This window comes from Gouania willdenowi, chromosome 6, assembly GCF_900634775.1.
Source record: "Gouania willdenowi chromosome 6, fGouWil2.1, whole genome shotgun sequence".
Taxonomy (NCBI): Eukaryota; Metazoa; Chordata; class Actinopteri; order Blenniiformes; family Gobiesocidae; genus Gouania; species Gouania willdenowi.
Window position 1 is genome coordinate 18943091 of NC_041049.1, and position 121896 is coordinate 19064986.

Below are 121896 nucleotides of genomic sequence, written 5' to 3' on the forward strand. Positions count from 1 at the left end.
CGTTATCCTCCTGTGTCCTCTCTGTTGGAGGCAGGTTCTCCTGCATTAGCATCTGTGCTACAGGTGCTGCTACTCGCTACGCTAACTGCTGCTGTTCTTTTCCGCGATTGCCACAAAAACAGCCTTCACCCCAGGCTTAGCTTCACCTATTGGCTTAAAAAAAGCTCTTTAAATCCAACTGCCTACCGTCTTCCAAGCTGACAGAAAAGCATTTTTTGTGCAAATTTGAAGTTCACGCATAGCGTGGGCGTGGCCTGACTTTCCCCTCTCTTCCTCGCTCCTGTTCAATTTTTACACTCAATAAAGACACAGCTGTCCAAATATAATACTTAAACATTTAATCAAAACACCTAAAAGCAAATGAGGTCCTGGATCCAATCAAATCAGTGCCAGTCAAAATCTGGGAGGTGCCGGTTCTTGCTCCTGTAGGATCTGGCCCAATTTAAGCTCTGGGTATGGGGCGTAATCCCCACACCCCCATGGCGATTAGTTCTCTCACTCTATGAAATCATCAGTTACATTGCGTGGTTTTTATCATGGAAACACACCGATGATGATAGTAATTACACATCAAGATACAGCCTAGTCTGTGACTTCTGTGCATCAGAGTGTGGAATGTCAGAGACAGATACACAGAGATAAGAAGCTGGTGCTGGCTTCTGACTGCGTAGATGGACCGTTATGGCCGTGATGATCTAAACCTCTCACGTCAATCAATTCTGATCGATACGGAGAGAGAAGTGTCACTGATACTGCCGTAGTTTGGACCTACGCATCTGCACTACATGCTTTTCCGATGACCCTCATCTTGATTTAATTTCTTTTGTTACTTTTCTTGTTAGCCAGGCCTGCTGTGGGACACACTGTACTTTTGTGCTGTAATAACTAATGTCAGTAGGATTATGTAGCACTGTGGGACTTTTTTTACTTCAGAAAGTTCTGTGTCTTCCATCATGTGTGGCTGTTTGTGTGCACAAAAAACAAGACAGGAGGTCACAGAAAGGGGACGGTCACGGTACAACAGTCAATCACACTGGATTCTGGGTAGGAAGAAATGGACAAGAATGGCTAGTTATTGACATTGTCACTGAAATAATTCAATAACACCCCTGGCACAGCGAGAGAGTGAGTGGCCAATGGGAAAAAAGGGCCTGATGATGTGTTTGGTTGTGTTTGTTGCTCTATAAAACACATTCATAGGGGTGTGAATGAGAATGTCTGAGGCACCTGTTAGGAATCCCTTTTGTGGATTAAGACTCAATCCTCGGTGCCTGTGTGTTTGCTGCTGTTTTGTTTCACCTCGTGTCTCAGGTGGGTTGTTGGAATGAGGCTGTGGGTCACAGAATAACAGATGGAAAATTAATCAATAAGGATGTAGCAAAGCAGGTATAAGGAGAGAATGAAGTAAGGAGGGGAAACAATTTGATCTGCCTCTAAGGGAAAGACAAATCTCCCTGTCTGGTTTCTATAAGTACTGAATGTCATATAGTCACACCACAGATTATGTAACAAGAAATTCCTGAGATGTTTTTTGAATGTTCATATACATATTTACGGTAAATGTATATGAATGAAGGAATGGTAAGTGACTCTGGCAAGCTTTATTTTGTTCAACATTGCCAAAAAGAAAAAAATTAACCGTGGTCACATTTTCTGACAATTTTCTGAAATCTAACCAAGAAATAAGAGCAGAGCTTAGTTTGAGACGGATCATGTCGGAGCAAGATCTGGTACTTCCCAGATTTTGACTGGCACTTATTTTGATTGGATCCACCACCTCATTTTTTTTTTTTTTTTTTTTTTAGAACCTCCTTTGCTTTTAGACATTTTGATTACATTTTTAAAGCGTAAGTACACCACAAACAAACTTTTTTCTGCTGAATACATATGTATTTGGGTATTAAGTAGTGCTGTTGATTGATCCTAGTCTCACTCTTCACATTTTAATATATATTTTAATTTTGCGTATTTAGCTGTAAAATGAAAATTTCATTGTACGCACAAAATTGAACGTAAAAATTCAGCGTGAGTGAGGAAGAGTCAGGCAAGGTCAGGCCATGTCTAAACTCTGATTTTGCGCAAAAATCGTGGAAAAGAACAGCGGCAGTTAGCATAGCGAGTAGCAGCACTTAGCAAAGATGCTAATGCAGGAGAACTCGAGGACAGAGAGAAGAGGATGGGATGATGGTGAAAGTTCTGACATGGAGACAGAGGTCGTTCAATGAGCTGTGACTCTTGGCTTATGAAGGACAAAGCAGCTGTGAAATTTGTAAAAAAAAAAAAAAAGAAGTTCTCTATGGCTGATTTTTTAGTTTCTTTGGTAAGCACATGTTTCATTGTATATCTTTATTGTGGGTTTTTGTGGTTTGAAAGTTTAGTGACCTTTGTAATGAAAGTGGTTAAATTAGCTGTGCTTTTGCAATGTCCTTGCTGCTGAAACATGGCAGATTTTGACAGTATGTCATGTATTCCGTGACATTTTTGTCTCTTACTGTCTGAACAACACCCGACGTGTGACCCGGACCTGATAATTTACAAATTAAAGCTACTATCTAGAGTTTCTGAGAAACGTCTTGATGTCCCTTTTAAACAGCTCCACTTCAATCTACCAGAAGCCACGCCTATACTTTTCTGCATGCGCATCGTGGAACATTACAAGGTCACATTGATATAGGTTTATGGGTGAGGTAAGAGCCAAAATCATATTTAGCTGTTTGCTGTGTGCGCGGTCTTGTTTCCATGCACAGTTCCGCATTCACTTTGATTGACAGTCTAAAAAACAGGAAGTCAAAGCCTATTGGCTGGACGCACTAAGCAATCGTTGCCATTTGTTTAGGGGTCTATAGGACGAAGGAGGGACTTATATACATTAATGTGAATGATCACCGGCAGTAGACCATAGTAAAGGGCTAGGTATTTTCAGAAACTCCGGATATCAGCTTCAAGCACTGCCCATACCCCAAACAAATTTAAAGCTTAAAAGCTGCTTTTACATCAACCGTAATAAATAGTCAATATTTAGATAATAAAGAAAATGTGTTGATTAATGTAAGAATAGAACAACACTTGGGGCGACCGTGGCTCAGGTGGTAGTGGGTCGTCTTCTGATCGAGAGGTTGGGGGTTCGATCGCAGTACCTGACTATGTGTCGAGGTGTCCTTGGGCAAGAACCCTAAGTTGCTCCCAGTGGTTGACTAGCGCCTTGCATGGCAGTCCTGTCCCATTGGTGTGTGAATGTGAGAGTGATTGGGTGAATGAGCTGATATGTAAAGCGCTTTGAGACTGCTTCAGTGTGGCGTTAAAGCGCTATATAAAATCAAGTCCAAGTCCATTTGTAGGAACGATGATGGAGAAACAAAACAAAAACCAAAAAGGTGAAATATTAGCTGGCCAGTACATAAGTTGCTGTAGGCATACAACACATCACCAATAGCTGTCACTAGTAAACCCAAAGCTAGTTTTTTTTTTAAAAAAGGGCTCCGTGTAAATATTTTAGGATCTAATATAGTCTTATCTAAAAAAAAAAATTTGTAAAACTGAACAAATGTTGGAATCTTTAAAAGTCTCCTTGATTTCTCTCCACAACATTACACAGCAGTTTGGGGGGCTTGTCCGGGATATTTTTGGAGTGAGCGCATGGAGAGGAGGGAGCGACAGAGGGAGGCATAGGCAGGATGAGGCGTAAAGGCAACTGATTAGTTATATATGACCAAATGGAATTGGCCAGAATTTTACAGTATTCCAGCTGTTTAAGAGGTATGACACTTTCCATTCCTTTTTTCTGAACATACAATTTACTCTGATCTATGATATGAGCTCTGCACTATAGTGAAAGGAAGTGTCAAAAAATATTTTTTACTTTCAACATTTACTATTTGTGGCCTTTTTCAATAACCGCCCCATTCTCTGAAATTCAGTTTTTCTTTTAAAGCAGTTCACGAGACTAAATGATGGTGACTCAGCTTCTAAAATGGAACAGACACTTGAAAAATGTGGCTTCAAAACAACTCGGTGAGTAATGGAGTGGAAATCTTCCTGCTGGTTATACAGATGTGGCCGTGTTGAATAGCAATTGTTGTTATTAACCAGCGCTTGATAATATCGCAATCTTAACAGCTTGTGCAAAAATTAAAACCACAAAAGACAAGTCAACGTTTCATGACCTCACAGTAGTAAGAAAAAAAAGTCAAGTAAACACTGAGTGAACACTCAATGTGAGGGCCCTTGAATCTGAATTAATGTAGCAATTAACAAAGCTACACACCCAGCATCTTCTCAATTTTGCAAATTGCAATAATCTTCGCCAAGTAATACAGCAATGTGTAATTTACTCCACAATGCATTCATTTCTCAAAGGGCTTGATTTAATGTGCACCGGAGGTGGGGAAACACTGCCTGTGGTGCAAAAATCATTAGCTGCCAATGGTTTCACAAAAAGGCATCAACGTTGCCATCATGTTTAAATGAAGCAACATTTACATGACTTTGATATAAAGTCACACAAACAGATTTACTTCAGACGAAAAACTCTCATGACTATTTATGCAAAACGACATGCCTGTGTTTCCATGAGTGACTACCCATTCATACATTTTAATACATACTCAACACAGTCAACACAAAATATAAGTTGTAACCTAAACAGGGTACTAGTCTGTTGCATCATTTACCCACTTAGTCAATGAAAGGACTTAAATCAACTTCACATTCATCCTTGGTCGCCTAATAATAATAATAATAATAATAATACATTTTATTTAGAATGTGCTTTACATTTGAGCAAATATCAAAGTGCTACAGTAAAATGGCAAGTACCAAAAACAGTAAAATCAGCCTATGGTTGAAAAGTCAGCAATAGCATTGACTAAATAAGAATGTTTGTTTTTGAAAGGCCCCGTCTCCCATGGTGCAGAGATTGGTTTTGGGTGGGCGGAGGTGGTGACTGCCTGTGCTGCAGAGTCTTCTGGTGGTGGTGTGGGGGGTCAGGAGTTCTATGAGATATGATGGGGCAAGTTCCGTGGAGGCAATGGTGGGTGAGGAGACAGATTTTGAACTGTACTCCCTGCTGGATGGGGAGCCAGTGCAGCGAGCGGAGGATGGGGGTCATGTGCTCATACATCCGCACCCTCATCAGGACCCTGGCAGCGCTGTTCTGGATGCACTGCAGTCTCTGAAGACTCTTGCCAGGGATCCTGATGAGGAGTGCTTTGTGGTAGTCTAAACTACAGGGTTTAAGTATTTTCCTGGCAATCCAGGAATACTGAATTTAATCCTTGGTGGCTAAACCTTCAACATGGGATAAGAGGAAAAGACAGTATGAAATAGACAGTAAGCAAACTGAAGAATTTAATCAAGGTAGAGTGACCCAAGTATCCAAGGATTTACAGCATAAATTATATGGATGCACAACACGATCTCAAGGGAAACTGACCTGGTCACAAAAAATTATTGTTTCACTTTTTGTGCGTGCACCATGACCTTCGCATTTTTTTCGTGCTGCAGACGCGACTTTCAAACCTATGTTTTGATTGGCAGTTATTTCACAAAATTGCATCTTATTACAATACTTGGTAAGGGTTATGGTTAAGGTGATCATTCCCATTGAAATGCCATGAACATTCATTCATTGCCACAGACTGTGTGAGGCTGGGCTGGTTTGCAATATTATCTGCAAGCAATAGTGTTTGTAGTACATAACTGTTTATGTGTAATTACAGTTTTGTAAAAAAAGTTTCATCAACCAATGGATCTAAGTTTGACCCAAATCATAAACTCTGAGCGCAGTTCAAAAGAAAACCAACTCAGATAAAGGCATCAGAAAGGAGGTTTATCTGCAGAGAAGCAGGCTTCACCTCTTGTGAATAGATGCAAGATTTAGAATGAATAAGTCCAAACAGAGCTCTTCTTCTTTTTCACTGTTGCTTTAGTAGAAAATATTCCAGAGCTCATCTAATACCAACAGTACAGGTTACATCTAGGGCTGTCACTTTAACGCATTAATTGCGATTAATAAATTACAGGGGGAAAAATAATGCGCGAAAAAAAATATGCCATTAATCTCTTTTTTTTAGCACTCCAAACAGCATGGAACCTTCTCCTTTCAAGAGTTCCTGGTATACCCATAATGCTGATGCACAGACTACAACACAATTGGCTTTTAAAAACACCGGATGGAAAACTAAAGCCAAGTTGTGTGCAAGTTGTGAAAGAGTTTGCCTTACCACCGGAGCTTTGTAGCCTTCTCTACCACCTCAATGCTAAACATGTAGCAGCTCGCACGGACAGCTAGCGCCGACACTCAGACAGTGCTAGCTGCTACATGCTGCAAGCACAACTAACAAACTCACTGGAAAAAATATATTATCTGAAGGAGAGAGAAAAAGCAACAAGCTCGGTGTTAGAAAAGTGTTCTTACCATTTATGAGTTGCTAACTTATAGCACTGAATATTACGTTTTATTTCATTAGTTTTATTCTATTATTTGGAGATTGACAAACATCAATATGACACGCAGCCCTTGGGACTATAGTCTCCAATACAGCAGAATATATAATGTTCAAGTCTATTAAAAACAAACAATAAAATACTTTATAAAGCCACTTAGTTATATATCAATGTCTTTGATCTGTCACAATAACGCAATTTAAATGAAAATACCTCAAGTTGAGGGCGTTTTACAGCAATTTTGGGTGTGATTAAAAAAGAGATTAATTACAGAGCATTAATTAATTAAATAATTAATTGAAACATTTTTTTAATCTCTTGGTAACAGCACTAGTTACATATTTCATCTTGGTTGAACAACCTTCTAGATTAACAAGGCAGAGTTTTTTCATGATGTGAGTCTTTATCCAATCTTAGAATGATTGAGGAGTTGATTGCATTGTCCAATGTACTAGACAGATACTCCCAAAAATACAGAATGTATGCTTTCTGCTCAGTTCTGATGACAGCTAGCACCTTTCAAAAGACCATCTGGATGAAAGTGTGCCATTCAGAATTGGAAGAGAAGACAGTGATTGAAGGTTTTGCTAAAGAATGCTGGCTTTTCGTGCAGTGTCAAACTTGATTTATTTGTGGAAGACTAATGCAAGGGTAATCCAGAGGTGATATGGCTTTTATTCCTTCTACAGTCAGAGAAACCCAATCCATTGTTATCTGAACATTGCAAAACTTTTTCATGCAATTTTTATTGTAAAGCAGTCAATAAATCTGAAAATATATGGTCTGAGAAAACATTATAGAGAATAATAAATGTATCATTATTGCGAGCCCAGATGGATAGGATTTGGTGTAGTTTAGGACTGCTCCCCATTGACCTACCTCATTAATCAAAAGGCAAATTACTTCAAATAAAGATTATTCATTGAATCTACTGTAAGTGTTAACGTGAAACAGCTTTAAATCGCTAATCCTTCATTGCCTTTGTATAAACTGGATGTGCATTGCATAGGTGTTCCTAGCGCTTTGAAGGCCAAATCACACAAATTTGTCTATGATTTTGGTTTATTTTTTAATGGTAAATGGACTTGATTTACATAGCGTTTTTTAACCACCAAGGTAGTCCCAAAGCGCTTCACATTATCAGCTCACTGACCCATTCACACTCACATGGGACTTGGTTTTTTGAAAGATGCTAGCTGCCATTGGAACTGAGCAGAAAGCATACACATTCTGTATTTTGGGAGTATCTGTCTAGTATACTGGACAATGCCATCAACGCATAAATCATTTTAACTGTTAATAAATCTGAAGATATGTGGTCTGAAAAAACATTAAAGAGAATAATTAAATGTACTAAACACTGATCTTTCCCAAGATTCGACAGAACTTTGATGTTTACTCTCCTTTCCATGATGAAGCAAAAATGTTGCAGGACTCTTTCGTGCTGAATCCACAATGGCACTCCGACTCCTGCCAGCGGGTGACTGAAGTGTGCTTTGTAGTGACGAGTCATTACCTCAGCTGACGCTTTGTTAGCAAACAGGGACTGTGTTGCTAAAGCAATCTACTCATTGCTTGCTAATCACTTGAATTGGAGGACCTGTTTGTTCTCGCGCAGAATGAGTTCTCTGTGTCTGCAGAAACACACTGGGTGCACACGCAGAACTGGACTTTTTTTTCCTCCCCTTTCCCTGCTAAGCACAGACGGTATTGCGTTCCTAATGGTGCTTGAAGTAATTACACCCAGTAATGTTACTCGCTGTCTGGCCCTCTCCAGAAAGCCTCAGTATGGTAGCACACAAGTGCCATACACAAGCCACCATTCTCTCCTAAATGACTCCATTAGCCAGAAGGCATTTGCAATTGTTTCTTCTTGTGTGATATGAGGCATGCTTCACCAACAGGCTAACTGCCTGCAACCTTCGGGTAGTTGGTCACCACCATATAGGGCACACAAACACACAGTTTGTCATAGATTTTAGACATTTGTGAAAGAAATGGGAAAGGCTTTAGGGAAAAACTACATTGTGCAGTACATAATTCTAACTCATGCATAGTTAAGACACCAATGCGTAAGCAAAAGGATGGAAGATAATCAAACACATTTAAAAGATTGAAGCAATGATGTAATCTCCTGCAAGCGTTGCTATTTAACACGCACATTCGACCAAAGGAAGTATGGTTTGGGAATGAGGGCATTGTTATTCTGGTGCAATATTTTGTACAATGTTACACCATAAAGTAAAGGACACAATATTGACTCGGTTAGGCCAGAATAATCAGATTCTTATAAAAAAAAAAAAAAAAATGCTGGGCAAATCCCAATACGCAAAAGAAGCACTGACTGGGAAGAAACCATAGTTATTTGCAAGTTGTTGCTCTGATGTTGCGGTCAGAAACATGTGCTAAGACGCTGATAAATGGTTTCTGGGCAATTTGCTTTCCTTTCCTGCGATGAAGTCAGTTGTGATCAAAAATTCCCACAAAGAACAACATGAAATGACTACTGACGTCCATCATGTGTAATTTGTGTGCATTCACACAGCTACCAAGAAGTGCTGCGTTCACTAGCTATGCTGCGGGAAACCTGTTTTGAAAACGGAGCAATTATTTACTCCACACCAAAGTTCAAAAGCACTTTCACACCTTGCTAAAGAAAGAGAACTATCCGGGGAAATGGACTTAACTGCCTGGTGTAAAAGCACACTTTGCACGGCCATTTATTGCTTATATGTGTTTCTAAAAGAGTAAGAAGGTTGGCCATCCATTACAAACACTACAGGTGCAATGTTACCCTCTTTCTACCTTTTCTCAATGAAAATTCGCGAGCATAAAGTCACACAAGTCACAAACATGCATTGTCAAAGGATAAAAAAAAAAAAAGATCTTCTGTGTCAAACAAGTACCCATACATCCGTCTGATCCTGTACAGAATCGCACTGCCCCGACGCTTATCCCGGGTTACTCAGATGAGGAAGAGATATCCACAATTTTACTACTGTCATAATAAAACAGTCCAACCTAAATTACACAGACACCTCAACTGAAAGAAAGTAGGAATGAGAGGTGATTTAGCTACACATGCAATAAAAACTACTTTAAACGCATGCTCATGGAGGTGGACATGTTGACAAATTGTGACGTAGCGACTACTCAAGGAAGTAACTACAACTGGTACTTGAGTTTAAAGGTATCCGATCATTCCCATGGTAACGTAGACTTATTTTAGACTTATTCTGGAAGGCATGTGTTGATCTGTAGTAAGATGCTTGACAATAGAAGATGGTCATTTTTCATTTCCTAGTAAGTTTAACACTGAAATCTCTCCACTGTAATGTTCCTGGTCTTCTTTGGAATAATGTTATAACGTCCAAGGAACTGGATGACACATACAGTAACTAAGTACTAAAACATCAACTGTATATGCTTTGTCTCCATAGACTTTATATAGGAACAGAAATACAAATCTCCAAAACGGTGATGCCCATATATAAACAGATACTGTATGTGTATTCTAATTTTTCAGTGTTTTAAGTCATATAAAGTGTATTCCTGTGACAGATTGAGTATCTCTTTATTAAAACTTAACTGAGCAATTTTTAACATCACGATGACGATTCAGCAAATTTGAAAATAAACAATGCTTGATGATTGGTGTACTCTTTTGGGTGAAACAATTTACATTACTATTTACAATTTATTTATGTGTTTTTGTGTTTGTATGGTTTTTATGGATCCCGAGTCTGAAATAAAGCTATCTATATATATATATACATATATACATCTACATACAGCACACACTTTATTAGAATCCAAGATGAATGTTCTAGCCCAGTAGTTACCAACTGGGGGTACATGTACCCTTAGGGGTACTTGAATTCATCTTAGGGGGTACACAGAAACATTTGTCAATTTAATTTTATATTATAGGACACATTTTTACATGCATACAGACATTTTTCTCATCCAACGATAAAGTGTGGCACAACTCTTTAAAAAAGCTACATGAAAAGGTGACGTTAAAAACCTAAAATGGCCAAAACTTCCAAGAATCCACCAATAAAAGGCTTAAATCCAAGTTTAACGTTGGACCAGACACAAGAAAGGGTTGAGACGAGCTTGGTGACACAAATAAACAATACATAACGTGAACTACAGGGTCCTTGTGTGTAGAACAAAAAGGATAAGGGGTACTTGGGACAAAAAAGGTTGGAAAACACAGGTGTAGACGTTAAAAGGTTCAATCATTCATGAATCTTCTTTGCCAATAAATAATACAGAACGTTTTCATGCATCCGCTCAACTGCTTTCTAATTGTTTTACATTCGCTCCTGTGGTGCTGGGTAAATAAAAGTGCTCTTAGTCTCTGTGTCAAGGAAGGATCCAGCAGGTGTGACTAAAACGAATGGTGCTCTAAAGCGGTCTGGCCTCCTGAAATTTCTAAGCGATATCTCATCTCAAATCACCTTGATGACCCAAGTCCCCCAATCCCAAAGGAGCATTTTCTCATGTGTCTGTGCTCTCCTTCCTCCTCCTCCACTCAACTCTGCAGACTTGTTTTCTGTTTATGACTGTGGATGATTGAGGCGCGCTGCTACAGTGTCAGCGCTGCTCCAGGGAAGAGCACAACAGACATGGGCAAACGAAAACCATCACCTTCTAAGAGGGCTTGAACTGACACTGGGGGAGTGTGAGCGTCTCTGTGTGCGCACAGGCTGTTCCCCAGGGGTAGACATCTTATCTGTGCGACGTCTGCGAGGAAAAACAGGCCAATATGTTGGTGCAATATTGTGCTGCTGCAGGTGAGAACAGATACTGAGACCTTTTGATTCATAGAGCTGTGAAGGACCATCTTACTTCACTGTCCTGTCAGTGTTTACTGTCTACCACCCGTGGGAGAGATCACAGTCCTATCCTGTCAGAGAGACGGAACTGGGACAAAATAGTTAAGAATATATATGTACATAAAAAATCTAAATATTGTGTCAGAAAATATTTTACTCCTGTCACTAACTGACAAGATGCTGCAGGCCTGGATCAGCCACCGGTACAGGAGGGGAAACATTGTTTACTAGACTGCATTGAAGTAATGATCTGCTGGTACAGCATGATAAAAGTTACCCAAACACATTAATGTAATGTGTGTTGAATGTAGATCTGGGCGATATATCGAGATTCAAGATATATCGAGTTTTCTATTTTGGGGATATAAAAAATTACAATATCGCCTATATCACTATACATATTTTGTTTAATAGTTTGTGTTTTAAAATACTTGTTTTATGAGTGGCCGCTTTCACTGCTTCTCAGAACAGCAACAAAAGCACAGTTTGATGGATTGCTGAGTGCGTTCTAACGCAGACCTTCCTCTTAACAAGCCACACTACAGAACTCACTCACACGTGCTGTCCCTTAGAGGTGTAAAAGACTAAAGTAGCACTAATTGTGCAGCTGTTTGTTAATAAATGTGCCTGTTTGACATTTGGATCATCAAATTTAACCTTGAATTGTCTTTTTGTGTATTTTTGCTTTTACTTTTGGGGCCGCTACTTGCCCATGTTTGTGATACACGCAAAAGTATTTTTTCCCCAATCTTAAAGCACCGTGTTGTTATTTTAGCCGATGTGGCATTTTTGCATCAGCAAATATAACCCTGAGTTGTCTTTCTGGTCAGAATTTTTTAATTGAAATTATGAAGTATATGCATATCGTATATCGCTATTTTGAGAAAAAATGTAGCGATATGAGTTTTGGTCAATATCATCCAGCCCTAGTTGGATGATAGGGGACCAACAAACAGTCAATAGAAATAGATGACACTTCAGTTCAAAGGCATTGAACTAAAGACAATGTAGGGGTGATCAAGCTGTGCAGTAATTAATAATATTATTAATAGTCTTAACACCTGAAGGTCAGAATTAGTATCATTTTAAATTGGAGATCCTGAAATAAATGATCAATGCAAAGAATAAACAAAGTATGTATTCCGAAAAAGTCATACAAAGAATGTTTAAATTGAATATTTGCTTAGTGATGCACGATATCATTGGCACGTTATGGATATAGGACGATATCAGCTTTAAAATGAACTATCTGACCACAACTATTACTCAAGTATAATTAACCAATCAAATAACTTCCTTGATCAACCCATAGACAACATATACGTAGACGCCTCATCGCCTGTGGAGGGCGTGACTTATCGTTGCCATCTTGTTTGTTGGGAGCAAACTGTAGGAGTGTTAGTCAATCAGGTAAGAGGCAGTCAACAATCTCAAAGTAGAATTATACACTGGATGCTTGGAAAAATTACTCAAATAGAACATTTACATATAAGTACGGTAGGTAGCAACTGAAGTGGAAGGCTGCAAATATCCTACGTAACATAAGTTGAACTGTTTTGGAATGATTACTGATGTTACATCATTTTCAGCTTTGTCTCATGTCTACATTTGCCAGCGGGCCAAAGTGATAAAGAGTCTGCAGAATAATCCTGTATGTTAATCCCACAACAGAAACGAGATGATCTCTGGAATTAGGTGTAAGGGCAAAAATATCGGTATGGGTTATTGAACAAACTAGTTGTAAAATATCAGTAAATTGAATATCCAATATCGTGCATCCTTAGATCTGTCTCTAAGAGGAGTAAAGAAGCCACCAAGTCAAGTCAGAGTCATCAACTGAAGTTTGGACTGCCATCAGAAGGAAAGGGAGATTTAAACAGTCATTGACGGAGGTACACCAAAACAACTGGCTTTTATTGGTAGATTTAGGAACTGGGTTAAAAGGGCATTATGGTGTACTCCTATATGCATATTCATGTTGTAAGTGGTCAATGAAAATCATGCAGGCTTTGTTGGGTCGAAGGTTTCATTCTTAACTATTTTCTGAAGTCCATCTAAAATAAAACCTGTCATCGGTCGGTTTTCCTGGAGCTACATTTTCTTGGTTTCCTTAACATAACAGTAATTGACGGCTGGTTATTGCATTATCCACTCACCGTGGCCTTTGCGTTCCATCTTTTATCTGCTGACTTTATGTTTATATTACAACTATCTTGAGCATCTTTGCCATGCAAGTGGTCATTCATTCTGGCTGCAAAATTGTCGGTCTCTGGGGGAGGATGATGGCTTCTCTGCATTCTAGCACCCCTTTGGTGTGTGAGAGGACAGTAAACCTGCCATCACGCAGACTGTAAGGGAACAAGTTTTAGATTTAATTTGTGTTTCCCATAAACTCGCTCATCCCACGGTGATCTCACAAATAGATCTTTTGAGCGTAGTGTTCTCTTGCCTCCAATAGTCAAGCACGCTGGGGAAATTAAACCATAGCAGGTCCTGCAGTGCCCCCATCAGGAGGCAGCCCATCATTTCATCATCACCATCTAATGCATCCTTTTAGTACTTCATGTGATTCTGCTTTTTAGCACAAAAACACGTCGCCATGTCATCTTTCTCCTAAAAGAAGCTGAAATTGCAGCAATAAGAGACCAGTCTTCTAATCGGCAGGCTGATGGTTTGATTCTAAAAGCTATATCTATCCATTAGTGGAAGTATCCTTGGCCAAGATACTAAACCGTAAGTTGCTCCCAATGGAGCATTAGTGTCTTTGTATGGCAGCTCTGTACGTGAATAGTGATATAAGCATTGCATAGATCAGTGTTTCTCAAATTGGGGTACGTGTACAAAAACACACAAATTAAGAGAAAAATAAACTGAATTATAAAAATAATAAGCCACAACAAAATGACACCAAAAACACATGCACTATAGAAAGGAAAATACTTACTATTACCAGCAATACACAAAATCACTACAAAATACACAAAAATAACATACAAAATGACATAAACAACAAAACGACAGGAAAAATACTGAGAGAATAATTTAAATAATACCAACACACAAAAATGATAAATAAGAGAAAAATATACTGAATAATCGTGTGTGTGTTACACCAAAACACACACACGAAGTAAGAAAAATACTTACCATTACCAGCAACTCACAAAAATGACAACAAAGACACACAAAATAAGAGAAAATTATACTGAACAATAAAACGAATAGACAAACAACAAAATGCACAAAATGACATCAAAAATGGACAAAAAAATTGGTCCCACATCAGGAGGGAGATGACCGTAAATGATAAAAACTATAGAAACAAATCTATTCATGAGGCACTAAATACTGTTTCATTTCACTTATTTACAAAATGTGATTCTTTAAAATGTGTGTTTTCACACATTCATTCCATCATTATGCTCTATAGTTGTTTTTTCTCAGAATTCTGAGCAAGATGTAGTAGTCGGACATAACTACTTGCATTCAAAAGTAAGAATATACTTGGGTATACTTGAGTCAAAAAGGTTTGAGAACCACTGGTATAGATGAAGTATGTTTAACAAAGAAAAGTCCTCACACTGCTCCATGCTATAGCGGCAGTTTTCTCTTTGGGACAGGAGACAGGAAAGCACTCATAGAAACACAGATGAAATCACACATTGTGCAAGGACCACTTACTCTAAGAAGTGAATAAAAAGAAGCCAGAGAAACAAAGGAGGGAAATTACAGAGGCAGAAACAAACCGAAACCTCCACTTGTTATTGTACCTGAGGCCAGAGTGTGGGCTCGCTCTGCAGCCTGGCTAATGGTGCGACATTTGCCAGCATATTTCCCCGGACACATTTACATTTGCTTCAGCTTTGACCTAGTCATAGCACATCTCTCTCTCTATCTCTCACTCTCACTCTCTCATTTGTCCCCTACGTCCGTGTGTGTGTGTGTGTAGCGAGGATAATGACTGCATTGATCAGAGACGTCCCCAATGGGTGGTCTTGTTCCGTCAAGGCTGAGCGAAAACGAAGGGAGAATGAAACAAAGAGAGAGAGAGGCGGGCCGGAATGGGATGCCCTTTGCTGCAACCCGCCTAGACGCATTAGCCAATCAAATATCCATCTTGGCTGTCATCTCCAAGCTCTACACACACACTATCAAAAACTAATCTACAGCTTCTTTTTCTTTCTATGGCCACGTGTCAGTGCTTTCTGCACGATATCCGACCCCCGTTTCCACTCAAAGTTGACGACTTCCTGTAAGAAAAAACTGTTTTTAGACAGCGCTGAAACTTGTTTGATGATGCGCATGATGATGATCAAGATTTCAAAAAAGTAAAAACAGGGAATAAGTTGTGGCACTAATGTCGTCAGTGATTTTCAGAAGACTGAAGCTGGTTTAGAGGCTTAGAAAGGCCTGAAAAATGACTTTAAACCTTCAATAATTCGCAAAGGCGACCACCACTGACAGCGGCACTTTGTGACGGTCGATAAAACGTCTCTTCTGGAAAAGAGATGAAGTGAGAGTGAAGCTTCTGGGATTTTTTTTCTTCATGCCTCACATAATCTCTTAAAAGAGATCTGAAAAGTTTAATGCTGTATGATTGTAATAGGGCTGGGACGATACCCTTTTGTCCCAATTCGATTTTAATCCTGATTCTTGGGTGCCGATTCGATTTAAATCACAATTTAAAAGTATTGCGATTCTACAGTGATGATTATCACGATTTTTTCCTTATCCAATTCACAGAAGTTGAATCCTAAACTTCTAGAAATATGTCACAGTTCCAAAAAACAGTGCACATCACATATTCAGTCATTCACTGATTTATCATTATTTACTCAGTGATCTATTATTATTTATACTGAAATAAAAAAAATATAAAAATAAAACCATCAGAAAGGAGGTAAACAACATGTACAAAAAAAAAACTAATTTGTACAGAACTTTTTGAAGTTAGCCAACTGAAACTTTTAATGTTCATCAAATGCTTTGGAGTGTCTAGTTTTTTGTGTAGGAACAGGAGTTGGTCAACATGCTGGTAGTTAGGCTGCTCCAAAAGAGAAGTTCCAATGTACGGCAGTGTCAACATCGGCCTCATTTTTCTGTCTGAGCCACAGTTAAAAAATCTCTTTTTTCCCCTCACATTAACGACAGAATAAAGTTTGTTTGTGTGGAAAACCTTTTTTTTTATTAACTTCTTACATTCAGATATGATCCGCACACATCAGTCGTCATCATCTGTCATCAAAGTTACACTTGTTATTTAATATTCACTCTGTAGTGGATCAAACTGACTCTACGTTGGACACATTGTTAAAATAGTCGACCAGCGTGGGATTCGTTCTGACGTCTGTCAGAGTTTCATTTCACAAGCTGCAGCTGACGTGCGCACCGCGGCACACAGCTGATTTGCTCCGCGACGCAACAGCCACCATCCTTTCAAAAAAAGGAGTGGACAGCAAGGATAAAGTACAGTAATTAAATGTAACACATTTTGTCCAATCTAAAACTGGTAAATCTGAACTTATTAGAAATACTGTTGGTCAATCTTTTGGCGTGCATGTGTAGCTTGGAGGAGCTGTGCATGTAGTGGGGGCTATGGTGGACAGGGTTGGGTCCCCCACATCCGACATAACGCACGTAGCCACCTTGTAAGTAAGTAAGTTTTATTTATAAAGCGCTTTTTGCAGATAAAATCACAAAGTGCTTGACTTCATTACATGGATAAGTTTATTCAATATCCCATCCAGGGTCCGTAGGTCTGCTGCCGGGTGTCTTATCTTGCTTGCTTTAGCTTTCTGTCCGATGGTGACTGACAAGATGTTTGTTGTATTACACAATGTGCTTCTTGTCCACAGCAGAGTTTAATACAGCTCTGGTCATGGCTAAATCCGTTCGCCATGGGATCGATCGTACAGGTGCAGGTTTGTTTGCTAAAGGGAAGTCCCAGCTGCTGCAAGTCTTCCTCGTGTTTGCAATCACTTGTTGGTGAATTACCGCCACCCAGTGGTCGCCCACAAAAATGTGAAAAATACAATTAAAAAAATAAAAAAATAAAAAATCGATACTGGGAAGCACAATCTATTAATAAAATCGCGATAAATCGTAGAATAATTTTTTATCTTCCCACAGTTAGATTGTAAGGTTATTGAACTCTTTGATGTCTTTGATCACGATGGTGTGTGTGAGTGGATTTGGTAGGGTTTTCAAAATTGAACATGAAGCATCTTCAATTGGAGGAAAAGAGTCCAACACCTTGTTTGATGTTTTGGGACAGTTTAAAACCACAGGATTTTTAATCATTTTGAAATGATTTTATATGCTATTTTATTGATTATTTTCCTACTCTTATTGTGAATGGTAAAGCAGGTGGAGACAATATTTTTTTTTATCAGACAAAGACAGTGTAGCCCACATAGATCAATCAATTAAAGACCATATATTAGGCGTACACTACGTTGTTTATCTGATAAAAAATATATTGTCTCCAGCAGATTTAAATGTTAAAGTTTAAGATATAATGATGATGGTAAAAAGCTGCCTTTAAAGCACACAGAGCAGAAAGCGTGTTGATTGAAACCAGCAGGACAGCAGTTTTCTCCATTTCTCCACACTAACAATCTAACCGGAGTATTTTCAGCACATCTATCTCACAGGCCATGCCATGGCTAAAATTTGTCACTGGGACAAAATAGATAAATCAAATGCTAAGGTGTTTTGGTGTTGCATTCTATTAACCTCATGATAGCAAGTATAAATGGTAGCACTTTACTTGAACCCTAAGATGTCATTAGTATGATTAAAGTGTCATGAAGGCTGTCATTGTGTGTTGTTTGTTACCCTAACTTTAACCCTAACCCTACCTAACCCTTGCCCTACTTAACACTACTAATCCTACCGAACCCTAACCCTACCGAACCCTAACCCTATCCAACCCTAACCCTACTAAACTTAACTACCTTAACCTACTTAACCCTAACCCTACACAACCCTAACCAATTCTAACTCTACTAAACTTAACTAACCTTAAACCTACTTAACCCTAACCCTTCCCAACCCTAACCCTACCCAACCCTAACCCTATCCAACCCTAACCCTAACCAACCCTAACCCTAACCAATTCTAACTCTACTAAACTTAACTAACCTTAAACCTACTTAACCCTAACCCTATCCAACCCTAACCAATTCTAACTCTACTAAACTTAACTAACCTTAAACCTACTTAACCCTAACCCTACCCAACCCTGCTAACCCTAAACCTACCTAACCCTATTTAACCCTAGCCCCACTAAATCTCGCCACCTAACCCAAAAAATGCCAACATAGCTCCAAAAGTTTCATAATTTAGTGAAAGGTGTCATAATTTAGCGAACGGCACTTAATGACACCCTTCATGACACTTTATTTATGCTAATGACAGATAATGACAGCATATCGTCAGCCTTATGTATAAAACATAGAAATTCAGCTCAACACTTTTTTTCTAATTGTTTCCACTCATTTCAGTGAGTTATGTTAACTAAAATTTTGCAACAAAATCTGATTTTCTATTATCATGTGTTACTAATGTGCAATTTACAGCACTGTGTCGTCCTTCCTAAAACTCAGAGTTAGGTTGTCCGTGGTGCATCCGGACGTGGCTCTTATCCCAGAGAGAGGGAAAGAAAGGTGCAGCACTTTGTGTTCTGACAGCTCTGAAGTTCCATTAAGAATTCCTCTAAATTTACAGTGAGAGCAAACCGCTGCAGCTTGCCACCCACAGAAACAAGGCAATCACTCAACTTATTCCCTCTGCACTGTGAGGCAGCATTAAAACACACACACGCACAGTCAAATTTTATAAGAAATGTGCACACACGTTGCAGAAGGATTCAGATGTACACACGCAAAGTGCAGATGCTGGCGTGGATGAGATGTGGATGCAGACAGTTGGCATCTCCTCTGTGAGTGTGTGTGTGTGTGTGTGTGTGTGTGTGTAAACATTCGTCATGGAAAAGGTTACATCTGGTGCAAAAGAAGCAGGATCTGGGCCGCAAACCTCCAGCCAATCTAACACATTTCACCTAAGAGACACATTTATATTAGTGGGGAAATATGTGTGTGTGTAACGTGCACAAAAAAAACTATCCACATTTCACTTTCACTTCCACATATGTTGACATGCCTTTTGGGCTTTAACCATACTTTGTAGATGGGATTCAGATTGATTGGAAGATCTTTGGTTTCTAATACTTTCCTCTTTAGTCCCTGAACAAGTGGATGGGTAAATAGAATCTCGGCAATAAAGAGAAGCCCCGCATTTATCTTATTAGTATCAAAAACACAAGAAAACACACAAAAAAAGGAACACTAGTAGTGCTTTCCCCACCATTTTATTAGGGTCAGTGTACATTTTGGTCATTGGATTTTCCATTCAGAAAAGAATATTATACAAAAAAAAAAAGTTTTTTGATTATAATTCAAAAATTTAAAAATTGAGATTGAAATTCAAGTCTAAACTTTAAAAACCAGTTGATTTTTATTTTCTTCTTCTAAAAACCAAAAATTAAATGTTAGGAATGTTTGGAGGGTTTTATTGTGGTGCAACCGGAAGTTTCTGTTTTTAAAGTAAAAGCGAGTATGACGACAGTACTGTGTTTCTGGCAAGAGCGCACCAAAATATGACTTCTACCTGTGGTTTCCCTCGCCCAGGCTATAATGTCTGTGGAACCTTACTGATGTGATCTTAGACATGGCAAAACAAGACTCGTCATTTGCAGAAATCTCTGTACAAGTCACACCAAAGTGGGAGTTTAAAAGATATTTCTGCAATTATGTCATCTTCCTTGAGACACACTGCTATTGTTTCGAAAAACAACATACGTACTAATTCTTGTCAATCAACTTCTGTTACAGAGCACCTGCATAGCACTGTCTTCAAACGTGCTTTTACTTTGAAAACAGCAACTTCTTTCACAATATATAAAACTGGCATTTTCTGTTTTGTTTCTGTCTTGTAACATTTCATTATTTGTTTTTAGAAACATAAAATGAAAAACATCATTTTTTTATATAAAAAGAGTAAATCTTAGTTTTTAAATCTCAAAACTAAATGTAAATAGCCACTCTTGTTTTGTGTTTCAACTTCCCTTTATGAACAGAAAAATCCAATGACCAACGCTGACTTTTTTGGAAACGATTCACCTTCAAACCCAGCAGTAAACAATAGTTATTTGATTCTTGACAAAAATTCAGAAACAAGTAAAATCCACAACAACTCAACTCACGAGTGCAATTTCTCTAAAGAATACGTATGTAGATTAGAGTAGCTGTTACAAAAATACTTTTCATTTTTCCATTGTTATACTAAGAAACAGTGAAACATCTTTGGACTGCAATGCAAAAAGCCTAAGAAAAGCTAAAAGACGGTGAAGGAAGAGGGCATAGAAGAGGTGATGCAACTTAGCGAGAAAATCATCACGCTCACACACCAAGACGATCGATAAGCTCTCAGCTCAGTCTATTTCCTATGGGCTAGCCTCAGTAATAGCAAAGTGCCACAGCTCTTAGTGTGTGTGTAGCCTTGGAATAGAGGTTGCGGGTTACGTGATAGCAAAGAATAAAGCCAGCACTGCGTGGAACTCAGATTAATTGTTGTTTTTGTAATAAAGAGGACTAAGCAGTCACATAGACAAGGACTGGAGGAAAGTGTCTGAAGAGAAGAATGTTTGTTGTTCAATAAAGCCACACTGGTTAACATTCAGTGAACTGTTAAAGGAAGGCAGAGTAACAGAGTACAAAAAGCCTAACACTACTTGAACCGTTCTATTCAGTTAAGATATGAGTAGTTCTCTAATGGTATTACACATGCCATTGCATCATATCGGAAGAGTTTAAAGCAAAAACCACCTGAATGACTAAAATTTCTCAGATAACAGCTAACATACCTTTTATACTATTATTGGCTTGTCATAGCAACAACATTGCACAACTCAGATAGATATGATAGTAGTTATAGTAAAGAAGCTTGCCCTGTGTTCCAGTCAAGTGAATTTTTCCACTAAGTTTTTAGGTTTTAATGCGACAGCCACATTTTAGCAAGGGGGAGATTAAATTTGACTTTGTCTTGGAGTTTTGATGTATCGTGCACCCACGTGGTCCTCTAAATCTCAACCAGAGGCAGGAAATAAAACCCAGCTTGGCACAAGGGGGATGAGGAAGGCAAAATTTCTACTTCGGTGCAGGTAAACCCAATGATTCATTAAAAACAGCGAGCGTGTCGGCAGGAGTGAGATGGTAGGGATTCATTTACACAGGTGGGGATCTGGGGGGAGGTGAAAAGCGAGGTTTGCTGGAGTTGAAGAGGCGATGGAGTGCACAGTGCAGAGCTGCAGTTTCTATCCATATGGTCAGCCAGTTGGTTGGCCGACCAATTGTTATGTCTCAGTGATCTCCAATCCTGCCACGCATGAGCACCGAATCACCACAGATGAACATTGCATACACTGAGCATGCCTCTCTTTGAAGGGATAGGCTTGAGCACTGTTCACCGTGTGTATTGCATTGGACAGGTGCACCAGATGTCCCCTCCTGTGGCTACCGTCTCTAACATGCTCAAGTATAATGGGAGGGTATGGAAGCCAAATGGCAAACACGGAAACCAGCATATCTGGGGAGAGGTGGGCGGCCTGCCTCTGCTTGGCAAACCACCCAAGTAAACACCACACATGGCACAAGCTCAGGAAATATTTCGTATTTGAAACAGCCAAACAGGAAACAAGAGCACTTCAATTAATAGCTCCCAGTTCAAACTTATTTGTTCAGCTTTAAAGAACCATGGTTGGTAAAGTTTGGAGAACCTGCGCGTCTCCAATGATAGAACATCTGTCAAATCACTTTAATGTCCACACACAATGAAAGAACCCAGGCCCTGGATGTCCAGAAGATTATTAAGACTAATTTGCACACACGCATCGTACTCCTATAACATAACTTGCTTATTGACAAGTACAGGGGTGGTGCCCGGTGTTGAATGTATCACATTTGCACGTAAAACATTTTTTCCACTGCCTTGTAGTCACTTGTATTAGGCCTAATGATTTTGTGTGATATTCTTGGGCATAATTCAGTTAAAACTATTTTTATATCAAACATGCTCATGATATGTATAATAGCAGCTGCTTTTATTAAAAAACGAGAGCCTCCTTAATTAGTAATGGAAAGGTCACGAGAACCTATTATTTTCTAGAGCACCCCACATATTGGACAAGCCACCCCTTAGCAGCGGGAGAGAAAAATCCTGCCGTTGTACCTGAGTTAGTTCCCACTTCAATAAAAAAAAGGATTTGTATTGATTGATATGATGCATCTCCATTTTGAGAGAATATTTTTTTTACTCCTTAATTTGAAATCTACCATTCATTGCACTACAAATGTATCCTGTCTGCTCACCCTTGCCTTGTTTCATGTGCTTTCTTGAGACTTGAAAATCATCTTAGTCAAGCCACTGTCAGCAAGGAACTAACAATGATCTCCAACAAGCTCAAGAAAGATTTTATACTGTTCTATAGTAGGACATCATACGGAAATTAAGTCAACTCATCAAGTCGCCTGCTCTACTAATAAATTCTAGCCGATGAAGACCAGGAACACTCAACAAGAAGCGTAGTTTTGTGATTATTTGAGACAATTTTTTAGTCTTTCAAGTCTTCATAGCCTTATGTCATCTTCATCACGAGTTTTCTTATCCCATTGCTCAATTTCAAATTATTTTTCCTTTACTTAATTCATGTGGCTGTAAACTAATGTTACTTTTATGAAATCCATCTTTAGCCAAAGGTTTTATACTGTGTAATAAAATGGACATGAGCACATTAGAACACTAGATGGCTTACAGACATCATGTAGCCCATTAAGAACCACGAGTGTCATCGCCATTTGTTTTCTGCTATGAAACGTACATGTTCTCGCTTCCCTGATTATGACTAATGGTATTTTGACAGCGCACCCAGCTGGTGCACAGGCAATATGGGGCAGCGCATCTGGTATTCTTCTCAACTTCATCCTGACCTCTCTGAGGGAAGTCGACAAACAAACAGTCGCACGTAAACACACAACGCAGGAGGCCGCTCATTCACACTGGGCAGCTCGGTGAGCGTGCTAACAAGCTGTGACCGTGCTGTAATTATGAGCTCTTCGGTGCTTCTGCTTCAATTTTTGAAATTTTTCTTTATCAATTTCCTTCTAAGACCAGCAGGAATTAGGGCAAAACTAAATACAAGGACATAATTAAAGTACATGTTGAGGAAATTCCTTGATATGGTGTGAAAAAGAGAAAAAGAAGACCTAGAGAAGGCTGTGGAAAGAGAATTAAACGGTGAGAACAGCTGTCCCTTTAGTTCAATTCCTTTTAGCAACGCTCTCCACTAGGTAAAGTGCCAACAAGCTGCCTGTAAAACAGAATCATTACACCATTAACCTCCAATCCATCTTCATTTGACCATGTTGTAAAAAAGTACATCAGTCCATAGGTCACGGAGCACCTCTAAGTTGACTGGGAATGTGTTGGAGCAAACGGCTAGCATGGCTAAGCATCCATCCCTTTCCTCGCTCCCCAAATCTACAGGGCTCGGTCCTGCCTATACCTCTCTTTCCACCTCCCCCTCCCCCCCGCCTCATGTGAATCTGTGTTCGGGCGCAACAATGAGAGGTGACTCGTGGCCGATTGTGATTTATGTGGTGTGTGTTGGGCTGTGTGGGACGTGGGCCGGAAAAAGGCAAAAAAAGATGGATCCGAGGCACGAGCGGAGGAGACAATCTGATTACAGCCCTCTACCTCCTTTCATCTTCATCTTCAACACTCACTGCTTCACTCGCTCTTTCACTTATGTCATGTTGCCGTGGTAACCGTGAAACCTGGCGAGAAGTCAAGTGGCAACGTGAGGGCCGAAGAAATGATGGGTGCACGTGTTTCCATTACTGAAAAAAAATTACATTTGCTGTAACGACGACAACAAAAATTACAAACCAGAAAAGTCCTGTACTCGTGCAACAATCTCGACACATTTTCTATGAAACATCCCAAAATCATTCATAATAGGGATAATTGGGTTAACTTCTATTATTTTCATATTTCCATGCTGCAGCGATGGGCGTAAAGAACAAACTGAAATCACCCAAGGTTTGGGTTAAGATTTGACATCCATCTGTTTGCACTTACACCAGGCACTTGTTTTACAGTGAAAAATATAATGGAAATACGTGATAGTCTCAAAACATGTTGGTTAGCATTTAGTCCATGCTTTGTAGCAATTTCCAGATGTGAAGTCCGTTATAATGCATTATCTTGTCAGATTTTGTGCAAAAATTGACATTACCGTTTTGTTCCTCACCTGTTTACTTGGAAAAATGTAATGTAAAAACACATTGTCCTAAAACTGAAGTGTATATGCTGTCATTTTACAATTTTTGCTTAATTTTAATAATGACAAAGGAGGAAAAAAAGAAGATGAGGCCAAAAGAGAACAAGAAAAAAAATAATTAATACGTTTTCCAAATTCACAGAAAATCCTACACATTTATTGTTTTCATCAATTGATCACACTTCACATTAACTTAGTAGCTTAGGAGCTAACTGACACCCTGCTGGGGTTTCCACTGTGAGCTTTCTATATCTATTTTAAAATCTTTCCAAATAGTTAAGGTAGAGGATCATTATTCTTATTAAAGATATGTTTTTGTAGAAAGAAGGCTTTAAGTGATGATGCTGTCTCTGATTTTCCTTCACTGGCTATTCTTGTTTCTCAAATCTCTGGTAAATCATTCTTTCAAAATCAAATGCAGAGTGAAAATACACTGTTGTTTAAAATTAAATACGTTAATATTGTCTCTTCCATTAGATAATTAAAACCCCACCCCTATTTATCAGTTTCCTACTTGCTGCCATATTGCTAAGGGTTATATGAATAAAAAGTGATATATATACAAATGCTCCAGCAGATCAAACTTTTATCAAAGATCGTTCTCCCGCTTCAAATCCATTATCCTCATTAAAGATTTTGGAGGAAATATAGATGCATGACAATAAATCACTAAACAAAGAGAGGGATTTTTTTTTTTTTTTTAGTTTAGTAGTCTTAATTTATCCAGTTGAATTTGTGCAGATGAAACTGTGTGTGTACTGTGACTGCCATCAAGTGGTTGAAAACATAGACATTAGATTAACAGTGTCTGGTCCTTGGGGACTACAGTCATGCGTGCTTTGGATGTTTTCTTGCTTTAACTCACCTGGTTTTTGATCAGGGGTTTGGAGAAAAGACACAACAGTTCAAGAAGTGAAGTGGAATATTTACATTGGCACAGACTGAAGTGTATGACCACACAAAGCAGTGATGATGAGAGGAAGCAGTGTTGAAACGTGGCAGTGTGCTCTTTGCTAAATTATGACCAATGTTAATTGAAAAAAAGAAGTCTGATCCTCTCATCGTCTGTCCCACGGGAGGATACACTGGTTTTCTCTGTATTAGGTCATTTATCATCGTTCCTCAAAGTGAGTGCTGCAGAGGAAAGAGGAAAACAGCTGACTGTTCGCTGCAATTTTTCCTTGACTAAAGCTTCCAAAGACAGAGTAAAATCACAAACGGCCTCAGAAGCTGCTGACGTAGCACTTTTAAAATCGATAATACCCTTTGGCTGTAATTTGAGACATTCCGGCCACCTTTAAGATAAAAGTTATTCTCTCATCAAATGGTGACAAAATGACAAAAAAAAAATGCATTTGCTGCTGTGAGAGTAAGAAACTGTTGCTAATAAGTTGAACAGTCACAGACAGAGCAAAGCGCTGCTGGGGAGACAAGGGGAGATGATTAAATTAGAGAGATAAGAGCTTAGATCATAAGAGTTGAAAGGGTAGAGTCAGTCAACAATGCTCTATGCTGCAGAAACCTGAGAGCAAAGGAAGCTTTGGGCAAAAACCTAGACCAGTGCTTCTCAAATGGGGGTACGCGGTGGCACTACTGGGGGTACTTGAGAGAGGAAGAGAGAGGTAAATTAACAAATAAAATCATTTAAAATATAGGATTTTATATTGTTTGTTTAGTTAAAAATGATAATCATACTACATATTACCAGCAACTCACAAAATGACAACAAAAACACACAAAATAAGAGAAAAATGCTTAAAAAATAATTAAAAGAACATACTAGCAACACACAAACTGACACCAAAACACACTAAATGAGAAAGAAATGCACAGGATCCTAACGTAATACTCAAAAATAACCGAGAAACATACAAAACAACATAAGAAACAACCAAACGACACCAAGAACAGAGAATAATTTAAATACAACACACAAAAATGACAACAAAAACACACAAAATAAGAGAAAAATGCACTGAATAATAAAAAGAACAGACAAAAGACAACAAAATACACAAAATGACACCAAAAACACACGAAATGATGATAGAAATGATCTTGATTAGAACATGATCAGTGTTGGTTCAACAACAGGCAGGAGATGACTGGAAATCATACAATCTATAGAAAGAAGTCTATTCAGGAGGCACTAAATACTGTTTAATTCCACTTACTTACAAAATGACATTCTTTAAAATGTGTGTTATCACTGATTCATTCCATCATTATGTTCTAAAATTATTGTTTTACAGTATTCTGAGCAAAATGTTATAGTCGGACAAAGGGGGCACTTGGATTCAAAAGTAAGAGAAAGCAAGTACTTGAGCCAAACAAGTTTGAAAACCACTGCTCTAGACAAAGGAATAATGAACAAGGTTAGACTTCATTTGTAAATGGGTGAAATATTCTAAAAAACAAAACAGATGGTTCTGGATCATGCCCCTGCATCAAAGAGCTGTAAATAGCAAAAAATGTCACTGTGAATGTTTGAAAAAATGTATCAAAGAAAGACCGAGGTTTGATCGCGAAGTGCCATTAGTGTGAAAAACTGCAGTTTAAGATGAAGCAAAGGAAGCTTCATTAGCACATCACTTACTCAGACGTCCTAAGGTTCCAACATCATTCAGACGTTATTCACAGAAAGCCACATGGGCAGGCGTCGGCTTCAGATGCAAACTACAGCCTGATCTACGATTTCTAAAGTGAATTTTCAAAAGTCGAGAAGTTCTAAACCGAAGCTCCTCCGGGCGCTATAAAATGAGAACATTGCTTCAAAAATGATCAATACCCATTTCTATTTGGCTGAGAGGCTTGAACATATGCCATCAGAAGGTCAAGGGACACAAAGAATACAGAACAGCCAGAATAGTTCAGAAAAGTTATTGTGTCAAGAAATGTGCACCACTTTTCAAGTTTTCTTTGAGTTTAGATATCCTTAAGTTGAACATTTAAACTCATCTCAAGAGTAAACAGCTATGATGGCATTTTTTGGGTTAGGTGGAGGGGTCTAGTGGGTTTAGGAAGGGTTTAGGCTAGGTAGGGTTAGAGTTAAGGTTAGGGTAACAAACAACACTTAATGGCAGCTTTCATAACATCTTATACATGCTAATGACAGGTGTCATGTCATCATAAAGATAGCAAAATGTCAGCCTTTATGTAAAACCTTTAAGTAAAGTGTTACCGGAATATTTCCATAATCTTATGATTATATTCAACCATGTAAATAAAATATACACAATTCCAGAATGGACTTTTCAGACAAGGACAGCGAGCATTAAAAAAAGCTTTCTGGATCACACGTGTCAGTAGTGTGTGTCTCTGCTGTTTGCCAGCAGAAGTGCCTGTAGCCGATGTGGCATTAACGTGACCAGATTGTTGATCTGTCTCTGTGGAATTTGATCTCACTCTGTCAACAGTGCATTTGGGATCTCCTGGTGAGTTGTGGGTGGGTGATTCCACTGACAAACTCATAGATCCACAACATCCCAAAGATGTTGGATGGGGTTCATATCAGGCAACTAAGGATGCTAGTCTAAAGGTGCGTTCATACCGGAAGCAACATCAGCGACTCTGGCAACTACAATAGAATCAAAATCAATGTAAATGGAGCAACGTCAAAGGACCTTCCTTCAAGCAACACGACTCGCGCAATTCCATCGACTCAGTGGCGCATCCTGAGTCACTGGAAGTTGCTCAAAGTTGAACATTTTGAACTTTTCAAGTGAAGCTGTGACACAACATCGAATCGGCTCCCCCCACATCTGTCTCTCGGTCGTCACGTCACTGGGGTAGATGAAGCGATGAAACGGGCAAAAAGCGTGACTGTTTCTAGAAGAGCGTTATCATGCATGAAGATCACATGACACCTGGTCTCCTCATGTTTGTGGCATCTATGCTTTTGACAAACTTCCTTTTTTTAACCAGGCTTTTTATTGGAGTTCCACTTAACAAAAACATGGTTTGATCTCACGCTCCACTATGTGGGCTCATCAAGGAGTGTTTAATATATTGGACTTGTGGTCGTGACACGTGCACACACTAATATGGTTTTAGTCAGGAGAAATTGGCAATGACTCCACACTTGAGTAGGCTACTTAATTTTTTTCACATTTTGCACATTCATGCTTGTTGCGTTTTAAGCGTCTCTTGGTATACTCCCGTTCCATCTATGTGTGGACCTAACAAAGTTCAGGAATTCTAAATGTAGCACATTGGACATTGGCATTCACTACCTCCATTTATCTGTTCACCATGTATGAATATGTGACTTGATGCAGGACAGAGCTCTGCACACAACAGCAGTCACTGCCAGGTATGACCTTGCACATGTGCAGAGACAAATTCGACCTATTTGGTAAACTTGGCTGGGATAGTCAAGCACAGACCCTGTACAGAGTGAGCAGGTCAAGATTAAGTAAGGAATTTACAGTATATGATTTACTTAGTAAATATGTCTGTGCTAAAGCTTGGCTGTAACTTATAAACCCACAATCCTCTAATTACAATTACAGTTTACAATATGATAATGATCTACAGAGTCCGCCTGTTGCTGCTGAATTAGTGATAACAAGAAGACAGGACTGGGCTGGATCTCAAGATTTATGTTAGACGTTGCGTTCCATCACGTCACGGTTCATGGAACAATACCAAAAACCCTATCCACCATTTCTCTCTTCACTCACAGAGACATCCAGACGGATGGACAGACAGTCTGATGAGCATCCAAACAATCATCTCACAACACAACCACAACAGAGGCCTGTCTAGTATGTGTGTGCGTGTGTGTGTGTGTCTGCGGCAGGCTTAATTGCTTCCACCTTGGTAGTTTCTTCCTTCCTTTTGGATGTGACTAGAATCACCACAGTGTGATTATCTCCAGCTCTGAGAATCTCTGAAGTCCTACCACTCAAAAGTCTTTGTGTGATTAAAATCAAGACAACAAAAAGCCTGGGAAATAACTTTGAGTGTCAGGACGGAAAGGAGAAGATACAGCAAGGTGGGGCCTTAAAGCGTCTGCTATCAGGTTTGATCACTAATAAGAGGAGACGGAAACCAGGACAGACAGCATGGGCTGGAGAGTCCGATTCATCAGTTTCTTTTACTGAATAAAAACCAATAGCCAGGGAATGGAATCTCATTCTGCACCTAAATACATACACATAAAGAAACAAAAAGAGAAAAGAAAGTGACAGTAACACTTTACTTGAAGTTTTATACATAAGGTTGACATTATGCTATCATTATCTGTCATTAGCATGAATAAGGTGTCATGAAGGCTGTCATTAAGTGTTGTTCCCTAAATTACAACACCTTTGGAGCTATGTTGGCATTTTTGGGGTTAGGTGGAGGGATCTAGTGGGGTTAGGTAGGGTTAAGGTTAGGGTAACGATGGACATTTAATGACAGCCTTCATGACACCCTATTCATGCTAATGACAGGTGTCGTGTTAGAATAATGACAGCGTAATGTCAGCCTTTATGAATAAAACTTCAAGTAAGGTGTTACAAAATTCAAGTAAAGTGCTACAAAATGACATTCTGGATTGATTGGGTCAGAATAGAATTGGGTGAACCTGCTTTAAGTGAAAGGTGTTCATCTATTCACATTTTTTGGATTTGTTTATAAAGTAACGTGGGCATTATATTGCTTTTGTGGGAAATGGGAATTGAACCTGTGCTTCAATGAGACACAAATGACACGCCTTGTCGAGGTGTTTTAGCTCAGTCAGTCCTGCCGTTTTGACCAGTACAAATGTTATTAGGGTTCTAACTTGCTTTAGGGTGCATACTAGTAACTAAAAAAAAAAAAAAAAAAACAAGATCTTGTCTGCAAACAAGATTTCGTTCAACTACTTTTTGGACGGTGGGAATTGAACCTCTTTCTCTAAAAAACACTGTGATTAATGCAGGGACTTGATTTGACAGAGTCTCCATGTGTTAGCCCTAAGGCCACTGTTCCAGTGTGTCCAGCTGGGATAGTCTCCAACCAGGGTTAGAAGTTTGATGATGATCAAATGTACAACCTGTTCCATCTGGTATCATTTCCAAACCTCACAATCTTTAGTTCAGTTCGCCCAAAGTGTATGCTGTCATGCTTTTTGTCAGGTTGTATTTGCATGCACATATTCCTTTCAGTCAGCAACAAACTAACAAAACCAAGTGAGTTCAGTCTGGTTTTAAATGAAGTGTTGTGTAGTTCTGAATGCAAGACGCATCCAACAACACACAGATCAAACAGGATAGACAGATCCATACAGATACAGTAAGACACTAAGTTAACACAGAGGCTAGCAACGTTTGGACGCTCAGAGCATCTAATGCTCAATACACTTGCCTGTCACGTGTAGATGACAGAGTGCGAACATTTTCGTTTTGGGGGCTCCAATTGTTAAATGCAATTTTTCTTTCTGGAATTAACAGCAGCTTCCTGGGTTGGAGGCAAATGTCCAGTTTAGTAAACCACTGTTTTACAAGTTTTACTCTATTCACAGTACGTCTCTTGTTCTGAGTTAAATTCTTGTTCAATGACACAGAGTTGACACTGCGTTCAGACAAGCTCCGCATTCGATATAATCGCCAACTTCGCTAAGTTTTTTGCTTCTTCAATTTTTTCATACTTTAACCATTTTTCTCTTTTCACACCCTTTTCTTCCTCTCTCTTCTTCTTTTCTAGGTGTCCTGGCGTTGGAACTTACAGCTTCTGATCTGTAATTAGCAGCCGAACAAGCTTGTGATCCTCTAATGTCCTCTCTCCATCCTGCTCTGTTCTCCTTTTACCGTCCCCTAACCCCGACCAGTTCAGCAGATGGCCATCACTTCTTAATCCAGTTCAGCTTGAGGTTTCTTGGGAGTTTTTCCTCGCCATTGTCACTGATGTTTGCTAATTCGCAAATCATAAAAATGTACAGAAGAACGCAGGGACTATTCACACATAGCAACCAGCTTCTGCACATGTAAATACTAAGGATGACTATCAAATACATCAGATTAGAGCACCATTTTGCTTTGCCTGAATGCAATCACACAATAACACAGTCGCTACTTGATTCATTACATGTAGTGTGAGATTTTGAACGGGATTATGTGCGAAATTGGACATTTTGCTTTTTGTCACACTTTCTAGACATTCGGTCATCTCTTTTCCAATGGAAAAATAGTGTTAAATGCATGATAGTGTCCCAAAACATGCATGTGAGGGAAATGTTAAATGAAGAGAAGGAAAAAAGCGGATCAGATTGCTTTTTCCATTTCAGAACTTGAATTCTGTTTATTTTAGTCAGTTTTTTTGCAATTACGGTCCACTAATTTACCTGAAACATAAAAATATAAGACACTATTCAGCCTGTAAATATATTTACTCGTTGCCTGATGTGGCCATTGTCGTCCATTCTCTGCAAAAATGGCCAGGAGCGCCTGGACCTTGTTGTCGGTCCATCAATCGATCCCCTTGTGGATTAATAAACAATATTTACATAAATGTGATCATCGTTCAGCAACAGGCTGAATTCTGTCGGCTTTATTTGTTTAGGCATCAGCTCTGTAAGCCCCGCCCCCTACATTAGTATTACCGGTATTCAGGCAACAACCTTTTATTATGTCATTTGTTTGTAGAGAGCTAGAAATCTAAAGCCAGCCTAAACAAAAGAAGTCAGCAAAAGTTATTTTAATTGGTTTTCAAAGGCAGCTTACTTTAATTATTATATTAGGGCAACATTTTTCTGAAGAACCCAATAGTAAATTAAGGACAAACCATAATATCCTGCCAACCTCACTCATCTAATTACAAGATGACTTTCCCTGTTTGAAAATCTTCAGGCTGCAGTGTTTAATTATCTTCAGGGTCGGCGTCCTAATTTCAGTGCTCCATTTACAGGAACGTTAATGCACGTTGAAAACATGCTTCAACAGACAGCAGGACAGGGGAATAACCATTAAAACATGTTGGTTAAGAGCTCAAATCAAACAATTACAGTCGTTAGACCCAGACTTGTCAGTGGTAGAGATCTTCCGGATGTGTTCCTTTGCTTATCTCCAACATCTGTTAGTCAGACTTATAATAATCAGCAAAGCTTACACACAAACACCCTTCAATTCCACATTCCCTCCTCCTGATGTGCACCAAATAAACATCATTAAAAGCAGGCGGCGTTGCCCCCTTGCGACACCCACCATGCGTGTCGGGTAAACACCATAACAGGCTCATTAGCATTCAAAGTCATTAAATCACCGAGCCCATGCATACCTGGTGCAAGCTAAGCAATCTGAGCAGAAGTGAGGCTTTTGCATGTTGGCTTGTGTGCGTACATTTGTTTGTCTTCATGCTTGAGCGCCTGCATGTATGCAGCTGGAAGCAAAAGGGGAGCACAGTTCATCGTGCAATAAGCAAACTTCTGTTAAAATATGCATGAGCGGCCTGCGCGGTGGGGAGCAGCAGGTTGAGTTGGGTCGAGCGCATTTAAACTGGAGAGCTAGCTAAAATGGGAACCAAAGCTCTGGGGAGCACTGGTTATTGAAGGTCAGTGGCAGTTCAAACCCTTGTGGTGGTGACTCAAACACTAATGTAACATTCTTATGATTTGAAATGGTCTGAAACATTAAATTGTAGAATTAATGCAACCAACCATATTTTGCACGGTTAAAATTAGGCTTTATTACACATATAGAATAAAAATGTGACAAGAACTATTTGCACAGACTATTCAGCTAGCTCAGATCTCCAGGAAAACACAGCTAGTATCATTTGTTCATTCTCTGGTAAGGTCCACTTAACTTTCTGAGGTCAGAGCCTTAAAACAATTTTTAGTTTAACATATTTTTTTTAACTTTTCCAGCCAGTGAGCGATACCATTTTTTTTGCTTCGCTCTGGAATTTCTTTGTTGAAGTGCTTATTTACTTCGATTCATTTGGTTTTCTTTAATGTTCCAAAAGCATTTATATTTAACAATTCATGGAATCTAAACTTTTTAAGCCACAAGAGCCCTAAAGAAGAAAATACCGCTACAACGAGTGCTGTTCCAATACAACTTCCGATACTATACTGATAATGCAGCGCACCCTCAAGTATTGGCTGATACCGATACTGATAGGATCCAAAATCAGCACAGATAAAACATATTTGTATTAACTATTTTGTAGCGGACACCGCTGATACGAGGCTCCGCTACTCCAGCGGCCTACAAAGTAGCGTAGCCTCGTACCAGCAGAGGAGACGTAAGCAGTGTGCTCAGAAGCAGAAGCGGGGATGCCGAGCGGGGGCTAGCAACCAAGCTAAAAGCTAATCCTCAGAGAATGCCGCTTCCTTCCATTCTGCATTCTAATGTCCGCTCCCTGGAGAACAAACTGGACTACCTGAAGCTGGATTTAAATGCAAGACAGGAGATGAGGGCGGTGGTGTTTGCATATACACCAATAACAACTGGTGCAACAACGGTGAGCTCGTCTCATGTCACTGCCCTCCTGATGTAGAACTACTGACTATAAAATGCAGACATTGTTCTTCCCTGATCTGTTATAACCTTTGTCTATAAAACTCCACGTTTTTCACGGTCTGATCGATTAGTACAGCCAAAAAAACACTGCAATAGTTCACCGTTTCCTCTCAGTATTCGGGATTTGCTCGTTTGTGTGCTGTTTGCAAACTGGCTGCTTACCTCCAAAATAGCGACTTCCGGGTTGATGACGTGGTTGATGACACGCCGTGAAAACCCTCTATTAGAAACTGTCTATTCGTACTGTTGCCATACAGACAACCCCCTGTGCTATTGGTACGTTTAGACGTATGTAGCGTCTTAGTGTTAGGTTATAACCCCATATCGCAACAAATTTTAGGCCTAGGTTTACAGTTAAGTTTAGTCTTAGTCACATGACCTAAACTGGCCAATGACTGACCTATCATGTGACCTAACCAATTGGCCAATGATGGGCACTGCGTACGGATAGAATGTTGGTATATTGATACGACAATCGTACGGATAGCCACTGCTTATTATCAATCATTGGGTTACATACATTTTAACTTTAAACATAAGAATATTGTTTGTTTTTTTTTAATTACAGCGAGTTAACAGGAACGGGTCTTCAAGTTACAAACAGAAAAGTTTTGTTTTCTTTTCTTTTTTCAAACTAACAAATCTAAAAGATGTACTTTTTAACATATCATTCAACTTTTGTCTACCCTTTGAAGTGGTACAAGCGGTGGCTGTTCTTGCCCCTAGGTTCTGGAATCTCCATATAGAAGTAGATCCCAACTTTGAATTGTGGCATTTTGAAAGAGCCTATTATGTTGCTCATGTGAAATATTAATTTGGCCCTCTTCAGGATGGGAAAGGATTCAACAGGATCATTTAGAAATGCATAGATAGTCTTTAGTGTACATGGACTTAATGACAAAAGTTTTGTTGCACCCTGTAAACCAAACATTGATGCTTGAGTTAAACCCTAAATGATTCATCTACAGGTGGTCTAAATGCCTGTTTTTATCCAGCTGTGCTGTGGAGTTGTTGATCAGCTGATTGTGGATTCGTTCCAGCTTTAAAAAACCTACAAAATATTCAGAATAAATGGGCTTGTTACCAAAGCCTCAGCAGAGCTTCATTGTGCATTCATTTCAATCAAGTGTGAAAAAAGAAATGCATCTTATACTACAGCAGCGGATCACAGCAAAGCATCCTGGAATTAGATTGAGGTAACGAAAGGAAAAATATATACAGTACCAGGGCCGGACTGTGGCATAGGCGATATAGGCAAACACTAAAAGCATTGTTCATCCAGGGGGCGAAACACGTGCGGAAAGAAAAAAGTGTATTTTTTATTATATTAAAAGTAGTTGGTACTTCATGCTAACATGAAAAAAGCTACATTAATTTAACTACAGTACATTGCAAAGCCTATAAAACAATATAAAACATAAAGGAATAAAGGGGAGAGCTTTTTGGAGCCCATCCATAAAGTCAGCAAAATGATGATCATTGTTCTATGAATCTGTGATAACCACATTTTTTTTTTATCTGAATAATATCCACTGTTATCCAGAAAGTGTAATATTATTTTGGCCATAGTATATCGTCATTAAAGATGTATATCCTTGTTTTTATTTAAATGGGTTTAAAGTAACCAAAAGTTGGTGAAATGGGATTTTAAAAACCACAGAAATTGGTTAAAAGTTGCAAATTAATGTAGCCAAAACAGGACAGAAAAAGAGTTCAAAGTGTCAATATTGGCTTAAAAGTGGTAGAAATGGAGAGGGAGGTTGGGATAATTTTATTTAAAAAGTATGAACCATTAGTTTAAACTGGTAAATAGTGGGCATGACAAATCGTGAATGTGGTTAAATTGGCAAAAAAATAAGCATGAAATATGGTGAAAAGAGGTTAAAAGTGACACTAATGGGTCAACATATGTGATACTAGGTGGGAAAAGTCGTAGAAAGGGTTTATAAGTGCCGAAAATGATTTGAAAGTGAAAAAAATTTGCAGAAAGGCATTGAACTTTGATGGAGAAGTGGCAGAAATGGGAGTAATGTACTGTCGCAAAAATGCATTCAAAGGAGTAAAAATATGGCGAGAAAAGTAATGGCAGTAAATAGCTTAAAGCTGATATCTGGAGTTTCTGAGAAATCTATGTTTATGATTCTTTTGAAATGCAAAAAAATACCTAACTAGTCTTTTACTATGGTCTACTGCTGGTGGCCATTCATATACACCAATGTATATAAGTCCTTCCTTTGTCCTATAGACCCCTATACAAATGGAAGCCATCGTGCCATCGTGTTTTTGAGACTGTCAATCAAAGTGAATATGGAACTGTGCATGGAAACAAGGGCGCGCGTCACAACAGCAAACAGGTAAATGGTAAATGGACTTGATTTATATAGCGTTTTATCACCACACTGAAGCAGTCTCAAAGCGCTTTACATATCAGCTCATTCACCCAATCACTCTCACATTCACACACCAGTGGGACAGGACTGCCATGCAAGGCGCTAGTCGACCACTGGGAGCAACTTAGGGTTCAGTGTCTTGCCCAAGGACACTTCGACACATAGTCAGGTACTGGGATCGAACCCCCAACCTCTCGATCAGAAGACGACCCTCTACCACCTGATCCACGGTCGCCCTTAAAATATATATGAATCACAGCAAACTTCTGTAACAGGGCTGAAGAAAAGTGACAGAAGTGATCCTAATAATAAGTAAAGGAAAGTGACTACACTGTGTGTCGGGGTACATCACTTTGTTGTTTATGGATTAACGTGAACAGAAAGCGCCTCATTAAAGTCAACCCATTGTGTACGTTCCTCCGATTATGAGCAGATTATCATCGGAGTTCTCAGCATGAGCTTTACTTGGATCCTGAATACGTTTCGACGTGTTTCAGTCGCTGTTAGATCAAATACTTTACGGCTTCAGGTAGACGCTCCCACTTTCCCTCCTCCACAAACACTGCCTTCATTATACAGCAAACAGCTGGAGGCCTGAGGGAAGGTCGACGGTCTTTATGTGAGAGAGAGAGAGTTTGTGTGGGAATCCTGAGGGAAGATTTTGGACCTAATTGGCACCGGCATGTCAAACGTTTTGCTGAACCGTGTTGGCAGCCCTCAAAATTCCCTGTTCCTAACAAATGGAGCAGCTCATGAAAGTGAATAAGTATGCCGACCCCTGAGTGACTTTTAGCATCCCAGCGCTGCAGGCGTTGAAGGTCGATGCAGCAAAGCAGGAGGCTTATGAAATCCCCAAATTTAAATCAATATACACAAAAACACACGATTAGTTTAACCCCAAATGACCGCTGGGATATTGCAAATATCTCTACGACACAAAAAATGTCTGGTAAAACATCTCCTTACAGTGTTTCACAAATAAGAAGCATTGACAAAAAGAATGTACCTTTTAACCTGAGGCATCAATCTGATCACAGCACAACACCTCAATGGATAGACTTAGATATTATTAAAGGAAAATCTAGGACTGCTTAATGCATTAGAATGCAGCGCTCCCATTAATACCGGCCATTATGTTAAGACAAGTATGCTGACACAGAGTTATTTGCTAATGAATGTGAATTAGCTAAAATAATGGCCTCATTAACATAACTACTAATGCCTAATATATCACAGAGATACTGTGGGGCGTTCGGCAGCTCAAGTGTCCCTCATTTATTATGGTTCCACCTCATTTATATTGCATATTTTAATACTTGATGGAATGCTCTGTATTCCCATGTGGATGTTTTTTTTTTTTCTTCTTCTTCTCTCTCAACATTTCTGGGAGGCTTTGTCACATGTATTCTTCACTCGTGGCTAATCTTCACGTGCTAATGTTAGCGTTGCTATGGTTAGAAGTAGGAAGACTGTAAAATGTGATCAATTGGTAGAAATGATCATGCTGAATTGAGTTTTGTAGTTTTGCTGCTGTACGTGATCCTACCTGGAAAGTTGTTTATCAATTTAGACAGAAAAAAAAGTCTGGTCATTTTTGCGTTTCTGGTCTCAACAATGTTGGTCATTTATTGGTCCATAGGAGGGCGAGGTGCTCATTTATTGGTCCCCATTGAAATTATATTACAGAGACGTCGCATTGACTGCTGCAGCCCACTAGAGCGGTGCGTCTACAGGGCGGCCATCTTGGAACGGTGGCAATCGCTCCTACATGCATTACATCTATAGAGGAATGATGTGCTAACACAATTATGGTTATCATAAATCACTCAATTCTCAAGCAATTTTCATGGGGTTTGTTTGTAATAAACATCAGGACAGATAGATAGATAGATAGATAGATAGATAGATACAGTAGATAGATAGAGTAAATAGATAGATAGATACAGTAGATAGATAGATAGACAGACAGACAGATAGATACAGTAGATAGATAGATAGACAGACAGACAGACAGATAGATACAGTAGATAGATAGATACAGTAGATAGATAGATAGATAGATAGATAGATAGATAGATACAGTAGATAGATGGATAGATAGATAGACAGATACAGTAGATAGATGGATAGATAGATAGACAGATAGATACAGTAGATACAGTAGATAGACAGACAGACAGATAGATACAGTAGATAGATAGATACAGTAGTTAGATAGATAGATAGATAGATAGATAGATAGATAGATAGATAGATAGATAGATAGATAGATACAGTAGATAGATGGATAGATAGATAGACAGATACAGTAGATAGATGATAGATAGATAGACAGATAGATACAGTAGATACAGTAGATAGACAGACAGACAGACAGACACAGTAGATAGATGGATAGATAGATAGATACAGTAGATAGATAGATAGATACAGTAGATAGATGGATAGATAGATACAGTAGATAGATAGATAGACAGACAGATAGATACAGTAGATAGATAGATAGATAGAGTAGATAGATAGATAGATAGATACAGTAGATAGATAGATAAATAGATAGACAGACAGATAGATACAGTAGATACAGTAGATAGACAGACAGACAGACAGATACAGTAGATATATAGATAGATAGATAGATAGATAGATAGATAGATAGATAGATAGATAGATAGATACAGTAGATAGATAGATAGATAGATAGATAGATAGATAGATACAGTAGATAGATAGATAGATAGATAGATAGATAGATAGATAGATAGATAGATAGATAGATAAAAAGGAACCCAGAAAACGTTCAGATGTGCTCAGGTTTTTATTGACAACATTGCTTAAGGCTATACAATGCATTTGACAATTATTATTATTGTATAATTGTACTACTACTACTGTATTATTGTTATTTCTATTCTTATAAGTATTATATTTTCAGATTATTTTTTATTATTAATATTTTATGTTATAGTTACTATTCTCATTGTATTCTCATTATTGTTATTGCTATTATTATTGATATATTATTATTAATATATTCTTATATTACCTTATTATTAAATATTGTTGATTATTCTTATTGTTTTTATTATTGTATTATAGTTACTGGATTCTTATACTATTTTGTAATTATTACTGTCACAATTAAAGGTGGGGTAGGTAATTTTCTCCAGATACACTTTTTAAGTTTTTGGTTGAAATTGTCTTTATGTCCTGACATAAATTAAGATCTTATGGGCTCTGAAAAAGAATCAAAGAAAATCCATCATCTGTAGCAGGTGTAAATCTGTAAAAACTTTGACCAATGAAAAAAGACGATTTGTTTTTTTAACCAATCACATCTCCCTGTCTCAGCCAAACAATTTGCCCTGTCCTGTCACAGTCGTGTGTTGAAGTGCTCACTGCAGAGCACAGACCTCTCAGTTGCCACGAAACCTTCCCAGTTCCCATTGTCTCCTTAAAATACTGTCTTTGTCAGCACAAAAGCTAAATGTGTGAAGGAAGCAACACAAATAGGTCTTTACTGATATAAATGTGTCTATTTTTCCATCAGAATGCTTTGCACAGGTACTAGCTTGATGCTGTAATTTGCCACCTAGTGGAGCCCTCTACAAATAACACGTTAAAAAAAAATAATTCTACAAATATATGTTATGATGTACAATTTTTTGAATTGATGTTACTTGAATCTGCCTGGCAGCAGCATTAAACAATGCTTAATGGCTGCTTTTGCTCATTCCTGCTCAAAAGATGGATTTCGAATGTGGAATGAATCAAATTTTGCCTCTGTGTTTTTAAAACATTAATTATTCTGTGCTGTAATTGCCTTTCTCTATCTTTACAGGTTTTAGGATCATTCACACACCAAATCACTTCTGCAGGCTACTTGTAAAAGGAGTTTCAATTTTCTGGTTGTTTGCATGAGTCTATCTTCTAAATGGGCAAAGAGTTCATGAAATAATCTAGAAGCAGAAGATGTTGATTCATGTTAAATCACTTTAAAGCTGTAAAACTGACTGTTCTTGCAATAAATTGCCTTGAATTTCACGTTGCATGCCTCAGAGCAAGGTCGGGGAGTTCAGGTTGCATATCTGGCATCTTTTTTTGGAACAATGCAAGTCATCTTTCAGACAGGATGATCCTGGATCAGTCCAAGACAATGAACTAAGTTAGGGGCCACATACACAGGTGGATGAGAACGGTACAATTGTAACCTATAAATAATAACCTGTAAGTAAAGTCAATTAGAAAACATAAATAGGGCATTTCTCAAGAGAAATTACTGTTTGCATGCAAGAGCTTACAGATAATAGTAATTCTCTGAAAGTGTAAAACCCTGAATAATATGTACACATGGAACTGAACAATGCGGTAATTCACTTTATGATTACAACAAATTCTCAAGATCTATAAATTATTCAACATTTGCAAATATTTCTATGTCTGTTTTGAGATGCTGAACCAACTCATCACATCATACAAACTGAAGTAGGATTTATTGCTTTATTCTGTCTCATTTTTAACACAAGATACATACAGTATATCCAATACTAAAGGTTTGGCAGGCTCGATGCATCATTGGTAAAGACTTTTAAAATTTTAGTCTATCACTAAACCTATGACATGTTTCATCATATTTCCCTGTTTAGATGACTTTAATGGCTATTAAACTTCCCAAAATCATACAAAACATGTTAAATAAGGTTAATAGCGTGAACTACTGATTTTAATTTTATATTTATATGCTTCGGATGCCTTACAAAAGCTGGGAGGGATACACCGAAAAAAATGCAAGATCACGTCACAAGAATAATCCGTTAAATGACATATGGTCCCATGACATGTGAGGGTTTAATTACTTTGTGGCATATATAGATAATTCCATTTCATTTTGCACAAAATTCAGTGCAGCTGTGTGATTACGTAAAGCAAGATTTTTCGGTTTCCCCCTCATGAAATGATCTCATCATTGAAAAATATTTACCAGAAAAACTTCTCATCAACTCAGACAAACCAAAAAATATTTCCGATGAAAACTTATCATCAATTCAGAAAAACAGAAAAAATGAGGCCAATTTTTTTTTCATTTACTTATTATCTCTTTAATTCAGAAAAAGCAAAAACTATTTTTTCTTCAGTGAATGCAGTAAGCTTCCATAGGGGCCTGATTTTAAATGATACAAAAAAAATGTTCAGATTTCTTTTTCCATCTCTGAATGTGAATTCCTTCTTTTTCCGTCCGTTTTACATTGGTGTTCTGCTGTTCAGTTCAAGGCTTTGGTTTTGTGTTATGTTTTGCTACAAACAGTGCAGTCCCCAGTGGACAAATTAACTACTTTTACTGAAGAGTTGCACATGATGGCCCTCCTTTATCAACCGCTCATTTGTTCTCATCTGAGCGTACAACATGCGTTTGACCAAATTCAGGAAGCTTCGGTATTTATCAATTCTGACGTGAGCGTACGCAACGATCAGATCTCATGTCACGTCTGAGCTCGTAGACGCAAACCACTCCACTGAGGCTTTTTAAGGGATTTGCTCATTTCTTTCAATGTGTTATTTATTGCTTCCAGCGTGCAAACATCTGACAAACATTTTTCTGTGTCTCTTCAAGATCTCTGCCTTGATATGAGGCTTAATCGCTGCGCAGCACGCACAGAGGGACCAAAATTGTCTTGATCAAATAGCAAAGATTTACCTTTTAGACCGTGGCATGAATGAGTGAAATTTCATTTAAACCATCAATAGGCATTGGTTAAGTTAGTTATAGAGAATTCAATTCAAACCTCAGGCCGAGTCCGCTCCGATGCGTTATTTTCTTTTAACAGAACGTTTAAAACGAGCTCCTTAAATTCAAATTTTCACACGACAGAAAAGCACATATTTGTTTTTTTTCACCTCAGCGCTGATGGACAGACATGAACGTTTGATAAATCACACGTTGATCCTGTCGTACGACAAAATGTGCACTTAAATTTGCACCCATTTTCACACAAAGGTTGAAAAAAGAGGGCCAATGTGTTCTGTAATATTTACAACTACAGTACATGCTGTAGGTTTAGAGGATTAATGATTTCACTGCCAATTACATTTACCATTTACGCCTGATCAGCACATAAATCCACAATTTCAATTTATAAAAATGTGCACTCTTAAAATCCTATACCTTTACAGATATTCCTGCCATCAGGTGCAACCACCAGTAGCAGACTCATAGTTTTCCCTTCCTGGTGTGTGTGTGTGTGTGTGTGTGTGTGTGTGTGTGTGTGTGTGTGTGTGTGTGTGTGTGTGTGTGTCTGTCTCCAGGCTCTCCTCACAGAGCGTCTCTGTCTGAAAGCCTTCATCCAGCTGCAGTGAAAACACTTTGCACTGTGCTTTGTGTATCAGCAGCAGACAATGCAGGCCTGCAGACAGAAATAGCTGCGTCCCCTCAGCGTGAGGGTAGCTTTTGATGCCACTTTGTAGCTTTCACAGTGTTTCCAGTAGAAAGTTCACAGTGAGGGTAAAGCAATGAACAAAAAGTATTGTCTATAAAAGATGCTGCTATACCTGTGCCTTTGGGTGCCAGCCAGCGGTTGGACCGTTATTCAACACTGTAATAAACAGGTGATGAAAGGTATTTTTAACTCTCGGCATGTGCGAGAGAGAAAAAGCTTATCTGATGATGAAGACTCCACCTGGTACCAAAATGCAACTCTTTTAAAATGATGTTTAAAGAGAATATTAGACATAGACTGTGCTCTGCAGTGAGTCATCCACAAACGTTCAAAGCCATGCCCCCACAAGCTTGAACGTGTCTATGATATAAAAACAACAAATCCCCCCTGAAGCAAATAATGAACTCTCCAAAAGAATGACAGCACCTCGGACATGTGTCAAACTCGGGGGCCAAATTCGGCCCTTTAAAACATCCAAATTGGCCTGCAGGGGAAAGTAAAAATGGCTGAGAAAACAGTGTAAATGACCAAATAATTTAGTTATAGATAATTGATTGATTATACTTTATGAATCCCCAAGGGGAAATTCAGTTTCAGTCACATCCCGGCCAAGAAACGTGAAAAGACAATCACATACAACATGGGGGGACAGGAACAGGAGAACTGTAAAGCAGCCAGCAGCAGGGTGAGCTCCGTTTCTTAGATGAGAAATATGGAACTATGGGTAAGACGAAGAGGTAAAAAAGACAAAACCAAACTAGGCCCTTGTAAAGAGGGGCGGAGTTTGGGATCATGAAAACTCCTCAGCAACCATTGTGACAAAAAACAACAAACACAACATTCCATTCAATACAACAGCACGTTAGCGCCAGTGGGATGATGGTGAAAAAAATGGGTTGTGTGTGAAAGTGTGGGAGTGATCATGTGAGCGTATGCTTGTTTTTTGAGACTCTGCTGCAGACTCTCACAGTTCGTCAATGCTGATGACGTGGGACGGCGTTGCTGTAGAGATGACCTCGAGAGTTTGTGAGCCGAGACCAAGATCCCAAGTGTTCATGGGAAAGTGAGGGAAAGGTCAGAGCGTCAAATCAACATACCGTCCATGGAAGAGTGTGGAGAAAAAAGAGACTTTGACAACAGGCTGTTCATCTCAGGGGGCCGAATGAATGAAGATAAGTTGTTTTCAGATGGGCTACTCAAAACATTGACTACCAGCCCTATTGGTCCTGAGGGGTATTCCATAAAGGAGGGTTAACAAACTCTGAGTCTATCCATAAACTCTGGGTCAACATATCCAGCGATGGGAAACTCTGGGTATCTGATTCCATTACAGCTGGTATGATGTGGGTCAATCAACCCTGAATATGTAAACCTTGGGTTACTGATGTGCACGCGCACGATAAAAAGCCATCATCAATTGATCAGAGAATACTCAAACTGCCATGACAACCAAACGGAAGAGAGTGATTTATTCACCCTGATGGTGAAATAAGCCGGTGTTTGAGGAATATGAGCCAGTTCTAAAGGTGCGTTCAGTCTTCGGTGATTATAGTGGCTTAAATCACCCGTAATTAGTCACTTTTTGGTCACCATCACTTTATTGCTTCAGTGACGTGACGAGCGGTGAATAATATGAATAAAATGTGTCTGAGGAGACGTGACAGCAGCATAGGATGGCTTCATAGAGAGCCCTCTTGTTACACTGGATATTAAGACAGTAAATGCTGCTTGATATCGAATCAATTATATTGATTTTTAATGTAATATTGTCGCCAGAGTCATCTCAACGTCCTAAAAAAGTCATAAAAAAACACCCGTGACCCATCGCTTCCAAGAGCAGCGTCACAAATCACTGCGTCATATCTTCAATGGTGTGTGATTTACATATTTAACTGTATAACAATATAAAACAACAATCGAGTCTTAAAAGTGGATTCATTTAAATTATCATCTCCTCCTTTATATTATCCACAGGTTTGTATTCAGTGAACTTTACTACAGACGTCAGTAGATGTTTTAATGCAGATCAACCTCTCAGTGTCTGTCACTTAATGATCTGTATCCACAATGTTATAAAGAAAATTACCGTTATCACAAAAAAAAAAAAAAAAAAACATAAAGCAACACAACATTAGTAACGATGTGAACATGTCTGTGATGTGTGATGTCACTAATGTGTTTCAGAGAAAAGTCTTAAGGTTCATTAAAGTGTTGAGAAACGGTGTTCAGGTGGGCGGAGCCAGGTAGAAACCCAGGGTTTCTTTGATAAAACCTGCCAGCGACCAGGTTTAGTTCACGGACAATGTTGCCAGGGTAACATACTCAGAGAAGAACATACCTCGCATTTAGGAATGGGATACTCAGAGTTTCCCTAATTTGAGCCCGAACATACTCAGTTTGAACATAACCCGCTTTATGGAATACCCCTCTGGTCATTTACAGTGGGGCAAAAAAGTATTTAGTCAGCCACCAATTGTGCAAGTTCTCCCACTTAAAATGATGACAGAGGTCTGTAATTTTCATCATAGGTACACTTCAACTGTGAGAGACAGAATGTGGAAAAAAAATCCAGGAATTCACATTGTAGGAATTTTAAAGAATTTATTTGTAAATTATGGTGGAAAATAAGTATTTGGTCACTTCAAACAAGAAAGATCTCTGTCTCTCACAGACCTGTAACTTCTTCTTTAAGAAGCTCTTCTGTCCTCCACTCGTTACCTGTATTAATGGCACCTGTTTGAACTGGTTATCAGTATAAAACACACCTGTCCACAACCTCAAACAGTCAGACTCCAAACTCCACTATGGCCAAGACCAAAGAGCTGTCAAAGGACACCAGAAACTAAACTGTAGACCTGCACCAGGCTGGGTAGACTGAATCTACAATAGGTAAACAGCTTGGTGTGAAAAAATCAACTGTGGGAGCAATTATCAGAAAATGGAAGACATACAAGACCACTGATAATCTCCCTCGATCTGGGGCTCCACGCAAGATCTCATCCCGTGGGGTCAAAATGATCATGAGAACGGTGAGCAAAAATCCCAGAACCACACGGGGGGACCTGGTGAATGACCTGCAGAGAGCTGGGACCAAAGTAACAAAGGTTACCATCAGTAACACACTACGCCGACAGGGAATCAAATCCTGCAGTACCAGACGTGCCCCCCTGATTAAGCCAGTGCATGTCCAGGCCCGTCTGAAGTTTGCCAGAGAGCACATGGATGATACAGCAGAGGATTGGGAGAATGTCATGTGGTCAGATGAAACCAAAATAGAACTTTTTGGTATAAACTCAACTCGTCGTGTTTGGAGGAAGAAGAATACTGAGTTGCATCCCAAGAACACCATACCTACTGTGAAGCATGTGGGTGGAAACATCATGCTTTGGGGCTGTTTTTCTGCTAAGGGGACAGGACGACTGATCCGTGTTAAGGAAAGAATGAATGGGGCCATGTATCGTGAGATTTTGAGCCAAAACCTCCTTCCATCGGTGAGAGCTTTGAAGATGAAACGTGGCTGGGTCTTCCAGCATGACAATGATCCCAAACACACCGCCCGGGCAACGAAAGAGTGGCTCCGTAAGAAGCATTTGAAAGTCCTGGAGTGGCCTAGCCAGTCTCCAGACCTCAACCCCATAGAAAATCTGTGGAGGGAGTTGAAAGTCCGTGTTGCTCGGCGACAGCCCCAAAACATCACTGCTCTCGAGAAGATCTGCATGGAGGAATGGGCCAAAATACCAGCTACTGTGTGTGCAAACCTGGTAAAGACCTATAGTAATCGTTTGACCTCTGTTATTGCCAACAAAGGTTATATTACAAAGTATTGAGTTGAATTTTTGTTATTGACCAAATACTTATTTTCCACCATAATTTACAAATAAATTCTTTAAAAATCCTACAATGTGAATTCCTGGATTTTTTTTCACATTCTGTCTCTCACAGTTGAAGTGTACCTATGATGAAAATTACAGACCTCTGTCATTATTTTAAGTGGGAGAACTTGCACAATTGGTGGCTGACTAAATACTTTTTTGCCCCACTGTATATCCAATAATCTAATAATGTGGCCATTCCCCTTGACACAAACTCTCCACTCCTCCTTAAAAGTTCACCACGGTGGATTCCATCTGAGAGTTCGCGTCCTCCTGTCGATGACTAGCAGCTTTCCAATAAAGCTGCCAACGTAATCCGAATTTTGTGATAAATCAGCAAAATGCCAGTTCCAATCAACAGAAGACCTGTTACCATAATTCCAATCTGGTGAAATTCCACATCTTCAGGACATACGGGCTCTCCCATTGCCCGTCCTCCTTGATGAGAAATTTGACCAATAGCGTTGATAGACCTGCTGAGCAATTCCATGATATAAATTTCCACAAGAACCTAAGCTCAGGAATTTTGGCAATATCCAAAAAATAGAAACTTTTCATGGGATTTATTTATTGAAATTACACAGAAATTAGGAGTCATTTTAAGTCACTTTATCATATCCAAACATAAAGATTGGCATCAATGCAAAATGATCATAACATAACATTTGAACAGATTGATTTGGATGTAGAACTTTACAATTATTGAAGTGGAGTTTCATTGAATTTGTCACAAATTCGACAAGACGTGATGAATTGAAGGCATCTGATTGGTTCTTTCCATACGGACTGAATGGTAGGGATTGGTCAGAATTTCTACAGTATTCCAGCTGCTCTCGAGGTCTGATTCTTCTCATTTTTCTGAATACATAATGTAGTGACTACTCTTTGAATGGAAGGACCATTTCACCAGGAATAAAAAAAGGGTTTGTGGACTATACCTTTTCAAATTACATTGAACACAATATGAAGTAGAAATAAACACGAGGAGGCATGAAAAATGCTACATTTAAATATTTCCATGATTTTATGATTATATTTAACCATGTCAATAAAATACTAAATACAATTCCAGAAAATGACATTTCAGATAAAGACCGTGGCGAGAATTTTTCTGGTCTCTTGTATTTTTTCTCCCCATGTTTACAACAAATAATACACAAGGATGTGAACGTCCACTTTTCAGGCGTGTCTCCTAACATTTTTAAACTGCTAATAAAACAGCTGCACTGCTATTGGTGCTATGTGTGGAATAAATTCTGCTGGTTTGTTTCTATGACCTTGTCATGTTCCAGACATTTTCAGACAGCAGGCCTGAGATCAGGTTCAGTGAGTCAGAAACTGAAGTGGAAGAACTAAACTTCACAAAGCTGCTGTGAAAGTCTGAGGTTGTGTGGATTGGAAAATAGCCAGAACCCAAAATAATCTCAAAAACACAACAAAAATAAAAACATCATAACAACTATAATATATTTCCTGAAGAAAATGAAGGTGCTGGCCCGCACTGCATTAGCTTAGCATTAGCTAACATTAGCATTATCATTATCTAGCATTAACATACCATTAACTTAGCATTAGCTAGCCTTACCTTTAACATAGCATTAGCCAGCATTAGCACTGGCCTAACATTAGTATTAAGCTTACGTTGACATTAGCCTAATGTTAGGCTAATGCTGGATTATTTCTAACATTAGCATTAACATGAACCTAGCAATAGCATTATTATAACATTAGCATTTACCCAACAATAGCATTAGCCTAGTATTAACATTAGCATTTGCCTAGCACTAGCACTAACCTAGCATTAGCCTAGCAAAAATGTTAGCCTAACATTAGCATTACTCTAACACTAGAATTAACCTAACATTAGCATTATCCTAGCATTACCACTAACCTCGCAATAGCTTAACCTTAGCAATAAGGTTGCCTTCTGCATCCTCACTAATAATAAATACATAAAAGTTAAGTGAGTCAGGTGAGTCCGGCATCGATGGAAATATGAGATATTGGAGCTTTTGCTGAGATTCAGAGAAACTGCTGCATTTTAGATAGTTTAAAGCACCAATACAATACTTAGGAAGCAATTGACAGTTGTCAGTCACAGGAACAACAAAACACCTTCAAACAAAAAGAGGGATACATTTAAAAAGTGGTGAAATATTACACTATTGATCCATTCAAGATGTAAATACATTACTCAGGTTGCTTGAATCGAATTAAGTCATATTTTTGAGACCATGTGCAATTTATGAATCTAATTAGTCAAAAACGATATGTCATACAATTTGTAGTTAGTTCTCATTGTGCTGCTACAGCATCAGTTGGTTGAAAGTGTACTCACTGTCGTGTTCTAAAATTTGTTTTTTCATGATTTTTGAAGAATAGTTTTTTTTTTTACCTTTTTCAATAAAGGTTACAGTTTTAACTAGGGGTGGGTGATATAGACCAAAATTAATATCTCAGTATTTTTTCTTAAAATGGCGATATACAATATAAATCTCGACATTTTTAATTTAAATAAAGTCTGACCATAAAAACAATTGTGGGTTATGTTTGCTGATGCACAATTTCACACAGGCACATTTATTAACAATATGTGCCACCTTTGGCCCCCTATAAGGGACAGCATGTGCGACTGAGGGACAGATGCAAACCACAGCCTGTAACCCTTTGATATTGTCCGTTACACCCAAGGTGGGACTGCGAGCGCTCTCCATCTCTCCACCCTTTGGGAGAGAGTGGTTGAGTGCTCTGGTCCTCTCACTATGAGATGCGGTGCAGTGGCATCCTCTCTCGGAGGCAGACCGCATGCAGCCGAAGTTCCCAAATGTGGCGTGATGGCGCCCCCTTTTGGCGGTCGCCCCCACACCCCGAGACGGCCCATCCGCACAGCGGTGATGCCCCCTCACGGCAACGGGCCGCACACCATGTGCGGATCCGTGACAACCTCTCTTGGCGGCAACTTTTTTTTTTCTTTCATCTTAAGCCTTGGCCACATTCTGTACGTGTGGGAGGGTGTAGTGAGGGATGGGATGCTATGTACAAGAACAATGGCTACATAATGCAATGGTAGAATAATATCCAGTGTTATGTCACTCTTTGTTCCCACAAAGATTCCCTCTTAGTGTCAGACACAGATAATATCATAACAGAGTTATTTCAGGTGTCCTGAGCCGGGAAAAATTATTCCCTTCCCTTCTTCAGTGTGATTAGCCAAAATTCAGCCTTTCTGATTATTTTGTCTTTTCCAGCCTATAAGAAATACTGTGTGTTGCCACTTTTTCATTTTCCCCCCACATTTTCCATGCCAGAACTCTGGAATAAAATCCTCAAAATACAGTTAGAATATAGAAAACCTTAAAAGGGGAAACTTGTTTTTTTTGGGGGTTATTGCAATTAAATAAATGAATTTATTTTATTACATAATTGTGACCATTACCAGCCAACCCTAAGGAAGGGTAAGAAACATTTTATTATAGGAGGATATAAAAAGAGAGGGCAGTGTTACACCTAGGTGAGGGGGAAGGAAACAGGGAGTCAGGTTGGGAAAATGGGCAGTATTATATCTGGGTGGGGGGAAGGGAAAGGGGGGTCAGGGTAGGAAATAGAAAGGATTGGGAATAGTTAACTGTTTTAAAGTAAGAGTAAGATGTGATGATATAGTTTATAGCTTATTTTGTTGTGTAATCCGTGCAGCCAGTCTGATGAGAAGTGTGGAACTTAAGTATAATGGTTGTGGTCGTGAACAGAGGGCAGGAGTGAGTGGTTATACCTAAAACTGATATTTGGGATCAACGTATGTAAGGTTAAGCCCAGTAGGAGGTTAACTAACAGGCCAAGGCATGCCAGTGCATCCATGACCAATGTTTGTGCAAGATCCGCTTTTGCATCGACCGAGCCACTGATATCCCAAGCCGAGATGCAGCCACCGCCCCCACATTCACACCCGAGAAAGCCCCAAGGAGTCAAGGACCCAGCGAAGAGAGCACCCAACACCCCCTCATTTATATATTTATACTGCATTCTTCTCTGACCTGGTTTTTATCTTTTTTATTCTTTTAATTCTTGTGCTCTTGCTGCTTATCCAACTGTTTTTGTTGTGGGTAAATGCAACGTAATTTTGTTCTACAGGGCATCTCTGATATTATGTTGAATGACAATAAAGGAATCTATCAATCTATGCCCCCCAGAGTCCCACCGCCCCACCACGCCCGACCACACCACCCTGATGTATTTGTGCTTTACACGGTGGCCCAGCCATTAACAGAGGGGCCAAACCCCCACCCGACAGCCCCAAATATGTGAACCCACCCACCACCCTGTTATGGTACTTCCCTATCCCCCGAATGTGTGTGTTTATTGAATGTATGAGGTGCAATTCAAAGAAAGGGGATGGGGGGGAGCAGTGTTTTCCCACTCTCTCCCTCAGAAAAGGCGAGAGATGAGCCAAGCTCACAGCTTCGTCCTGGGTCGGTGTAACGAACGATTTGGGAGGATGCAGGCTGCAGCTTGCAGCTGTCCCTCCTCATTTTGCCGGTATGATATACTCAAACTCAGGGAGAATCAGCCCGTGTTCTACAGGAGGAGATGCTCTCTCTGTTACACAGAGCAGCAATCTCAGGGTACTTTCTCTCTACTTGTCCCACCCCGCAGTCGGTTCGGCTGGTTCAGGAAGCAGCCGGGAGTTCTCTGTTCTCCGGCTCCACCTGTTTTGCTTTCAAGCATGCACCTGGAGGTCCCCCACGCCCTTATCTACCCCCTACCAGGACACAAACTGGGGTCAGCCGGGAGAGGCGGACATGTCATGACGTAGGATCCGATGACTGCCTCGCTAGGTCAGCGGGGTATCCGCTTGGCCGCATGCCCGGACGGCTGGCTGCTTAGCACAGTCGGAGGCGGTGGCCAGAGCCCACACGCGTATTTTATTTTGTCACCTGTATAACAGCGGGTTTTGTGATGAACGCGGGATGGAGCATGTCATCCCCAGCATAGAATATTATCTTCCTAATGCTATCCCTGCACTCGGTGTCTTTCACGACCCGCCTCTTTGTGAGCCGGGTGAAAGTTTTCAGGGTACGCCTTGCGTTTTTCCAACCGGAAAAATCTGTTCAATTCGGATTATGTCCTTGGTTACTCGGGTTTATGGCATCAGCCATCCTTGTAATCTGCCTCGGTCAACTCCACAAGAAAATATTTCAACTGTGGATGACCTCATGCGGACCATCACCCTGTGCGTCATGATGCAGGGGGTGATGGTCCCGACACATGGTCCCCGTGGTGTGACCATCACAGTCTGGTGATGCGCCAGGGCTGTGTGTGCAGGGCGCACCTCATTTTTCTTGGCGCAAGGAATGCCTATGGGCACTGTCACGCACAGGAAACTGGTCACCACTGACGCCTCCACATGAGGGAATTCCAGCTGTGGTTGGCCTCACATGGGCCAAATCCTGTAGTGTATGGTGAGTGTTGGTTCCGCCAGAGTGCAGCGTGGCTCTGCACCACTGGCGGGCCTCAAGTTTCCTGATGCACGGTGTACCCATGGGCACGTCCAGGAAGGTGGGGTTCACAAGGGCCGCTAGAATGCGGACCTCCAGCGCTCTCACATAAATTCTTTGGAGTTCTCAGTGGTGTTCCTCTCGCTGATATGCTTCCTTGTGTCTCTCTTGGGACATCATGTCCTGGTGAGGACGGACAATGCCACGACTGTGGCGTACGTCAACAGCCAGGGTGGGTTGCGCTCCCATTGGTTGCATATGCTGGCACACAAACTGATCCTGTGGAGCTGTGGTTGTCACCTCTCACTGTTACGGCTGGTGCCTCATGGCCTCTCAGCCTGCCCTTCCTCCTCTCTCCTAACACACCTGGCTCACATCAGTAATCAGGTAGGAGAGGGAGGAGGAGCTGTATAAAGGGCTGAGAGGACCAGAAAGAGGGAGGCACAACAACTGACCAGCAGCAGACGTGGGAAGTTTGTCTCTATGAAGGCTGTTTTGTTACTGGCTCTGGCGTCAGTGAAATCCATGCCTTCTCGGTGCACCAGTCATGCGCTCAGATCTTCCCAGGCGATGTGAGGATGATTTTGAAGCCCAACCCGGCCTTTGTGCCGAAGGTGGTGGGCTCATGTTCTCCCAATGACCTGTCGGCCTTTCCTGCCTCACAAGGTGAACAGCGGCCTTGTGTGCTGTGTCTGGTTCGTGTGGTACGCACTTACATGTACATGACAAGGAGCCTCAGGAGGAGCGATCAGGTGTTCGTCTCCTGGGCTAATCCTCGTAAGGGGAAGCCTGTTACGAAGCAACGCCTGTTACACTGGGTTGTGGAGGCCATTGCTTTGGCTTATACGAGTCAGGGTCTGCGGCCGCCTAAGGGTCTGCTCGAGGTCTCTCCACATCCCGGGCTTTGTTCAGGGGAGTGTCTATTCAGGACATTTGCATGGCGGCGAGTTGGACCTCTCCTCTCATGTTTGTCTGCTTTTACATGCTGGACGTCTCCGCTCCGTGCGTGACACGGGCTGTTTTTTACTGTCCTAATGTGTACAGACCTCTGCCCTCCGGGCTAATCTTCACTCAATAAGCATGTCTGCAATACGGGAGCTACTACATCACATAGTGAGACATCTCACAAAATATGAAATAGACTTTAGGTTATTTACATAACCCCGGTTCTATAAGTAATATGAGTAAGATGTCTCACCAGACAACCCTTCTTACTTGGGCGAGTGAGAAGAGGTGAATATTTTGAATGATGTGTGCCCGTCCGCCTCCTCCTCTCATAGGAGGTGGGAGTGTTCCTGTCAGATGGACATGTCAGATTGCAAGGCAGATTGAGAAAAATGTTTCTGAAGGCTGTAGAGGGGAGTGCATCCCATAGTGAGACATCTCACTCATATTACTCATAGAACCGGGGTTATGTAAATATCCTAAAGTTTCCTTTTACTTTTACATTTTGCCTTTTTGTTCCACATTTTTGCCCTTTTTCTCTAATATTTGCCACATTTTTCCCATTGACGCTATCCCATTACATATGACCTGGTTTGCGTACCCCACTTTGGAAACCTAGGCTATAACTACCCTCCAAAGTCAAAGTCTTTTTCCTCTCTACTGTCGCTAAGGCTTGCTCTTGTGGAAATGTTGGGTTTTCTCCATTGAAAGGTATAACTCCATGGTGGGGGCACCAGCGGACCACCACAAACTCAAGTGCCGGAAGAAGCTGCTGTAAAAATGAAATAACTACAGAATAAAAAAATGTTTTTTAAAATATATGTTTTGAGCATAGCTGTCAAGTATCCCGTTTTGGCCGGGAAACTCACGTATTTTACCCCTCCTTCCCGCCATCTTCCCGTATTAGTATTTTCCCGTAAATATCCCGTATTTTAATGTAGTAATAAATAAAATATGCCTTACTAAACTGATCGCCGTCACTGGCCTCGCAAGAACTGCGACCTGAAATGGCCTGGGTGGTAGTTCTCACGAGATTAGTGCCGATAGCGGCAACAAACTCGGAAACAACTCAGAAAAGAGATGAATGAATGAAGACGTTCAGGTGAAAAAACAAAGATCTCGTGTAAATACGTTGTAAAATGTATCTTCCTAAAGAGCAGCAGGATGGGACACAGTTACATGTTCTGTTAGATTAATAACTGAGATTTTAACGTCTACCACAGCAGAAGGAACCACGTAAGTCACCATGAAAAATCAGCCAATCACAAGCTCCACAAATATACACTGCTTTAAAAAAGTGTTAAAGGATGTAAAGTCTGTAATAAATGTGTCTAATAAGTCATTAGTGAATACCAGAGAACCACATGAGTGAGCATGAGAAATTAAAAGAAAATATATAATGAAAATAAAATGTTAATGTCTAACGTAAAGACAAGCAATGTGAAATTAACAGTAAATATGCAACATGTTGACTTGTATAAAAACTGTAAGTATATGAAATAAACACATGTGCTTCATAAACCCAGTTATGTTTTTACTTAGGCTGTTTTCAAATTTAGGAATTAGTGCTGGGCGACATATCGATATTCAAGATGTATCGAGTTTTCTATTTTGGCGATATAGAAAACTATAATATTTATATTATGTATCAAAATATTAGTTTTAGGAGTCACTGCTTTTACTTCTCAGAACAGAATGTAAAGCTCAGTTAGATGGATTAATGACTGCACATATTGATCAGCTGTTTGTTAATAAATGTCAATGTGTGGCATTTTGTATCAGCAAATTTAACCCAAAATTATCTTTCTGGTCAGACTTTATTTGATAAAATTATCAAGACTTATATCATATATCACCATTTTGAGAAAATATATTGAGATATGAGTTTTGGTCCATATCACCAGCCCTAGTAGGAATGTTCACAGCATTTCAATGTTCATAAAGGTCGACCTACCAGATTCTAATCACATAATTGTATTCAGTAAGTGGTTGACAAGTGGGTATTTTAGATTTCTTGTACACCTATCTTAAAATATAAGGGATACTGGAGCTTGGTGGGGAGGGTGGGACGACTGGTAGTCAGCGCCAGAAAATTTCCCTTATTTTCAAATCCAAAACTTGACAGGTATGGTTTTGAGTTGAACTGAGTCAGGGTTGAAGTCTAGTACTTTTGCCACCTCTGCACAAATGTGTTACGTATCATAACAAAAGAAGACACGTGGCCAGCCATGTGCCAAACCAAAGGCGGAGAGACTAGTGTTGTATCGTTCGTGAACGATTCGTTCAAAATGAACTAATCTTTTATATGACTCGGGAGTAACGAGTCTTCTCAGGGAGCGATTCGTTCATTTTCATGCAGTACCTTCTCTCGCCACATGGCAGCAGCTGCATGAGCTCAGTCAGCAGCAGACAGGAAACAGAAATGATTCGTTCACCACTCACTCAGCTGGATCCATTCTCAGGTCCCAGTTCTTTAGTCACGTGACAGACAGGCTGTCTGTGAGCAGCAAGCACTGCAGTTCGTTCGGTTCGTTCACGATTCGTTCATACGGATCATGACGGATTGCTCTTTCGTTCATTCGTCACGTGACAGCTGTGGCTCAGACAGCTACGGGGCTGGGGGGCTGTTGACTGAGAGCTGAACAAGGAAATGATTGATGTCTGATATCTACAGTTTATTTGTCATGTGACACCCGATATAGATTATTTATTCACGAAATCATAATTATAGTGGTCTTCAGTCCTTGTTGTGTTATTGTATAGCCTATATAATGAATGTGTTTGTAAATAAATATTTTCGAAAATTATATCAGCATATTTATTGTGTTATACTCTGCCACAAAATAATCAAACATAACAATGATAACAACAAACACAATAAAAATAACAATAATAGTAATAATAATAATGTCACTTTTTGGACACAATAAATGCACCATGTAAACATAGGCAACTCATCAACTATTATTTTTTGTTTTAATTGTATCATTAATTGTCAAAATTAGTTTTACATTCGCTGTCCTCTCCCCAGCTGTCATGTGATCGACTGCTCAGCCGAAAGGGTCTCTGTCTGCTCAGGCTGTGGAGCAGAGCAGTACTTGTTCTCGTTCATCCAACTCGTTCATTTGTCACGAGTCTGACTCGCGGGCTGACCGGGTCTTTCTCGTTCATCGTTCACAGCTCAGTACTTCGTTCTCGTTCGTCCAACTGGTTCCTTTGTCACATGACTCGCGGGCTGACCGGGTCTTTCTCGTTCATCGTTCATCGGTTCACAGCTCTGGCTCAGGCTGAGCTCTGCGCCAGCAGCATTACTTCTCTCTGATTGGTCTGTTTTCACTGTCACGTGACAGTTACCCAGACTGCCGTGCTGTTAAACAATGATAACAGAGAGGATACAGGACACAAGTTACATTATTGTGGTGTGTGTTAGCTTTCCTGGGTTTTCAAATGGCTTGAATAGCTTATGGCATTTTGTGTGTTATACTTTGTCACCTGAAGCAAACCATCTTGTCTACAGTATTTATAGTTGGAGAAAACACGTCGGCGGTATGAGTTCTGCATTGTGCAGGCTTCAGCGCCATCTGCTGTACAAATGAACGAAATGATTCGTTCGGGACTCGTTCAATTTAATGTTCGAGAGTTAAAGAATCGAATCAGAGGAAAGAACCGGTTTTCCCATCACTAGGAGAGACAAGATAACGACTGGATAAAATACTAAGAATAACTACAATCCATGCTGAAGTGAGCCGACCCTGGCCCTGTTGGTTCGGACAAATGTCTGTGTGAATACAGAACATGGGTCTACTTCAGACCACAGCTGTGCTAGATGAGTCTTCATCCTATTAAATAATTTCTGTTCATTGAAAATCTGTTAATAAATCGATTGATTGATTCAGCAAATCAAAACCTCAGAATGTCTCACTGAATGACTTATCCGGTTTGAACCAGTGGGCGCGCACTGTAGCTGTTCCCACTCAACGTTCTTGAAGCCAAAATATGGCACTTAGAGGCTCTTCCATCTTGCAATTTTGGAACCAGTGTGGTGTGCACAGTAGGGTCTGGCAGGAGGAAGACCGGAAACACGCCCCGCCCATTTAGCGTACTGCCCTGATGATTTACGCAGCCCAGCTACGCCAAGAATAAGTATATTTCCTGCTGGAAAATCTACCAACAACTTAGAACAGTTTACTGCAGAACAACCCATTTTCACAGCTCAAAAAAGACAAAAAAAAAAAAAAAACTGAAAGGAAAAGTTAAATGGCTTTTTTTCACAACGTAACTGCTATTCACAAAGAGAGCGACACAAGATCCGCAGCTGTCAATCTTCGTCATATATGATGTAAAATCCCTTTTTCAACCTCAGATAACTAATTTAAAACAAACTTCACAGAAAAATGAGCACTTGAACACAATGTAGGGTGATAATAACTAATGATCATAACAGATTTTAGCTTTGGAAAAAAAAATTATGTGATGAGTATTTTAACTTTACAGTTTGAACAACATCCCATCTGTTATCATTGAGGAGGCGGGGTTTATGACCTATACTGCAGCCAGTCAGCAGGGGGAGCTCTAAAAATAAAAGCTTCACTCCACGGGGTAGCTTGTCTTTTTACTGTCTATGGTTTGAACACAAGAGTAACTTCACTCTACTCCAGGGTCACCATTCACCAACCTTTCTGAAAGTGTGAGCTACTTCATAAGTACTGAACAGTCTGAAGGGCTACACGTTTGAAAAGCACTTCATAAATACCACATGTCCATATTTTCACTGTAATTACATGATAAGATAATAAGGAAGGCCAGCAGTAAAAAGGTATGAAATGTTTAGGTTTCAACATGCAACACTTTAAGATGAAAAGATTCAAAGTGTTTATTGTCACGTGCACAGTAAGGAAACATATTTCCCTGTAGTGTACAATGAAATTCAGACTTTGCTGTCCACACTGGATGCCACAAAGAAAAACTAATTTGAAACAACAAGAACAAAAAAAAAAGAAAAAATTAAAATAATAATTATAATAATTTAAAAAATAATAAAGATGTATATGTACAAGGTAAAAAAAAAAGATAGAAAAATTAAACATAAAACATATGTATTGCTCCTAATTTTTGCAATCGTTTCATTTTTATTACATTTTTATGAAAATCTCCCTTGTATTTTTAACAATATATCTTATATATAACATACCACAACCCATACACCCAATCTGCAACACTTAAAAACAATTCAGTGAAAATAAACATTAAAAGATGGTTATTTAATGCTAAAACTACCACATGCAGCAGTATTTAACCCTACTAATCATCTGTATTTGACTCCTAGGAAATAATTCAGATTTTAGATGAAGCTCATTGGTGACTACAGCTCCTGAGGGCCCCTCACATGGTCTATGCGGGCTACCTGGTGACCCCTGCTCTACTCTAACAACACTTATAAATGATATAGTGGCAGTTTATAGTGCATTTAGGTTCATTCAAAGTTTTTCCTTTGAATTTGAGTTGGGTTTTTTTTTTTTTTAACTCATACTACTGTCATCACTTTGCAATCAGATAGATAGATATATATATATATATAGATGCGTGTCTCAGCCTGAATCCATTAAAACTTTATTTCTCAGCGAGCAGAGACAGTGTGTCACTAACATGTAAAACTGTCCTTTTAGCTCAAGCTGTGCTGGAAACAGGTCGTTAAGTGTACGGGGGAGATTTAAACGTCTACATCAAGGTGAAATGTGTCAAACTGAGTGGAAAATGATCCTTTCACTACTTTATTGTGTAAAGGCATGGCTTTGCAGCTAAACTAAAAGTGGTTGTCATGGCTACATTTCTGTGGGAAACTTTAATTACTAACACAGACTTTTCATCACTCACCATTTGTCGTCTTGTTTGGCGCCACGTGTTGAATCAACAACAGGTGAGACATGAATAACGAGCTCACAGTGACACCACGTGGCCACTAAGCGGTACTGCAGTTCAACCCTCGGAGCGTCTTTGTGACATTTTTGGTTGTTTCTATTTGTTTGCCTCAAAATATTAGGGTTCGTTTTTTAGGCGAATTGTATGAAATTTTGCTACTATTGTATTTTTTTTTTTTTTTATTTGAGTAATTGCAAAGTCCTGTGTATTGAAGTGTATAGAAAAGAACACATGCATCATACTGACACTTTGTAACCACGTGATCAAATTGGCCCCACATATTTGTCATATTCTGTAATCATGACATATCATAATGCGTTTTGAATTAATACCTAATAGATCAAAGCCTCTACTTTCAAAATAAAGGGAAAATATGTTTTAGGTGTTATTATTAAAAAATGATTATAATTATTACATATAATGGCCCTACCAACCAGAGACCATTGCATTAAGTTTTAGGGAAATTTCAGTGAAGGCCTGGATTTTCTTATCTTGCAAAATATACAAAGTGTTCAAGTGTGTTTTATTTTTAAAAATGTCCTTGTGCCAAAAATAATAATGCATTAAAATTAATTCTGTAATATATTCATCAAAAATATTTGACTTTGGCCCTAATTTTTAGAAATACTGCATATTTAGTGTTTCCTGCTGAAAAAATGTGAGGTTCTCTTGATAAAAAAACAAAAAGTCCATAAAAAATAATAACTTTTATATCTATGAATAGGTCTGAAGTAGTTGAAAAGATCTGATGCAGTGGAAGTTAAAAACTGTGTACGGTACATACTTTATGCACTTTTATGAGACGGACCGTTTATGTACACAATGTGTACAAGTGTATATAAATTTAAGGGAGTGCACAACAAGGATTAAAATAAAAAAATAAAAAAAACATGAAACAAGTGATTTTTTTTAAACCTTCAACTTATTTACTTTCGTTTTTATATAAAAAAAGAACATATTATAGCTTACAATAGACAACTTTTAAAAAGCCAGTAGTTTTTCCAAATGTACAGTCATTTGTATACAAATTCATCTTTGACAAAAAAGATTAAGCAAACACAGCCACGACCACAGATGGAACAAATATTAAACTGATTAAATCATGAGCATTTCTTCTTTAGTGATGGTCTGATTACAGAAAGCATGCTGTGTTGGTCCCTAATGACTCTTTGAAATATGTGTCAAACTCAAGGCCCGGGGGCCAAATCCGGCCCTTCAGAGCATCAGATTCGGCCCGCAGGAGAAAGTGAAAATGAAAGAGAAAACATGAATCATTGTGTAAATGACCAAATAATTCAGTTGTAAATTGTTGTTGAAAAAAGTGGATTTATCCAAAATCCTGCCATTTTTCTCAAATTCTTCCACAAAATCCCCATAAATTGAATAAAATTTGGTCAAAAAATAAATAAATAAATATAATATCACTTATTGCTTGGATATTGTTGATGCCTTCCATACTTTGTGTCTAATTCTTAACTGGAAGTGCAAACTTGGTCACATTAATGTTGAAATTGTTTGTTTTCCCGTCTGAAACCTGCGGCCCGCTTGGGATCTGAATTGGTCCGTTATATTTGACCCCTGAACTACAATGAGTTTGACGCCCCTGCTTTAAACACGTCCACACAGTTGAAGGAAAAGTAACGGTATTGGACAGTGTTTCCAAGTTCAGTCTAGACTTCTTTGTATTCTTATTTATTCAGTTTTAGGACCTGAATGAGCAAATTGTGACTCAAATGAATTATCTTTACAACACTGCTTCATAGCCATGTTTTAAATGAAATTGGCCCTTGTGTTAGTGCACGAAAAGTTGCTTTTTTTAAAAAAAAAAAAAAACGAAAAAAAAAGTGAATAAACTATATCCAGTCAGAAGTGGAATTCTTGAGGCATGTTTAAACAAACAAAAGTCACAAGTCGTATTACCTCATTCCTAGAGGTGCTGCTGTAAAAATGATGATTGGTGCAACTTTCTGTGCAATTGATGAAAATGATGATAAAGTTAAAAAAAAAAAAAGAAAATTGTGGTTAAAAACAAACTTAAGCTGTATCTGTTATCAAGAACATGATGTAGAGGTGTTGGTGTTGTGATTAACCTAACAGAGCCCACGTATTTTATCCATTTATCACATAGGAATCAGGAAGTTCATACATTATAATGACATAATGATGAAAAGTAAAATGTGATTTTGTGTGTGTGTGTGTGTGTGCTCTAAAGCAGTGTTTCTCAAATGGGGGTACGTGATAGCACTACAGGGGATACTAAGACAGAGTGGAAAATTAACAAATGAAAGCATTAAAAATGAGGTTTAATAATGTGAAGAAATTTAATATAGATTATTAAATTATTATATAGTTATAGTAATTCAATAATAATAATATTTTTAGTTGCAAATCATAATGATGATGGAAATGATTAAAACATGAACTTAAAATACAAAGCAATAGATGACCAGAAGTGATAAAACCTATAGAAATAAATGTATTCAGAAACCACTAAACACCGTTTTATTCCACTTATTTACCAAACTGGATTCTGTAAAATGTGTTAAGTTGAACCAATAAAGTCTAAGAGTAACCGCTCTAAAATACCTTCAAGTATCAAACTTGCAGAAACGACTAAATCTTTGATGATGTGAAGTTATTTTTCTTTTCGTTATACGACAACCCAACAAAACAGTGACACTTCCAAGTTTTATTTTGTTTTCTGAATTCAAATCTGCTCTGATGGCTTTGACAGTTAACTCCAGCTTGTAGTTATTGTGGTGGTTTTTTGGGGGTCAGGTCATGTGATTTGTGTGGAGCCAATGAGAACAGAGACAATAGGTCAACAGCAGCAGTCCAGTCTTCATAACTCCAAAAACAAAGGAATTCAAACTGGGAACTTAAAAATAAAAAGAAGAAAAAAAACATGCATGTTTTACAACATTCTGTAAACATGAGCGTAGGCAGACACAAAAAAAACAAACATTTGGCAAAAGAAGAAAAAAACTGATTTAAAAAAAAAAAAACGATACATTCTGTGCTTCTTGAGAGATCATTTGTATGAAATGGAACACATCCGTCTTTAGCAAGAAAACTCAGATTCATTCAAAACAATCAATAACAACTAAACTGATCATTAAATCACAAACTGCTCAGCTGCTGCCATGGCAACGTCATATTCAGTCCAGGTGGATGTAATCATCATTGATGAGCACGAGGCCATGCAGGGAAAAATACGTTTGGAGTTCAGGGAAAGGAGTCAAACATTCAAGAAATTGAAAAAATAAATTCAAACTTTAGAATGGGAAACTTGTTTTAAAATGGAAACTTGTTAGATGCAACTCGATGCAACTCTAAATATGGACTAAACTTGAGAATTTCTATTTAAAATATAACAATATAAAAAAATAGTTGACGTAAAAAATATGATGGGACAATTTTTTTACCCAAATTGTCAAAAAATGTTTTAAAAATATGAGTTTGTAATTTGACAAAAATCTGACTTTTTTTATTCAGTCCAGGTGGATGTAATCATCATTAATGATAAGTCAAAAATACGTCTTTAGTTCAGGGAAAGGATTCAAACATTCAATAAATTGTGAGATATAAAAATAAAAAAATCAAACTTGTATGGCGCTTTTTTGGACACAAACGCTTTACATGGGGAATAAAACAACAAAGAAAAAAGACCTCCTTTGATGGAACTCTGTTTTATTTTAAATATAAATTCTCAAGTTTAATCAGAATTAAATTTAAAAAAAATCTTTAGTTTGGAAAACAGTTTTGTGATGAGGCAAAAAATAAATAAATAAAAAAATGTTTTTACTTTAAAAAATGTGATGGGACAATTTTATGTGACTTTTATGTGACTTTTTCCTTAAAATCTAAACTTTTTAAATGTAGGTGCAGTTGTGACATTTTCTGTCTAAAGAAATGTAAAACCTAAACAACTTGCAACAAAGATGACTAAGTATCTTAAAATGTGAACGTCTGTTTAAACCTCAAGCCTGAGCTGCTGGCTGATCAATAAACTGTACGGTTGTCGTGTGGAAATCCAAGAACAAACCTCCAGTCCTTTCATTCTGATTGGTTCGCCTCACAGAAAACCTACGGAAAGGGTCGGTTGTAGTTTGGCGCTAAATCATCTACATTTGAAGCCATTGGTTGAAGGTCAAAGACCAGCTTTGTCCTTCAATAAAGTGACTGACATGGTTTCACCATCAAACACTAACAAAATAACCTCATTCAGAGTTAGAGACAATGTTGTCATGACTTATAGCTGAGATGTTACCTTCTGTTATGGATGTCTATGAAAGACGTCAGTCACTGGTTCCTTCTTCCTCTGTGGTCAGCTGACTCACAGGCATCAGTCAGCACAGATGCACAAATAAAGTGAGTTGCAGAGGAGAGCGACTAAATGTTCCAGTTGTGATCTTAAAATAAAGTGCAGGGTAAAAACCTGTGACAGAACATGTATGCATGTATATACTGTATGTTCAGATTGTGCCTTGAAAAGAGACAAAAAGGAGACTTTGTGTTTTGTTTTTTGCCACGTCTCTAAATGGCAGTCAGTGTCAGCATCCAAAAGGCTCCTCGTTCACAAATCTGTTGTTGCAAAGACAAAAGGCATCATGGGAAAAAGAAAACATTGGTTCAACAACAACATAAATCTTCTGTTGGACGGAAAGAAAAAAAAAAATTAGTGTAAACTACAGTTAAACAAAGGGAAAAATGAACATATTCAAACAGCAGCAGCAGCAGCGTAAACTAACAAAAGGCTTCATGTCAGACAAATGGTGATCTGACTATTTCACAGCTAACGACCAAACATCGGCGTCTCATTCCTTCAGCTTTGTTTACCAAACAAAAAGGCACCGATCAGCCAGGTTGACCTTTGTTCATAACATTAAATTTATCAGTCAGTTGTGACACTCAGACTTACCGATTACATCCTGCTTAAATATTCCACACCTACACTTCTAGCCCAGCAGATGTCGCTCTACTGACACGCAACTTTAGACACTCCCTAACGCAAACCCAGAAACTAGGAAGTTGGTGGTCGCTTGGTTAGAAATGAGGCAGGAAAAAGAAAAAAGGTGTTTTGGATAAAGTAGCAACCATTTGATATGGTGACTGGCTTCTGTTAGCATTGCTAAGTTGGTGTAACACTTTGTGAACCCTACACATCATATACCAACATCTGCCCCAACTACAACTGAGAATAGTTGGTCACCACTTAAAATGGTCACCACTTCCTCTGAAACACTGGGCTTCTTCCTCCTCTGATAAAAACCACAGACGGCTAAATTGTGAGGTCCCACGTGACCAGCTACACCAACGTAACCTCTACAATCTGAGATCCTACGATGGAAACCTCGAGGCGATCAGTCAACGAGGACTGAAGCCACGCCCCCGGGGGAAAAAAAGCCCGCACACAGCAGGGAGTGTTGTGTCTGCGTTCTCTTTGTGTTCAGCTGTGGAGGAGGCAGTGTGTGCTCAGAGCTCAGCGCTGGGTGGTGGGTTGGTTGTAGTCATGATTTTCATATACTGGGTGAAGATGGCCTCGAACGCCTCGTCTCTGTGCATCATGGCGCCAAACACCAACGGCTGAAAAGGACAAAAACAGTTAGGGATGCACACGATTGGCTCTGATGAGAATCCTAACATCTTCCAAAACCATTCTGTAGCTTTGTGGGAGTTAGAAAACTGCCAGAATTTGTTGTTTGCAATGTTTCATTAACTTTTCTATGTACGGGAAGTTGTTAGCGCTTAAATTTAGCCATAGTAAAGCTCTACTAGTGCATACTACTCAATTTTGGTTTACTAGTGCATGAGAGTACACTTTACTAGTGAAGCGAAATGTGTCAGTTGTAAGCATTAAGGCTAATAAGGGGGTGGGAAAGCAAATTCAGGCTTGCCATTGGCTTTTGAAAACATAACAATCAATCAGGATGCTTGATTTGACTATAACCCCTCCTACTGTTTTAGCATTAGATTTACTAGCACTACTACTGACTCTTTTGGCTTTACTAGTACTACTAGTAGTAGACTAAAAACAGTCTCACGAGTAGTACTAATACTACAAGGGAGATCTTGAGTTTACTAGTAGCAAAAGCAAAGATTTTTAGCACACTAGACGAGTAATAACCTGTCAAGAGCCAGATTGATGTGTAGCCCCTCCCTCTAACTCAAGTTCTCCACATCAATCTGGGTCTGTGTCTGGCCAATCCTTTCGGAACCAGAGAGAGACATGAACAGGATGCTTGAAGCTGATTGGGTGAAGCGCCTGTCCACCATGATTTGTTTTAACCAATCACACGATAAGAAATGATGATGATGTCATCGGCATGTGCCGCAGAGACGCTGTTACAACAACAACAAAGCTCTGCTGGTGAAAACTTTCTTTTGGGATAGTAATGCTGTGGTCATTATGTCGTTGAGTGACTTTTAACGTTTTTGCAACGCGAGTATGTGAGTTAAAGGCACGTTAACCATCCTCCTGCGTCGACATCTTTCTATTTTGATTCGGAGCTATGCTAATAGCGGTAGCCCAGCTAGTTCCTCTGCCTGCAACTGCGCATGTGCCAGTTTTGCTTCGGCGCTTCTGCCTTCATCACACCCAGGTATCCCACCCTAAACCATAACACTGCCTCATGATTGGTTCTAATCGTTTCGGTTCGGTTTCGAAAGGCGGGAACAGTACAAGATGGATTCTGGTGTTTGTGAACACCAGGAGAATCCATCTTGCAGGCAAGGTTAAGCAAGTAGACCTTACTAGCAAAGCTAAACCATCTACTAGGAGACACTTTTGTGTTAGTAGTAGTACTAGTAAACTTAAAATATGTTCATACTTTATTTTGATTAACTAAATGTTTTATTTGAATGTGTACATTCGTCTAACCCATATGTTTTTTTGGATGCCTAGCTACTCATTACTCACTATACCTCTCTGTTCACTCTTCTCTCAATCCAACCTACTCACCACAGATTGTAGAGCCCACGTGCTAGTTTTTATAAAGGGGCGGGGCAAACAGTGCCTGTTTGTGGTGGTGGTCCCAAAATCTCACCTGATTTTGTTCTCAGCCAATTGCAAAAATCAACTGTAATAGCCAGGATTTAACCCATAGAGGGCAGACATTTTACTACTAAATATGCCAAATTGAAATACTTTGATTCAAATGTTGAGAGTTAGACCAGGATCAATCAACAGCACTACTTCATACCCAAATACATATGTATTCAGCAGAAAAAAGTGGTTTTGGGATTTAGTTACTCTTTAAACAGCTTTCCATATACAGTACATGTGATGAGGGAGCTGTAGGCATTTATTAAGTTTTACTGAGATAAAGGAGAACTGGTAAATAATCTGACACACAGCTAGCATAGAAAGTTAGCAGCTGCCGTATTATAGTTATAAAATATCACAATAAAAAGCTGTAATGGGAATGATATGCAGACAATGATTGGCAGCTTTTTCAGCAAATAGCAGCTAAAAATAGTGAAAGGAGGCTCCTTATTAGTTGAAGATGGGGCCAAAACTAAACAGCCAAACCTCACAATGCGACTTCACTGAGGATTTTTTACAGGAAAGTTGTACATTTTTACAAGATATACTGGAGCACATTAAATACACAAAACATATGAATTAAACTGTTAATCCCTGCTAGGAGATGATTCCGCCCCTCATATAAACCAATAGCTTTTACCTTCTGTGTTGAAGGAGTGGCTATAGATATGCCCATCCCACTTCCTGGTAGGACTGACAACACTTTGTACTGTGGAAGGAACAAAACAGGAAAATATGTCTATCGTGCTACATTCCCTGACAGATAATTTTGTTTATTATCATATGGTTTATGGGCACGGACTGATCACCTTTTGTATGTCAGTGATGTCCAACAGCTTAATGACTTTGTTCTTCTTGGAGGAGCTGGATCTAGAGCTGGAGCTCTCAAAGCACAGATAACTGATGGCGAGAAAAAGCTCATCAGTCACATGTTGAACAGGGAGAAGAAGTGATACGGAACAAGGAGTTAGCACGTTAGCTTCTTACTTTTCAGAGACGTACAGCACGCCGTTTCTGATATAGTCAGTGGGCATCTTTCTATCTCTATTGATCAGGCAGCACCGCCAGCCATTCTCACACACTGAAAAACAAACAATAAGCTCTTGTATTTGTAATGTTTTGGGAAAAAATTACAATGAAGCAAATTTGTAAACATGCTGTAATGCACATGTGTCAAACTCAAGGCCTGGGGGCCAAATCTGGCCCTTCAGGGCATTCGATTTGGTCCACAAGAGAAAGTGAAAATGACAGAGAAAAGATAAATCATTGTGTAAACTATCAATGTACAATTCAGGTGTAAATTGTTGTTGAAAGAAATCTAAAATACTTTATGTATAATTTATACCTGGAAGTGCAAACTTAGGCACATTATGGTCGAAATTTTCCCCGCCAAAAACATGCGGCACACTTGCGTTCAAACTGGTCCGTATTTGGCCCTTGAACTAAAATTAGCAGTTATAGTTGATTTTAAGCTATCGTGGAACAGTCACATAAATAATCTCTTGGGTCGGCGTATGGGCATGATCAAACACTGTAGGAAATGTATTGCACAATGGTTGACCAAACAATTAGTTCAGTCACTAGTACTTAGGGATGTCCCGATACAACTTTTTCACTTCCGATACGATACCGATATTACAGCCTCGAGTATTGGCCAATACCGATAACAATCAGCACGAATTATACATACTTTTATTACTTATTCTGTAGTGTGGAATGTTAGAAAAGGCTTGATTAAGTGATGTCACTCAAACAGAGAACAGTAGTCAGCAACAGTAGGTATGAGAAAAACGAACCCATTTATTATTAACCAATTGGTTACATGCATTTTAACTTCAACATTATATCTACAGTATTCTACAATTGAATAAATATAATATATATCGGAGATTTTAGATGCAGTACGATAAAATCCGATATGCGTTTTCTGACTGATATCAAACCGATATCAATAAGCCAATGTCCATATAGAACCAATGTAATAACAATGCATAATGAGTTGGTTTGGCTGACTGTCAAAAGCAAACTAAAATATTTTTGATAACATTTATCAGGATAATTATTTTAACTAAAAATCCAGAAGCAATTTACTATATTATATATATATATATTTATATATATATTTTTTTTTTTTCAGATTCTCACTATTATGTAACGACTAGGCAAAACAGTAACATAAGGGCTGTGCTACCTGCATGTAGAACCAATCAAATGCAAAGAACAGTAACCTATCGAACCGTAGTTGCATGGAATGCATTACCTGTGTTTCTGTTGCTGGAGAACAATAACATTTTCAAAAGAAATTAAAGTTGTTCCTTTTTCGCCAATAAACACTGGTTTCATTGTTTCATTAGAAACAATGAAAGAGGACTTTGCAAACTGCATCAATGATTAGTGACGAGACGGAACGCCTCACTTTTGTTTTTGTTATTATTATCATACATATATTTTGTGTCATAATTTCAATATGAATGTGCACACACATATGCACATATATCTGGGACTGCAACAAATACTATTAAGAACTGAATTATGCAATAGGTGAATCATTTTTAAAATACATAAGAGAGAGGGAGAAAAAAGAAGAAGCGCAGCCCTGTGGATGTATGTGCTATGTAAAAAAAAAAATATATAAAATCCATATAATTAATTTGATGAGACCCCAGGAGATTTCAGAAGCGAATGGGGATTAAAAAAATGAAATGAGTCTAATACGAGCTGTAATGAATCCCCTCACCTGGCAGAGGGCGCTCCGACTCTGGCAGGTTGAAGATCTCGTGAAAGGGGCCTTTTTTAGTGCTGTGTGAGCGACCGATCTCATCCTCTCTGCTCATCCCACACGGGACAGTGGCGAGGCTGCTCCGAGCAACTGCTGGCTGCACCTTTGAGTGAAGAGAAACGAGTCACTTATGCAAAGAAAAAAAGGAAGTTGAGGATTTTGTTTCCTCAGGCCATCATGCTCAGTAAAAGCAGCGCTGCAATGCTATTAAAACAGACTCCAAACAGGTCTTCAGCCTGTAGCAGTATTGCTCTGGGTGTTTTGCTGCAGCAGGTGTGATGTGCAAAGCTATGAGTAAACTCAGCAAAAACACGGTCAGTTTGTGCAAAATAAAAATAAAAATAAACTAATGTCCAATGCTGAAATCCTTCATTATTCACAAACAAGATTTAAAAAAACAGCCGAAGCCACACAAGTGAGAAGAAATAAAAAGGGTAAACTATCACATGTCATGGAATACCAGGGTTTTATCAGCTAAGGTGGAAATGCACTGGACGAGGGTTTAAACCAGTCAGTAAATTATCACTGACAATGGATCAAAAATGTCTGTTTGGGTTCGTTATGATGTTCACAAAAATTACTGTAAAACATGTTGACATTTTGATCCATTCCCTGTACAATCACAGTCCTACGGTGTGTTACACGCACGCACACACGAAACACACACGCTTGGAGGTGAGCTGACGGCACACCCGGGTACAGTGGTGGTGGTGGAGGGGGGGAGGGAAGGGGAACCCGAGGGAGACAAACCAGAGAGCAGCGTACCTTCTCAGTGCCAGAGAGCTGAGAGAGAGAGAGGACAGAGCACAGCTGTGACTGAGAGCACAGCACGGCAACGCATGGACGTGCACGCTCACACACACACACACACACACACTGCTGCACTCCTGTAGGGGAGCACTGTGTGTGGCTGAGCTGTGATGCATTATTGACAGGAGAGGGTGGAGCTATTATCTGCGCTGCACCACAGGAGGTCAGTGGGAGGTGGAAGAGGAACCTGACCTACAGCGGAGGCACTTCCTGTCTCCATAACTACCCTCAGAATTACAGCAGCTACCATGTGGCAGATGACTTGGCTTTTTTAGGGGATGAAAACAAACAATGTAGCATTAGCTTGTTAGCATCACTACTAGAGTCTCTAAAGATGACACATCAGTTGACACACAGGAACAGTTGTTGCTCAGTGCGCTCTATGGAAAGCTGTTACAATATTAATTAAATATCAGTGATATCAACCACTTTAAACTCACAGAGTTGGTCTCAATGAGAGAGTTTAGGGCCCTTTTACAGCACCTCGTCACAAAAACGTTCTTGTTTTAGCAAAAATTTTTTGACTATTTGGTTTTATTTTTCATAAGCGCTTACTCTGTGACTGTACTTTTTACTGTTTTTTCATGTACTTGTCTTCGGTACTATTTATTTGTTCTACGAACATTTTGGTATTATTTTGATACTGTAACTTGTTTTGTGTACTTTTATGTATAATCTTAATGTGTTTTTGACGACTAAATAAAAGTAAAAAAAAAAAAAAAACATGGTAACGCTCCACTAGTACTCAATTTGGTTTACTAGTGAAGCAAAACATGTCACTAGCAATAGTAGTAAGCCTAACAAAGAGAAAATGCAGGCTTCTCATTGGCTTATTAAATATATTAAGCAATCAGGCTGCTGGTTGTAATCCTTCCTACTTCATTTACCATAGACCTACTTAGTACTACTAGTGAGTATTTTGGCTGTACTGGTACCATTAGAAGACTAGGAGTAAAAACAGTCTTCTAGTACTACTAGTGAGATTTAGAGTAGTACTAATAATTTGTGAACAAAATATTTTGTTTTACTACTAAAGGTTTTTGGTTTTTAATATACTTTATGTAATACTAGTAACATAAAATTGTCTACTAATAGCCAATTTAGCTTTACTAGTAAGGTCTACTCGCACGCCAAAAACCTTTACTAGTAAAACTTAATCTTTGTTCACCTGTACTACTAGTAAAACAAAATCTCACGAATAGTACCAGTCAATGGTTTTTAGTTTATGGAAATGAGGTGGGAGGGATTAAAACCAAATTCAGCACCCTGATTGGTTGTAATATTTCCAAATGCCAATAGGAAGCCTCTATTAGTTTTTCCCCACCTCCTTAATGCGCACATAAGGCATACTTGTAACAATTTTGCTTCACATTGCCCTAATAAACTAAAATAGAGTACATGTACTCCAAATTTGAGCTTAACTAGGGTTGATATCACCAATATCTCATTTATGCTCAAACATGCTTTCCATAGGCCTTATTACATGAAACAATGACATGACCCATAACCCATGTCATGAGGCTGAAACTTCACTAAAGTCCATGCCTTTTTTTGTAGATTTTAGCGTAAACCAAGACAAATCTATGCAAAATGTGTCAAATTTCGACAGAAACAGTTTTATTGCAACGCAGCAAAAGCTTTAACAAAGCATTAGCTTAGAATCCATATAATCTGTCTTTAAAGGTGCTTAACAACAGCTGAATAATTTTGTCAATAACAAAAAACGGTATTCATCAGTTTGTTCTATTTCATGTGCAAAGTGTGGAATGTGTGTGTGTGGGCGTGGTTACCCGTCTGGACATGGTGGCGTTGGTCCTCTCTTTAAGCTGTGGGTCAGTGGGAAGGCTGTTCCACACAATGTACGGTGTGTCGTACTTGTCTCTAAGCTTTGGACAGCTTTTAAACAGAAAGTCTATGATGAAGAACTTGATGCCAGCGTACAGGCCTTTGGAAAGAGAACACAACAAAAACAGCAACGACTTACTGTGGAAGTAAATCTGAACCAGGTTTAGTAAAACGATGCAACGTCTATCGATAAAGTCCCCAAACATTATTTTTATGTTTTCAGCTTTGAAATAATCAGATAACTAGATTCAGGAACAAAACAGTTCAAGTGAATATGTGACTTATGCAATCATAAAGGGATTCCAGAGCAAAAGATTGAAGAAAATCCTCTTGGAATTAAATCTGTTTGTAAGCGATTAACTGTTTTTCTCACATTGTTCAGATTCTGTCAGAGGATTTCCTTTTGTTGAGCTTAGAGAAGCATTTAAAGCCGTTTTGTGTTTACCTCTTTGTACAGATCTGTTCAAAATGTGACTTCCATTCTAGTTCTCTGCATTTAGTGGTTTCAGTGCATCCGATAATAACTCAACAATTACAGTGTAAAATTAAAAAAAAAAAAGACAAAAACTTTTTCTGTGCAGCCCTTACCAATCATGAAGCCCATTAGTTTGTACGGCAGGATGCAGGACAAAATAAAAGCCACCCACAGGCAGACGTAAAGTTTCTGCGTGCTCTCCGGCTGAACCCACATGAACAGGCTGTCAGACACACACACAGAAACACACACATGACACGGACAGATAAAGAACGCAGAAACCCAAACAGGTCAGTGGTCGAGCAACAAGTATTGTTCACACATTTAAATACGTTCTCAAAGCTTACTTTTTTATCTTCTCCAGGACATCCGACATCTTACCAAACAGGTTCTGTAAAAGAGGGAAAGCATTGAATAAACTAGTGGCACCAATACATAGATCAGATTAAAATACACAAAATGACAGGAAAAGCACTCCAAAAAACACACATTATGACAACAAAAATAAAACTCCTCAAAAACAATGGGCCTATACTACAAAGCAGGATAAATAAATCTGGGATATCTCTCTGTTAGCGGGCTTCACTTCACCAAACATTCACAATCCCAGAGCAGCTGTACTACAAAGCTGGTTATCAACACGTTAACTTAAGCTATGTGCGTGCACGCTCACATAAAAGGGGCAGTGTTTGACCAATCACAAACACAGAGATCCTGGCACCAGTGCAGTCTACGTTAACCAACTATGAAAGAAAACAAAATAACACTGTTGCTACTGCAAAAGCAGGAAGGAAGGCATGCAGGAAAAAAATTAGAGTTAATACTTAAAATCATGAGTTTATACAATATTAATTCATCAAACAAGAATCAGCGCTCCGATCAATCACTTTCACCTTATTTCATCACAAACGTGTTTCTATTCATCCAGCCTGCCTTAACGAAGCATAGTGCAGGATGTGAGGAAAAATAAACTAATGCGTGATGAAGCGTTCTAAACCAAAGAGAATGAGTCCACACATATTTCTATCTATAGCCTTGAAAAGATTTTGTGATACATTTTGTACTGCTTGTTATGGTCCGAACACTGCGGAGGTGAAGTCAAATGACGCTGGTGCACAATCACGACGGCTTGGAGAGGCGGCCCAATAACCCGGAAATAAAAAAGAATGTCTTGCAGTAAACAGTCACATGAACGACGAATAAATAAATAACCGTGTCACAGTTAGAGTGTGGATCTGGCCGCATTTTCTCGTCTGAGTGACTGAACATAACCACCAGTTCAAAATATCTGTTCGTACCTGACCCGTCCGGTGACGTCGGGTCCCGTCAGGGTACAGTCGGGTATCCATTCTCTAGTCACAGTATATCAGCTCCGATGATAAACAATCATTAGATGCACGTTCCCGCGGTGACTTGGCTGATGGCTGCAGTTACACGAACCACCGTGGCGTCACTATGGAGTCTGATTTAATTTTTCTTTTTCTTTTCATTTAACCTTTAATTTTTCACAAACTTCCACAATGGGGATGAGAGTGCAACATTTTGCTCTACTGAACCCTGTGAAAGGAACAAACTGCATCCATACAGTTCAGTCAACCTACATAAGGTGCACATCATTTGTATTTTATATAACCTATATTATGTTACATGCAGGACCCTCACCACCTTGTGTAAAGCAGCGCAAAATGTGTTCTTGCTGAGGCCGTCAGCGTCGCCAAACGTGTGAATGAATGAATGAATTCATTGGTCCGCGGATACAGAGAACGGCTGCCACGCATAGCTAAGAAATGTAGGTCAGTCCATCAGCTGAAAATCTATATCTTTCCTATAGGATCTCACAGGGGTAAATGAAAGGATTGCATCCATCTATGAATATTAGTTCCCTCCTAAGCACAGCTTCTGGGCACCAACCACAATCTTTTAAGATGGAAGAAGTTAACCACCGTCGCAGTACAGCACACACAATAAATCATCAGCTATGTAGTAAAAAAATACGAACACCAACAAATGCACACAAATGATTACAAAAAATATACAAAACAAAATACACAAGATGACAGAAAAATCTACAAAATCACAAGAAAAATGCACAAAATGACAAAAATATCCAAAATGACAAGTAAATAAATAAAAATAATATATGCAAAATAACTCCATCATTAAAAAAAAAAAAAAATCACACAAATCATCCACAAACACCTAAAATGGCAAGCAAAAATAAATGAATCTAAAAAAAAACACACGACAAGGAAAAAAAGTATAACACAAAATGAATCCAAAAACACAAAACAACAAGAGCATGAGAGAAAATATATAAAACTAAATTACACTAACTGGCACACAGAAAGCCTTTGTCCTTTCCTGCGTTATTACTCAGATTGGTCATTATTCTAAATGCTGACATGAATGTTGATATTGTGGCCCTCGGATCAGCTCATCACATCTTTGTGGCCCTGCTGTGATAAGAGTTGTCCTCTTTCTGATTGAGATGTTTTCTTGATCATGGGTTTAGAGAAGAGTTGGTTTTGTACCTGTGCTTTTTGTGCAACATCAAGTACGAGCTGGAACTTTTCAGACACAGTCAAGTCTTCCTTTGGCGGCTCCTGCATTGATTGGACATAGACATTAGTGAGAGCTCGCTCTGAGCAGCATTTCCCTCGTCAAACACAAACAGGATGCCATGGGTCCTACCATGGGTTCTGAGACCTCAGGCACGATGCTCCACTGGATCCTCCAGCCTCTGGAAGACAAGACACAGACGTTAGCATCACACGTTAAATCCTTACTGCCAAACATAGGAACTTACAAGCTGGTCACACAGTTTCTAATCTTGACCACCTTCACGAGAAGCAAAGCTGAATCATCTTTCTCTACCTGGAGTTCAAAGACGTGTGACGTTACCTGGCAATGAGGTAATTCAAAGACAAGCGCAGGATGGCCAAGAAGAGGAGCATGGGGATGGCCCAGCCATGCCAGGCAGCATTCATGTAAATCTGAGGGAAAATAGACATAAGAAGACATATGTAATATGAGTGAGAAGATTTATCATTACAAGGTGTAAACTGGTGGGCCTTAAACCTTCCGTCATTACAAACCAGTTACAAGGTGGGAAACACGTGTAACTGTTCAGCTGCTTTTCTTTGCCTTTGCTTGGTTCTTTGAACTTATATGTAAACAGGTCCAGAAAAACATCTTAATATCATTGTAGAGCGTAGAAATTAATGTAAACACTATATCTATACAGATTTTTTTTTTTAGTATTCATTACAATGATGAAATGACTTGTCACAACAGCTGCCTCCTGTTTTCAAAATCATTGTGAAAATGTTTTATAGGCATTCATTTGCATTCCATTTTAGCTGTTACGGTTACATATTCTCAGGGTTCCAAAAACATTTTTGGGTCTGGTGCTCAGGGGAATATTAAGTACATGTGTGCTGTAACCACATCCCAGGAGGAACAAAACAGAGGGATTCCTAGAGAACATACTTTTTACTTTGATTTTAATTGAAAAATATAGAAATATCAACAATCCATCATCATTGTCACTCTGCTCCTGATTGTCTTCATCTATTTCAATAAGAGTAACAGATGTGGATGAACAGAACAAACTTCTCTCTCCATTGCTCAGTCTGTGATTGACTCTTTCCAATGCTTGCACTACTTTCTGGAGCTCTGTGCTGTTAGCATGCTAATCAAAAGCTGGAGGGAAAAAAGCTTTTAGTATAGTTTTTTGTTCGTCAAAGAGAGATATTCTTTTGAGCAAAAAATTCCAAAGTAATGGAGCTTCTTTCACACACCGACAACAGTAAATCTGCACTACAGTCATAGGACACATCCATTAGTAATGGTAGTAATTACCCCTCACATCTTTTTGCAGCTCACAATTATTACTAAACCATATGTAAAATAAACAAAAAAAACTAGTTATATCAATGTTTGATTAATTATTTTGATAAGTATTAAATATTTATAAAGTTTTTATACTCAACATCTACCAGAGTGTTACATTGATGAATGATAAAATAATAAAGGTCCAGTCAATGACACTGTTAAAAGGACTGTTCTTATATAAAAACCCTGTGATCATCCCATTAAAACATTGCTCAGTTTTCTTTCCCTCACTTTTCCCCATTAGCTTGTGTCAGACAACTTCACTCCCATCTCTTTCTCTTTTTCAATGCGCAGCACACAAACAACTGTGCTTCTGAAGCCCCTCCTCTCTCTACTCCTCATTGGACATATACAGATGGAACCACAAGTATTGACCAATCAAGTGTGGCTGAAAAACTAAGCCAAATCAGCACCCAATCAGTGACCCACTTCCATCATACATGATTCCATCCCCAAATCTTTAGGAAAAAGCCAGGTTTCATTCTTCAGAAGTCAAAGAAATACTTCATATCAAAACTTTAACTCATTCAGTGCCATTGACGTCATATTATATCAATTACGTTTTTTCACGTACATTACTAAAAGACACCCTGGTGGAGGTCTCTCATCAATATCTAAGCTGTAATGTGATGTAGTGACCAACTCCTGAAGGTGGCAGCAGAGCACCTTTGGATGATTATTAGCCACTGATGCTACCATTAGCTAAGGAGGAAGAAGCAGGGACGAGGGAGATAATCGCGCTATGAAGTGATATTGTGTAAGTATTCAGCAGCTCACAGCTCCACATACTAACACAGAACACGTGTAGACCTGAGTGGATTATTAATGATGTTGCGATGGTGAGATTAAACCATCAACTAACCGGGCTAAACGGGTCATCTCTGCATATCAGGAGGAAGAGGAAGCTACGTCTGTGTGATTGACGGGGGGAGCAGATACAAAATACAGTAAGCAAAACGTTTAACTGTGAGCCAGGTAGCAAAATAATAATCATTTTGCCATCAAAAGCCTTGTCTCAGTGTTTTGTTTTTTTTTTGTGAAGGAAACCAATGTTCTGATGTTAAATTTTTCAATAAAGCAAAAAAAAAAAAAATGCTTCAAGGTCACTGACAGATTTTTTTTTTTAGAAAAAGCCTGTTTTCTCAGCTTTTTTCTCTGAAACTGGTGAATTGTGTAAAACTAAAACTTGTTCTATTCAACTGCTGATTACGGAAGAACTAAACAAGCTACAAACAAATTTCTTTTTTTGTTGATGAAAGTAGAGACTTTAATCTTTCAGAATCTGGTGCCAGATTTCAGACTGTCATAGTACAAAATATTCTGTGGGTCTTTAAAAATCAGTCAAAATGCTCTAAAACGACTGGCACTGAGGGGGGTAGAAATTCTGAAAATGGCTGGCACTGAATGAGTTAATCATTCATCACCAATAAGAGAAGATAATGCTAAATAGGCAGTATCTACTTACAATGAAGGCAAAAGCTGAGGTGTACACAGAGTGCCAATTAGATAAGGCAGAAAGATTCTTTAAGAAGTTGGTGACAGGCCAGGCTCCTTGCTCTGAAACGAGACAAAAGATAGAAAGACATTTCCAGGAATTCTATGAGCAGCTGATGCTGAATAGAAGTAGCACATGTGCTTTCATACTCACTGAGTCGCCTCATGTTTTCCGTCAACCTGAATAAAAAACACAAAGAGCGAAGGTCAGACAAGATTTGCAGTAGATGCTTGTATAGAAAACAGACAAATGATGTTGAGAACAAGTGCAAAAAGAAGTCGAGAAATGTAGCATTCAAACTTCTCTACAAAATAGCAGTATTCATTAAGCAATAGAAGGAGTAGCTTCAGTGAGTCAGCTAATGTCTACAGAGAATGGTTGGCAAGGGAACGCTGAAGGCCACAAAGCATTCTCCTGCAAATTGAAATTACAGCAGCTGCTTTGCAGATCGTCAGCACTCCCCGCTGCTGGCTGATTGCTCTTCTTGATCGATACTCAGTGTGCTGTTTGAGAGCACAGCTCACCCACCTTTTAACACTTAGCGGTTCCTCTGTCTCCACCGTGCTTTCCTCTGGCTGGAAGCGAAAGTCTTCCATGTAAACCCCAAAACGTTCGTACAGCCACTTCTGTAGCCGTGAACACCACACTTCCTTCTGTCGTTTGTCTGCTAAAGATGAGATGCAGATGAAGTTAGGCAGAGGTGTAAAGAGTACTAATATATCTTACTCAAGTAGAATTATTGTTACTTGATTAAAACTGTACTCAAGTACGTCATACTTTTTACTTGTCCTTGAGTATTTCATGTATCTTAATTAAATAATATTCAAGGTAAAAGTGACTAGATACATTCACCCACCACCTATATTTTTGGTAATAAATCTTGCCACATTTGCCTTGCATACAATAAACATCTCATGTAAAATCTTAAAAAGGAAGAGGAAATCTTGCACAATATGGACTTGTTTAATTTTCCACAAAGGCATTTTGGTTTGTCAAAATGTACAATTCTTTTTAAAAGTCTTCTTAAGTAAAGCTAATTTTATGAACGCTAAAACAGTGCCATGCCAAATGTGCCTAGTGGGTAACAGCATAATAGAAACCTGAACCGGAGAGAAAATAACCAGCATTCAATGCTGTTTTATTACGTTTAATGTGGTTGGTCGGCTGTGATGGAATGCATTTGATTGTTGTTTGGTCATTTCATTTTTTGCAGTTTCACATTGTCTGCTTATAACAATCCTAATTTGTTACACAATACAGGTTTTTATTTTTTGGACAAACTGTGAGTACATTAACAACAAACCTGAACCCTCTGTTCACACGTTAGCAATGGCATTGTAAAACCAGAGCTTGGATTTTAAAATAAAACAACGTGTCAGGAAATGCTACATCGGCTGGAAGGGTTTTTATTGTTTGTCCCAATATAAGTAGCATCAACAAAACATGATGACACACATACTGCAACTAAAAAATTAAAACCAAAGCTTAAGTTGTATGCCAGCATGGTTTTGATATTATCTACAGTATATATCATACATTTTTAACATTCATTCTATGTATCGTTTTAGAAGAACATTTTGTCAACAGACTCAGTCCAGACACACACACACACACAACACACACATCTTAATCCTGCCTGCTACACTGTACAGTGGCAGTGACAGACAACAAGCTAGATACAGCTAAGGCACGTCTGCCCTCGTTTATATGATCTACAAACGTAACCCATTTTCCAAAATTAGCCCGTCTGCCAGTCCCTCCGTTTCTCACGTCGTCGGCGTCGCACACAAACATCACTGGGTCACAGCAGGACAAAGGCCCTGAGATACAATAGTTATTGGGCCAGTGTTAGGAAAACATGAGCTACGTGGCAAACAAGATTTAAATTGAACTAATGAGCTCTTGCTCCTTTGGGGGGGTTTGATGCATTAGTGCTGTTATAAAAACCATGTGCTGCACACTTTGTGCAAACAAACACATCTTTTCCACTTCTCATGGAAACAATAACACACTGAAAAACACGTCTTGATTTATTCCCCCCCTCTCTCTACTCATTTCATATCTGATATGCAGATTCTTACTCATATACTCTCACCTTTTCCTCTGACTCATTCCGTGTGTGTGGATGTGTGGCCCTCACCTGTTCCATTGTTGGAGGGCGATTGCTGTTTTCGGGGAGGCTGCGGTGGAGAGTCCTCCAGTCTGAAGCCAGAGTGAGAGAAAGAAGAAGGAGGATGGAAATATTTTTATCATGAGTCCTTCTCACTTCTCACCCACAAAACCTCAACAGAATACTCTCAGGATGCCCACGTGGCCACTCAGTGAGAGCTGCCGCTCAGAGTAAACCAACAGTTGTCATCGTAATGTTTGTGAATTTAGCTCTCAATGATCATGAGAGAAGCCATTCCACTTGAACCATAAATATGTTACAAAGAAACTTACGGGAACTACTTCCCCCTCTCACTCTGTGAAAACAATAATGCTACAGCACCTGTGTTAATGTGAAATTAGTCTAGTGCAAAAGTTTTTCTTCAGCATTAACACTGGCCACGGTTACATGAGGTTTTTTAATTCAGAATTAGTTATTCCAAATTAAATCATTTGGAATGAAAGTGTTCTGCTTCATGTTTACACACAAATAGTAATTCCCGAATTGAGGTTTACATGGAAAACCAGTTTAATCGGCTTTAGTTAAAGCAGAACTAAGTAATTTTTTCACCTTAATAAATCCACACTGTAGTACCTGTGAGGGTAATACAAGTGTTTATGGGGTGATCGGGGGTCTTTCATCCCCCACTGCTGTCTCTGGCCAGAAAACCGCACTTGCAACTTTCCCTGCCTCCGACCCGGTGGCAGCCTCGCAGCTCTGTTCTCGCTCTCGCCACAACACGTACTGCTGTACGACAGCCCAATACACACTAAAGGTGCATTCACACCGAACGCGACTGCAGTCACTTCAATCGCCTGTGATGAGTCGCTTGAACACAGGGTTGCTTTTTGGTCACTTCATCGTTCCAGTGACGTCATTACCAGGGAACGTGTGTGTATGCGTGCGCAGCAGGGTGACAGGGGAAACAACTGGCTGATCACTTCCCTTATCGTAAACAGCTCCATTTTTGAGGTATAAATAGTCAACTTACTAAGTTATTAAAGGATGAGTTCATTCAGAATGTATACATTTATTCAAGATTAACCGCATTAATTTTGCCCCGGTACGTTTAGGAAGCCTCCCGCTGCCCATCTCACTGTAGCAGGAGGGAGGAGCTGCTGCCTCGGGGGTGTGGAGTGTTTACGACAGTGACATAACCAAAAGGGACCTTTAGGGGGAGCGCTAAGCGCAAGTTACTTAGTTCTGCATGACCACACATGAGAACTGTGTTCACTTATTTTGATTGTAATTTTGAAGCAGCAGCTAGACAATGACATAGATTTTCAGTTTGGACCGCGGATTGGAACTAATCACCAGAAAAAAGCCCAGTAAAACTCCAGAAAACAATCACCAGGAATAAATAGTTTCTCCCTAGTAAAGACAGTAGCTCTAACGCCTGACTCGAGGATTCTTCCTTCTGCTGCCGTGGGTTCAAATCCCACTTTTGACATATATATTTTTATTTTAACATATTTAACATGGCAAATTCCACCTTTAAAAATACATGTACAAAAATTTCCTGGGTTAGGGCTAAAATAAAGGGGCTAGCGGTGTAGCTAAAAATAAATATGAGCTAAAATAAAACTGACGGAACTTTATGTCACATGGTGCACCTATCACGTCACCAAAACTGGCCAATGAGGGGCGCTGCTTATGCATAGACTGGCAGTCAAATAATATGTTTCCGTATAAATAGCCACGGCCTATAAAAAAAAAGTCTCAGCTCTAATCTGGACGACCATCTTGGATTGTGTCATCATCGCGGTAAATCGCACATGCGCAAAATGACCCAAATTAACTTAAAGTGGAATTAAGCAAGTTAAGTGTTTACAAGAAAGAGGAATTATATAATTCGGTATTAAATTAATTAATTAACTTTTAGTCTGCTTTATAGAGGAATTAAAGCTCCCATGTAAATGTGGCCAATGATTGGCACTGAAAGCCCAACCTTTATCTGTCCTTAGACCGCTCAAAATGAATAACTCCATATACAGGAAGTTTATTGGCCACTTAAGATTCTTTCAAATTTAAGGGTTACAAAAAAAAAACCTTGCAGAAACTGAATCCTAAACTCAAACACTTAGCTACAGTTGGCAAATTATGCCTTAGTATAACAACATTACAGCAACACTGGCCTGTTTCAATGACTAATTCAGGGGTTCTCAACTGGTCTCACCCTGGGACCCACATTTTGCCAGTCATTACATTGCGACCCACTTTTCTTTTTTTTTTTTTTTCAGAATTCAACCAACAAAATTAATTTTTTCAAAAATAGCTGTTGAAAACACAATCGTTTTTTAAAACATAAATTTACTGTATATATTTTCCAACACCATGCATTTCACAGCATGCCTGTCAAAAGACGTTTCTTTCAATATAAAAGACAAGTCCAACATGAGAGACATTAAGTATTGACCAGCTGTCCGCGACCCACTCAGTACAGGTCCGCCACCCAATACTTGAGAATCGCTGGTCTAGACTATTAGATTTTTATTTGCAAACAGAATATCATAAGAAACAAAGAAAACAAAAAGATTCTGAACACATTTCTGCAATTCAGTTTACATTTCTAAAAAAGAGTGAGAAGAAGTAGTACATACTTAGTATAATCATATTTCTGTATGTACCCTAATATGAATTGAAAATGACACTACATACATCAACAAGCCTTGACAGTAATTCTGTGGCTATACTTTCCTAATGATATTTCCACGATCCCTGGTGGAAATTTCCCATGCATAAAGAAGCATCATCATGTAACTGTACACAGATATTGACCCCACAAAGCCGCGGTGTACAGGGTTTTCCTGTCATCAGCTACTTGTGCAGATGCATGGTGACTTGCATGTGACTGTCTTTCATCTTCTTCCAAATGGACACACAAACACACCTCCTTGAGAAATTCCCCGCCTACCAAGCTACCAATTCTATTTATAAAACAAGCCCTGAGCATTAGTGAAACCCACGCACATGACCTGCAATAACCTTTGCTGAAACGATAACTTCAATAACTGCAGTGTCTACATTTCCTCGTTTCCTCAGAGCCGAGTCCTCCTCGAGACATTTTGTTTCCATCTTTTATCCACTTAAGTGTGCAATGCATTTCACGCTGACTTCTGATCATCCTGTCTCACCTGGTTTTTAGCACCTCATTCATCTTCTGCTCCAGGTCCAACCTCTTGCCTCGTTCCTTCTCCAGCTCTTGTCGTAAGGAGTCCACATTAGTCTCTTCTCGCAGTTTTCTCAGCTCCTCCTCTGGAAGACAGGACACTAAAAAGGTCAATAGCTTGGCTTTTAAGTGGTGGGCAGAGGTAAATGTGGCCCACGTGGTTAGAATGAACAAAGGTATTGAACTTTCATGTGGACCCATTGACTGAACTTCAATGGCATCCAGGTGATCGATAAGTCTACCTTTCATTTCATCTCTCATCCTTCACCTTTACCTGTACCCTCTACTACCTCCAACAACAGGCTCTAATTATCAATTGGTTTCAGGTTTCTGGACTTTCTAAGCCTGGGGTGCAACATCAGCAGTATTTTCTCTCAGCCTATTGTCACAAACTAAATGGACACATGAATATTGGAGGAGGTGTTGCAATCAAGTGTGCACATGTGCTGAAGCTCAGACAAAAACAACAGAAAGCCTCAGTGTTCTCTAATAAGAAAGAAAGCAAAATTGACAGAAGATTAGGTAGATCATCCACATGTGAGAACGTAACAAAAAACAAATCTTCCAACTTGGCAGAGAGAATTAAGCATACTGTGCTATTAAGCATAGCATTTGGAATTTACTTGAAAAAAATAGACCTCAACCCTCAAGCATCCCTAAAAACGTAAGTTGATGGCTGATCATTGGTGACTTTCCAACCAATAAAACATTTCCCATGTCCTGACCTACAATCTCCTAACCACACTTCATCACATATATGTATAGATGGATATCACAACATCTTTGCCAAATTTCATATCTCCCTTTTGTCTATTTTTCTGGTTAAAATAACCTTTTTAAAAAAATAATCATAATAAATAAACAAATAAAAAACAAAAACTTGATTATTAAAACTCCCTAAAGCAAAAGCTCCAGCAACAACCTAGAATACTTAACAATTCCATTATTTTTCTTGGATCATTTTTGGAGTTTTGTCATTTAAGGAGAATTTTGCAACTACTCTCACAACCTACATCCTACAACCCATATAATCAATGACTACAAATGCTAGAGATTATTGGGGCTATTCTGTATCCAAATCTAACAGCACTTTGGTTAGACTTCTATTGTACCAACCATACCCTATTGAATCAAATGATGTATAGAGTAAAAAAACAGGACAGGGAGCACCTCATCTGACTTTATGTGTCCGTGTGTGCATAAGAGGCTGGCCAAAGGTTGCAAAGGGCTAAGCTGCTTAATGCTGTCATGGGTGCTCTGTGCCCCAAAGCCAAAGGCCAACTGTAACCCTATTAGTGAAATAGCTGAAAAAAACTGTACTAAGGTTGGTGTAGGCAGAATAGGATGAGTAGTTAATGCTTTGCCAAAAAACAAGCACTGAACAAACCATAGTATGGTTTGCACACAAATCATAGCAGAAAGCTTGAAAAACATTTTTAGAAAAAGGTTACAGCAAAATAAGGCACATACGTGTAAAGCTGGGTACACAGACACAATCAAGCCATTTTTGTCTTGATTTTTACACCTTTCTGACCAAGGTCCAAGGATAGCAATCCCAAGTTATCTTATGTCTTGTACGATTATCCTGTGGTCTGAGGCGTGTTAAGAGTGAAGTTGTCCCAACAATTGGCTCTGAACCAGGTTGGGCCAACAACTGTAAATGTTAAACTTGCTAAATATTTACAACCAAAACTCCTCATGTGGTGAATGCCAACGAGTCCCAACTCATGACCCATTGATTTGTAACATGGAACAGAATGTAGCCAATCAGGGAGTAAACTGAGAAACAAGTAATGTTGTGTTACAGCCAACTCAGAAATCTGCCTTCCAAGCTAAAAATTCCAATCTCTGAGTTCAGCAGTAGCACGTCAAAATATTTCAAACATGGTTAACTCGTATGATTTTAGAATTTTTTCCAACTTTACAAGTAGGAGCACCGACTTCAGGTTGCGTCCCAAGTCATTTTTTTTAAGTAGAGGATCAGAAAGTCCTCATTTGCTACGAATACAGCTTTAGGTCACATTGTTAAATCAAATTTGATCATGCAAGATTTCCGGCATAGAGAAAGATCATTGGTAGGACAGAATGGTTATAGTGTGGTGAGCTGTATTGACATTATCAGAGTACACCACACCCAGTACTTTCAAAGTTGTTCTATGCCTGATTTTTATCTTCATGTGCGGGATTTGCACCAGATAAATCTCTTCAGATCTAGAAAAATCTTATACGTGTACACCACTTAAGGCGGCATTCGTGTTTTCAGGCTATACGTAGGTGGACACCAAAAATTTTATATTTCCTCAGAGTATAAAGATCTAATCCGATGAAGTTAGCATTAATGCATGTTAAGACCACTTATCTACTCACCTTGACTAAATGTGTTTCAAACTTCAATTAATTTTTATTTTGTGACTAGCTTAAAACTCAGGTGAAGAATGTAAAAGTTTGTGGCAGGACTGGTTTTACATTACCCCCAATAGATCATAAAGGCAACACAAAGTTAAACATAAAAATATAAAGTTCTTAAAGTTTTCCATGAGACTGGAAATTATACTCTGATGGGAGACTTGCAATTTTGACACTTTATAACCTTGAGGTACCGGTAGTCCCAAAGTGCTTCACAATAACAGCTCATTCACACTGACATTCACACACCAATGGGACAGAGCTGCCATGCAAGGTGCTCATCTACCAATGGGAGCAACTTAGGGTTCAGTGTCTTGTCCAAGGACTCTTTGACAGGTATACCACTAGAACTGAAACCAAGGTGTCTGCTGCCTTTATCACTATGAAGCTAAATTAACCTAGTGTTGAATTGTTCACCCATCAGTAGTGAACGTGAGCTGGAATTAGACTGTCATGAGATGATGTGTTTTTGCAATAGCATATGAGCGAGCGATCCCACAGATCCCAAAGGATTTACTCCAAGATAGAATGATTGTGGAGGCCATTAGAGTAATAAACGAATATCACGATTTGAAAAAAATTTTTTAATAGAAATGCTGTTTTTTCCTTCAAATCTGAGTAATCTGAATGGAAAACCAGATGAGTCATGTCCTCATGGCAAAACATTAGCAACAATACTCTAGTTAGACTGCTCAAAGGGCCAAATATGTATAAAAAACTCTTGACAAAAGGCTGAATTGATTCATGCTTCAATGTGACTTGCACTAAACTCTGAGCCTACTGTCTTAATGAGGCAGCAATCCAGAACACTGTGACTTTGACAAAATTGTACAATTTCAGTCAGCCTATCTTCACTGTAGCCTTATTTTCCCAATACTAGCTGACAGGGACACATGGTCTTCTGTTGGTGTGGCTTATCCAGCATTTCGCCTTCAGAATGTTTGCTTTAAAAACTGGAGATGGATTTATGTAAAAACCCCAGCACACCATCTTCAACTTTAGCAGATTATGTGGTCACCTCAACAAGCCTGATTACGTCAAGTATTAGCCATGGTTGAATTTTAGCTTAAACAGTAAACAGGTGCACCTAATTGACTGTGTGCTGTGTGTTAGTGAAGAACATTTACAGGACAGTCTTACATTTGGCATGTCAGTCACTAGTGCTGTCCTTACTTTCACACAAGTTAGTTTGTTAACCTTTACCCCATATTTTCACTCCCCTCCTTCCCCTGAGGTTTCCTGTACTAAATGTATATGTTGCTGCCTTCCTTAGACTTGCTTTATCATTCTGATGCATTTAATAATTCTATGGGCATTTTTCTCCCTGTAGGTCCCTTCCTTCCACACAGACAATATCCTTCCTGATACTAAAAAGGGAGAAGTCTCATTCCAAGAGTCGATACCTTTGCATGTGATGAGGGGCCACTGTACGACACAGAACAGCATGACAATATGTAATGCATGGCAGACAAATAAAGCCGAAGGACAATCATTTCCCTGTTCCGCTGGGGCCCTGGGCATTAGAGAGCTTATTAATAATACTGTCACCATGTCCATTCTGCTTCTAAAACTGGATTACCGGCTTCTATATTTAAAATTGACATCTGGTTAACACATTAAGGGATACGTTCACTGCAGCCAATTTAAGAGCTCACAACCAGGCCTTTTGAAAAACACGGATGGGGAGTTGGTTAAATAGGAAGTTTGGAATTGTCATTATTAATTGTAGTAACTTCTGACTGCTGGAAAGCTAGACATACTTCCGTGGTAGAAGACCAAAAAAAGATCATTATTGTATAACAGGTTCACCTAAATATAGACCAGGTTTTAGATGATGACCTGCTCCAATACACAAGATTGTAAAGTGAGGTTCCTTGTCAGGCATTCTGCAGAACTTTACAATGACACCTTCATTAAAAGGTGAGTTCAACAGTGTTAAACATCCATATTGTTTGTGTCAAACAGAAGGATGTTCAATAAAAAAAAAAAAAAGAAAACATCTGAAAACTTGCAGATAACATTCTTTATAGACCCCTAAAAAGTAAAATTTCCAAAAGATGTAATTATAGCACAATAAAAAAGAGATTAATGTGAATTGAGAGTCTGGCATAAAGAAGGCACAAACCTTCAGTTACACAAACTTAACTCATTATGGCTATGATGATGGATAGAAACTAATCAAAATCTTGAATCTTAGTAAATGTATCTCTTGCCTTCAATTGTGTAAGATCAAACCAAACAAACTCACTGAGGTTTAGGTTACTTTTATGCCGTTTGAGCTTATCAACAGTTCCACTGTAAAGCAGCTCAAAGCTGTCAAACGTGTAGTCCTCCATCTTGCACTTTCCCACATGTCCATCTACTTGATAAGTCCATCCACTGGATCGTGACGGCAAAGTAGCTGCCTTGGTTCTTTCGTGAAATTTAGCCACGGTGACGGGTTCCTTTATCCAGGCCCAGCTCATTTCATTTACAATCTCTGCCTAGAGATACCCAGAGTCTTCCAAGCTCATCAAAGGTTCGGCACATCCTGCACCTCCTTTAGTCCCATCCGAACAGAAAGTAAAAATGAAAAACCCGTAAAAAGGCCAGGCTTCTATGCACACACAGGGTGAAGGTCAGTCATCACAGTGGGTCTGAGTGAGCTGGACTCTCGATAAAATGAGAAGGGGGCAGTGGATAAGAGGTGGGGCTTTGCTTGGTGGCCAACGCACTAAGAGTACCTGGAACCTGAGATTTATGTGGAAACTGAAGCTTTTCAAAGCAAAGCAACCTTGCACGTAGATACAGGTTTACAGGACTGGGGATTTGTTGCAGGAATGTCTTGCATTTGTAAAGGTGTTTGTGAACTGGACAATGTATGTATGACTACTATATACACCATATAAGGAACACAAATTGCATTCCTTTTAAACATGCAAAGACTTTAAAACTACAAAGGAAAAGTACTGTGCAATATGTTCAATCCAGGCCAGCTACAATGGCTCCTTTCATAAAGTGAAGGTGGGGGCATTGGAAGGGGGGAAATCAGAAAAAGAGGAACAGAGCAAGAGGGAGGGTGAGAGAATCAGCTGCTTTACACCAGTCACTCATTGTTACCATTTTCCTCAAAGTTAGACACTACTCGGTTGTCTTGGACGGAAAAGGTAGAGTTAATTTCTACAAAAACTGAATGTAGTATCACAATAATACAGGGTTTAGATTGTCCAATCACTTGTCAATGTCTGATATGAGTAAGCTAGGGGTTATAATGTTTTTATATCTTTACCACTTTACCAGGATGAAGACCAACTGGCAGAGTTTTTCAATACAAAATGCCCCATTTATCTGTGTCCTGTGCTCAGTCTATATAGAAGGCCATTCCCTCTCTGTGGCCTCTTTCCCCTCTCACCCTGATACCTCTGGATGACCTACATCTCACTGATTCTTTTCACGCAGTACAACATGAAGCTGATTTCATGTCGGATAATCAAACTTCCCCACCACTCTCCTTACATTACACAAGATGGGGTTGTTCAGATCTTTCACACCCTTCACTGACCTCTCGTTTACAGGCCGTGTGTGGGAGGCTGACAGCATGCCGTGTGGATGTCTGTGTGAAACCTAAGATTTGTTTACAGTTTAAAACTCGAGAATTTGACGTAGAACAGATAACCATTACCTTATCAACCCATGGTTGAGTGGCCAGGGAAGGAGCCACTTGCTTGTTCGGAGAGCGGCATATTAAATCATAATCACATTTTTTATTACATTAAATATAGGACTATTCTTCAAATCTCATACAAATAAATACATTTTCAATCACATATTTAAAAACAATATGAATAAAATTAAAAGAAAAAAAACATGTGCTCCCCCTGTCATGAAGTTGCACCCCCCAACCCCCAGTTTGGGAACCACTTTGAAACATTTAATATGGATGTAGGGCATCTGATTTTCTCAGATGTTTCATTCTAAAGTGTACTTTCAAGGGACACTCAAAACTGGGTGATGTGTGTGCGCTAATATTTCCGAGATGGAACTCAATTTGAGGGAATTTAATTGTTTATAGGACAGTGACACAGAGAGAGCAGTGAAATAAAAGATTTCATCAGTGAATCTGTTAGTGTGCAGCCTCTCCGTGTGAGTTCCTTTGCCTGGTGTGATGTAGGGCAGCTGCTCGGACACCATATCGATCAGCCAGTCACTAAAAAACTCCAGCAGTGGCCAGTTTTCCTGTAGTGACCTTCAATAGTCAGTAGCCTCACACCCTACACACACGAAAGCCAGAACATTGCCACCACATTCAGCAGTCTCCAGTTTTATGGAGCCAATAGTTGAGAAACCAATAAACTCCACATATAGAATGGATCCACGTCAATGTGAGAATATAAAATCCTGCCTGAATCAATAGCAATGTCAACTTTAAAAACGTTCAATGATTGATGAAAAAATGTATTGCCATTTGTGTGCTGTAAGAAAATATCCTCTCAAATATGGTTTTTAGTAATATACACTACCTTGTAAAAAATTAGATTAGAAGCAATACATGCACTAGACATGTATATAACATAAATGTGTTTAATGTATTACTAATAGGGATGTTTGAGATTAGCTTTTTGCAGATATCCAATATACAGATATTGTTCAACACTAATACATATACTGTATACTGTATATATTCTCCATGGAAATAACAGCTTAAGCCTTTTAATGTAATGCATCACTAAATCTATTCCACAAATCAATATCAGTGCAAAATAAATTGTTGTCATATGATGTCTCAAAAAACAGCACATCGTTTTTTTAATATAGGTGGAAAAACCGATATCGATGTTGACCGATATTACATTTTATGCCTAATATTGGCAGGTAATATCGGTGGACCATTCCTAATTACCAATAAACAAAATGAAATTTTGTACCTTAAAATACAATCCATGGGGAATAGCCATTTATGAGTGGATGCAAAACCAATAGCATCATTCACATACAAGATGTAATGGCGATAACATTAGACTTACCGGGGTACGAGTCGATGTGATTTAGAGGAGGAAAATCTACTAGAGAAACACCTGTTGGCACATCTGTCATTACTGCAGGTTAACTAAATGGCAGCAATCGTGTCTCCGTGATGAACACCTTCTTTTCTACTCCTGGCTACTCTACAAGTTGAGCATTATATATGATCTTTGATAGAGCTTGCAAAGTAAACAACATTTAGCACATACAATTTACAAAGAATGTAAAAAAGCACTTATACTATATATTTTCCTTCTTTTTGCACACTCTGATCTACTTTTCTCCTGCACCCCAAACTTTAATTTTGTATAGGCAACACTATGATCACCTACTTCATATTTTGTCCATCTTTTGCAGCTGCAATGCACTAAAATAGTCAGACACCTCTCAATCTGGAACAGCACTAAAGCTCTTCAGTAGTTTGAGCTACACAGCAGCTGTTCTGTTGGATTGGACCCCACAGACCACCCTCGGTTTTCCATCATTAATAGACCTTAACTATTCATGACCCAGACCTCCTTCCTTGTCCCTCTTTAGAGTTATACGTTTTCAAATTACTGCACAGTGGGAGGTTCTTGATCCTTGTCAAACTGGCTTTTACCAACAGGTCAACAACAAGTGCCATGATAAGATAATGAGTAGTGTTTAGCTCACCTGCTACTGCTACACAGTATATTTACCTCACATAAAACATTGCAGATTTCTAATTGGTAACCCAAGCTTTACAACAGATGGTTACTCAGTCTTTAGAACAGTTCATACAGTCAAACTTACTAAAAGAAGAAATGTTAGGAAACAAGACCTAAAAATGTACTAATTATGAAGAAAGTAAGGTTTTCCAAAAGAGCCTTTTTCTCCAGCACTTTCCATCATCAGAGTAAAAAGAGGTGATGGTTGAATTCAATAGTAAAATCAATACCGGTCCTTTAAAGTAATCTGATAAGTGTCTGCTGTGTGAGAAGCAGGGAACAGAGGCCTGCAGAGGAGGGATGGAGATAAAGAAATGGAAACAAGAACCAAGGCACTCACAACCCCCGCTGCATTGTTGGCTTTCCATTTATGTGAACTCACACCTGGAAAAACAGTTACAAATTAACCAATCTAGAGTTCTGGGAACAGGGCGGGTCAGTCACAAACACCAAGGGGGATAAGACACAGAGCACAGTAGAGAGGAAAAATCACACCTCCTGTGAAGACCGGAGACAATACACTCAAGCAGTGTGTTTTGGTTTTAGTATACGGGGCCTATATTTATTTTGGGCAACAGAGTGAAGGACATCGGAAAGAGGGAGACGCCTACTCAGTTTAAATCTGTTCTTGGAATAAATGCAAATTCAGAAAAGCGCAGCGCTTATCAAGGTTTAAAGGATAAATCTGAGTTCCTTCCTTTAATTTAGTTACTTTTTCATAATTAATTAATCTGCTCGAACAAAACTTTACCCTAAAAAACAAAACACTCAGAACTCAGGTTTATAATAAAAAAAAGTGCGATGAAGAAAGAGGTTACAATACAGTATCTTCTTGGATAACCTAACGAACCTGAAAATGATTCATAATTATTTGTTTAAACTTTCCTATTGTTTCTTGGCCTATGTGACAAATTAAACAAATTTAAGATTGCATGTGTCCTCTCAGAGTATCTTGTTAGTGTGTTCAATTCTTCTATAGCATTGTACACTTTTTGTATTTTTTCATTTGTATTTTCATTGTAATGTTATTTCTTCCAACTTGCCAGGGACTGCAGATGGAAAGTAGCCTTTGGCTAATTCCAGCATATTTAAATTAATTAATATACACTGTCCCTTTTAAATAATTGAAATAAATAAATATTTGCTTCACTGACTCGAAGCTGAAGGGTTATGACTTTCTGCTCCAAAGATTCTAGTCTTTTCTGCGGGTGTTATCATATTCTCCAAGAACATGCATGAAACAAAATTCTTCCATTTCCAACCCTTAGTCCAAGACCATTTATATCATGTCAGGAGTAAATGCATTTAACCCTATGGTGGAGTGTGCACCGCTATAAAGCCCAAAAGAGCAAGAATAGAAACAGAAAGCCTTGGCCCCACCGGGTTCATGTTTGAAAAAGCAAGACAGCTTTTGTGAATGTGACTCATCTCTTTAAAAAGACTAACATGAAGAAATAAAAACAGTCTAAAAAACAGAGTTATAATATTGCTTTGGGGCTGCATATTTTCCTTGTTACAAAGGGCAGCTCACGTATTTAATCATGTCAAAGCATTTAAGAAAGAAATGTGTCATCAAGACATTGGGTCATTATACTTTTTAACAAAAACAATAAATACGCTTTTCTGCAAATAAAGAATAGTTAAAGGTTTGCATTTTATTATTAATACAAATAATTATCATCAAGTATGATCATTTTTATCTTTATCTGAGATAAACAATAATATCAGAGGGAATATAAAATAAGCACTACTGTTTTAGGTGATGGCTGCAGTTTAATGTCATTTGTTCAGATCTCCATTAGATGCAGCTAATTTTACAGCAATTTTCCACAATAAAGCATTTCACAACAGCAAAAGACTACTGCTGTAGCCGTTCAAGTTTTCATTTTTCCTCAGGTTTTCGTTAACGTCAAAACGAAAAGCCACTTACATGTTATGTTAGTGTTGAAATATAGTTACAAAATATAGTCAATGGTCTTTAAAACGAGGCCTAAAGATGTCAGGTTTAATGGGTATTGGTGATATCTTATCGCAGATTAAGCCTCGAGTAATTGACACGTTAGCTTTAGCATTTCTTATTATGAAAAATGTGGCAAGTCACAAAATAGATTATTGTTCTGCCAGAAAAGCTATTACACAACACATAAAGCCCTGTTTTTTCCAGAATAGCCTGTTCAGTTTCAGCTCACTAATCTCAATATCCTCAGCTAATGACAATCAGTATACAAGTATGAGAGTCTCCATTCATTGGACCGAACTAAGAAAAAGAAAAACAACCTTGTCTATCAAAATTATTCTACACCCGTCTGGTGTTTACTGTGAGGATGTAGTGCATGACAGTAGAAAACAGTGCAAAGGAAATCAAGTTGACGGTGACTTAAAGGTCCCATGTTAAGCTAAATGGACTTATCTGAGCTTTTAACAACATAAAGTGCTATTAGGGCTTCATACACATGCACAAAGTGTTTTTTTTCATTGATTCCCTCAATCATTAGTTAGAGGGTGATTTGCTCTTTTCTTACTGCAGGGTGAGCCCAAACACCTCGCTCCAATTTGATGACGCGTTCCCATTTTGATGACAAATTTGACGTGGAACTGAGCTGGAGAAGCCGCGCCTCCAGGAAGCTCTCTGCCTTGATTGACATGTAAACAGACACGCCCACGAAGGTGAGCATTTCAGCGTCCTTCGCGCAGTGCTATGTATTTATTTTCTACAGACTATGTATGTACCGCCCCGCCCCCACGCTATGTTTCGTGTTTATAAAGCAGCATGAGCTCGACTACGGAGTGGGTGGGAGGAGGGCGGGCCGTCCTCTGGCCCTACGTCACCGTGCTGGGAGGAGAAAGTCAGTGTTCCGTCTATAGACACGCCCACTCATCAATATGCATAAGTAGGCCGCAAATCAGCCTGTTTGTGTAGAGTTGCTCAGAAAGTGACTTTTCAGAGGCTAAAACTCTGGAAAACAGGAAAATAAACCTCAAATACTATGTTTTTGGGGTTCTTAGAACAAATGAAGATGGGTGACAAATAGCATCATATGGGACCTTTAACACATCTCTTCCTGTTTATAATATGGGACCTTTAAGCACAAGGCTAAGTGCTCAAGACTCCATTAGTTGCTAATGGACTGTCATGCTTCAGCATTCCCTGAAGTCCAATTTAAATTGCCAAAGATTGAATAAAAGATTGAGCGGAATGGAAATCAAATGGGATCAAAGGGTGAAAGAGAAGAAACTAAGAACTACCTGGAGCCATCACTACCCTTTTACAAACAGCAAGGAAATGTCAAGGAACTGCCATCTTATATCTCCCATTTGATCTAATGAAACTGTCACAACAACAACATTTAAAGAAGAGACAAGGTCAATGACAAAATACAATTGCAGAGAGGAATCCTGGGATAAAAGGAATGGAGCAGGGAAAACAGGAGAGGAGAAGTGAAGCGAGGAGTCTTCATAAGCTGGAATGCTGTCAGCGTGAAATGAATCTGTCCCATTTCAGCTCGGCCACAGGAATTATGAGAGGATGTAGCCTGAGGTATTGTCTTTCACACAACACTCCCTCGCTTTCCCACTGACACACGGTATACTGGCAAGAGGAATGGGAGGGAAAAACAACTTCAGTCTACTATACAAGCCTGACAACAGTAACAGTGCAGGACAAAACTATCCTAATAAACAGACAAAAGCATACTACAGCTGTAGTCAATGACGATATCAATTCTAACGATATAATGTCGGCTTCATATAACTCCCTGAGCTATAAAAGTCTATGAAGTGCTGAGACAACATGGGTGGAAATAGAGCATTAAATTGTACCTGCAGTTTTTTTTTTTTTTGTTTTTTTTTCAAAGCCGGCTTTTTTTTCAAAGCCGGGTCTCCGGCTTTGCTGCTCCGGGGCCCACAGTACCGCTTGCCCGTCTGCACCATCTACCATCTCGCGTGGCCCGCCACGCGGACGGGCCCGGCTCGCACCGGACAGTCCTCCTACATGTACACTTCACCTCACTCCCAGCTGGTCTGGCCCATTCACAATATGCACCACACACCCATACCCAACCCTTGGGGGGCTGGATGGTGGGACTGGGGGTGGAGGGGGCCGCCACCTGTGTCACTATGTAGTGGCGTGGGGGCGGCACTCCCACCTCTAGTTACCCTACTAATCCCTCCAATTTTAATCACACCTCAACATGCCACCCCCCGGAGGGTGTACCCTCACTTACACCCTCCGGCCTATTACACCACATACACGTATATCCACAGAGGTAGGATGGGGAGCACCGCTCCCCTCCATCCCCCTTCTTTTAATTACACCCCATACATTCACTGAACACACACACTCACACAGGGGATAGGGAAGTGCCTCTCCATTGGGGAATGGAGAGGCACCATAACAGGGTGGTGGGTTGGCTCACATATTTGGGCCTCTCCGGTGGGGGCCTGGCCCCTCTGTTGGTGGCTGGGCCACTACATAGAGTGAAAATACATCAGGATGGTGTGGTCGGGCGTGGCGGTGGGTCTCGGGGGGGCTTTGTTGGGGTCTCTCCTTGCGGGGTCTTTCCGGGCGGTGTCGGCCTGGTGGAGCGCGGGGACGCTTCCTCCCCTTGGGTGAGGCTTGGTGCTTGTTTCGTCGGCTGGTGGCCTTGGGGGCGGGCCCCGCGGTGTGCGGGCCTGGGGCGGCCTGCCTCGCCGGTTTGGGGGGTGGGTGTGCTGGGGGTGTGCTGGTGTCCTCACCGGGGTTGGGGCGGGGTTGCTAGGTGCCTCGGAGCGATGCTGTTTACTGGGGGGCGGCGCTAGCTGTTCCGGTGGTGGAGGTTGCTGTCGGCCGCCTGGTGGGTCTGTCCTGCCATCGGCGGACTGGTGGGTGGGTCCGGGGCATCTTTGGCTCGGGGCTGCGGTTCCGCACTTGATGTGTGCCTTTGGGGTGCCTCCGTCCCCGCGGTGGGGATCGCCGGTTGCTCGCGGGCCGGTGGGTGGCGCTGCTCCGTGGCTGGCGCTGCCCGGGGGGCGGCGGGCCCTGGGCTGCTGGCCTTGGGCTGTCCGGGGCTGTGCGGTCCTGCTGGGCTGTGGCCGGGTCCTGGGCGGGGGTGGGGGGTGCGTCCCGGGGGGCTTGGCCCGGGGACTTGCCCTTGGGGGGTCCTGGTCCCGGGGGGTGCTCCTGAGGCCCGGGGTGATTGGCTGGCTGGCCGGGCCGGTCCTGGCGGGGGTCTTTCGGGGCGGGTGCCGCGTGCCGCGCCCTTGCATACCTAATGGTACGGCCCCTGCTTGGGCAGTGCCCCGTGAGGCAGGGTGCTGGGGATGCACAAGGCGGTCTGGCTTGGCCCTTGGAGGGGGCCCTGGCTTTTTTAAAAAAAAATAAATAAAAAATAAAAAAACTAAAGCCCGTGGCGCGGGCGACATCAACAATAGGTGATTTGGGGCGCCATGGGGGGCTAGGTTGGGGTGCCTGGGGGCCGGCGGGGAGACTCCCGGCGGCCCCCTGGTGCCTTATGCGGCTTGGGGTGTGGTCGTCCTCCCTGGGCGGGCTGCCCCTGGTGCTGCGTTCATTCCGGGTCCCTCTGGCCTGGGGTCGGGTCCCTGCTGGCTCTGGGCCCGGCGGCGGGTGCCCGCCGGCTGCCCGTTCGGCGTGGCTCTGGTCGTCTGCTGGGCGTGGGCTTCGGCTCCTCCGCTGGGGTCTCGGGCGGGGAGCTCTCTGGGCCCTCCCCTCGGGGGGTTGGGCGCGGGGGTGTGGGGGGGGTGGGGGGGGATGGGGTGGGGGGTCTGGGGTTGGGGGTTGGATTGGTGGCGTGGTGCGCTGGGTCCTTGGCTCCTTGGGGCTTTCTCGGGTGTGTATGGGGGGGGCGATGGTTGCCTCTCGGTTTGGGATCTTGGGGGCGTTCGGGGGGCTGCTTGGCCGTGTGGTGGTCGCCGGGGGCCCCCGGGTTGCCCGCTCTTGCTGCTGGCCTGGCTGCTTCCGGGGCCCGGGGGCGGCTCGTGGGTTTTGCAGTGGCGGTTCTTGGAAATACATTTGTCATGGATGCACTGGCCTTGGGCTGTGGGATAACACTCATACTGGGCTCAACCACAGACACGTTGTTCCCAAATACCTGTTTTATGGAATTTCCACTCACTTCTTCCTCTGCTCACAGCCACCACCATTATTCCTAAGCCGCACACTGGTCACCAAACTGGCTTGATAACTCAACAATAAGCACAATATACACAACCACAATTTCACATCGCATCACTTGAAATCTATCGACTACTCCCCACCCATTCCATTTCCTATCTTGTATTCCTCTTCCCTGTTAACTTCCCCACCCCTCTCCAACCCCTCACCTTGGTGTAACACTGCCCTCTCTTTTTTTACATCCTCCCTTTAATAAAGTATTTCTTACCCTTCCCTAGGGAGGGCTGGTGATGGTCACAATTATGCAATGAAATAAATAAATTTATTTAATTGCAATAACAAAATATGCATTGCTGTTAAAAGATTGCACTTCTTGTAGTGTTAACCTTCGACAGAATGTGCAGACAAGAGAAAAAAAGAAAAAAAAATAAATAAATTGTACCTGCAGTTAATTTAAACTGCATGTAGGGCTGGGCGGTATACCGGTTCATACCAAATACTGGTATATATTTTCGTTAGGATATTAATTTTTAATATACCGCCGTACCGGTGTACTTGATTACACAACTTTTGGAACGCTACGTTGCGCCGCATTTCAGACCGGACCCTTTTCAACATTGCACTACCTAATTGACCATAAGAAACCACCACACCACTGAGTATGTAGCATTTAAAGCTAAAAATCAAGCTAATGATTGAATTAATCAAAACTAGAGCTTTAGGTCTTGTCCACAAATAGCTGGGTTTTTTTATAAACATATATCCACCCTCCACTGTTTGAAAAAAAATTAACATCCACACATCATCATTAAAAAAATAAATAAATAAACACATTCACACAAAACTGCATAAATATGTTATCCACAAGTGAATGGACGTCACTCTGTTGTTAACAGCTTTATGTATTGGGTTCCCAAGTGCACCGTTATAGCTTTGCACATGTGCCTAACAATGTTTGAGACCTGGTTCATGTAGGAGGCCTGTCTGGTGTGAGTCCGGCCCCTCCATACAGCGAGCCACCAGTAGATGGCGCAGACGGCACGCGGCACTGCGGGCCCCAGGGACGTGCTGAGCAGCACTGTCGGAAACCCACCCCGCGGCATCCCCCCGAACCATACCGGCCCCACGGAGCACGGCAGCACCCCCCCTCCCCCCTCGCACAACAGGGTTCCAACGGGGTACAAGTCACCCCCCGTGCCACCCCCGTGCCACCCCCCCCTCAAAATGGTGAAATACGATATAAATCTCGATATTTTTAAAGTCTTAACACAAAGACAATTCTTGGTTAAATTTGATGATGCAAAATGACTCACAGGCACAATCTGTGCCACTTTTGCCTTTCTTTCCTATAAGAGACAGCATGTGTGAGTGAGCTCTATATGATGGCTTGTTCAGGGGTAGGTCTGGGTTAGGACACACTCAGAAATGGATTGAAACGAGAACAGCGACTCCTAAAATCAGTATTTGAATACAAAATAGGCTGTAAAATATATTTTTAAAGGCGATATTGTAATTTTCTAAATCGCCAAAATAGAAATCTCGATATATCTTGAATCTCAAAATATTGCCCAGGCTGAGTGAGGACACTGAACTGTTTAACCTCTTCATGTTGATTAGGATAAGTATTCAGTATTCATCAGTCAAGGTTTTAAGCAAAACAAAGAAAAATCCCTGCACAGAGTGTGACCATCATGGTTGATCATATTGTTAAACTCTGAAAGATCCACTCATCACAACTTAAAGGGGACATATCATGCTAAATCCACTTTTTTCGCCCTTAAATGCATTTTGATGTATATTTAGATTGTTTAGAAGCACAGAAAAGTTCAAATTAATCTCTTCAGGTGCTCCGTTGATATCTTTATATTCTGTTTTGGTCATATTTTTCAATCTGTTTCGATTTTTCGATTCTCTATTACGTTTTTTGAACAATAACGTCAGCTGAACTGCCAAATTAGGACATCGACTCCAGGCCCAACACTTCGAGCAATCTGCCATTTTTATTTCTCGCTTTTATTTTTATTTTACGAGACGAGAAATCAAAATGTTTGGTTGTTGGATGTAGTAACCCACACGCTTCATTACACCGTCTCCCAGCATCAGAACCTTTTCAAAGTGCCTGGTTGAGTTTTATTTTTCACAGAAATGTACCCACATCTGTGGGTAAGGTCATTTTTGTGTGCGCGCAGCACTTCAAGGATGACTGCTTCAGCAACCTCCGCCAGTATAAAGAATGATTTGCAGAAAGACTTTGTCTGATTGAGGGTTCAATTCCTTCTATCTTTGGAGACGATGAACAGAGCACTTCGGTAAGCTGTAAATAACGCTAAAAAGTGTGATGATAAGACGTCCCTGTCATTGTTTTGTTAGCATTAGCAGTTGCACCGTCTTCATATGTTAGCGCTGTGTGCTCGTTTTAGATCCTTGATGATATGGCCTACGTGATTTAATTTAAGTCTAAAGTTTTCATTAGTCATTTCATTTTGCCGTTTTTGTCTTTGACAAAAACTGTATTAAAATGCATTTCATGACGTTAGCTTGGCGCTAGCGTTAGCTCGGTGCTAGTGTTAGCTCACTTGTTAGGGTTCTGCAGGTTCATCATCATCTTCATCTCGCTCCGCCGGGTCAGACCCTGGCTCAAACATGTAAAGCTGGATGGACAAGTATTCCGTTGTTGACATTGTGTAAATAACGTGTGAATAAACTTTTTCTGCACCGCTACATAGCCATATCTCTTCTATCAAACTACATAAATGGCCAAGCAGGGTGGAGTTGAACCTGGAGAGGGGGCAGGGTATGAAGTGTCTCATTTGCATTTAAAGAGACCGCACCAAAACGAGTTGCTCTTAGAAGCACATCAGAAAAGGGGTAGAAAAGGGGTCTGGGGAGCTATAATAATGAGGAATTCAGACCCAAGCAGTGCAGTTCCGCTTTATATAGACCACAACTGTATGATTTATATCTAAAAAGGAAGGATTTAAAACCATGATATGTCCCCTTTAAGATTTGTTACGTTTACAGTGACATTAAATATCAGCATTTAGTCACGAAAAACTGCAGCAATGAAGAACACAACATGTGAATGCACTCTTTCACAGAGTGCATGAAGTAAAAAAAAAAATTAAATTATTGTGTTGATAATAAGTATTACTTCAGCAGTTGCAGGCCTTCACAATAGTCCTAATGTAGGCTCAAGGGTTCCAACTTACTAAAACTGTATCTTACATTGGCTGCCCAGAAAATTCTTTCAATGGGTAAAAATTATTTTCTTGAATTTCAACAAAATAAAAACGTATGAAAACAGTTTGAGCAATTGATCAAAATTGATCACAAAAAAAAAAAAATTAAAAGCAAGCTACAATGGCCTCACTTAAAGGATTTTCAATATCAATATCCCAATGAAAAGCGTCAGGAAACGTGCTCAGCTCTAATCAAACACAGTCCATGCATACTCACGTAGGAAATGTTTCTCCAGTAAGGCAATTTCCAAGTGTCCCTTGACTTCATTGAGCCTGTCAGACTCTGACCTCTGGAAGTCCTGGAGGGCTGCGGCCATAATGGGAGACCCCGAACCAGCCTGTGCACACAAATGCATGCACAACGTGAACAACAAAAAATGAAAGATGTTGGTGTTAGAATCCAGGATGCATGACATTACGCGAGTAAGAAAGTCCCACACATGCGGTGGAATGACTCACACCATTTCCTCTCCCCCTTGGAGTGATGCAGTAGGAAAACAGGAAAGAGAAAGAGAGAGAGAGAGAGAGAATACCCCTCCCTTTCCTTAGACGGCTAAAAAAACCATGACTAAGGGGTTTTAAACCTCATGCAACTGGCTGAATGACAGGGGCAATAGGGAAAGGAAGGGAGTGAAGGGTGGCTGTATGAGCAGGTGAGCTTAAGAAACACTTTCCTCACACACACACACAATAACACACTCACTGCTGCAGCATCTACCGACTGCTTCCAGCATGGTTCGCGTGTGGCTGCCACACTACTGCAATGTCTGCAAGAGATGTGAAGAGTGAGACAGAAAATGGGCTGGTTGGGGCAGGAAGAAGAGAGAGAGACAGAGCGAGGAGAGCGACGGATCATCCCTGAATCCCAGAAGCACTTCAAAGGCAAACAAATCAGCCTATTCTGGGAGTGTCACGCAGGAGAAAACACAGATGCCAAAAAAAGAAAAGAAAAAAAAAAGAGAAAAGGCGATTGGAGAATCTATTTCTAAAATGAATAAACAGAAATCGGAGGGAGTTCCTACTGCATCACCACATTTCTCTGATAATTGATGAAGTAGCTTCGCTCTCAGTCAAAACCGAAAACAGTCAAAACCGAAAACTGGGTCAAACCCTGACGTCACTCGAGATGATTATCGGCTGATTAATTACTGTACCCCCGCCCCCCCCAAATCCTGAATCCATGACTCCGCCTTGAGTGAGCCTAAAATCATGTCCTGCTCTAACACTAAATGTCCACCACTCCATAACAGGCATGCTCTGGATACTCCAACAATGTAACATTTGTTAAACTGATGACCCAAGCATGCATGCAAAATCAAACCTAAACCCAGCATCAACCTACAATCCTGAAGGACCAGTTGTTGAATATCACTGTGCAAAACGGTCCATTTCCAGGTGAGTGTACATGTATTCCACAAATACAGCCCTTTAACAACAAATTACCATCAGTTCCTTCAGCTTTCATAAGCAAACCCCTCCCTGGCAGTAGGAATGCCTGCAATGTGGTGTAATTTGTTTGATGCTGTGCAGTGAGACTTCAGCTGAATGTGTAATGCGTTCTGTTGCTCAAAAAGCCCATCATTCAGCAGCAGTGGTGCACTCTGGCTCAATGAGCTGACTCAGTTTGATTAACTATAATGATTTGTTTGATATTTATTACCTTTGCAGCCCAGTCGACATCCATAAACACGTGGATAAAATATTATTTAAGTCCGGTAAAAACCCATTGCGGGCTGAGGATAGTTTGTTAATTCACACAGCAGCAAATGTGAGATTAAAGATGCTATTTGCTGTCCTCTTCATTAAAGGGCCAGTATTATGAAAAACTATCTTTATAATGAGGGCGCACGGTGGCTTAGTGGTTCGCACGTCCGCCTCACAGCAAGAAGGTCCTGGGTTCAAGCCCTGGGGTGGACACTTGGGTCCTTTCTGTGTGGAGTTTGCATGTTCTCCCCGTGCTGCGTGGGTTTCCTCCGGGTCCTCCGGCTTCCTCCCACAATCCAAAAACATGACAAGGTTGATTGGAGTCTCTAAATTGCCCATAGGAGTGAATGAGAGAGTGAATGGTTGTTTGTGTCTGTGTTGCCCTGTGATGGACTGGGTGTACCCCCGCCCAGCGCCCTATGAGAGCCGGAGATTGGCACCGGCAGACCCCCGCGACCCTGATAAACGGGAATAAGCGGGCATGAAGATGGATGGATATAAAGATGGATCTTTATAATGGTTTTGCCACAGTGATATACATTCCTTTAGCTTCATTCACAAGGTCAAAGCTGAAAAAGTTCTGTTTCCTCCCTCCCTTGTTATTCCACATTTTGTAAAAAGTCAGCTCCAAACAGGCGAGTTGGATTTTTCCCGCTACCTGATGTCACCTAATGGAAACTCCTCCTCCTGACATTCCTACTTCCTCCTACCCTACACAAACTGCCTCACAGGTAAAACAAATACAGTGGTTTAATATATACATTATACTTTATTGTCATATATGTAAAGCTGCATACACAAAAAGTGTTCTCTGCATTTAACCCCTCCCTGAGGAGCAGTGGGCAGCCACGGAGTAGAACCCAGCTGCTCCGGTGAGTGTTTGAAGCAGCTGACTCAGCTGATTGACTCCGCTGCTGCTGCCGCGCACACACCCTGGAACAATGTTTGTCTGACTCACAATCACAATAGCCAGTTTAATAGCTATGTGTTTTACTGTAATCTGCAGTTGTTTGGTTAAAATCAATAACAAGAGTGTGGATAGCAAAAGAATCACTTTGGTGATCACTGATCTCTCTCGCAAGAGTCAGGCATGAAATCTGCGTCTACAGACATGCCTACTCATGAATATGCATAAGCAGGCCCCAAAACAGCCTGTTTTTAGAACTGCTCAGAAAGTGACTTTTCAGAGGGCTAAAACTGTGGAAAACAGGCAAGTTTGGGAAATAAACCTCAAATACTATGTTGTTGAGGTTCTTAGAACACATGGAGATGGGTGAAAAAGATATTTTACCTCCACTTTTACACTTTTTATTCAGGCTAATTTTATATGAATTACATTAAATGCTTTGGTCCAACATTAAAAAATAATGAACCCAAAATGCTATCTTTAAATAGCATATTAAACTGGCTGTATCATTTGATCTTATTGGCCAATTTAATGTGCCCGTTTTCGCTGAAAAAATACAAGGACTGGATCGACACAAACAATAATCAGCCAAAACATATGTGTTATTTTATATATTTATTTTTCTGCGGTTATTATACATGTGCTATGTTTCATTTGTGTTCCGGTGGTTTTGTTTAGGCATCTAAACGGGCAGCTATTGTTTTTTACACCATTGTGTTCGGCCGCTAAGGCGTCCTGACCGCGGAATGTACGAGCAATAATATTCTCTGTCACCCTAGATTTCCACTGGATGCGTAACTGCACCCTAACTGCTGCGAAACAGCAACGCAGCTGATAAGTTTCCATTAAAATCAATGTGTCGCATGCGAATCTGCTTCAGCACAGCACCGTCACTGCTGAGTCATGTAAATACGCAGCACTTCTATTTTTGCTGGACGCTGGAGCTGTGCTGCAGCAAGTTAACAAAAATAAGCCCGTACGGGACAGGAAGTAGTATATAGACACAGAATAAAATATACGAAATATTTTCAAAACAAAATACTACGTGTTCAAGGAGGAAAACACCGACCTTCCGGGACCTCCAACGGGCCTATTTCGCACTCTCTCCGAAAACCGAGCACATATTCGGACCCAGGGAAATAAAACTTGACTTTTCCGTTGATACCATGGTTGGCCCAATTAGAGCACTTTTAAAATCGTATTTATTTCACATATAAATATTGCATTTATCCTTGGTTGAATCACACATATGTATCGCGCGATTACATGTGAATTAGTGGGATGTCCTGAGTCCATGCTGCCCTCTGCTTGCTGCAACAGATACCCAGCAAAACCGGAGGTGGTGGGGATTGCTGGACTGCAGATTGCGCTGAAGTCATGTAACGGAGCAGTTTCGGTGCAGATACGCATCTAGTGGAAATCCAGGGTCACACCCCGCAAATGTTCAGCGCTCATGAGGAAAATACCATCTCATCACATCATTTACCCATTACATCACTCAAATAATGAACAGTTAATCACTGTTGTCATGCTGTGGCTGTGTGCTCTCTGACCGGTACAACTGTGTGGATGAGGTGTCCCAGCAATTACACACCTTCATACACGGGGGAAGCAATCCACAGGGAATGTTTCAAAGATCTACCAGTCGATCGCGATCGATGAGTTGGCGACCACACCTTTAAAGCCTTCATGTGTTCATCATCAGACAAAGCTTTGAAATTTGTCCTGATTTAAGCTACTTAGCTGCGAGCTTTAAACTTATATTTTGTTACACAGCTTTGAAAGTTGTACTGGACTCTTAATCAGCAATCTAGTAATAAATCTAGTCAATAAATCTAGTAATGGTCATTGAACCCCCTGGGTAACACTAGTGTAGTCCAGGGTATAAACTGGTTTCCCTTTCAGTAACATTTTACTTGAAGTTTCATACATAAGTCTGACATTATTAATAATCACCATAGTGAAATTCTCTCTCTGCATTTAACCTATTTTCCCTGAGGGGGAGCAGTGGGCTGCCACTGGTAAATTTTTTTTGCGCTTTTGTTGTAACTTTGTGAATTTTTCTGTCATTTTCTGCATTTATGTTGTTTATTCGTGTGTTTTTTAGGTCACTTTCTGTATTTTTGTTGTTTTCTGTATTTTCCTGTCATTTTGTGTCATTTTGTTTGGGTGTCTTTGGAGCTATTCTGCAATGTGTTGTGTTTTGTGTTTTTGTTGTCATTTTGCTGCATCCGTCTTTGTTGTCAATTTGTGTATTTTTGGAATTTTTTGTGTGTATTTTGTGTACTTTGTGCATTTCGCTGTCCATTTGTTCAGGCTTTATATTCCTTCCAACTTCTTGAAATAACATTTTTGGGAATGTGTTTTGGGGGCTGCACAAAATTGGACAGAGGGCCACCTTGCCGCCAGTTGCCTAGGTTACCTGGGTTAGGGTAATGAATTACACTTAATGAGAGCCTTCATGACACCTTCATACTAATGACAGGTATCATGTCATAATAATGACAGCGTAATGTCAGCCTTTACGTATAAAACTTCAAGTAAAGTGTTACCCTCTTATCTAAATCCCCCTGATGCACATCGCTCAGTATCTGTGAGCCAAATAGTGACGTGTCATGAGGTCCTCTTGATAGAGAATAATGTAATAAAGGTGAGGTCTGCACCTACACCGTGGGATCTGACCATGGAAAGCAAAAACAGCCACTTTCATGTCAGAGTGGGCTGAAGAGCAGCAGCCAGAAGGGATTTATAGAATAATGGTGAAGATGCAATCCTCCCCATGGCAGAGTGCAACAGTGTCTTCAGCATGCCTCCTTTGTGTGTGTCTGTGTGCGTCCCAGCAGGAAATGGAGCTATACTGGTCTATTTTGGGGCATTGGATTGTGACTCATCAGAGCTGTGATGTTTGAAATGTGCAGGCACTCTCAGCAGCAACATAGCAACGCATGTAGAGGCTCACAGACACCCGCTCACATGTTGCCAATGGCTTAAGCAGAAAGTTGGTCACTTTGTTATGAATGTAAGGCTTGTTATCATAGGGTTTAAATGTGTAAGTTCAAAGTGAGAAAGTAAAGGCAGCAAAGCATCTAGAACAAAAAAATATAGATCTTTACAGTTTAAAAAAAAAAAAGACTAAAAGGTCAACATATTATCTATATATATGGACATATATTGTTATATATATGGACATATCGTCCATATATCATGGTATTTTTTCAAGATCGGTCATCGGCTAAAAAAATTAAAAAAAACAATTCTAAGGAAGGATAAGAAACACTTTATTATAGGGATGATGTGAAAAGAGAGGGCAGTGTTACACCTAAGTGAGGGGGAAGGGAACACTGTTGGTGCTCAGGCCCTAATTATATGAGCCTGCATCTAAAATCTCCGATATAAGCACTCCGACTTTGTTTTTATTGGATTCATTGATGTTCTCTTTCAAGGTCTTAAAAATGATCTATTTTTAATGGTCTATTCACTTGTAAAATACGCTCATTTTTAATTCAAACTAGTGGTTATTTTGCATTTAAAGGAGCATAAGACAGGATTTGTGAAAAAAAAATAAACATTCATTTTAAGTATTTTAATGCTAATGGTTGATGAGGCATTCAAAACCAAAAAAACAATGAGCCCACACACACATAGCTCCCTATTGCCATGAACAGGCTGTGTGCTCCATTATGTACTGCAATTCATGGTCCGAATTTGCGACTGCTTCCACGCTGATGATTGCAGTTATCCTAGCGGCCGTCGTGTCACTATTGAGTTTTATTTCTTGATCTTGCCCAAAGCTCCTTTAAATACATTTTTTTTTTCATTAGATTTTTTTAGGTTATTTTTCAGGGTTTTCCAATTCATCCAAGTTGTATCATGACACCCCTAACGGTGAGTCAATAACAATACATCTCAATGAACATAAAATACACAAGCTGAAAATAAGTAAACAAACCAAAATGACAAAACAGAAGTGGTGATTTTTTTTTTTTCTAAAGCAGGCTGCCATGCACTTACAGGTTCTCGGACAGCGTCCTCTGTCTCTCGTGGAGCTACTCTGGGCTTCAGCTGCATGTCGTCACTACATTCGGTGTCAGAGGCGGGCGGTGACTCGGCAAGATCCGGGAAGTCGTCTTTATTCCTGGGGCCTCGGAAGCGGATCTTGTCCAGGCGCTTTAGCATGGTCAACACCGCGGACCTGGGCTTTACCTTAACATGGTGGACGGCAACCCTGTGGAACAAGGAGAACTAGTTAGAGCAGCAAACAACTGCATCAAGTCAGAATGTCATTCAGGCTTTTGGTTCATTTCCAATGTTATTTTCCAACACATTTAATCGAGAGTAAAAATAATTATCTTTCAGCACACTTAATGATTTTTGCATTTTAAAAAGAAACGGGTAGAAAAAGAACATTGTAACATCATTATGCCACACAAGGTTCCAACAATTATTAATACAAATTATCTCAACACAAATGGAAAATGATCATTACTTCTCAGCTGCTTCTGCCAATTGTCATGCAACACAGCTGTTTAGTCCAGGCTCAAAGTTTCTAGAATTGAACTGTGAAGATTTTGTTCATTTTCAAGATACATTTTAACAATCAGGGCGACTCCAAAACTCCAAAATTTGGCCATTATATACAACAGGCTACCGTCAATAAAAGATACCCGATATTTGTTTTCTGGCTGATATTCGATATTGGATCAGGACACCCCTTATAAAAAACATTTACATTTGCGTTTGTAACTTAAAAAGTTTAAGGGGTATGAATACTTTTGCAAGCCAGTGTAATACTGAGGTTATGCATCGTGTTTAATCATAAATGATTTACTATGACTAAAGATAAAAGCCTGAATATATAAATCAATCCTAACTTCTTGTCTCAGTAATGACTCATTAATAAAAGCTGTCCAACTGTACATCCTTTATTTCCGACTACTTTCTTTCCAAAACTTTCAAGTCTAATACAGCTCTAGACTTAACACCAAAAGAGTGATGGTTTTAATAACCAACTATTCGTTTCACAGCGTATCTTTAGGCTTTTATCATCTGTTCCACCAAAACTGAAATTCCTCAGGGTTCACTGTGATTGATCATCACACAGCCAGCATTAAAGTCCTAACCTCGTCAGTGTCTGACTTTGATCTTTAGGCAAACACATCAATCCTCTTATTCCTCAGCCAAACAGACGACAGCAGATCTGTTGACAGGATTTACTGATCTGAATTCTTTGGTGAAGCAGTGGCGTAGGTTAATAGGACAGACTCCTACTTCACGTTCAAATGACAATATCCCATTTTACAGAAAATAAAGGAGCGGTTTGTGTCATCCCAAATCGAACCAAGACATTCCCCCTCGTCTCAAACTAAATTGATTATCTGAAGCCGGAAAGGGTGACGATCCATCAAGAGCCAGTGTTAAGGTGTCCTGCAAACATGGCTCGATATTTTCAAGACTGCCTGAGGGCTCTGTATCTGTTTCATAATTACTCAATTTATTCCAGTTGTTTGATGAATGAGACAGGCTGACCGCAGAATAGAAGTGAGTCACAACAATCCATCATTTTCTTTCTTTTTTTAAATGGAGCCAGAGGAGAAAAAAAACTCACATGATTTTAGACTCCTGACATTATCTTTCAATGTAATTCACTGAGATGACTTAATTTGACCGACTGAATGACTCTCAGCAGTGGGAAATATTTATCTGATGAAGCACAGACTCAATGAACACTCAGACCTCCAGCCATGCCTCTCTAAAAAGTATTATCTCACATTTTACAGTACCAGGTCATTAACTACACTGTAGGTTCATGGCTACACTTTTCATTCAGACACTATAAAATATACACCCGTAAAATGAAACCAATACTCCATCTCAGGGATGTCAAACTCTAACAGCTCTGGACTATCTATCTATAGATTCAGGTGCTGAATCTGCAACAATGTTGCATTTTAATTTGATCCGGTCCGCTTTTACACATTCTATTTGCCAAGCGCACCAAACTTTTTGAACAACGTCACGCAGGCAAAACGGTCGGTCGCCTTTTGGACAGAATACTTCAGCCTCCATAGACTTCTGTCAGAAAAATGCATTTTCCAAAGAAAATCCTAAAGCAATCCCCCAAGAAACGTAAAAAATAATGATTAAAAAATGACCCATAAACAAAATGAGTGTGGAAATGTTTGTGATGTGTATGTATGTGTGGAGGAGCACTGAGTGTGTGTGTTCATGTGTGCGTGTACTCATTGCCGAGATGACAGTTTGTGTGACTGCTCCGCTGCCCTGTCATTGTTGTGCCTTCAAGTCATATTTGGCCCTTCTTCCTATGTTTCCCAAAGGAAATCCTAAAACAATCTCCGCAGAAACGTCATAAATAATAATTCAAAATAACCCATAATCACACAATCCCAAAACCTGCGATACATAAACACAGGTGATGCCGCTCTGTCTCACACCTGTCAGCGCTCAAGAGGCGTCATGTCACTGGTAACTTACCGGTATGGATGTATAATGTGTGAAGATGTGAATGTATGAGCAGGTGAAACATAAAGCAATCAGGTGTGCAGCCATTGCTGACTATGTGAACAGTGTGAGGACGAGAAAAAAGTTAGTGAAATACATAAATGATGGGAGAGTAATACGGATGAGAGAGAGGAAATGTTTGTGACGTGTGCGTTTGTGTGCATCTGAAAATGGATAGATAGATGGATGGATGGATTGATAAATGGATATTTGTGTGTGTGCTGCCTGCTGGAGCGCTGGGTTATGAGTGTGTGCACGTACCTGTGGCCGCGAGGCAAAGCAGCGGCAGCAAGCACTCCCTGGAGGGGGCGGTTCAGACTTTAGTGATGTCACTAGGGATGTAACGATTAATCGGAAGGCAGTTAAAAATCGATTCATAGGTATCAAGGTTCACATCGATGCTGTGAAAAATGAATCGCAGTACTTTTTTTAACCAGCAGAGGGCGAGTGTTGGCGGCGGGCGAAATCTGCTAATACTTTCTTTCTGGCCGCCTTCTACTCTTAAACAAATTCATAAATGATTACTTACCCCTTTAGCACCGAAAGAATTTCTGTAATATTACACGAATATCTCTGTAAAAGTCACGTTTTTCTATTAGCTCTGTCTGCTAGCATAGCATCTCTTCTTCACTGCAAGATATCTGCATGCCAACCGACCACTGGGTTGCCAGCGCCCTCTGCTGGTTCAAACAAATATCTGCCCTAAATACAGTAAAATGACTGTTTTTTTTTTTGTAAGTCCAATTGTTAAGGCACAAAATAAATTTTCAGTTGCACTTTTAAAAAGAAAAAGAACTATTATGCAGTTTTGTATTGTTTACTATAGAACCAGAATTTAAAAAATAAGCTTCTTCATTTGTATTATTCCTTTATTTATTTCATTCAAGATTTACTTTTAGTTAAATTGCATTGTTTTGAATAGTTTATCAAGGGATTCTTTTGACAATGAAAAATTGTACAGTATTTTCCCCAAAAAAATAAAGGAATATTTTTCAGTCATTTATATACAGTCCCATTTTGTAAAATAAATCGTGAGAGAATCGTATCGTGAACCCAGTATCGTGAATCGAATCATATCGGGAGTTGAGTGAATCGTTACATCCCTAGATGTCACTAATGTCTGAACCGGAGGGAGCGTTTGTTTTTCAGAAGAGGGCAGAGCCGCAACTCAAAGAGCAGGATTAGTGAGGATTGCTCAGAGATGCAGGAAGAAAGTCCAATAATACTTTGGGGGTGTTTTTGATAAGGAATTAACATTGTAAAGTTAAAAGCTCAAGAAAAATGATTTAGCATGCTAGTCGGCCCTTTAAAGTTCATAATTATGCATTTTCAACAATATGGTGTCAGGTTTCGAAACTCAAATCTTTATTATTTGAACCAGCGTTTCAAATGATAAAGATTTGAGTCATAAGTTGTAAAACTTAAATTTATACAGAGAGTGAAATGTGCAGTTGCTTTAGGTAGTAGTTTGAATCCTGAGCAGTAAATACTATCAGAGTTTCTATGCATGGCTATAAATGTTAGCGTTTACTAACCGCATCCCCTCGTCACCACCCACATGGGTGCATGGAAAGGAAAATTACAGCCGTCTGTGGTGGCTTCACGTTCCCTCTCCAGAGGGGCAAATATAAACAGAGTTGAGTGGCAAGTTAATAAACACATTTCATCTACTTGTCAAGACACATGTCGCAATGAAATCTGTCCCTTAACAATCACCTGATTCCATTCACACCCTGCGCTGGTGCAACAGTCTCCATTTGATAGGGGTCAAAAAGAGCATTGTGGTTGTAGAGAACGAAATTCTGTTTGAGCTTGAGAGTGTCATGTGACCTTGATCAGATACAAGAGAACAGAAGATAAATGAACCCGTGCACTAGAGCACATTACATAAGTGTTCTACTCTCTGGTATTTTTTTCTTTTTTTTAAACACATTCACTTAAGGTTTTTTTTATTATACATAAGCACACTGGGGTTGACCTTCCATTGGAAAGCAGAAACAATGTACTAAATGGAAAATGAAAATATGAAATGAAGTATTATTAAGTTGTTGATTACAAATGCTTCAGTTTCCATGCACAGTGTGTATCCCTTATAGATACTTGGTGGCAGCATAGATCACATGCATGTGTGGGTGTGTTAGTACAGCCAACTTTGCCTCAGCATAATCTGCACATGACCTGTAGTAGCTTAAGGTCAAGCAGCCAATCAGAGTTCTTGAAGAAAACCAGGCAGTGAGAAAACCTAATTCCTCTTGGCCTAGAAGTGCTTCTAAACTGTAATTACTGGAAATGTAGACTTAAATGGAAATCAGGAAATAAAACTTTTAAAGATGTGACAAGATCTTTCTTTAAATTCAAAAGTTACAGAACAATGTCTAACATTGATTCTCAGTTAGATAATAAAAGATCATTGCATAAATAGGAAGGGAGAGAAAAATGTATTCATTAGGGACACTGATAAATTAATAATAGGTCGACTTATCTGATTGATTATCATACATATTGAAACCAATAGTAGCTAAATTCTCAGTATCAGATAACCATTGTTATCATTAAAAATAGGTAGGACTAGGATTAAAAACTAGGGGTGTACCATCTAAGGAACCTCACAATTTGATTACGTTTCACGGTGCTACGATTAATCAACAATTATTAAAATATTAACGATTATCCTGATTTTCGATGCATCTTATTGAATCTGCCGCTAAATAATTGTAGCTAAAGAGATAGCTACCGCTATCGCCTCCTTCACCTGGTCCGTTCCTTCAGGTGTCAATGCGGCATGCACGACTTTAACTTTCATTCCGCAAGTAGTGGTCATGTTTCTATCATTTAGTTATTATGAAAAACAATCCATTTTGAACATTTATGAATAGTTATAAAAAGTCACGTGTCGAACTGCAATTAATCTAATAATTGATGTATTGGCACACTTCTATTAAAAACGTTAACATTTATAGTTGGCAATTAGCAACTTTCTTTGGTGCATCTTGACAAAGTAGTAAGCTGATAAACCAACATGGTTACAGGTGTATAGCAGTCTCCTCTTACTCAGAGATGTGGTTAGCCTCCACTTTCACCACAGTCTCTAAGCTGATACTGGCATGTTGTAGACACATGAGAAGGGAGCAGCTCATCCTGCATCACTGCTGTCCTTTAAACATGCGGTACACAGTGAGCCATGGAAAACCCAAATGCAATAACTATCAAATGAGTATGCTAACCAAAAGTAAACTTAAGGACTACGTATCATATCATCATCATCATCATCCCCGATGCTTTGCTGCAGTGGAAAAAGGAGCCGAAACAGGAAACCACTTGCTTCTACACCTTTTCTCAACTTTAACTTTTAAGTTTCAATATACATTCACAGAAACAGAGAGTAGGATTAATGTGGGTTTTAACAACCTCCTCTGCGGGCAGCAGCTGGAACATTCCACTGATAGCTGGAACTTTTGTCCTGCAAGTCTAATGAGGCAACAGATGGTCAAAGCGGTAAAGACATCAGACTACTGTCATGCTGAATAAGAAGTGAAACAAACAAGGCTGTCAGGTGCTGCCATGGTAAGGGAACTAAAGTATTAAAATGCTCCAGCAGGCCTACAGCAGTTGCTCTGAGAAAGAAAAGGGCACCGCAGTGAGGGAGGGGAAGTTAGACTGAAGTGGATGTGAAAGTGAAATGAGGGGAAAATGTTTATCAGTGATAGAGGAACAATAGAAGTTTCATTCCAGGGAGGAACAAAAGTGAAGTGTGATGAAGACAGATGAGTGGAATAAACCAATGCACTTAACACAGCATTTTCAACCCTGGTCATTGAAGGCCACAGTCCTGCGACCATTTTAAAGAAGAAGCTCCTTGTCAGGCCTTTTGTGAAGCCAATTTAAAACAAATTTTAGATTTGGCTTAAAAGAAATTGCAGCATGACATGAAATATACCCTCATATGCATGTTTTGGGACAACATCATGTATTCTTTGCCATAAACGAGTGGACAAAAAAAAATAAATATCAAATCTCGTGTAAAATCTCACAATGAAATATCACAATATGGCGAACCAGAAAATGAAATAGCTGTACGACACAGACTTAAAGCCTAAACATACTTGGGTGGAATGTAGTCAGATCAGATTGTGTGCACTGCTGCATATAGTATCCAGCAAAGAAAAGCCTCCATTTCCCACAATCCTTAGCATTTCTCTGTAGTCCTTGTACTCTTTCTGAGACGTGTTAAAAAGCTGTCGGTACTTTCATAGCTCGTCTGCCAGTCTCTCCTAAAAGCTTGTCTCATCTCTCCTACTGTTACTTTTAATGTGGGTTGTTGTGAAAAATACATGCCTACAGTGTTATGTGTGACATCAGGTACGCAAAGCGGAATCCGTGCGGTCATAAAATTTGAGCTTTGCGCTAATTGGCCTGGCGGACGTCCGCACAGAGATCGTGCGGACCTCTGCGAAGTCCATTCTGCGTATGCTGTGCCCGAATATGTTTGAGCCTTTAGCCTTCAACAACATGTTTTGGGACAGTATAAGAATACGCATTTCCATAAAATAATTCACTGTAAAAGAAATGGCCTAGTGTCTTGCAACGGTAGCAAAAATATTGACTGAAGTCAAATCTCACGCTATGTAATATTGCGTGATTTTAGCGCGTGCTTTCGGCGCACCTTCACAACATGGTATTTAAAAGGAAACGATTCTCATTTTAACTGATTCTCGATTCAAAATTGATACAATGCATGTGGTGTGTTAAGGCAAATTATGGCATCAAAACAATATAGTTTGTACAAGATATTTTTCAACAAAACTGATTCCAATGATGTAATCACACAAAGGCAAACTTAAGACAAAAGGTAACATTTATTCATGCTAAACAAATAAAAACGTATTTACTGTATAAGAATTATCTTACATAAATAAAAATGCCTAAATAAAAGCTTAGGCCAGCTGTCCCTTTCTTCCATAAGTAAGTCTCAACTTATAAGTTCAAGGTATACAAAAAAAAAAAACAAAAAAAAAAGAGAACTTCTATTCATAAATAAAATTGCATTAATAAAAGCTTAGGCTAGCTGCATTTTTCTCCCAGAAATTACAAAAATTGGTGTTGTGTGATTTTTCAAAATAGAAACTTTTTTTTTTAGTAAGTCTCAATTCTCAGTGACAACAAGAATACGTTAAGGCATACAAAAAAATAAAGCTTCTGTTAATAAACAAAATTGCCAACATAAAAGCTTAGGCTGGCTGCTTTTTTCTCTCTCATAGGAGAGATACACAACAATGTAACTGGTGTTGTGTTTGATATTTCAAAAATAACATTGTACAGTCACAGTCAGTCAGTAAAGCACATTTAAGACCTATGTGATCTAAATTTAAGACAGTTTTATACTTTTTATGGCCTAAATTATTATTTATTTCTTTCATTGATTTTTAAATCGAGAATGATTAGAATCGCGATTCTTATGCAAATTCATTTTTTTCACCACCCCTAGTATTTAAAAAGAATAATTCACTCAATTCACAATATTAAGCATGTTTTGCACAATTTCAGAAAGTTAAATAGCAAGTAACACATCTAATTAGGGAAAGCCAATAAAACAAACTAAATAGAAACAGTTAAACTTAGAGAAGGGATATACTATGAAATGGAGTTGGAGAAATTTTGAACCGAAGGCTCTAAAACTCTGGCCATTAACTTTCGGTAGGATATTTTTTAGAGGAAAGCTAACATACATTTAAGTAAGAACTACAATAGATGATTTCTACTGTTGCATCTTAAACCAGACAAGAGCAGGTTTGATAAACAGGCTAATGCAACATTTAGACATTTTATAATGATTTTAGAGTTGGATGCAAAATTGAAGTGAAAACAAACAAGAAGAAGAAGAGTAGGCCAGCTTTCTTCTTGCCCACTTATGCAATGATCAAAGGCAGAGCTGAGTGGACTGAACCAAAACAAGACATTTTATAAAGTGCATTGACTGGGTATGTAATATGACACACCTTATGCTTTGAGAAAAGCCCCCCAGTACACAATTACAATTCATGCCCCCTACCGATATGAAGCTGGAGTTAAATATACAGAGGGGATTTACACAAATCTATAGCAAAACATTTTCAATGATAATAGTAATTGATATAGCACAGTAATTGCTGTATCTTTGCATTGCCGTTTTCTAGGGATGTGAATCTTTTGGTGTCTCACGATTCGATTCCGATTCAAAATCGATTCTCGTTTTAACCGATTCTAGATAATTTTAAATAAACTGATTCCAATGATGTAATCATACAAAGGCAAAATTAAGACAATAGGTAACATTTTTTCATGCTAACCAAATAAACACACACACACACTCCTTGTGCTGTCTATGTAATACATTGTAAGTTGGAATGGCTGTTGTTTCCTGTTGAGATCATGTCATAGACTGTAAAGGTCTGGATGAGTTTGTGTGTTTTGACCTAACACTGATGGCGTAGTAGTCGGAAGTCGTCATCTTGAAAGCCCATGGCCTGGTAGTCTCTACTAACTAAATACTTGTATTTTTGGCTTGAAAAAATATATGCTTGTGAGTATGTTTAAGTGTACTGTTTCTAAGACGGTGTTTGTGAAAGTTAAGCATAGACTGTGTGTTATAAAAATCACTGCCGATCGCAGTAAATGTTAGCATGAGCATATACATTGGTTTTCCCCATAGACGTGAGCATGAAGCTAGGGGACTTTTTGTAAAGCGGTTTTTTCTATTTATGAGAACACTAATATGTATTTGTATGTTCAGTTTACAGTGTTTCATGAGTTAGTGGATCTTCTGAATCAGAGTTTTTCTTGAAAAAAATAACATTTAAAAAAAAAATATTTTTTTAAGTTTATGAATCGATTCAGAATTGTGGATGATTAGAATCACGAATCGATTCTTATGTAAATTGATTTTTTTTACCCACCCTTACCGTTTTCAATTTTATGGGCACAACGGGGGAAAAAAAACCAAAAGCTCCCCAAGACTTGTTGCGTGGTCTTTAACAAGATTCCGAATGACCCATTTTGGACGTACAAATCAGAGCCAACTGCATTACACGTATACTTTTTATGGGGCCCTGCAGCCATTTCCTTACACTCATTACAAGTCACACAGCACCCATTATTTCTCTGTGCTGTTATGTAAACAGGGTTATAAAACATCGATATGTGCTAAACTTTTGGATGGGATGCCCTTGCACTCGTGAAATTAGTAACAGTGTGATACAAATCAATGTGTAATTAAACATGACCTCAACTCCAGGGGAACGGGCGAGGAGCTGCTGGGAACAAACCGTACACACTTCAATGATTTATTTTCGTCCATATTTCTGCTCATGTTGACAAAGCCTGTGAATACAGACCAAATGATGACTCCTCTAATGAAACGTGAAAGTAACAAGACTAAAATGCTTGGAAACAAAATGAATCAAACACAAGATGTCTAGAGCCTCTGACTTTCCGTAATCTTAGAAAACAGACAGAAAATGGTAAATTGACTTGATTGATGTAGCTCTTTATAACCACTGAGGTAGTCCCAAAGCGCTTTACAATATCAGCTCATTCACCCATTCACACACCAATGATGAGCTGACATGCAAGGTACTCATCAACCATTGGGAGCAACTTTGGGTTCAGTGTCTTGCTCAAGGACAATTCAACACAAACGGGTATGGAATGGGAGTCAAACCTCCAACCTCTAGATCAGAAAAAGACCCCTATTCCACCTGAGCTATGGTCACCAGGTCAGAAAATACAGAATTAACCTAAAACAGAAATTGCAATATTGTTTTTTTTTTTTTTTTTTTTTTTAATCATTATTAGTAGTAGTAGTTTTTTTTCCCAAATATTATAATGCAGAAATTGCAATATGTCCCTGAATGTAGCCTCATATGCATTATTTTGGAAGATATCATGCATTTACAAGCAAGTTGCCTTTGTGACTGGGTGTTCAGAGAGAATGAAATGTAAATAATTGAGAAAAATATGACGCAATGTAACAGACTTCACCTTCTGAAATGGAAATACTGTAGCTACAGTATACGACACCGACTAAACCCTTACCGACATGTTTTGGGATAATATCGCACATTTCCACCATATGTTTTGCCATAAAACGTGTGGTTTAATCTAATGCCTAACTTTGGCAAGTGAAGCAAGACATCAAATGTTGCGCAAAATTTCACAATCTTGTGCCTGTTTTAGTGCATTTTTGATGTGTATGAATATGAAATTAATGACAATAGTTACCTCCATTAACCATATTATAAGCCAGCAATGACATCTGATGAAATGAAAATTAAATGGAAAAAATTCGGAGGATTGGACGCTCAAGAGAATTTGGATATTAACCATTATTTGATTCTTTCCCTTCAGGTAAATACAATTATTTGGCTCAACTTTTAACAAATTGAGACCAATGTTGCTGTAGAGGTACTGATTAAACTAGACTTTAAAATAAAATTATTACACATCATCTTTGAAGATGTAAAATGTGATCATCCTCAATACATTTATTGATCACTGAAAACATGTTTCTTTTACTTTTTATCCGCAAATGTTATCCAAAAGTTGTTCTCATCCCCTACTTATGTCATTGTGCCCTACAAAACACCGTCAAAGTAACATTTCTAGTGCTTTCCACCATGCATTTAAAGTTGTTGACAAAACGATAGCCGATGTTGATAATGTGGCTTCCATGACAACACCTGATAACAGCCAAAATTGGAGCAAGTGAATCATTGTCTTGTCTGATGAAGAAACACAACAATTAAAGGAAAAAAAACACACTTCTTAAAGAAACTCTACCACTTCTGTGCCATCTTTGCATTCTTCTACAGCACTCCAAATCCCACAATGCAAAAAACCTTTCCAAACTTCAAGTCACCACATCAATCTGGGTCTGTGTCTGGCGAATCCTTTCAGAATCAGGGAGGGACATGAACAGGATGCTTGAATCTGATTGGGTGAAGCGCCTGTCCACCATGATTTGTTTTAGCCAATCACACGGTAACAAATGATGACGTCGTCGTCGGCATGTGGCGCAGAGACGGTGCTACACAAACAACAAGGCTCCGCTGGTGAAAACTTTTTTTTGTGATAGTAATGCTGCGGTCATAATGTCTTTGAGTGACTTTTCACGTTTTTGCAACAAGAGTATGTGAGTTAAGGGCACGTTAACTATCCTCCTGCGTCGACATCTTTCTATTTTGATTCGGAGCTATGCTAATAGCGGTAGCCCAACTAGTTCCTCTCCCGGCAACTGCGCATGGGCCAGTTTTGCTTCGGCGCTTCTGCCTTCGTCACACCCAGATATCCCACCCTAAACCACAACACTGCCTCATGATTGGTTCTAATCGGTTGGGTTTCGAAAGGCAAAGGCCGGAACAGTACAAGACGGATTCTGGTGTTGGTGAATCAGACTGAAATCAACTCACCCAACTCAGCTTGTTGTTATCAACCTTAGTAGGACAGCTTAGTAGGACAGGGAATGTTTAATTAGTTGAAGATTAAGATTAAAGATTAAATCGGGGCTTCGCCTTTAATTGGCCATGTAATGTTGTTACATACATGGAATTTGTCCTCTGCATTTAACCCATCCCTGAGGAGCATGCTAACAGAGATTAATCCATGATATAATTATCTAGATTCGTAGCATAGGCCCAAACAGACTACTGGTACTGGTGGTAAATAAAGCTCTGTATAGATCAAGACAATATGTCAACAATCAACAATATTACCAGAGGGGTATTCCATAAAGGAGGGTTAACAAACTCTGAGTCTATCCATAAACTCTGGGTCAACATATCCAGCGATGGGAAACTCTGGGTATCTGATTCCATTACAGCTGGTATGAAGTGGGTCAATCAACCCTGAGCATGTAAACCTTGGGTTACTGACGTGCACGCGCGCGATAAAAAGCCATCATCAATGGATCGAAGATGAGTCGAGCTGCCATGGCAACCATCCAGAAAATAGTGACTTATTCACCGTAATGGGTGAAAAAAGCCGGTGTTTGAGGAATATGACCCAGTTCTAAAGGTGCGTTCAGTCTCCAGTGATTATAGTGGCTTAAATCACCCGTAATTAGTCACACTTTTTGGTCGCTTTATCACTTTATTGCTTCAGTGACGTGACGAGCGGTGAATATTATGAGACGTGACAGCAGCATAGGATGGCTGCATAGAGAGCCCTCCTGTTACACTGGATATTAAGACAGTAAATGCCGCTTGATATTGCATCATTTATATTGATTTTTAATGTAATATTGTCACCAGAGTCATCTCAATGTCCTAAAAAATGTCATAAAAAAAACACTGAAGCGGGACGCAAACCCGCAACCCACCGCTTCTACACGCAGCATCACAACTCACTGCGCTCTTCAAAGAGCCGTGATCTACAGATTTAACTGTATAACAATATAAAACAACAATCGAGTCTTAAAAGTGGATTCATTTAAATTATCATCTCCTCCTTTATATTATCCACAGGTTTGAACTTTACTACAGACGTCAGTAGATGTTTTAATGCAGATCAACCTCAACCTACATCCACAATGTTATAAAGAAAACTACCATTTGCACACAAAAAAACAAAAAAAAACGTAAAGCAACACAACATTAGTAATGATGTGAACATGTCTATGGTGTGTGATGTTACTAATGTGTTTCAGAGAAAAGTGTTAAGGTTCATTGGGCGGAGCCAGGTAGAAACCCAGGGTTTCTTTGATAAAACCTGCCAGCGACCAGGTTTAGTTCACGGACAATGTTGCCATGGTAACATACTCAGAGAAGAACATACCTCGAGTTTAGGAATGGGATACTCAGTTTTCCCTCATTTCAGCCAGTTTGAACATGACCCGCTTTGTGGAATACCCCTCTGCACTACTTGTATACATGTTCATATTTATCTTTATATTTATTAATATTACTATTATACTGTTTCTGTTTTTTTGATGATGAAAAGCAGAAATACAACTAGATAGAAATCTTGGTTATGTATTGTTGTATTTGGTGCTAAAAAATAAGTTGAATTGAACTAGATTAAAAAAAAAAAAAAAAAAAAAAAGGTCAGAATTATTAGCTATACAAGTCAGTTATTTTCTTTTGATATTTCTTACATCATTTGCTAGAAGGTATTGTTTTCAATCTTTTCATGTATTGAGGCGTAAGATATTATTAAATTATATGCAAAATAACAACAACAATTATTATTATTATTATTATTATTATTATTATTATTATTATTATTTATTTATTTATTTATTTATTTAAATAATAAAAAAGCAACCTAAAAACAACTATAACAGGAAATATTGGTGGAAAGAGATCGTCGAGTGTGAATTAAATTGACTTGTATAACTGAGTTTAGACCCAGTTTGAATCCAGGCCTAAACCAGTAACGGAGTCTAATGTTATTCTCACACACGAACGACGAAAACAAGCGCAAGAAAACCAGTGTGACTGCTGTCATGTTTTTTGGGTTTCCTGTCATACAATATGTGTTTATCTTAGGCTGTAAATACACTTACCGAGCACGTAAATCGTAGCAAAGTTTCATGAACACTGAGATTGAAGCGTCGGTACACCTGCTGCTGCTGCTCGGGGCGCCCCACTCAGCGCCAGCCTCTCCTCGGTCACGGCTGATGTCTCCGTGCCTTCATTTCCATATCTCCGACAAACACTTTAGGAGGACAAACCAGCGACTTCAGGCTAAAGGAAGCTAGCAGTTGTGTTTCTATCTCTCCAACCCCCAGATAGCAGTCCGAATAGCGGGGGGCCCCGGGGCTCGTAGCGCTCTCCTAGCTGTGGGCTCCGGTTGTTCGGTAGATAACGGCCAGGGAGAGAGGGAGAGAGAGCAGCATCAGGCCGAGGAGGTTTCGTCAGTGAACGGAGATGCTTTCTTAAAGGGGCCGGGCTCTGTGACGTCACTGCTATTGTTTACACCGCCGTGTTCAACGCAAACAGTCAACAACTCATTAACATAGTTGATTGGTAAATGTGAAATAAACCAATCAGAATCAGAATTCCTTTATTAATCCCAGGGGACAATTGCTTATGTTACAGCCACAAAAAAAAAAAAAAAAAAAAAAAAATCACAAATAAAAGAATAAAAACGTTAACAAAGACAAAGGAAAGAATAAACGTTAAATAAGTGTATAATTAAGTTATATATAAGTTAAAATAGGGATCAGATACACACACAATAATAATAATAATAATAATAATAATAATAATAATAATAATATAAAATCACAGATATAAGTAGTAGCATTCAGAGTGAAAATACAAGTGAGAATGTTGTATACTGAAAATATCATAAAATAATTACTGACACAAAAGGGTTGACAAGAACAGTGGTTGCCAATCTGTTTCGTCCCTTGTACCCCCTTCACATTTTTGTCAAATCATTTGTACCCCCTCTTCATA

At 39.6% G+C, this 121896-nt stretch overlaps 1 protein-coding gene and 1 long non-coding RNA gene across 3 annotated transcripts; both read right to left on the minus strand.

Moving 5' to 3' along the window:
• Positions 1–56112: 56112 nt before the first annotated feature.
• LOC114465586 (uncharacterized) lies at positions 56113–56987 on the minus strand. The gene is made up of 2 exons (XR_003674321.1): positions 56801–56987; positions 56113–56675 (listed from the first exon to the last, which is right to left on the minus strand). It is a non-coding gene; the product is annotated as an uncharacterized LOC114465586 (long non-coding RNA).
• Positions 56988–61901: 4914 nt separating this feature from the next.
• On the minus strand, positions 61902–121353 carry gramd4a (GRAM domain containing 4a). Of its 2 annotated transcripts, XM_028450780.1 has the most exons (20): positions 120999–121353; positions 106955–107168; positions 100550–100670; positions 82854–82974; positions 79711–79772; positions 78099–78237; positions 77724–77749; positions 77541–77632; positions 75083–75174; positions 74873–74921; positions 74713–74784; positions 72529–72572; positions 72295–72404; positions 71652–71806; positions 69817–69834; positions 69010–69154; positions 67260–67353; positions 67082–67172; positions 66913–66981; positions 61902–64813 (listed from the first exon to the last, which is right to left on the minus strand). In XM_028450780.1, exons 1-20 carry the CDS (start codon positions 121025–121027, stop codon positions 64703–64705), a joined length of 1854 nt encoding a protein of 617 aa, XP_028306581.1. In that variant the 5' UTR covers positions 121028–121353; the 3' UTR covers positions 61902–64702. The 2 variants fall into 2 exon arrangements, with proteins under 2 accessions (XP_028306581.1, XP_028306582.1); XM_028450781.1 differs by lacking the exon at positions 69817–69834.
• Positions 121354–121896: the final 543 nt, after the last annotated feature.

Bases quoted from the DNA above. Each gene is read 5' to 3' on its own strand.
- gramd4a (XM_028450780.1), bottom strand. From the start codon at position 121,027: ATGAAACTTTGCTACGATTTACGTGCTCG. The intron at 82,975-100,549 runs GTGAGTATGCAT...CCTGTCTTCCAG, and splicing joins ACTGGAGAAACATTTCCTAC to AGGAGGAGCTGAGAAAACTG. The intron at 66,982-67,081 runs GTGATCAGTCCG...TTCCTTCCACAG, and splicing joins ACATCACTGACATACAAAAG to TACAAAGTGTTGTCAGTCCT.